The 144,179-nt window shown below is 45.3% G+C and overlaps 1 protein-coding gene across 1 annotated transcript; it reads left to right on the top strand.

Moving 5' to 3' along the window:
* Positions 1-43,517: 43,517 nt before the first annotated feature.
* On the top strand, positions 43,518-105,549 carry HS3ST1 (heparan sulfate-glucosamine 3-sulfotransferase 1). The gene is made up of 2 exons (XM_068267526.1): positions 43,518-43,755; positions 104,394-105,549. Exon 2 carries the CDS (start codon positions 104,498-104,500, stop codon positions 105,416-105,418), a length of 921 nt encoding a protein of 306 aa, XP_068123627.1. The 5' UTR covers positions 43,518-43,755; positions 104,394-104,497; the 3' UTR covers positions 105,419-105,549.
* The last annotated feature ends 38,630 nt before the right edge of the window (positions 105,550-144,179 follow it).

Raw genomic sequence — 144,179 nt, 5'->3', positions numbered from 1 at the left:
AGGTTAGTGCAGCTGCAGTGTTCACTTGTATATTCCAGTGACAGTTATACACTTGTACTATTTGCAGGCAGCCAGTCACACCGCCGGCGCCGCCACTCTCTGCCAGCGCTGTTCATTCATTCTGTCAGTGACCTTGTGCCGTGCCCAGTGCCCACTGCTCGCTCGCTGGCATATGAGCATCTCATTACACAGTGTGACATCCTTGTGTGCCCATTGCATCCTTCAGTGACCTAGTTGTATATCCAGTGCCCACTGCTGTGCCCACTGCATCCTTCAGTGACCTTGTACTGTGGCCACTGCATCCTTCAGTGACCTAGTTGTATATCCAGTGCCCACTGCTGTGCCCACTGCATCCTTCAGTGACCTTGTACTGTGGCCACTGCATCCTTCAGTGACCTTGTACAGTGCCCACTGCATCCTTCAGTGACCTAGTTGTATATCCAGTGCCCACTGCTGTGCCCAGTGCATCCTTCAGTGACCTTGTACTGTGGCCACTGCATCCTTCAGTGACCTAGTTGTATATCCAGTGCCCACTGCTGTGCCCACTGCATCCTTCAGTGACCTTGTACTGTGGCCACTGCATCCTTCAGTGACCTAGTTGTATATCCAGTGGCCACTGCTGTGCCCACTGCATCCTTCAGTGACCTTGTACTGTGCCCACTGCATCCTTCAGTGACCTTGTACTGTGCCCACTGCATCCTTCAGTGACCTAGTTGTATATCCAGTGCCCACTGCTGTGCCCACTGCATCCTTCAGTGACCTTGTACTGTGGCCACTGCATCCTTCAGTGACCTAGTTGTATATCCAGTGCCCACTGCTGTGCCCACTGCATCCTTCAGTGACCTTGTACTGTGGCCACTGCATCCTTCAGTGACCTAGTTGTATATCCAGTGCCCACTGCTGTGCCCACTGCATCCTTCAGTGACCTTGTACTGTGCCCACTGCATCCTCCAGTGACCTTGTACTGTGCCCACTGCATCCAGTGATTCATTACTAGCAACATGTCTGGCAGGGTTTCGCGGGGTGAGAGGAAATGGAGTTCAATTGCCTCAGCCACTTCTGGGACTGCTCCACGTCCAGGGAGAGGACGCCCAGCTGTACGTGGTCGTGATGCAGCAGAAAGGGGGGCAGCAAAGCCTGGGCCGAGTCAGCGGACGCCATTGTCCAAATATTTTAAAGTTTCTGGTCCCCGTGTGGTGGTTGAGCAAATGGAACCTGACGTACTCATGGACATCATGACTTCCTCCCAGACCTCTACTGTGAGCACCACTCCAAGCAGTAGCAGCAGCAGCCAACATCCCACGCTTGTTGTGACATCCACCCCAGCATCCACTGGTCAGCAGCCCTCCCAGGATGACAGCGTTCTGTCCCTCAGTCCGGCATCTGGGAACCTGCTGATGCAAGAAGCTCAGGACTTACTGGGGACTGATGTGGCAGAGATTGAGATCGGGCCACAATCACAAGCGTTGTTGAGTTCTGGTGATGAAGAAGAGGGGTCTGTGTCTGGGGATGTAGGGACAGAAGAGGAGGCAGGGGAGTCAGAGGAAGAGCTGGATTATGATGATGCTGCTGATGATGACGACGTTGTGGACCCTAACTATGTGCAGCCTGCTGAGTCCGTGGAAGAATGGTCAGAGCAGGATGACGAGTCACCTCGGCCTAGGCAAGGATATCGCCATATGTCAGGCAGGGGCAGGGGCATCGGCAGCAGTGGGCGTGGAGGAAGTAGACAGGACACTGCTTCAGCCGGAACCACCACCATGCAACCCCCGGCAACTACTACCACACATTGCTCCTCTGCACCCTCTGCTAGTGGGGGCCGCAGTAAATTAAAGTCACCAGTGTGGGATTGCTTTGAGGAATGTACTGATGACAAAAGGTATGCGGTGTGCAGGTTATGCAGCAAAAGATTGAGCCGTGGGAAAAGTCTGAGCAAGATGGGTACCTCATCCCTCCAGGGCCACCTGAGAAGCCGCCACTGCCGCGAGTATGCGGACTTTAAGAGGAAGCAGGCACTGCTGGCAGGGGTTCCTGAGAGCAGAAGGCCCACCAGCGCAGCAGCATCCTCCCTCCCTCAGGGTCGTGAATCCCCCACAGCAGCAGCAGTAATAGCACGCAAGCGCTCTTCCACCTCGGCTGCTCAGGACACAGACATTGAGGCTGGCAGCCAGTGTTCGTCTCTCTCCTCTGTCTCCCCTGCATCCCAGCGTCGTCAGACCCTGCTGAGCGACACCTTTCAGGGTCTGACCAAGCCTCTGCCTCCAAGCCACAGGCGGATCCGCAAACTAAATGGCTTGCTGGCCCGGGCCATGGCATCACAGCTGCTTCCCTACTCCCTGGTGCAGGAGGGGAGCGCCATGCGGACGCTGCTCCAATTTGGCATCCCCGAGTGGCAAGTCCCCAGTTGCCACTATTTCAGCAGGAGCGCGATCCCAGCACTCCACAAGTTTGCGGTGGAAAACGTGGCCCGTTCCCTGGACTACTCTGTGGGCAAGCGGGTCCACGTGACCATGGACTCGTGGAGTAGCAGATTTGGGACAGGTCGCTACCTGTCCTTTACGGCCCACTGGGTGACACTGATGGAAGGGAGGGAGGACAAGAGCGCATCAGCCCAGCTAGTGGTGCCACCACGCGGGATCAGGGGGGATGCAGAAGGGTCCTGTCACGACACTCCCTCAGCACCCGGAAAGCAAGCCCGCCTCGGCAGCAGCAGCGCCAAGCCTCGGCACTGCCAAGCCCTTTTAAAATTGGTGACCCTGGGGAAGGAGAGGCTTACGGCCACCAACGTCCTGGCCGCCCTCAGGAAGCAGGAGCGGAGGTGGCTGACCCCCAGAGGCTTGGAAGTGGGGTATGTGGCAGCCGATAACGGGGCCAACCTGGTGGCAGCAGTGCAGCAGGGAAACCTCCAGCACGTCCCCTGCTTGGCCCACGTGCTCAATCTTGTGGTGCAGCGCTTCTTGCGCACCTACCAGGGGATGAGCGAGCTGCTGCAGGATGCCCGGGCGGTGGTACGCTTTTTCCGCCTGTCAGCCACTGCACTCTTGTCCACCTTACAGCAGCAGTATGGAAGGCCACAACACCGGCTGATCATCGACATGCCAGTTCGCTGGAATTCGACTCTGGCCATGTTGGAGCGGCTGTGTCAGCACAGGCTGGCTCTTAGGGCCTACATGCTAGACCCAAGTGTCCCCAGCAACCAGCAAGTCCCCATGATTACTGCCACTCAGTGGACACTGATGCAGCAAGTATGCCTGGTGCTGAGTCACTTCCTGGAGGCAACCAAGATGGTCAGTGAGGAGCGGGCCTCTGTGTGGCAGTGGGTGCCCTTGGTTTGTCTACTGGAGCAGGCAATGGACAATTTAATTGAGCGTGGGGATTAAGCCCTGAGGCAGTTGGAAGAACAGGAGCAGATGGCAGCACAGTCCAGCTCAGAGGAGGGCTCACAGCAGGTAGTGGAAGAGTTGGAGGTCCCTAACCTGAATGAGGAGGAGGAGGAGGAGCAGAGTGCAGCAGGCGTTGTACATGGATGGCGGTTTGAGGAGGACAACGACATGGCACAGGAAGAGGACAGGCATGCGTTATGGGACAATGACGAGGACGAGGAAGATCTTGCTGGCAGGGCCCACTTGTTTCCCATGGCTGTGCACATGTTCCGCTGCCTTCGCAGGGACCCCCGGGTGATCCAGATGCGTTCAAGGGAGGACATCTGGATTACCTTGATGCTTGATCCCCGTCTGAAGGGGAAGCTGGGAGACTTATTGACGCCATCCACCACCGAGCAACGCACAAGGGAGTTGAAGGAGGCCCTTGTGCGCAGACTACTGGAAGCATTCCCCCAGCCTTCCACCCCCACTGTAACTGCTCTGCCAAGCCAGCAAGAGGTGCCTGAAATTGCCACTAGCAGCACAACAACCACCACCAGCAGCAGCAGCAGCAACTGGCGCCCCGGAGACCTGAAGAGCCTAAGCAAGAGCCTGTATGCAGTGCAGCAGCCCAGAACAGAGGTGCCCGCCACAGCATCCACCACCAACCAGCACAAGCAACGACTGACCACCATGGTGTCTGACTGTATGGGGTCATCCAGCGGGCTCAATGACACCGACAGCCCCGTGGACCCCTTGGAGTACTGGGTCAAGAGACTGGACATCTGGAGCGAGCTTTCCCAGTACGCCCTGGAACTCCTATCCTGCCCTCCTTCCAGTGTCCTCTCAGAGAGATGCTTTAGTGCGGCCGGTGGCGTGGTCACAGAGAAGCGCTCTCGGCTCTCCCACGCCTCTGTGGACAAACTCACCTTCCTGAAAATCAACCAGGCTTGGGTGGAAGGTGAGTTCCTGGCCCCTATTGTCGGACACAGGGGGACATGAAGTGGCTGCTGCATGTGCTGTTGTTAACTATGCCTGCCTTTATTAAGACATTTACTACCTGCCTAGTGCCTACCTTGGTTAATTTTTTGGTGTTATGAAACTACTACCAGTAAGTTGCCATGGTCCTCCTTCTGAGCTGCTGAACTGACCGCCCGCTTTGTCCTCCTGACTCAGTCGCTACTACACTCTGCGTTCACACTGCCCGGGTCACCGGGTGCATTTAATTTTTTGGCCAGCACTATGACGCTGTGCTACTACTACTGTGCTGCTGCTGCTGAACTGACCGCCCGCTTTGTCCTCCTGACTCAGTCGCTACTACACTCTGCGTTCACACTGCCCGGGTCACCGGGTGCATTTAATTTTTTGGCCAGCACTATGACGCTGTGCTACTACTACTGTGCTGCTGCTGCTGAACTGACCGCCCGCTTTGTCCTCCTGACTCAGTCGCTACTACACTCTGCGTTCACACTGCCCGGGTCACCGGGTGCATTTAATTTTTTGGCCAGCACTATGACGCTGTGCTGCTACTACTACCACCAGTATGTTGCCGTGGTCCTTCTGTGCTGCTGAACTGACCGCCCGCATAGTCCTTCTCCTGACTCAGTCGCTACCACCACTGCACTCTGCGTTCACACTGCCCGTGTCCACTGACAACTCTGCTGCGATGTCATTGCTAATTGCTGCAAAAAAAAAACAAAAAAAAAATTACAAAAACCTCTCTGGAGCCTTTTTGCCGTCAGCCACTCATCCTCCTCCAGCGGTACCTTCGCCGCCAAGTGCCATTGGAACTCGCCTTCACCTCTTTGACTGCTTAACGCGTATATCCCTTTTTAAAACCACTTATTACCAATTAATAGTCCCATTTAAAGTGTTGATTTCACTTTAAAATCCATTTTCTCTAGAAAAAATTTTTTGGGGGGGATTTTTTATGTTGAAGTTATGTTGCCCCTTATCACCTCGATAATCCATGCTATTTGGGGGACTGTAGCATGTATGGGGGCTTTGTTATTAACATTAAAAGAAAATCCGCCTCCGGGCGTGAATCCACGCGTGATTACGCCATTCACGGGAAAAAATCCGCGTGGTTGCGTGGAAGCGACCGCAAATCCGCATGCGGCGGGGCCGAATGCGGATTTTTTTTTTCAACCACGCAGATTTCCGAATTCGAGGATGAGGCACATCCGAGCATCCCTACAGATGGTCCCACAAGTTCCAAAGTGACTGCCTTGTGGGTAATCCGACCCTAGTTCTTTTCACACCCTTATTCCTGTATTTTGTGCTACTAATAGACAGGGAAAAAAGCCATTGAAGACATCAAAGTTTTGCCTGGTTAGGGACTTTAAATACAGTTTCATTATTAGTAGACATACTTCTGCGCACAGTATTAAAGGCACTGACGGGCCTAATTATACAGTACGTGCCGTGCACTTGAAATGACGAATACCTGAACCCAGGTCCCTGCTGTCACTGTTGCAACACAATCATTTTCGTCATCAAAAATAACTAAAATGATATCCCCTGCATACCTTTAGATGTGCATATTCTCAATGCTGTACATTCTCTTCTGCATGAAAGTAGATACAGATATGAGTATATGAGAATAGGTACAGGTATAATAAGTGATAATAATGGCATATTTGCTATTTGTTTTCCTATTTAAGATATGTAGTTCTACTAATGATTAATTTATGTTTCCATTTCTTTATGAGGGAATAGGAAAATTGTGACTCCGTACCCTGCATTGCATGCATGAATAAGGAGATTTGGGCATTCCAATTTCGGCTAATAGAATATCGGTATGATTTACCAATATTTTACGTATTAAAAGTGTAAATTACCATAGTAAAATATTGGAAGATAATACCGATATTTTACTGCAACTTAACCCTAACACTACTCTCACACAGAACCCTCCCTTACCCATGTCTAACCTTAAAGAGAACCTGTACTGAGTAAAAATATTTAAAATAAACACATGAGATAACTTCAAATGAACATTACCTTGCCATCAGTTCCTCTCAGAAGCTCACCATTTTCTTCTGACAATAATCCCTTCCAGTTCTGACAACATGTTGTCAGAACTGAAATATATCAGTTGCTGTCAGTTATATATCAGTTGCTGTCAGTTACAGCTGAGAGGAGAACTGATGTGTCCATGTTTCCCTATGGCTCAAGTGGGCGATGTTACAGTTTAACTGTGTACTGACCAGAAAGCTGTTATAGTTAACAGCCATTTTCAAAATGGAGGACGGAAAATTCCCTTGATCACAGTGAACAAACAGGATGCGGAACAGGAGAAAGACACTGAGGAGTAGACTACATGGAAGGTAAGTATGACTTGTGTATGCCTATTTTGACTTTTAATTTTCAGTTCAGGTTTTCTTTAAAGAGGAACTCCAGTGAAAATAATGTAATAAAAAAAGTGCTTCATTTTTACAATAATTATGTATAAATGATTTAGTCAGTGTTTGCCCCTTGTAAAATATTTTAAATCCCTGATTTACATTCTGACATTTATTATATGGTGACATTTTTACTGTTGGCAAGTGATGTAGCTGCTGATTGATGTTTTGGCGGTTGGAAACAGCTGTGAACAGCTATTTCCCACAATGCAACAGGGTTCACAGACAGGAAACTGCCAAGAGTACATACTCAGAATTTCTTTGTGGGAGGGGTTTCACCACAATATCAGCCATACAGCGCTCCCTGATGGTCTGTTCGTGAAAAGGAATAGATTTCTTGTGTAAAAGGCGGTATCAGCTACTGATTGGGATAAAGTTCAATTCTTGGTCGGAGTTTCTCTTTAAATGAAATGACAATGTCTATCTCCCTCACACTGCATACACCACACAGTGTGCACAGGAACAGCCTCATAAACAAGGAATCCGCCAAAACACATTACAAAAATATATATATGCTGTCTTTCTGGGATTGCAAAGTATAAAACACCTTTATTGTATCAAAATTAGATTAAATGGTAACTGCATCATAAACTGTTGCACATCTCACTGCCCTAAAAACAATTAGAAAACAGTGCGGAGCGCTCCTCATCATCATACACTTCAATTCTTCATGCACTTCCCATTCACTCTGGTACCGGTACCAACCAAGATAACTAGCAGAGTGTGTGGAGAAAGGGAGGGCTGTGATGCGATGCGGACATAGGCTGATTTGCCAGCACAAAACAGAAAAAACTGATTACCAGCTTCTTAAGGTGTACATGTAAAGGTGTGGCTTTGTTTCATTGACGATGTGCTGGTAGTGTGGAGGGGGAGTGAAGCTGGGCTGGAAAGATTTTTGGACCAGCTTAATGTTAACCAGAGGAATATTCACCTTACATATACCAACAGTCTGAATGAGATTACATTTTTGGACTTGACGGTAGCATAGGATGAAGCAGGGGTGCGGACCTCAACGTTCCGCAAACCGAAAGCTGGGAATACTCTCCTCCACGCCACCAGCCATCACCCATCTTATAAGGGGGATACCCATTAGGCAGTTTCCCCGTATCTGGAGAAATTTCTCCAGAGACTCTGATTTTCAAAGTGAGGCCACACAGATTTACAATCGTTTCAGAGATCGTGGATATGGACATCAGGCATTATGCTCCGGTGCCGAGAGGGCCCTACAGACTTCACGCAATGAGCTGTTGTGCAGAGGAAAGAGGAAACAGGATGGGGATGTAGCAAAAAAGTTGGGGGTGTCCCAGATTCATCTCCACCTTCAATTCAAACTGGTATCGAATATGTGAAATTCTGAGTAGACATTGGCCTGTGTTACAGGCGGACCCTGCACTTGGACCCATGCAACAGTTTATGATGCAGTTACCATTTAATCTAATTTTGATACAATAAAGGTGTTTTGTACTTTGCAATCCCAGAACGGCAGCATATATATTTTTTTTATGTGTTTTGGCGGAGTTTCTCTTTAACCACCACCCCCACCTCCGCCTAATATTTTAAAATACCCCCCCCCCCCCCACACACACACACACACCTAACCTTAACCTCCCCCTTGCCTAATCTTAACCAGTCCCCCATTCCTAACTCATAAAAACACCCCCCTTCTCCCCCCTTAGCCGCCGGCCCCCTATAGCCTAACCCTTAAAAACTCCCCTTTCCATGCCTAACTTTAACCCCCCCCACACACACACACCTAATCCTTAAAAACACTCCCTCCACATCTAAACTTAACCGCATTCCAGCCTAACCCTTAAAAACACCCCCCTCCATGCCTAACCTTAACCCCCCCCCCCCCACCTAATTGACCTCCACCACTAATCCGCCGCTATTACGATATCTTTGGAGCTACACCATAGATGCCATTAGAAATAACAGCTATAGGGCTTGATTCACTAAACTGTTATAACTCAAATATCACACCTTATCAAAGATCACACCTTATGAAAAGATATCACACCTTATCAAAGTTAACATACCTTATCAGAGTAGCATAGCGAGCGCTACGAACTTATGCCTGCTAATTGGCAATGACGAGAGCTCCACTCGTCCTGCCCTGAGCCCCTGCGGGTTCGTACCGCTCGCTATGCTACTCTGAAATCAATGGCTGGTAACACCTCCTCCTGCCCAGACTGAGCTCCCTTGCTACTGCCAAGGCTCTCTGAAAACCTGTGGGTGTGGTTTATTTAGTTTATAGAGAATTAGAGTATTAAAACAAAAACAAAAAAGTATTTGGCTTGAGGAATGCCCTACAAACAATAGGAAAGGAACACAATTATGCAATGAGTAAAAGTTCACCTCGGATCTGTAACGATCGGTGTAACACAGAGAGGATCTGATTACCGGTGATCTGCAGTATCACCGAGAATACAGATATATACCCGATTATTGATGATCTGCAGTATCACCGATAATCAGATATATCTCTAACCTCTGGACACCTGAGTAGTATGAGTGTTTGGTGCAACAGTAATACTTTGAGGAGAGCACCCGTATAGAAGGTGCTAGGCAGTACGAGATACTGCTTAGAGATCTGGTTCCTTCCAAAGGTCTGATGCTCCCCAAGGGGCGGAGCCAGGCTGAGAGTGGGAAGGACCAGAGAGTGAGTGACACCAAAGGTGAAGTGTCACTGACAGGTCTGTGAACTATCTTCCAACAGGGAAGATAGTTCTCGAGGTCGGGCAAGCCAGGTCGACAACACACAGATAATCGTACTCAATGCCAAGCAGCTGCAGCTAAAGCTAACAAAATTTTGGGATGCATTAAAAGGGAAATAAAAACTTGAGATGGGAGCATAATATTGCTCCTGTTTAACTCTCTAGTAAGGCCACATCTGAAATATGGAATTCAGTTCTGGGCACCACATTACAAAAAAGATATTGCAGTTTTAGAGCAGGTGCAGAGACGAGCAACAAAATTGATACGTGGGATGGAAGGTCTCACTTATCAAGAAAGGTTAGATAAACTGGGTTTATTTAGTCTAGAGAAAAGACGCCTTAGAGGGGATCTAATTAACATGTATAAATACATCAGAGGGCAATATAATAGCTTGGCGGATGAGCTTTTTGTCCCTAGGCCTTCTCAAAGGACTAGAGGACATGATCTGCGCATGGAGGAAAAACGTTTTAGCCATTTATTTAGGAAAGGGTTCTTTACAGTAAGAGTGATTAAGATGTGGAATGCATTGCCACAGGCAGTCGTTATGGCAAACTCTATACCTGCATTTAAAGGGGGCTTAGATGCTTTCCTTGCGTTGAAAGACATCCATGGCTACAATTACTAAGAAATGCCTAATGATGTTGATCCAGGGATTTTATCTGATTGCCATCTGGAGTCGGGAAGGAATTTTTCCCTTTAGGGGCTAATTGGACCATGCCTTGTAAGGGTTTTTTCGCCTTCCTCTGGATCAACAGGGATATGTGAGGGAGCAGGCTGGTGTTGTACTTTATACTGGTTGAACTCGATGGACGTATGTCTTTTTTCAACCAAAATAACTATGTAACTATATGTACATAGACAGGAGACTTCGGTAGTCCTAAAACGAGCAGGGTTTGGCAACAGAGTATCAGATATAGCGAAGTACCGAATCAGTAAATAGAAGAGTGGTCAGGAAAGCAGAAGGTCATAACAAATAATCGACAATGCATAGACTTGGGTGTGAGCTCCTAGATCATCAACACCCCGGAACTGGTCTAGAATATAACACAGATGTTAACAGGATTCCTAGACTAAGGTGTGAGCTCCTTGGTCATCAAAACCTTGGAAACTGGTCTAACAAATAACTTAGATAGTAACACAGTTAATAACAGGATTCCTAGACTAAGGTGCGAGCTCCTTGGTCATCAACACCTTGGAAACTGGTCTAGCAAATAACACAGATACTGACAAAAGGTCTGAGCGCTACCACGTAGTGATCGCAACGGCAGACAACCAGCAAATGCCCAGCCACCAGTATATATAGTTCAGCGCTCTCCAGCGCCTCCCCCAAGTGCTGGACCAATGGCAACCGTTTCTGGCGTCAGCTGACCAGCCTGGTCAGCTGATCCCCCGCTGACTGACATAAAGCTCTTCCTCCCAGCGCGTGCGCGCGTCCACCTAAACCTATGTGGACTACAGCTCCCAGCCATACCAGAACTTTGTTGTGAAATGCCCGCTGCGCTGCACGCGGAATCCGCCGCCATGCCACCAGCGCATGCGGCGGTTCCTCCGCGTTCCGGCAGACACAAAGACGAGTGAGCAGCTGCATCAGCTGCCGCGCTGGACGCGGAACCCGCCGCCCTGCTAGAGGTGCATGCGGCGGTGCCTCCGCGTTTTCTCACAGGATCCACTTTAATATCAGCAATCATCAAGGGGTGAGCAGCACAAACCAACTTTTAATGCAATTTTTTTTGCAAAGTATGCACGCAGCAGTGGAGACCCCAATCCCCACAAGAAATATATAACATACAGAGGGGCTGCAGCACACAACAGGAAAACAGTGACAGGGGCTCTTGGTTACGCTTTAACGCGTTTAAGCTCACCAACTGCGCCAAAGTGTCCCCGATCTGGTGAGTCCTACTCTAACCATACAATGCTAGTTTTTATTAGCAGTCTAGTGGGAACTAATCCAAAAACCCAAGAGTCAACTAAATGGGAAAAAAAGGAAATTAAAAACACCTCACCTTTCACTAGCTACCAAACGAACTCTCTGGACATGTGCAATGCACTCATTTATATGTTTAACTGTGCTAGAGGTGGGCGTGGTTATGCAGGCTCACAGGGGAAAATTATAATCAATCATCAAGGGGTGAGCAGCACAAACCAACTTTTAATGCAATTTTTTTTGCAAAGTATGCACGCAGCAGTGGAGACCCCAATCCCCACAAGAAATATATAACATACAGAGGGGCTGCAGCACACAACAGGAAAACAGTGACAGGGGCTCTTGGTTACGCTTTAACGCGTTTAAGCTCACCAACTGCGCCAAAGTGTCCCCGATCTGGTGAGTCCTACTCTAACCATACAATGCTAGTTTTTATTAGCAGTCTAGTGGGAACTAATCCAAAAACCCAAGAGTCAACTAAATGGGAAAAAAAGGAAATTAAAAACACCTCACCTTTCACTAGCTACCAAACGAACTCTCTGGACATGTGCAATGCACTCATTTATATGTTTAACTGTGCTAGAGGTGGGCGTGGTTATGCAGGCTCACAGGGGAAAATTATAATCAATCATCAAGGGGTGAGCAGCACAAACCAACTTTTAATGCAATTTTTTTTGCAAAGTATGCACGCAGCAGTGGAGACCCCAATCCCCACAAGAAATATATAACATACAGAGGGGCTGCAGCACACAACAGGAAAACAGTGACAGGGGCTCTTGGTTACGCTTTAACGCGTTTAAGCTCACCAACTGCGCCAAAGTGTCCCCGATCTGGTGAGTCCTACTCTAACCATACAATGCTAGTTTTTATTAGCAGTCTAGTGGGAACTAATCCAAAAACCCAAGAGTCAACTAAATGGGAAAAAAAGGAAATTAAAAACACCTCACCTTTCACTAGCTACCAAACGAACTCTCTGGACATGTGCAATGCACTCATTTATATGTTTAACTGTGCTAGAGGTGGGCGTTAAACATATAAATGAGTGCATTGCACATGTCCAGAGAGTTCGTTTGGTAGCTAGTGAAAGGTGAGGTGTTTTTAATTTCCTTTTTTTCCCATTTAGTTGACTCTTGGGTTTTTGGATTAGTTCCCACTAGACTGCTAATAAAAACTAGCAAAACTAGCATTGTATGGTTAGAGTAGGACTCACCAGATCGGGGACACTTTGGCGCAGTTGGTGAGCTTAAACGCGTTAAAGCGTAACCAAGAGCCCCTGTCACTGTTTTCCTGTTGTGTGCTGCAGCCCCTCTGTATGTTATATATTTCTTGTGGGGATTGGGGTCTCCACTGCTGCGTGCATACTTTGCAAAAAAAATTGCATTAAAAGTTGGTTTGTGCTGCTCACCCCTTGATGATTGATTATAATTTTCCCCTGTGAGCCTGCATAACCACGCCCACCTCTAGCACAGTTAAACATATAAATGAGTGCATTGCACATGTCCAGAGAGTTCGTTTGGTAGCTAGTGAAAGGTGAGGTGTTTTTAATTTCCTTTTTTTCCCATTTAGTTGACTCTTGGGTTTTTGGATTAGTTCCCACTAGACTGCTAATAAAAACTAGCATTGTATGGTTAGAGTAGGACTCACCAGATCGGGGACACTTTGGCGCAGTTGGTGAGCTTAAACGCGTTAAAGCGTAACCAAGAGCCCCTGTCACTGTTTTCCTGTTGTGTGCTGCAGCCCCTCTGTATGTTATATATTTCTTGTGGGGATTGGGGTCTCCACTGCTGCGTGCATACTTTGCAAAAAAAATTGCATTAAAAGTTGGTTTGTGCTGCTCACCCCTTGATGATTGATTATAATTTTCCCCTGTGAGCCTGCATAACCACGCCCACCTCTAGCACAGTTAAACATATAAATGAGTGCATTGCACATGTCCAGAGAGTTCGTTTGGTAGCTAGTGAAAGGTGAGGTGTTTTTAATTTCCTTTTTTTCCCATTTAATGACTCTTGGGTTTTTGGATTAGTTCCTACTAGACTGCTAATAAAAACTAGCATTGTATGGTTAGAGTAGGACTCACCAGATCGGGGACACTTTGGCGCAGTTGGTGAGCTTAAACGCGTTAAAGCGTAACCAAGAGCCCCTGTCACTGTTTTCCTGTTGTGTGCTGCAGCCCCTCTGTATGTTATATATTTCTTGTGGGGATTGGGGTCTCCACTGCTGCGTGCATACTTTGCAAAAAAAATTGCATTAAAAGTTGGTTTGTGCTGCTCACCCCTTGATGATTGATTATAATTTTCCCCTGTGAGCCTGCATAACCACGCCCACCTCTAGCACAGTTAAACATATAAATGAGTGCATTGCACATGTCCAGAGAGTTCGTTTGGTAGCTAGTGAAAGGTGAGGTGTTTTTAATTTCCTTTTTTTCCCATTTAGTTGACTCTTGGGTTTTTGGATTAGTTCCCACTAGACTGCTAATAAAAACTAGCATTGTATGGTTAGAGTAGGACTCACCAGATCGGGGACACTTTGGCGCAGTTGGTGAGCTTAAACGCGTTAAAGCGTAACCAAGAGCCCCTGTCACACTTTAATATCAGCAACGCGATGCAATAATCTCCAGCGCACGCTATGCAGCCACAGCATGCGCTGATAAATTACACTATGCTACGATAGTTTAACGAGCACTTCATTAAACTTAACGAGTGCTCCACTGAACCCACCCGGAGCCCAGCGAGTGCAGTAGCTTCAAAGGACGAGATTCCTGCACTTTGATTGACCCAATAGGCTGTTAAGTGACAGCACTGTTAGTATGATATGGTAACAGAGACATAGTGGGGTATGCACTTAACTGCATTAAGCAGAATAATGACCATAAAAGTCTTACCGTGTGATGAGTAGATTAATAGATTACATGCAATGCACCACACACTAATTCTGCTTAAAGTGCACCCGAGGCGGATTTAACATTACCAACAGGACACAGGGGCATGTTTTTTGCTCAATGACATGCCTCTGTATCCTCTCTGCGCTGCTCTAAGTTTCCCCTTCTCTCTCCTATGCCCCCTCCCCCAGCACAGAATTGCCAACAAGCGGCTTGTCGCAGGCTGGAAGAGGGAAAGGGAGTCCTTTGCAGGAAAGGCACTCCTGGAGAACATTCCTTCTGGTTTCAGGAACACTGTGCAATTTCTCCACCTCTATCCATCCCTTTCTGCTCCTTCCCTGCCTCTCCCCGAGCTCAGAGCTGCAGCGTCGTGACCCTGGGGTCGCGGGCTTTCTAAAAAATAATTTGTACAAATCGAAATTAAGGGAAATTAGTACGTAGGAGCGGCTGTATGAGACTCTAATAACTAGCCCCCTGGATCAGGTAGTTTGTTTTTTTCTTTTTACAGAAATTGCCTGGTTCTTTTTAATGAAGTCTAGTGCATACATCCCATAATGTAGTGTGCATGCCTTTTACTTCAATGTACAGATGGTGTCACATGTTTTGAAGTAAGTTTATCACAACCACAGAGACAGCTCTGACACAGATAGCTGTGAAACTGTTACAGAGAACTGTCACAGAAGTCATAAGACCGCACATCATGACACGGAGAAAAAGCAGAATGGTTTACATGATGAGAAGTAGTTGAGCTTACGGAAGGCTTGCTTGATGCATCCTCTAGATAAAGTACTGGTATGTGTGCTGCTAGCAAATACTAGGTTTGCATAATAGCTACTCTTCCTCTATTATTATTTGCTTTACATCAGCAGCACTTTGGTTCAGAAAAGATCCCGCTTCTCATGTTAGACTGAACTTCTTTAATGTTCAGTTTTACAGCAAATAATAAAGCATGTAGTTCATTGGTTGTGCGTATTTGTATTGATGCATGCACATGTTCCAGTTTCTCTGGTCCTCTTGTATTTCAAATGATATGTATCAGTAATTATTACATTGCTTGACTTGGTACTCGGGCAGGATAACTCCTCATTATTGCTTCATCCCTTTATTGGGTGACCTCAATATCAAAAGAAGGAGGAGGGAAAATTGATAAGGTGACGTTGGTATTTAAAGGGTTATTCGGAATCTCATTTGTTAATGCATATAAATGATAAGTACATTTACATTACTTGGTGTATACACTGCATGGCTGGGTGGATCTTGTAGCTCCATTTCTTGCTGAGAGATCACAGTGCAGTTTTATCGGACAGACAGCTATCCAAGAAACATTCACTTTTACTAATGCCCCTTTTACACTTGATCAGTTGCTCTCAGTTAAAACTGAAAGAAAACTGATTTTCAAAGTAATGCCCATGTTTTCCTATGGCACAGTTCTCACTATACGCCTTTTAGTTGAAATCTTTTTCACAATGCAAAACTATGGAAAAAAATGTGTCAATGAGTACTTACGCATACCAACGCACATTAACGCATACCAACTGATTAAAGTGACCCTTAAGCCAAAAAAAAAATTGGCTTCCAATAGCCCCCTGCAGCTGCCCGGTGCCCTCGCCATGTGCCTCCGATCCTCCTGTCCCCGCAGGCGGCCACTTCCGGTTTTGCCGTCAGGACCCGACAGGCTGGGAACGCGACTGATTATTCGCGTTCCCAGCCACAATAGCTCCCTCTATGCTGTTGTAGCAGTCCTCTATGCTGCTATAGCAGCATAGGGGGAGCCTATGTGGCTGGAAACACGAAAAATCACTCGCGTTCCCAGCCTGTTGGGTCCTGACGGCGAAACCGGAAGTGGCCGCCAGCGGGGACAGGAGGATCAGAGGGACACAGCGAGGGCACCAGACAGCTGCAGGGGGCTACTGGAAGCCCCAGGTGAGTAAAACTCTTTTTTTTGGCTTAACCACTTGAGGACCACAGTCTTTCTACCCCTTAAAGGATACCACAACTGAAATGTGACATAATGAGATAGACATGTGTATGTACAGTGCCTAGCACACAGATAACTATGCTGTGTTCCTTTTTTTCTTTCTCTGCCTGAAAGAGTTAAATATCAGGTATATAAGTGGCTGACTCAGTCCTGACTCAGACAGGAAGTGACTACAGTGTGACCCTCACTGATAAGAAATTCCAACTATAAAACACTTTCCTAGCAGAAAATGGCTTCTGAGAGCAAGAAAGAGGTAAAAAAGGGGGATTTCTTATCAGTGAGGGTCACACTGTAGTCACTTCCTGTCTGAGTCAGGACTGAGTCAGCCACTTACATACCTGATATTTAACTCTTTCAGGCAGAGAAAGAAAAAAAGGAACACAGCATAGTTATCTGTGTGCTAGGCACTGTACTTACACATGTCTATCTCATTATGTCACATTTCAGTTGGGGAATCCTTTAAAGACCAGAGCCTTTTTCTCCATTCAGACCACTGCAGCTTTCACGGTTTATTGCTCAGTCATACAACCTACCACCTAAATGAATTTTACCTCCTTTTCTTGTCACTAATACAGCTTTCTTTTGGTGCTATTTGATTGCTGCTGCGAGTTTTAGTTTTTATTATATTCATCAAAAAAGACATGAATTTTGTCAAAAAAATTACATTTTTCAAATAAAGTAAAATTTCCTATACATTTGAGCGCGAAAGTTATTTTGCGACATTTGGTTTCAAGACTACTCCTCACGGTTTAGGGCCCCTAAAATGCCAGGGCAGTATAGGAATCCCACAAATGACCCCATTTTAGAAAGAAGATACCCCAAGGTATTCCGTTAGGAGTATGGTGAGTTCATAGAAGTTTTTATTTTTTGTCACAAGTAAGCGGAAATTGATTTTAATTGTCTTTTTTTCACAAAGTGCCATTTTCGGCTAACTTGTGACAAAAAATAAAATCTTCTATGAACTCACCATACTCCTAACGGAATACCTTTGGGTGTCTTCTTTCTAAAATGGGGTCATTTGTGGGGTTCCTATACTGCCCTGGCATTTTAGGGGCCCTAAACCGTGAGGAGTAGTCTTGAAACCAAATGTCGCAAAATGACCTGTGAAATCCTAAAGGTACTCATTGGACTTTGGGCCCCTTAGTGCACTTAGGGCGCAAAAAAGTGCCACATATGTGGTACCGCTGTACTCAGGAGAAGTAGTATAATGTGTTTTGTGGTGTATTTTTACACATACCCATGCTGGATGGGAGAAATATCTCTGTAAATGACAATTTTTGATTTTTTTTACACACAATTGTCCATTTACAGAGAGATTTCTCCCACCCAGCATGGGTATGTGTAAAAATATACCCCAAAACACATTATACTGAGTACGGGAATATGACATGTGTGACACTTTTTTGCAGCCTAGGTGCGCTAAGGGGCCCAACATCCTATTCACAGGTCATTTTGAGGCATTTGTTTTCTAGACTACTCCTCACGGTTTAGGGCCCCTAAAATGCCAGGGCAGAATAGGAACCCCACAAGTGACCCCATTTTAGAAAGAAGACACCCCAAGGTATTCCGTTAGGTGTATGGTGAGTTCATAGAAGATTTTATTTTTTGTCACAAGTTAGTGAAAAATGACACTTTGTGAAAAAACTATAAAAATCAATTTCCGCTAACTTTTGACAAAAAATAAAATCTTCTATGAACTCGTCATACATCTAACATAATACCTTGGGGTGTCTCTTTTCTAAAAAGGGGTCACTTGTGGGGTTCCTATACTGCCCTGGCATTTTACGGGCCCAAAACCGTGAGTAGTCTGGAAACCAAATGTCTCAAAATGACTGTTCAGGGGTATAAGCATCTGCAAATTTTGATGACAGGTGGTCTATGAGGGGGCAAATTTTGTGGAACCGGTCATAAGCAGGGTGGCCTTTTAGATGACAGCTTGTATTGGGCCTGATCTGATGGATAGGAGTGCTAGGGGGGTGACAGGAGGTGATTGATGGGTGTCTCAGGGGGTGGTTAGAGGGGAAAATAGATGCAATCAATGCACTGGGGAGGTGATCGGAAGGGGGTCTGAGGGTTTGGCCGAGTGATCAGGAGTTCACACGGGGCAAATTAGGGCCTGATCTGATGGGTAGGTGTGCTAGGGGGTGACAGGTGGTGACAGGTGGTGACAGGAGGTGATTGATGTGTGTCTCAAGGTGTGATTAGTGGGGGGAATAGATGCAAGCAATGCACTGGCGAGGTGATCAGGGCTGGGGTCTGAGGGTGTGGGCGGGTGATTGGGTGCCCTAGGGACACATAGGGGTCTAATCTGATGGGTAGCAGTGACAGGTGGTGACAGGGGGTGATTGATGGGTAATTAGTGGGTGTTTAGAGGAGAGAACAGATGCAATGCACTTGGGAGGTGATCTGACATCGGATCTGCGTGCGATCTATTGGTGTGGGTGGGTGATCAGATTGCCCGCAAGGGGCAGGTTAGGGGCTGATTGATGAGTGGCAGTGACAGGGGGTGATTGATGGGTGGCAGTGACAGGGGGTGATTGATGGGTGATTGACAGGTGATCAGTGGGTTATTACAGGGAAGAACAGATGTAAATAATGCACTGGCGAATTGATAAGGGGGGGTCTGAGGGCAATCTGAGCGTGTGGGCGGGTGATTGGGTGCCCGCAAGGGGCAGATTAGGGTCTGATCTGATAGGTAACAGTGACAGGTGGTAATAGGGAGTGATTGATGGGTGACTGATGGGTGATTGATGGGTGTTTAGAGAAGAGAAGAGATGTAAACAATACACTTAGGATGTGATTTGACGGCGGGTTTGTGGGCGATCTAATGGTGTGGGTGGGTGATCAGATTGCCTGCAAGGGGCAGGTTAGGGGCTGATTGATGGGTGGCAGTGACAGGGGGTGATTGATGGGTGATAGGTGATTGGCAGGTGATTGACAGGTGATCAGTGGGTTATTACAGGGAAGAACAGATGTAATTAATGCACTGGCGAATTGATAAGGGGGGGTCTGAGGGCAATCTGAGCGTGTGGGCGGGTGATTGGGTGCCCGCAAGGGGCAGATTAGGGTCTGATCTGATAGGTAACAGTGACAGGTGGTGATAGGGAGTGATAGGGGGTGATTGATGGGTAATTAGTGGGTGTTTAGAGAAGAGAAGAGATGTAAACAATACACTTGGGAGGTGATTTGACGGCGGGTTTGCGGGCGATCTAATGGTGTGGGTGGGTGATCAGATTGCCCGCAAGGGGCAGGTTAGGGGCTGATTGATGGGTGGCAGTGACAGGGGGTGATTGATGGGTGATTGATGGGTGATTGACGGGTGATTGACAGGTGATTGACAGGTGATCAGGGGGGATAGATGCATACAGTACACAGGGGGGGGGGGTCTGGGGAGAATCTGAGGGGTGGGGGGGGGTGATCAGGAGTCCCCAGGGGGCAGTTTAGGGAATTTTTAAAAAAATAGCGTTGACAGATAGTGACAGGGAGTGATTGATGGGTTATTAGGGGGGTGATTGGGTGCAAACAGTGGTCTGGGGGGTGGGCAGGGGGGGTCTGAGGGGTGCTGTGGGCGATCAGGGGGCGGAAGGGGGGGAAATCAGTGTGCTTGGGTGCAGACTAGGGTGGCTGCAGCCTGCCCTGGTGGTCCCTCGGACACTGGGACCACCAGGGCAGGAGGCAGCCTGTATAATACACTTTGTATACATTACAAAGTGTATTATACACTTTGTAGCGGCGATCGCAGGGTTAACAACCCGCCGGCTCTTCCGAACGGCTGGCTAGTTGTCGTCGCAGGTCGGCGGAGCCAGTTGCCGGGGGAAGCGCGCGTCATCAATGACGCAATCGCTCCCCCGGCATGCCGAAAGGACGCAACGCCCTTGGGCATATTGCGGTCCTTTCGGCGTCCACTTTGCCGCCGCCCATCGGTTGTGGGCGGTCGGCAAGTGGTTAAGGATCGCTTTAAGTGTAAAAGGGCCCTTAATCACCTACATGAGATATTGTAAACAATGGAGAGGTGGGAGGGGGCAGTAGCAAGTCTTTCACTATGAACATAGATCACCTGACTGAGCCTATCTCCTCCCTCTGCTGACAGGCTACTTCTTTGTGGCCAGCACTGCAGCCACAGCTCAACAGAGTCGTATTGCCTTGTAAAATTAGGCAAGACAGATTTTGTCTAATTTTACACATTGGTTAATGGTGAGTAGAGTGCCATCCATCCTATATTTATACTCGATAGAGCTCTATTGTAAGTGGTTTATAAATATTATCTTGTGGTCCTTGCTTAATGTGTAGTAAGGTGTACAGAGGCGTCAAAAGGATAAAAGTATGCTAAAACGTTAAAATATTCGGGTGGCGGTGGTGGACCGGTCACTCCAAAAAGGACATGAAATTGTCACTTGAGAGAAAGACAATTTTATTCACATACTCCACGAACAAATCGCAACGCGTTTCACAGGCACAATCCCGCTTCATCAGGCATTAAACATACGGAGTATCACACTAGTAGCTGATCAGATAATAATTTCTCACTGTTCTTTTATTTAATATTTTTTGAATTAAACAAAACAAAAAAATGCTGTGGAGAATGTAGAAAGGGATAAATGCTTTACTACACATTAGAGAAGATAAAACAGATTTCATTGGCTAATGATGTAGCATAATGCTGATAGGCTGCCATATGTCCATGTTGTGTATATATAGGATTGTTTGGTCACTTATATGTTTGGTCAGGCGCAGCTCAGCTTGAAAAAGAGGTTGTTTCCTCGAAACGTCGCTCATTTGCTGTTTGCATGTTTTTATCTGATTAAAAGAGCAAATACACATCTGATGGTGCCGGCTTCGCTTTCTTTTTGCTGAGAAGATAAAACAGAGAAACCGAGAGCCCAGTATAGTGTAGTACGTATTGGAACCAGAAGGATTAATGACAAGTAAGTAATATACTCACAAACGTGGGTTACCGCATGGGCAACCACTCTATAGGCAGGTGGGGAGATTAGACCTGTCCCCACTCAGGAATAAGATGTCGCTCTCTGAAGAAGGAAAAAACGGGTTTATCACCCTTCCACCAGGGTGGACAACTTTGACCATAAGGTGTACAGAGGCGTCAAAAGGATAAAAGTATGCTAAAACGTGAAAATTTTCGGGTGGCAGTGGTGGACCGGTCACTCTAAAAAGGACATGAAATTGTCGCTTGAGAGAAAAACAATTTTATTCACATACTCCACGAACAAATCGCAACGCGTTTCACGGGCACAATCCCGCTTCATCAGGCATTAAACATACGGAGTATCACACTAAAAATGACAGAGATGAAGGCATGTCAGAGCGCTATATATGTATGATTGTGTTATAAGTATAAATTATAGTAGTATAGTACAATATAGGGATTAGTATAGTACAATACTAATCCCCACTCGGATCTAACATATCCACCTATATTGTACTATACATCTATCACCAACTGGAACCTCACTAGGTCTGAGCGCTAACACGAGTGTATTCGCAACAGCAGACAAGTTGCCAATGAACAGTGAAGGCTTAAGAAGCCGAGGAGAGCCCAGCGCCACGCCCCCTAGCAATCAGCCAGCCAATCCTAGTGGCGCGAGTCACTCCTGACGACAGCCAACCGGCAGGTCAGCTGACGCGCCTTCTTCCAGCATAAAGGTCCTGTCTCCGCGCACGCCCGCGCGATACAGAGACCCTATGAGCAAGAGACCATGCCGTTCCCGACGTACTGGATGCCGCCGGGACGGATAAGGCCTGTGAACAGGGAACAAAGGCGGCTGTGGATCTATCCTGTGCATCCGCAGCTGCCACAGTTTCAGACGTTACACATTTATCCCTTTCTACATTCTTCACAGCATTTTTTTGTTTTGTTTTATTCAAAAAATATTAAATAAAAGAACAGTGAGAAATTATTATCTGATCAGCTACTAATACAAAACAGCAGATCTTTCATTAGTCCCTGCAAACTAACAGGGATGGTCGTAGTCAGCCAACTTCGCTACGCTGGAAATACGCGTAGTTTTACGCAATTACACTTCGCCAAACTACGGCTTCGAAAACAAATATTCGCTTCGTATGCATTTCGTAGAATACGCGTTAAAATACGCAATTACGCGTAGTGCGAAGCGTAGTATAGTGTGCGGACACTTATGCCAGTATGCAGAAAATTGTACGCATTAATTTCTTTATAAATGCATGTACTGGGACCCCTTCTATGCGTACATTCCCCTTTCCAATGCGTAAATTTGTATGCATACAATCGCATGCGGTAAATTAGACGCGAGTAACGCATTCGTAGTTCACTACGCAATACACATGTTAAATACGCATAGTGGGCGTAAGCTACGCGTAGCGGTACTTCGCTGCGCGTAAATTCGTAAGCGTAGGTTTGAAACTTCGCCTATGAACTACGATGCGTAGATGCGAACTACGATGCGTAAATTCGCACTGGCGTAGTTTCTGCTCATCCCTGCAAACTAACTAGAAACTACACACAGTTCTAGTTAGGTATAGGTAAATCAGCACACAGTAAATCCTAATAATCATAGTTCTACACTAGCTAATATATACAGCTTACAAGCTGTCTGTTCCTGCTGCTGCATTGCCTTTTCTCTCTTTCATCCCTGACTAGCACTTAACACAGTGAGAAATGCAGCATGGAGTTATCCCCTACTTTATACATGGCTGTGGTGGGTTCTCTGCTGATTGGCTGCTGGCACTTGTTGTACATGATGGGAGAAAATGATTTGCACAGCAAATGCCCAAACTGCACTTCTAAACAAAATTTTACCACTGGACCGCCACCTGGCCTGTGCACACAAAGATCAGTTAATGTTATTTTGTGGAACATATCGGAATGCAAAATTTGCCCGATTTACAAGATCAAACTTGTAAATCTCACTAGCTCACCCCTACTTCAGTGCATGGAGGAGGGAGTTTTCTGTATAGATGTTTGCCAGCACACTGAAGAAGGGACTTTTGAACATTTAAAAACAGGGCAGCAGAAAATGTCCTGTATATAATTCTGGCCCTGATACTAACAGCACATGGATGTGTCTCTTCCCATATACTGTATAAATTATATGTAGAAAGTACAACCCATAGATGTTGCCCTGGAGCTGTTAAATACCTATGTTTCCCTAACTTGACCGCTCTCATTACGGAAGAGAGACGATAAACTACAGGTTAATTATTATTATTATTATTTTTTTATTTATATAGCGCCAACATCTTCCGTAGCGCTGTACATAGTACAAACAAATAATGGGGAACAAATATACATGAGAAGTAAAAGACACTGTACAGTTATTGAAACAAATACATACATAGTTGATGTGTAGTTGGTACATGTGCTAAGGTTAAAATTACAGCAATATGAGAAATACTAGGAGGAGGTCCCTGCTCTTGCGAGCTTACAATCTAGAGGATGGTGGGGAGGAAACAAAAGGCAAGGAAACACAAGGATTAGTGGGTGAGCCAGTGTGCCTTCAGTGCTGCCTATAGCAAATTATAGGCTTGTCTAAACAGGTGTGTTTTCAGAGTACGTTTGAAGGTTTCCAGACTCGTGGCATTACAAACCGGCTGAGGGAGAGCGTTCCAAAGGAAAGGGACAGCCCGTGAGAAGTCTTGGATGCGAGAGTTAGAGGAGGTGACTAGGCTGGAGGACAAAAGGGTCTCTTGTGAGGAACGGAGGGTCCGGGTGGGGATGTATCTGGAGATTAAAGAGGAAATGTATGGAGGTGATAGCTTGTGTAGAGCTTTGTATGCAAGTGTTAGAAGTTTAAACTGGATCCTTTGGGCAACTGGTAACCAATGGAGGGATTGGCAGAGAGGGGCTGCGTCAGAGGATCTAGAAGAGAGGTGGATGAGACGAGCAGCGGAGTTTAGTAGGGATTGGAGAGGTGCCAGTCTGCTTTGGTAGACCACAGAGTAGGGTGTTACAGTAGTCAAGACGGGAGATGATTAGGGCATGCACAAGCATTTTAGTTGCTTCTTGTGATAGGAAGGGACGGATTCTGGAAATGTTTTTGAGATGGAACTAGCAGGAGGTAGTTAATGTGTTGCTATGTGTTATTGCTATGTGTTATAAAGGAGAGCTCAGAGTCCAGAGTTACCCCCAGGAAACGAGCTTTGCGGGTTGATGCTATTGGGGTGTTATCTACATTGATTGTGACAATGGGAGGTGGAACAGAGAGTGAAGGTGGAAATAGCACCCAGCAATCCCTGTTCTCAGGGCCGGATTTGCATTTTGCAGCTCAAGGCCCACTATCCTCAGCCCCCCCTGGCCTGACCATCAGCATCTCGACCAAACCCCCCTCCCCCCAAGTACAGTATAGGTAGCTAGATGCCCCCCCCCCCTTCCACCCCTTCCTCCCAGCACAGTATAGGTAGCCAGATCAGATTACCTATCCCCCCCCCCCCACACACACACACAGTTTAGGTAGCCAGATTAGATGGTCAAGTATAGGTGGCTAGGTGTGAACCCCCCGTATAGGTAACTGGGTGTGAAGAAACTCCTCCCCAAGTATAGGTGGCTAGCCTAGCCTTTCTGGAAAGATGGAACCGGCTTCATTCTTCTGTTTCTTTCCATTGTCCCACTTTAGGAATGAGCTCACATTTGAAGACCACACAAGGTTGGTTGGCGCTGCAGCTGTTTGTGGTTATGAGGCCAACACCTCATACCACTACTTCCATTCACCATACTGGAAAAACTGCCACCACCTCATGCTACAACACCGCATGCAACTTCTTTTTTATCACCTCCCCCATGTATGTGGGTAGGACATTCGTTTATGAGGGCGGTAAATCTCTCGTGGTTTATCGCCTTTAAAACTGCAAGAGTAAATGAGAAATCAGGTCTGAAATACAGAGCTGTTTAACTACAAGTTCATTTGGTAAGAAGAGTTTTCATATTGCATCATATGAAAAATGTATATCTTTTTGACCTCACAAACTGGAGGTATGGGGGGGGGGGGGGGTTTCTAACAACGGTATATATTTTTATGTTGAAAGTTGTCTTTGTCGATCCCCCATCTTCTAGGATGAGATATAAGAATGCCTTTTAGCGGAAGATATTTGGAGAAAATATACAACCCCACCATACCTCAAGTCAAGCTGAGCATGAAGGGTTTATCATGAGAAGATATATTTTCATTTCTCATTTCACACCGATCCGTTCAACCATGATTCCTTTTCTTTTATATTTGAAATTATGCTGTGTAATAGTTTTAACACCTGACAAATTTAAGCGTAATCAATACAATATTTAGTACATCAATACATTTACACACTTCTGTACACCAATCCCATAAGGAAAATAACCACTCAAAGCTGACCTATACTCTTCCACAGGAGAGAAGGGAAACTGAGAACCCCACCTTGTGTGTATTTAGAGATACCAGCCTGTCTAATTCTCCGTTATCTAGACGCAATGAGCCACTGTAATTTCTGCAATTTCTCAGTAGGAGTTCTGTGGGATGTAACAAATAAAAGTTTTTTTTCTCTTTAAATGTTATTATGCTGTTGCTTATTTTTTAGAACAGAGACATTCTGGGTTTAGGTCCGCTTTAGGGACCAAGCCAATTTTCACACTTCTGTTATGCCTTTGTATATATTGAAATATTATGGGCATTTTTAAATCTACCCAAACACTTTGATTTACAAAGCGTTTTCACCTGTCTTCCTCTATTTTCACCTTAAGGCCTCTTTCACACCAAGACATTGCGTTTTAGGGGACGTTAAGGTCGCATAACATGCTCCTAATGCAACGCGTGGTGGTGTTGAAGTTGGACGTCAGATTAAGCCGCGTTATGCGGCTCTTGGTGCGCCGTTTTAGTTCTATACTGGGAAGTCCGAATCTTTTCAATGATTCGGATGATTCGAATCGGAACATTATAAAGATCCAGATCTTTGAACCGAATCTTTGAATCATTTGCAGCAGAGTGAGAGGTGCAGGAGAATGAGGGCACATTGAGGGTGCTAATGGGGAAGGGAGAGATGCAGCAGGAAGATTGTGCTTGTGCACAGAAGCTGCAGTTCCTGTTTCTTCCAGACAGCCACTGTGAACCGAATATCGGATGATTCGACTCACAAAAAAGATCCGGATCAAAGATCCCAATCGTTCATGATCTGGACAACACTACAGTGCAGTGAATATTATTTAGCCACGTGGCTAGGAACAATAGCGGACTCTCCCCTTACTGAGCATGTGCAAGCAGTGTAACGCAGCAAAGTACCAGTATAACACACAGCATGCTGCACTTTCATTAAACCTGCATTGTTATACTCTAAAAAGCAACATGTGTGTGCACTGTGAACAGCACATTGATTTTTCAGTGCTGTGAGTTGGGCTGCGTTACAGGCTGCTGTAACGTGGGACTTTAACGTCCCACTGTGAAAGCAGCCTAAATGTGTTACTTAAAGAAATTGGTGAAGAGTCTGGATGTGAGAGGAGGACATTGCAAACAGGGTCTCCCGGGGGCCTATCTGAGGCGTGTCCGGAGTCCACGCCTAAAGGGGGGGGTACTGTAATGAGCACATTTCTTTAAAGAAATTATTGCAAATTTCCTTCTGTTTTAAGAAGGCAATTACACCAAGCTTTGCTTTTTTAGTAGGAGGGCTTTTTGGTCCCTTTTATCCACCTATACATTCCTAGTAGTTTGGGTCACCCTTAGCTGCTTGGTTACTCTGTTGTACTCGTCCAAGCCCTATTTCATACAGCCTTATCAATCCCTGCCAGGTACTGATGAGGACCAAAAGTCCGAAACAGGCTGTCAACATGTGGGTTTGATATAGCTGTGTACAACTTAAAGCTATAGGCTTGCTATACAGCAGCGGTTCTGGATGCTTGCTTGGCTTAACAAGGGCGAAAAGGGATAATTTGCATATTTAGTAGTAGTGCATTGTGGGTAACCACAAATGTTCATTTATAACTGAATTATTGCAAATTTCCTTCCGTTTTAGGAAGGCAATTACACCAAGCTTTGCTTTTTTAGTAGGAGGGCTTTTTGGTTCCTTTTATCCCCCTATACATTCCTAGTAGTTTGGGTCACCCTGAGCTGCTTGGAAACTCTGTTTAAAGAAAACCTGAACTGAAAATTAAAAGTCAAAATAAACATACACAAGTCATACTTACCTCCCATGTAGTCTACTCCTCAATCTCTGTTTGTCCACTGTGATCAAGGGAATTCTCCAGCCTCCATTTTGAAAATGGCCATTACCCCATAACAGCTTTCTGTTCAGCACACTGTTAAACTGTAACATCACCCACTTAAGCCATAGGGAAACATAGAAATTACTTGGCACATCAGTTTTCCTCTCAGCTATAAGTGACAGCAACTGATATATGTGACGGTTGAGTGCCACAACTCAGATGCCTGATTATTGGTGATCTGCGGAATCACCAACAATACAGACGCTATACACGATTATGTGTGATCCGCAGAATCACCAATAATACCAGTATAGCAAGACCAAGATCAGAGTGTGTAGTGTTTGAGTGCAACCGTAACTTCAATGACTTTACTGGACTTTACCAAAGGAGTTGGTCAGGAACAACCTGGATACATACAAGACGGATAGACAATAGGCTCCCCAATCAGGCTGGGAAGGATACAGACAGAGAATACGGTGGTAGTTTAGCTAGTCTCTGCCAGGGGTACCGGCGAGAGACAAGAACCAATCAGACAGATAATAACAGACATACACCAGAAAGCAAACTAGTCCTATCAAAAGAGCTAGCTTAACTGGCAGCAAGAAGCTACCCCAGGCTTTTCCAGCGGAGCTGGAAAGGTGACACAAGTGACTTAAATCGCTTTGGTTAACCTTCCAGAGGAGCTGAGAAGGTACCATCAATTACTAAGCTATACCTCACCAGTGGAACAGGGGAGGATAGTAAATACATTGGATTAATGTATGCGGTTATACAGCAGACAAAAAAGCACAACGTTTCGGGCTACATGCCCTTTCTCAAGTGCTTGAGAAAGGGCATGTAGCCCGAAACGTTGTGCTTTTTTGTCTGCTGTATAACCGCATACATTATTACAATAAATTCTGAAGATTATTCGTGCAAGGGTTGAGTCCGGAATAGATTGATTGTGTATGGACTGGATTATGATTGGAGGCTTGATGGACCTCCTACGATGATCTGTGACTCCCCGAGATTAACAGAGTGATTCCTGAGGTCTGTGGACAACCCCCGTTGTGTTTGATAGTAAATACATAACAGGTGCTCATCAGTGGAGCTGATGAGCCTTAGACCATGCAGACTAGGCCTCTACAGAGAAGCAGGCTGGCACTAGCTGAACCTAATAAAGGCTAGACCTCTTACAAAAGTGCTGGCGAGGTACCCAAGGTACACAGGCCGACCGAATAATAAAGTACAGACCCCAGCAAGCTGGGGACACTGAATGTGAAGCCAGCACCTCACCAGTGGCGAGGGCCCACTGGTGAGTAGAGTAGTCCGACAGGCAAGGCTTGGCAACGGAGAGGCAAGTATCAGTACAGAATCGTGAGACAAGAGAGCAATCGGCAATCAAGCAGAGGTTCAGCAACTAGAAGACAGACAGGCGGAAGCACAAGATGAGAAAACAGGATCAGAGTCAGAGTAGTTAGCCAAGAGTCATACACAGATATCCATACAATACAATCTCCTAGTCTAGGTGTGAAGTCCTTGGCATCAACAACCGGGAACTAGTGTAACAGATAACAGAAGCCATAAAGCAATATCCTAGTCTAGGTGTGAAATCCTTAGCATCACACTTGGGATCTAGTCTAACAGACAAGACAGCAATGACACAGTAATCCTAAGCTTGGGTGTGAGGTCCCTGGTCTCAACACCCCGGAACTGGTCTAAAGCATAACACAGTAATGATACAGTAATCCTAAACTTGGATGTGAGGTCCCTGGTCTCGACACCCTGGAACTGATCTAAAGGTCTGAGCGCTGTCACACAAACATTCACGACAACAGACAGCGCCAGACTGAAGCCCGAAGGCTTAAGAAGCAGAGGAGACCTCACTGGCACGCCCCCTGCAGCCAGCCAATCCGGGGCGCCGTGAGTCTCCTCTGCCGTCAGCTGACCAGCAGGTCAGCTGACGATCCCTCTCCCCGCATAAAGGTCCTGTCTACGCGCGCGCCCGCGCGAGACAGCGACCCTACAGGGAAAGGTCAGTTCCGTCCTCGGCGTCCTAGACGCTGGAGAGACGGGCAGCGACCCAGAGGCAGCCGTGGTGGCGATGCAGTCCACCGCGGCTGCGCTCATTACAGTAACCCCCCCCCCTTTAGGCGTGGTCTCCGGACACGCCTCAGATAGGCCCCCGGGAGACCCTGTTTGCAATGTCCTCCTCTCACATCCAGACTCTTCACCACTCTTCACCTGCTCAGGTACCAGAGTCGAGGATCGGCCTGTTTCGGATTCAAAACCTTGGAACAGGGTATCAATGTTATAGTCAAACCCTTCCTCACATACAGAACACAAGTACAACTTCTCACCGGTGTGAGATATCTCATGAGCAACAGGCGGTACTTCAGGTACAAAAGAGTCCCCACATTCAGAACATGAATAAAGTTGTCCTCTGAAGTGAGGCCTACTATGCTTGATAAGATCTAAATTATGCTTGAAACATTCCCCACACTCAGAACATAAATGCGGTTTCTCATTACTTAGAATCTGATCAGACAATGGAGCCGAGGACTGCACGGTTTCAGACTCTAGAACTTGTAGCGCTGCAATAGACAAGCTTGACTCTTGTCCAAGAGATATACTGCTATAAGTAGAGATATCACTCTCATAAAATTCTGAACTGCAGTCCGCATTGTCACTGTCTATCTGTTCCTCCAAACTAATTTCCGATACCAGTGAGGTCATACTTACCCTATACGACTTCTCATCAGTACGCGATTTCTTAAGAATGATAGGTTGTGCAGGATGTACGTGAGATTTCCTATGATTGAGAAGATCTACATAATATACCAAATCCTCTCCACATTCTGAACATGGAAAGGACCTGTTTAAATCAGAAGCGTATTTAAATGATGCACATCCCAACCTAACTTTAGTTACACCAACAGATGCCTTCTGGAATCCAGGATCTGGACAAGTAACAGATCCAGAATTTCCCAGAGACGGTGCAGCAGACTCATTAGAACTTCTCTCCATCCCCAAAACATTTCTTCCTAACTTTTATCTGCAATTCTGCACCCAATGATCTCTTTCACCGCAATAAAAGCAGAGACCATTTTTGGCGTCTTCGCATCCTTTCAGGTTCAGACAATCTAGAGTGATGCCCAAAAAACTTTACTGGTGGGGGCACCCTAGGTTCAATTACAGGATGGGGTGACACTGGTGCAATGGAGGTTATTATACGTTTAACTGACTCAGTAAGTTGGTCAATCTGAGTCTGCAATGTATTAACGGTCTCCATGAACTTACTAAGAGTAGCGGTCAATACATCGACCCGTTCACCCAGTGTCGCCATACTTTTCTGGTCTGTCTTTCTGTGACGGTTCAGTGCCACAACTCAGATGCCTGATTATTGGTGATCTGCAGGAATCACCAACAATACAGACGCTATACATGATTATGTGTGATCCGCAGAATCACCAATAATACCAGTATAGCAAGACCAAGATCAGAGTGTGTAGTGTTTGAGTGCAACCGTAACTTCAATGACTTTACTGGACTTTACCAAAGGAGTTGGTCAGGAACAACCTGGATACAAACAAGACGTATAGACAATAGGCTCCCCAATCAGGCTGGGAAGGATACAGACAGAGAATACGGTGGTAGTTTAGCTAGTCTCTGCCAGGGGTACCGGCGAGAGACAAGAACCAATCAGACAGATAATAACAGACATACACCAGATAGCAAACTAGTCCTATCAAAATAGCTAGCTTAACTGGCAGCAAGAAGCTACCCCAGGCCTTTCCAGCGGAGCCGGAAAGGTGACACAAGTGACTTAAATCGCTTTGGTTAACCTTCCAGAGGAGCTGAGAAGGTACCATCAATTACTAAGCTATACCTCACCAGTGGAGCAGGTGAGGATAGTAAATACATAACAGGTGCTCATCAGTGGAGCTGATGAGCCTCAGACCATGCAGACTAGGCCCCTACAGAGAAGCAGGCTGGCACTAGCTGAACCTAATAAAGGCTAGACCTCTTACAGAAGTGCTGGCGAGGTACCCAAGGTACACAGGCCGACCGAATAACAAAGTACAGACCCCAGCAAGCTGGGGACACTGAAACTGGAATGGAATCTCCCGAGGAGCAGGTGATTCAGACAATACTGCAGACTAGTGATAACCTGAGACACAAACAGAACTGCACAACAGAACAACTTCACCAGCGGAGCTGGTGAAGCCAGCACCTCACCAGTGGCGAGGGCTCACTGGTGAGTAGAGTAGTCCGACAGGCAAGGCTCGGCAACGGAGAGGCAAGTATCAGTACAGAATCGTGAGACAAGAGAGTAATCGGCAATCAAGCAGAGGTTCAGCAACTAGAAGACAGACAGGCGGAAGCACAAGATCAGAAAACAGCAGGGGCGTAGCAATAGGGGTTGCAGAGGTAGCGACCGCATCGGGGCCCTTGGGCCAGAGGGGCCCCGAAGGGCCCTGCCTCAATTACAGTATTAGCTCTCTATGGGTCCTGTGCTCATAATAATCACTTCTATAGGTACTTTGAATAGTGGTGATCATTAACAAGCTGTTCCCCAACCCCTTCTTGCACCTCTGACACTGTAGCTGCCATTGGCAGGTTTTGGTGCGCCATATCAATTGTTATGTGTAGAGTGCTTGGGGGGCCCCATTGTAAAACTTGCATCGGGGCCCATAGCTCCTTAGCTATGCCACTGGAAAACAGGATCAGAGTCAGAGTAGTTAGCCAAGAGTCATACACAGATATCCATACAATACAATCTCCTAGTCTAGGTGTGAAGTCCTTGGCATCAACACCCGGGAACTAGTGTAACAGATAACAGAAGCCATAAAGCAATATCCTAGTCTAGGTGTGAAATCCTTAGCATCACACCTGGGATCTAGTCTAACAGACAAGACAGCAATGGCACAGTAATCCTAAGCTTAAGTGTGAGGTCCCTGGTCTCAACACCCCAGAACTGGTCTAAAGCATAACACAGTAATGATACAGTAATCCTAAACTTGGGTGTGAGGTCCCTGGTCTCGACACCCTGGAACTGATCTAAAGTATAACACAGTAATGATACAGTAATCCTAAACTTGGGTGTGAGGTCCCTGGTCTAGACACCCTGGAACTGATCTAAAGGTTTGAGCGCTGTCACACAAGCATTCACGACAACAGACAGCGCCAGACTGAAGCCCGAAGGCTTAACAAGCAGAGGAGACCTCACTGGCACGCCCCCTGCAGCCAGCCAATCCGGGGCGCCATGAGTCTCCTCTGCCGTCAGCTGACCAGCAGGTCAGCTGACGATCCCTCTCCCCGCATAAAGGTCCTGTCTACGTGCGCGCCCGCGCAAGACAGCGACCCTACAGGGAAAGGTCAGTTCCGTCCTTGGTGTCCTAGATGCTGGAGAGATGGGCAGGGACCCAGAGGCAGCCGCGGTGGCGATGCAGTCCACCGCGGCTGCGCTCATTACAGTACCCCCCACTTTAGGCGTGGACTTCGGACACGCTTCAGATAGGCCCCCGGGAGACCCTGTTTGCAATGTCCTCCTCTCACATCCAGACTCTTCACCACACTTCACCTGCACAGGTACCAGAGTCGAGGATCGGCCTGTTTCGGATTCAAAACCTTGGAACAGGGTGTCAATGTTATAGTCAAACCCTTCCTCACATACAGAACACAAGTACAACTTCTCACCGGTGTGAGATATCTCATGAGCAACAGGCGGTACTTCAGGTACAAAAGAGTCCCCACATTCAGAACATGAATAAAGTTGTCCTCTGAAGTGAGGCCTACTATGCTTGACAAGATCTAAATTATGCTTGAAACATTCCCCACACTCAGAACATAAATGCGGATTCTCATTACTTAGAATCTGATCAGACAATGGAGCCGAGGACTTCGCGGTTTCAGACTCTAGAACTTGTAGCGCTGCAATAGTCAAGCTTGACTCTTGTCCAGGAGATATACTGCTATAAGTAGAGATATCACTCTCATAAAATTATGAACTGCAGTCCGCATTGTCACTGTCTATCTGTTCCTCCAAACTAATTTCCGATACCAGTGAGGTCATACTTCCCCTATACGACTTCTCATCAGTACGCGATTTCTCAAGAATGATAGGTTGTGCAGGATGTACGTGAGATTTCCTATGATTGAGAAGATCTACATAATATACCAAATCCTCTCCACATTCTGAACATGGAAAGGACCTGTTTAAATCAGGAGCGTATTTAAATGACGCACATCCCAACCTAACTTTAGTTACACCAACAGATGCCTTCTGGAATCCAGGATCTGGACAAGTAACAGATCCAGAATTTCCCAGAGACGGTGCAGCAGACTCATTAGAACTTCTCTCGATCCCCAAAACATTTCTTCTTAACTTTTTTCTGCAATTCTGCACCCAATGATCTCTTTCACTGCAATAAAAGCAAAGACCCTTTTGGCGTCTTCGCATCCTTTCAGGTTCAGACAATCTAGAGTGATGCCCAAAAAACTTTACTGGTGGGGGCACCCTAGGTTCAATTACAGGACGGGGTGACACTGGTGCAATGGAGGTTATTATACGTTTAACTGACTCAGTAAGTTGGTCAATCTGAGTCTGCAATGTATTAACGGTCTCCATGAACTTACTAAGAGTAGCGGTCAATACAGCGACCCGTTCACCCAGTGTCGCCATATTTTTCTGGTCTGTTGTTCTGTGACGGTTGAGTGCCACAACTCAGATGCCTGATTATTGGTGATCTGCGGAATCACCAACAATACAGACGCTATACACGATTATGTGTGATCCGCAGAATCACCAATAATACCAGTATCCTAAACTTGGGTGTGAGGTCCCTGGTCTCGACACCCTGGAACTGATCTAAAGTATAACACAGTAATGATACAGTAATCCTAAACTTGGGTGTGAGGTCCCTGGTCTCGACACCCTGGAACTGATCTAAAGGTCTGAGCGCTGTCACACAAACATTCACGACAACAGACAGCGCCAGACTGAAGCCCGAATGCTTAAGAAGCAGAGGAGACCTCACTGGCACACCCCCTGCAGCCAGCCAATACGGGGCGCCGTGAGTCTCCTCTGCCATCAGCTGACCAGCAGGTCAGCTGACGATCCCTCTCCCTGCATAAAGGTCCTGTCTACGCGCGCGCCCGCGTGAGACAGCGACCCTACAGGGAAAGGTCAGTTCCGCCCTCGGCGTCCTAGACGCCGGAGAGACGGGCAGGGACCCAGAGGCAGCCGCGGTGGCGATGCAGTCCGCCGCGGCTGCGCTCATTACAATATGTTTCAGTTCTGACAAAATATTGTCAGAACTGGAAGGGATCGTTGTCAGAAGAAAATGGTGAGCTTCTGAGAGGAACTGATGGCAAGGTAACTATGTAATGTCATCTGAAGTTACCTTGTGTGTTTATTTTAAATAATTTTACTCAGTTCAGGTTCCCTTTAAGCTCCCAAAGAGCAAAAATATAAAATAATTAAGGTAAGAAAAGTAATATTGAAATGAACTTAATCAGGAACAACTTACTTTGAGTGATTATTTTGCTTGTAAATCTGCTGAAAGGTTATTTTTATCAATTAGGTGATAAATAAGTCATTTATGATAAGTTTTGTGAATAGAGCCCATTTAGTCTTGATTTTTCGGGACAATTAAGGCTTTCTTTTGATAAAATTTAACCTCCTTGCCGGTTATCCAGAGCTCAGCTCGGGGTAACCTGCTCAGGAGGATTTCCCAGGCCCTGCTGGGACGATTTGCATAATTTTTTTTTTCCTACACGCAGCTAGCACTTTGCTAGCTGCGTGTAGTACGCAATCGCTGCCGCCACCCGCCGATTCGCCGCTACCCGCCGCGCCGAGTCGACCGCCCCAGACCCCAGCGCAGCCTGGCCAATCAGTGCCAGGCAGCGCTGAGGGGCGGATCAGGATTCCCTGTGACGTCCCGACGTCGATGACGTTGGTGACGTCATCCCGCCCAGTCACCATGGCGACCGGGGAAGCCCTGCAGGAAATCCCGTTCTGAACGGGATTTCCTGCTTACTCTGATCGCAGAAGGCGATCGGAGTGGGTGGGGGGATGCCGCCGCCTAGCGGCTATCATGTAGCGAGTAGAGTTGGGCCGAACCTCCGATTTTAGGTTCGCGAACCGGGTTCGCGAACTTTCGCGGAACGTTCGGTTCGCGTTAAAGTTCGCGAACCGCAATAGACTTCAATGGGGATGCGAACTTTGAAAAAAAAAATAATTATGCTGGCCACAAAAGTGATGGAAAAGATGTTTCAAGGGGTCTAACACCTGGAGGGGGGCATGGCGGAGTGGGATACACGCCAAAAGTCCCCGGGAAAAATCTGGATTTGACGCAAAGCAGCGTTTTAAGGGCAGAAATCATATTGAATGCTAAATGACAGGCCTAAAGTGCTTTAAAACATCTTGCATGTGTATACATCAATCAGGTAGTGTAATTAAGGTACTGCTTCACATTGACACACCAAACTGTTCACTGAACAGAACAGGTATACAGTGGCGGGTTCACAGAACAGGTATACAGTGGCGGGTCCACTGAACAGAACAGGTATACAGTGGCGGGTTCACAGAACAGGTATGCAGTGGCAGGATCACTTAACACAATAGGTATGCAGTGGCGTGTTCACTAAACAGGTATACAGTGGCGGGTCCACTGAACAGAACAGGTATACAGTGGCGGGTTCACTGAACAGGTATACAGTGGCGGGTCCACTGAACAGAACAGGTATACAGTGGCGGGTTCACAGAACAGGTATGCAGTGGCAGGTTCACTGAACACAACAGGTATGCAGTGGCGGGTTCACTGAACAGGTATACAGTGGCGGGTCCACTGAACAGAACAGGTATACAGTGGCGGGTCCACTGAACAGAACAGGTATACAGTGGCGGGTCCACTGAACAGAACAGGTATACAGTGGCGGGTTCACAGAACAGGTATACAGTGGCGGGTCCACTGAACAGAACAGGTATACAGTGGCGGGTTCACTGAACAGGTATACAGTGGCGGGTCCACTGAACAGAACAGGTATACAGTGGCGGGTTCACAGAACAGGTATGCAGTGGCAGGTTCACTGAACACAACAGGTATGCAGTGGCGGGTTCACTGAACAGGTATACAGTGGCGGGTCCACTGAACAGAACAGGTATACAGTGGCGGATCCACTGAACAGAACAGGTATACAGTGGCGGGTCCACTGAACAGAACAGGTATACAGTGGCGGGTTCACAGAACAGGTATACAGTGGCGGGTCCACTGAACAGAACAGGTATACAGTGGCGGGTTCACAGAACAGGTATGCAGTGGCAGGATCACTGAACAGGTATGCAGTGGCAGGATCACTGAACAGGTATGGAGTGGCAGGATCACAGTACAGGTATGCAGTGGGCTGAGGGCTCACTGAACAGAACAGGTATGCAGTGGCAGGATCACTGAACAGGTATGCAGTGGCAGGATCACAGTACAGGTATGCAGTGGGCTGAGGGCTCACTGAACAGAACAGGTATGCAGCCAGGAAGAAGTTAAGCCTAACTAATCTTTCCCTATATGAGAGACTGCAGCAGCTCGCCCTACTCTCACTAATGCAGGCACACGAGTGGCCGTAATGGCCGCCGCTGCCTGCCTTATATAAGGGGGGGTGGGGCTCCAGGGGCTAGTGTAGCCTAATTGGCTACACTGGGCCTGCTGACTGTGATGTAGAGGGTCAAAGTTGACCCTCAGTGCATTATGGGGCGAACCGAACTTCTTCCGCAAAAGGTTCGCGTGCGGTACCCGCACGCGAACCACCTACGTTCGCGCGAACCACGTTCGCCGGCGAACCGTTCGGCCCAACTCTAGTAGCGAGCCCGGGGCTCGCTACATGATTTAAATAAAATAAATAAATAAATAGTGCTGCACTGCCTCCTTGCCGGCGGAATTAGACCGGCAAGGAGGTTAATCATAATACATCTGGAATTAGCTTGTGTTTGTAAGAGAAAATATTCTTCTAAAATGTGAATTTTCTGAATTTGTCATCCTACAATAAATATACTAAGTAAGTAAATATCTTAAATTTCAGCAGTAATACTTTCAGAAACTAGCTGATTATTCCATATGTTTTCTATGCAGTGATGTAACAATTATGTAGATTGTTTGTTTTTAAAACAACACTGCAGGGGCACAAAATAGAGTTGGGAATTAAAGTGCACCTGAGATGTAAGAATATAAACGTTTTATACATACCTGGGGCTTCCTGAAGCCCCCTCCGCACCAATCTCTCCCATGCCGTCCTTCTCCACCTCCTCATCTGCCTGATAGAAGCCCCGTGGGATTAGTTTACCCACTGCGCGCACCCCAGTCTCGCTCCAACGGCTGGGAGCGTTCTGCACCTGCACAGTAGTATTGTGCAGCCATGGGAGTGAGACCTGGCGCTAACACACGGCCAGGTTGCGCATGCACAGTAAGCCCCAACTGGCCAAGCTAACGAGGCCCCGTTAGCTTTTTCAAAGTCATTTTTGCATTGAAAATGCTATTTTCGATAGCAAGAAATGTTTCACAAAAATAGCTGGTATTTCCACATTGTTGCGTTTTTCGCGAAAACACACAAAAATATATATTTTTAGCATGAAAAGCATGAAAACATGGAAAGCCAATATTTTTTCCACAAAAAAAATTGCAGCGAAAACTCAGTATTTTTACTGTAAAAATTTGTAAAAAGTAAGCAAACTTATTTTCGATAGCATTTTCAAACAAAAGTTGAATTTAACACGACTACGAAAAAAATAATTGCCATTTTCATTTATCACAGCTCTTAAAATATTGAGTAGTGCTGTTTCCATGGACAACGTTCCTTTTCGCGTTGGTAAATTGGATATTTTCAGTACAGTTCTCACTTTAGGATCACACATTTACTGCCTTCCTATGAACGCTAGTTTCTGACACAGTTGGCAAATTTCATATTGATCACCCATAGCACACTCTGCATTAATGAGTGCGGTGAAAATGTTTTAGTTTATGTACTGAAAGTAACATAATGAATAAAATTGCTTTTTTGTTACAATATTCATTTATAAATGATTTCATTTGTGTTTGCTCATTGTAAAATCTTTCCTCACCCTGATTTACATTCTGAAATGTATCGCAAGTGGCAACATCTTTACTGCTGGCAGGTACATTGCCAAGGAATGTTTGTTTGCTCTTTTGTTACAAAGCCAGTAGAGCTAACACCTGATCTCCCAGAATGCACTGGGGGAGGAGAATTACACATTGCTAAACAGCCTAGGCTAAGCATCACTAGGAGGATGGGGCTGCATAAAAATATTTAGCAATACATAGATATAGAAAGTGTTGCTGAATCCAGGATAATTTACGTAAAAGTGTGTATCCTGAATGTTTTACTACATTCTACTATATGTCACTGCAGTGCCTCTTTACACCTTGCATGCATGCTATTTTTTACCCCATCTGAGCTGACTGATAACACCCACCTCTGCCTAGAATGGAACAAGTGTATAGCATCCCTGAACACCCTCTGCACTTCAGCGAGTGAATCGCCTAGCGCATGCTACATGTCAAACTCCGGCCCGCAGGCCAAATCTGGCCCTCAGATTCATTTAATTTGGCCCCCAAGTGTTTTTTTCCACTTTGCATTATGTTTGGCCCACTCTAGACCAACAGGGAAGCTATATTGGAGGTGAAGCCCTAGAAAACCAGGGAAGCCATATAGGGGAGGTAGGGGAAAGGCACTAAACACTTGGAAACTGTATAGTGGAGGGGGGACCACTAGACACCAGGGAACGGTATAGGAGTTGAACGGAGGAGCATTAGACAGCTGGGAACTTTATAAGGCAGGAAGGTAACCAGTAGATATTGAGGTTGGCCTGTGACTAGGTCCCAGAGTTCTATTCTGGCCCACTCTCTATTTGAGTTTGACACCCCTGGCCTAGCGGATCAACTTGGCTGAGTGCTGGCTTAGGGCATTGCTCTCTCCATTCATCCCACACACACACAGCAACAGAATGTATGTGACACTAACCCAGAGGCTAGCTGTGTGTCTGTACAGCCTTAAAGAGAATCTGTACTCTAAAATTCTTACGATAAAACGCATACCATTCTATTCATTATGTTCTCCTGGGCCCCTCTGTGCTGTTTCTGCCACTCCCTGCTGCAATCCTGGCTTGTAATTGCCAGTTGTAGGAAGTGTTTACAAACAAAAGACATAGCATGTGATAGGGTGAGAGGAGCTCAGTCTGTGACTCATACAGAGCCTGCTTGGGGCGTGGAGAAGGTGTGTATAGCTTCTGCCTATAACAAGCAGAGAAGCACATTCTTGCCTGAGTGCCTGAGCCTGACAAAGCCGTAGGAGGAAAGAAGATTAGATTATACAACAGAGATAATACAGCCACTGTGCAACTAGGAGAGGCTGCAGTATGACAGGCTACACATTAGAACAGGTATAGGAACTTATAGGATAGAAGACATAAGTCTGAAAATTTTGTTACAGAGTCTCTTTAACCCTCTACTGTTGTTTGAGGGATCAAGTCCTGATCCTTGCCAGGTGACATGCCTCACACAGGTGTATGAGTTGTGAGGCCTGTATCATAAGAACTCTCATGTTCTCACTCACTTTCCTGGAGATTTTCTTATCAAGAAATTAATTCATGCCCACAGCCTCCATCCAGTGGAGGAAGGGGTATGGGTAAAAGTAGTAGTATTTTACTGTGCCTTGCATAGTGGGCCCAAGAAGGGCTCTTGAACTTACCTTTTATGGAACCCACAAGATTTTTAGGGCTTTTGATGGCTTCCAAGTGTTTGCTATCAGGACATCAAGAGTCCTTTGGCCGCAATTCTGGTAGCTATGTGAGGTAAATATTTTTTTGTAGGTAAAATACCTCATGAGGTATTTTCCTCTTTATTTAGCAATTCTGAAAGATTTTTCTCCATTTCTGAACATGAGGTAAAACACGAGGTAAATGCATAAAGTGAAGTAAAACATGAGGTATTTCAGGGGTAAGCATGTAGTAAATAAATAATAGTAGTCGTTAATTGTCTTTCATAAATTAGGATAGTATTTTGGAAGATGTTTTTTTATTGAGGGAGAAAGGTGTATTTGATTATGTAGCAACCTATGAAAAGTAAATTTATAGGCATCCCTTATAAAAAATAAATAAATCAGTAAACATTTGGAGTTTTATGTCTATTATTCTTTTCTATTACACAGCCTGAATAGGAACGACACTAAAACATCAATAGGAACCCCACTAAAAACTGCAAAATGCATACAAATTGACTTTACATCCAGGTACAGGCAGGTCTTAAACTGATCGGTAACTAATGTGCTAACATGCCCCCAATTTCCATGAGAATTGCTATTTTTGGTAAAATTAATGCAAATTACCTCATGAATTAATACATAATTTACCTTATGAGGTAAAACATGACTGAAGTCTACCAGAATTGCTAAATGTCATTACCTCATGAGGTAAATTACCTCACATGAGGTAATTTGTTTGATAACCCTACCAGAAAAGAGACCATTCTGTGCTCTATGACAATATTGGGAACAGTACACACCAGCTGTCACTAGCTTTGTTCACTTAGTGATACTGTTAACAAAGAGTAGAAACTGTCCCATGCAGCATCTCAGGGGTGCGAGGCAGAGCTTCTTGATACGCTGCGTGTCACGTAGCATCATTGTTTGACACGGCTATAGCAGTAAATGCTATAGTCCACGTCCTGCGCACGGATTACTTCTTCCTCCATGTTGCTATGACTCGGAGGGGGGATAGTAATTAACGCCACCCAGAATTTTAGCGGCAGCAGGGTGAGTCGTCATTCGGCTCACCCTTCACCAAAGTGACCATGCGGTGAAGAATGTACGCTGGGGGCGATTAATGCATTGTAAATGCACAACCGATTATTGCATTGCTCATTTGTTATTTTTACTTTTTTCAGGATGAGTAGTTGGCTCCAGTGGTTGTGCCATTTCCTATCACTTTCCGACTGTTGGGACACAAGTGAATAATGACAGTGGTTAGCCACAGCAGTGATAATGCAATGTGAGGCAAACACAAGGCCAGCGGTGTATGGCTAGAATAAAGTGGAACAGGGTTTAGCTTCCAAAATAGGAATTCTCTTACCAAAAAAGGAACTGTTGGGGATTATGCCCCGTTCTTATAATCCACAGTTGTGAGAGCTGGAAGATACAGATATGATGATATTTTTGAGGGAATTCTGCCCATGGTCATTGGTTCTCAGAGCTGGGACAAGGTCCTCCAGCACCCAAGGCTGAGACACCAAAGTGCGCCCCTCCATCCCTCCACCCAGCCATCACACACTGATTGCTATTAGACTAAGAGGGCCACAGGGCCCCCAACCTCCCCAACACCTTAATATCTAGTTATCTGGCTTGCAGTCACTGGTATGTATCCCCTTTTCTTATTTCTTTCTGCTTAAAACACAATTAGGAATGACAGCTAAATGAATTGTGCGCCCCCTCCTACACTGCGCCCTGAGGCTGGAGCCTCTCCAGCCTATGCCTCGGCCCGGCCCTGTTGGTTCTGGCTGTATATACAGTACACTAATGAGCCAAAACATTAAAACCACCTGCTAAATACTGTGTAGGTTTCCCTTGTGTCAAAACGTGACTGTCCACCTGTCAAACCTCTCACAGCTGCACATTTTCCAGCATCTGGGACCCCAATCTCCAGCTGAGAGCAGGTTAACATTGGATCAGAGAAGTTCGCATACACATTCAATCAAATTGCTTGCCTTCACATTTCACGATTGAACTAAACAACCACTGCTGCATCGATCACCTTTGCACGTACGCATTGCCGCTCACCTGTCCCGCCGTCATCACCATTCGGTCCATCTATTCAGCCTGGAGGCCAGCAGAAGCATGGCTCTCCATAGGCTGCAGCAGGCCAATTCTCCCAAAAAAAACAAATAATTTTCATTGGTCCAACATGAACTGATGATAATTCTCCCTAAATATTCCCATTGGTTTTTTGCAGCCCAATGGAGAACCCCATGGTAATACCGGCCACCAGGCTGTTTAGAAGGAACCGAGCGGTGGTGATGGGTGACGGGACACGTATTAAGTCATGGTGGCCACTAAAATGGTCGACACAGATGCGGCGACTAGCCTAGTAAGAACGGACAGTGACCATTCTCATAGTCTTTCATTGGGCACCTTTTCCCATCCAGAAAATGTGCCAAGTTGGGACTGTGTGTTCCGTCTTGCGTTCTGCTTACGTAACGTAGCGAACGGATCCGTGTTTTTTAACAAGTAGAAGTGGATCCTATTTTTAACATAGGATCTGTTTCCTGCGTTTAAGTGGAGCTTAAAAAAAAACAGAATGATATTTTTAAGCAAATGTAAACCGTTCATTGCATGGGGCATCCATTTTTCATCCATTAATTCTGTTCTGTTACCGCTCGGTCAATGTGACGCATCTGTCGATCCAGAATTATCACAGACTCCCTATATTTGCAGGCCATTCTGAGGAATGGAACAAACAGATCCATTTCAAACGGGCTGACATGAACAGATCCTATTGATTAGCATAGGATCCATTCGCACCTGTAGGGATCTGTTCCGTTTGGTTCTGCCAAACAGAATATTTTTTAGGAGAGCGTGAACCGGCCAAATCTGTCTTTCTTTACTATCTACAACTAAACTAATGCTAGGTACACACAATGCAATTTTTCGACAGATTTACTGTCAGATCGATTATTTCCAAGTTTCCAACATGTCCCATCTGATTTCCAATCAAGTTTTCGACCGATTTTTTTTATTCATTTCTATGAAAAATCATTCGAAAATTGGTTGGAAATGTTGGAAATAAGCGATTTGACAGTAAATCTGACAGAAAATTGCATTGTGTGTACATAGCATTAAAGTATAGAAACTTCACTGATTATATCTCTCTATTGAAAGGATAAATAACGTCATCCACTTCCTCTCTCGGGGGTTTTTAATATTGGAGCTGATAATCAAGCAGCAGCTAGCTGGTAAAATCTGGCAGGGAGCATGCACAGCCTAAGGGATGCAGGGTATGCCAGTTTTTTGTTTTATTTAGCATGAAATGCGGCTCTCCTAGTATCTTCGCAGAGAGGGCTGGACAGCGGCGGAGCACCCTCCAGGTGGTGGAAGCGTTGGCAGATCGGAGGGGTGGGAGGAGTTACCTGCGCTGACGTCGCGCTGTAGAGCTCTATAAGCCGTGAGCGGAGTAGGACAGTCAGCTGTGCGTTGCTGACACGCGGCACCTGGAGGTGCTGAACTTTCCTTCTCTGCTCTCTCCAGGCATGGAGCCACTTCTGCCTACCGCACCGCCGAGAGAACTCTCCTGATCTGCACGGTGAGTACGCTGGCAAGTTCCCGGACTATACAGGCTGATCTTCTTATTGCTCCTCTCGCTGCTGGCATGCAAGGACGGGTTGGTCATAGAACAGGGATTCAGGTGCGTGCTGGTGACCAGACAGGGGCACCTTCACATACAGGTGTGGGATGGTCTCTGGGCAGAGTCACCTTCTCATGTGAGAACAGGGTGGTCACTGGCCAGAGTCAACTTCTCTAGTGGCTAGTGCTACAGGGTGGTCTCTGAGTTGCTTTCTCATGTGGTTGTAGAGCAGAGTCACTTTCTCATGTGGCTATACAATGGCTGCTGGGCAGAGTACCCCTTCTTGTGTGGCTACAGGATGGCCGCTGGGCACAGTCCCCCTCTCTGTGTGGCTACAGGATGGCCGCTGGGCACAGTCCCCCTCTCTGTGTGGCTACAGGATGGCTGCTGGGCACAGACTCCCTCTCTGTGTGGCTACAGGATGGCCACTGGGCACAGACTCCCTCTCTGTGTGGCTACAGGATGGCCACTGGGCACATCCCCCCCCTCTCTGTGTGGCTACAGGATGGCCACTGGGCACATCCCCCCCTCTCTGTGTGGCTACAGGATGGCCACTGGGCACATCCCCCCTCTCTGTGTGGCTACAGGATAGCCACTGGGCACATCCCCCCCTCTCTGTGTGGCTACAGGATAGCCACTGGGCACATCCCCCCCTCTCTGTGTGGCTACAGGATAGCCACTGGGCACATCCCCCCCTCTCTGTGTGGCTACAGGATGGCCACTGGGCACATCCCCCCCCTCTCTGTGTGGCTACAGGATGGCCACTGGGCACATCCCCCCCTCTCTGTGTGGCTACAGGATGGCCACTGGGCACATCCCCCCCCTCTCTGTGTGGCTACAGGATGGCCACTGGGCACATCCCCCCCTCTCTGTGTGGCTACGGGATGGCCACTGGGTACAGTTGCCCTTTCCGTGTGGCTACTGGATGGCCACTGGGCAGACTAGTCCCTTTCTTGTGTAGCTACAGAATGGCCACTGGGCAGACTAGTCCCCTTTTTGAGTAGCTACAGAATGGCCACTGGGCAGATTCCCAAATTCTTGTGTGACTACAGGATGGCCACTGGCCAGAGCCCCTATTTCTTGTGTGTGTGTGTGTGTGTACAGGATGGCCACTGGGCACAGTCCCCCTCTGTGTGGCCACAGGATGGCCACTGGGCACAGTCCCCCTCTGTGTGGCCACAGGATGGCCACTGGGCACAGTCCCCCCTCTGTGTGGCCACAGGATGGCCACTGGGCACAGTCCCCCCTCTGTGTGGCCACAGGATGGCCACTGGGCACAGTCCCCCTCTGTGTGGCCACAGGATGGCCACTGGGCACAGTCCCCCTCTGTGTGGCCACAGGATGGCCACTGGGCACAGTCCCCTTCTCTGTGTGGCCACTGGGCACACAGACCCCCTCTCTGTGTGGTCACAGGATGGCCACTGGGCACAGTCCCCCTCTCTGTGTGGCCACAGGATGGCCACTGGGCACAGACCCCCTCTCTGTGTGGCCACTGGGCACAGTCCCCCTCTCTGTGTGGCTACAGGATGGCCACTGGGCACAGTCCCCCTCTCTGTGTGGCCACTGGGCACAGACCCCCTCTCTGTGTGGCCACTGGGCACAGTCCCCCTCTCTGTGTGGCTACAGGATGGCCACTGGGCACAGTCCCCCTTTCAGTGTAGCTACAGGATGGCCACTGGGCGCAGTCCCCCTTTCTGTGTGGCTACGCGATGGCCACTGGGCACAGTCCCCCTTTCTGTGTGTCTACGTGATGGCCACTGGCCTGGGCACAGTCCCCCTTTCCGTGTGGCTACGGGATGGCCACTGGGCACAGTCGCCCTTTCCGTATGGCTACAGGATGGCCACTGGGCAGACTAGTCCCCTTCTTGTGTGGCTACAGGATGGCCACTGGGCAGATTCCCAAATTCTTGTGTGACTACAGGATGGCCACTGGCCAGAGCCCCCCTTTCTCGTGTGTGTGTGTGTGTGTGTGTGTGTGTACAGGATGGTCACTGGGCAGACTACCTCTTTTTCATGTGGCTACAGGATGGCCACTGGCTAGAGTCATATTCATGAGCAGGTCTGGACTGGTTGCTGGACAGGGTCTCATTCACAAGCAGGTGCAGGCAGGTCACTGGATATAGGGTTACATAGTTTTTAATTCCAAGACTAGATCACATTATTTGTAACTAATCACATCACTTCCCTTGTCAACATTGTGTAACTATTTTCAGGGATGCTTCTGATTAACCAGTGCAAGTAGACTTCGCTATGCAGCCTAGAGAGTGCTATTAAGAAAACGATCCAATACCTTAATGCTGCTAACCGTATCAACTTAACTTTATAAGCTTGGCATGCTGCCGAGAGGCACTCATAGGAAAGTAAAGTTGATGATTTTGATGACCAGAATGATGTGACATTAGATAGCTTGGTCACATTGCCCAAATCTGCCAGTTGCTGTGGCTACTCTTATCACCTCTGCAAGGGATCTTTAAGCCCCAAACATGTCTAATGCTGGGCTTGTTTTTGCTGCTCAATTCTCCCGTTCGATCATTTCACCGCTTGATTCTATTATCTTCCGCTTGTTTTGTTTATCTTTTTCCATTCACTGCTATCACAAATTGAGCGGAGAAATGATCGAGCAGGAGATCGGACATGTCGGAAATTATCGAGCCATCTAAATGGCTCAAAAACAAACCGTGTATTCCCAGCATAATTGGTCAACTTTCTGAACAGTTGTGAGCAGTTTATGGAGCTGAAGGTGTGAATATTGATGGTCTTGGCTCTGTACATCGAGCTGCGCAATGTTAGTTGTTTGTTCTGCTGGCTCTGTACATTGAGCAGCACAATGTTAGTTGTTTGATCTGTGGAAACCTAATAACACATTGTCCACTCAATTGTTATTAGACCTCTGCTGTACTGGGGCTGTTATCAGCCTATGTGTAGCTAGCATAGTGTTCAGTGTAGATGTCCAATCTGTATAACTGCATGCAGGAGAAGTGTAAAATTTTCCTACCACCTTTGCAAACGCAGCGTATTGACAAATAAGAGGAACTGGTGTGGAGAACAAAGACCTTCTCTAATTTTATTTCTTAAAATCAGGAACATTACTCATAACTAAAACTACCAGTAACCAAAAAATTAAAAAAAAAAGAAATCTTTAAAACTGAGGCTAGGAACACGCTAGTCGGTAACGCTAGTATATTTGCCCTAAATGCAAGTCTATGGACCGCATGTAACAACACATTGGATATCATTCATAAAGAGGCTGTCGGTAAGGGGAATCAATGCGGAAAAACACCGCTGGCGGTGTTTTAGACTTCTGGGTGGGCATTCATAAAGAAGTATCCAGGTGCGTTATCAGTGCGGAGATTCCCCGAACTAGGCTGGCGGTAGGCTTGCGGAGACACGGAAGCTGCCGAGTTGATACATTTCTCCGTGTTCCGATCTACTGCAGCTGCCTGGGAGGTCTGTGTGTCTACATTCACTTGCATTGGTATCGCCACATCAGAGGGAGCGGGACTTTCCGACGTTGCACCGCTGGCGGTATTCTTTATGAATTAACATTTTGCTACATTTGTTCCGATAATCACCGCACAAGGCGGTGATTTATCACTCTGCTCGGTAGTGTCATTTTTTTCATGCGGAAAGAGCGTTTATGAATGCTGACTTTGCCGAGTGGTCGGTAAAGTCAGCTGTTTTTAGCATTTCCGCATGCGGAAATGCTTTATGAATGATAGCCAAGGTGCGTTTTTGAAAACGTACAACTTGCTGCATTTTTTTAACGCATGTAAAACGCATATAATGTATCTCGATGGAGACGCAGAGGAATGTTTTTGCATTACTTTATTCCATTATGTAAATAAACGTGAAATGTATTAAAAATGCAAACGCATGCAAAAAACAAACACCCAGTACAGAAACGCATGTTTTTCTGCCCTGCCTAGTGTGCACCCAGCCTGAACTCTCTCAAAAGGAACAGACTGTTTACACATCCACTGCAGAAGGTCAGTAGATGTTCACTTGGATCCAGCATTGGTTCCTGTCTGCCTGGTGAATTAACAATTCACTAGCCTTGTAGGACTGATTTTTACACGTTATACAAGCAATTCTGCAACAGCTGATAATGCTGTGTAATTATTTCCTGTATGCAACTGTCTGAGATGGTCTTTTATGTAGGGCTGAGTATAACATTTTCAAAGCAAAGCAGATGAGCAGTGCTGGGATGAGTTGCTGGACAGTGGATGATATATCTGTAGTGTGTATATCTGCATGTGGGAATAACCGAGACATGGATGGATGAAAGTCATGACTGGATAGCCAATTTAAAAGGATACAATGTGTTCAGGAGGGATAGAACAGGGAAAAAAGGTGGAGGGGTTTGTCTCTTTGTTAAGAATTCTTTTACAGCTGTCCTCAACGATGAGATGGAGGAAGATTGCGAAGATGTGGAGTCCGTTTGGGTAAATATTCATGGTGGAAATAAAAGTTGCCAATTGCTTATTGGGGTATGCTACAGACCACCTCATATTAATGAAGCTGCAGAACTGCAATTACTACAGCAAATTGAAAAAGCGGCAAGTAAAAATGAGGTCATAGTTATGGGCGACTTCAACTTTCCAGACATTGACTGGGGTATTGAGGCTACCCATTCTGGTAAAAGCAGCAGATTTCTGGCAGCACTACAGGACAATTACTTGACTCAAATGGTAACGGAACCAACAAGGGGGAATGCGTTACTGGATCTGATCATTTCGAATAGACCAGATAATGTAACAAATGTGCAGGTTCAAGAACATTTGGGAAATAGTGATCACAACATGATAACGTTTGATCTGGTGACTGATAGGCCACGGGGCAGCGGGACCACTAAAACTATGAATTTTAGAAAAGCAAAGTTCAATCAAATTAGGCAGGCACTAAGTTTGGTGAACTGGGATAATGTACTACAAGGGGACGACACTGAAGGGAAATGGCAAGCTTTTAAACGTATTCTCAATCAATATTGTAGTATGTATATCCCATATGGAAACAAAATGTCTAGGAATAAAAAAAGGCCTCTATGGATGAATAGAAAGGTTAGAGATAAAATGAAGAGGAAAAAGAATGCCTATAAGGTCCTAAAACAGGAGGGGTCCGAGGCTGCACTCAGCAATTACAAGGAGTGCAATAAAAATTGTAAAAAAGAAATTAGGCTGGCAAAGATCGAAGCTGAAAATCAAATCGCTAGGGATATCAAATCTAACCCAAAAAAGTTTTACAAGTACATCAACTCTAAAAAAAGAAAGGTTGACTGTATAGGACTCCTAAAGGATGAAGGTGGAAACTCAATGGTGGATGACCAAGGTAAGGCAGAGTTATTAAATGCTTTCTTTGCTTCTGTCTTTACAAAGGAAACAGCACTGTTGCAAATTACAGAGGCGGAAGAGTCTCAATCTTCTAACTGTAATATTAAATACTTAACGCAGGAAGAAGTAAAGGCAAGACTAAATAAATTAAAAATAGACAAGGCACCTGGCCCGGATGGCATGCATCCTCGGGTCCTAAGGGAATTAAGTTCAGTTATAGATAAACCCCTTTATCTTATCTTTTGTGACTCTCTTGCAACTGGCAGAGTCCCAGTGGATTGGCGTACAGCCCACGTTTTCCCATTATTTAAGAAGGGCAAAAAATCAGATCCAGGAAATTATAGACCTGTAAGCTTAACATCAGTTGTATGCAAACTATTTGAGGGGTTACTAAGAGATACTATACATGACTTCATAGTAGAAAATAATCTTATTTCTCAGCATCAACATGGGTTTACTAAAGACAGGTCCTGTTTGACTAACATGCTCAGCTTTTATGAGGTAGTGAATGCTAATATGGATATTGGGAATGCTGTAGATGTGATATACTTAGACTTTGCTAAGGCCTTCGACACTGTTCCCCACAAAAGTCTGGTGCAAAAGATGAGGATGCAAGGACTGGGGAAGAGTCTGTGTGCTTGGATAGGGAACTGGCTAATGGACAGAAAACAAAGAGTTGTGGTCAATGGATCATACTCAAAATGGGAGACTGTTAGCAGTGGGGTCCCACAGGGGTCTGTACTGGGTCCAGTGCTCTTCAATTTATTTATTAATGACCTAGTGGATACAGTAGTGAGCAATGTTGCTATTTTTGCAGATGATACAAAATTGTGCAGAATCATCAACTCTAAGGAAGATAGTGTTATATTGCAACAGGATCTGGATAGGATGGCTATATGGGCACATACATGGCAGATGAAATTCAATGTTGACAAATGTAAAGTCATGCATTTTGGTCGTACCAATGGTCTAACACCATACAAAATAAATGGGATACAGTTGGGAACATCAAACTTGGAGAAGGACTTAGGAGTACTCATCGACAACAAGTTAAATAATCGTACTCAATGCCAAGCCGCTGCAGCTAAAGCTAACAAAATTTTGGGATGCATTAAAAGGGAAATAAAAACTCGAGATGCTAGCATAATATTGCCCCTGTTTAACTCTCTAGTAAGGCCACATCTGGAATATGGAATTCAGTTCTGGGCACCACATTACAAAAAAGATATTGCAGTTTTAGAGCAGGTGCAGAGACGAGCAACAAAATTGATACGTGGGATGGAAGGTCTCACTTACCAAGAAAGGTTAGATAAACTGGGTTTATTTAGTCTAGAGAAAAGACGCCTTAGAGGAGATCTAATTAACATGTATAAATACATCAGAGGGCAATATAATAGCTTAGCGGATGAGCTTTTTGTCCCTAGGCCTTCTCAAAGGACTAGAGGACATGATCTGCGCATGGAGGAAAAACGTTTTAGCCATTTATTTAGGAAAGGGTTCTTTACAGTAAGAGTGATTAAGATGTGGAATGCATTGCCACAGGAAGTCGTTATGGCAAACTCTATACCTGCATTTAAAGGGGGCTTAGATGCTTTCCTTGCGTTGAATGACATCCATGGCTACAATTACTAGGTAATGCCAATGATGTTGATCCAGGGATTTTATCTGATTGCCATCTGGAGTCGGGAAGGAATTTTTACCTTGTAAGGGTTTTTTCGCCTTCCTCTGGATCAACAGGGATATGTGAGGGAGCAGGCTGGAGTTGTACTTTGTACTGGTTGAACTCGATGGACGTATGTCTTTTTTCAACCAAAGTAACTATGTAACTATGTAGTCACCAGCATTCAGGGATGGAAGGTCTGTAATTTGTACTTTGAGCGTCTATCGACATTTCAAGTGTCTGCTCTAAAGGCACAGGTCGGGGCAACTAGAACTCCAAGGACTGCATGATCACCATGGAAACACAAACTTTATGAATAATTGCAGACTGGCTAGAAGTTTAGCCATGTGTTTCTGTGGATTACTTATTTATATATCTTCTACATGAGTGTTTGTGTCTCTGGTTTGGGTTACATTTCTCTGTAGTCTTCAAGAGTTGCTCTAATCCGCGCTCTTATCGTCTTCTGCAAACATGTCTGTTAAAGTTTAACCTGTTGTAAAAAGAAAAAAAAAATGTATTTTATGTTGACATTCATGTTGAGCTCGTGTGCTCTCCAAGTTGGACCTTTGCTCTTCAACATGAATGGGGAAAACCGTGTCAATAGAATGCTTATTGAACTGCAAAACTCACACGACTAGTCATCAGAGTTGAGCAAGGTAATGCATATAGTTGAGGCACCTGGTTAGGGGCGTAACTATGAATCATGGGCTCCCCAGCAAAACTTTGCTAGGGACCCCTAATGCTCACTTTCCCTTGCCAACCCCTTGTGACCCTCAGAGCCCTGGGGCCCCATCTTGAAGGGGTCATAAAACAAGTGTGGACATGGTGATCTTCACGCCCATAACAAGAGTAGCCACAAAACACCTGATCTAAAGGATGGATCCCTTTATCGTACAGGTCTGGGCCACCCCAGAGCAGTTGCAGAGGCTGCTCCCACTGTAGTTAAGCACCTTGTCCAGCTAGCTAGTGCAAGGACAAGTTTTGTCAGACCACCTATTTTGCTAATCCAGGATTTTTACCATGGTATATTGGGGGGGGGGGGGGGGGGCACATCAGTATCACAGATAAACCCAATTATATGGTTCAATCAATTCTACCATTGATCATTAAATGACTACTAGGCCCACCCTAAACTTCACATTGTTGTTTGTAAAGTGCCAACATATTATGCAGAGCTATACAATAAATGGGGGAATAAAGCATTAAGAAATGCTATAAAGGTCTCGTATTAAAACACTTGGGGTCAATTAGACAAGTAAGTTAGCCTGTTCGGCGTTTAAGTGGTAAGAAACTGGAAGGCTAACAAACGGATCAAAAAACACAAGCTGAAAATGTTCTATCCACTCTGACTTTCTCAGAAATTGGAATGATTTGCAGTCAGTCACTCCGGCTTTCATATGTGTTGTCACCGCAGATAAGATTGCGCTTCACTATAGTAGACATATCTGTGTGCAATGATGCCAATATCCCTTGGGGTAGAGAGGAAGCTATCCATATAGCAGATTATTCAAATGTAAGTGGCTTCATAAAGTGTGTATGTACACACAACTCTTGTCACCCAACGAGATCGTGACTTGATCTGTCAGGTGACAGTTCGGACTGTAGAGACTCCTCACTGTAGTTTAGTGAGTTTAGTGATGTGTCTGTTGCTGTGGGGAGGAAGGAATGCTGCTTTACACAGGACAGAGTGGCTTCCAACTGGATGGGGTAAAGAGCAGAATACAGATTGTCATTTAAAGATCCAGTATGTCAGATCTTTAAGTGACTTCAGGGGACCCCTGTACAAATGCTAGATTCTTGCCTGCTATGTGCCCCCACTGGCTGCCTCAGCTGACAACAGTGTAGCTTGTATCCAAGACTTTAGTTACAGAAGGTATACATTCAACAAATTCAATTGTGAATGCAAATGGTATATCAGATCAAAGGAAATGACAGAAGAGATGAGAAAATGTTTTGGAAACCACATTAATAGGTTTTCCAAATAAATCGCTAAAGCTCTATATATAAACTAATCGACTGGTGTTAATGGATTATGATAGGACACTTTGCAACCTAAAATCTTAGAACATTTAATATTAAATTAACCATGAATTCTGCAGTATAATGTAAAAAACTTAACAGGAACGTTTGGTCATCTGCCTATGAACTGAAGCTGACCTGTACAGAAGATGTTGATCCTAAACACCCAGGCAAGATTACATTTGGTTAAAGGGACACTGTAGGGCAGTCAGGGGAAAATGAGTTGAACTTACCCGGGGCTTCTAATGGTCCTCCGCAGACATCCTGTGCCCGCGCAGCCACTCCCCAATGCTCCGGCCCCGCCTCTGATACACTTCTGGAATTTCAGACTTTAAAGTCTGAAAACCACTGCACCTGCGTTGCCGTGTCCTTGCTCCCACTGACGTCACCAGAAGCGTACTTAGGAGACTTGCTAGAAACCATGGCCAAGTTACATGACTTGGTGTACAGGACACACAAATATATAGCCAGATAGGCAATTAACAAAAAAACCTAAAAACGCTAGGTCACCCTGGCAGGCCTATATATTGAAAATAAAACATCCTTTTGTTTAAAAGACGGCCACAATTCTCATCTGTCTACTTATCACATTAATTATTTAGCCTGCAGAAATTAGACCGTTTATTGCATCCCTTTGCACCCTCATTGCATGGCTGCATTGAGTGCAATGAAACTCTAGACCAGAGGTGCCCCTGCTTGCACATTTTCAGCTTGCGAGCTACTTCAAAAATTATGAATTTAAAATGATCAGCTAGGTAGAATCTACTACAGATGCAAGGCACACCTGCACATCAGTCAGGTGGGAGTGTGGGATCTACCTAGGAGTCCTTTGCTATCTGCTGGTAGATAACAATCTACACAATGGCCTCCCCTGCACTAGAGTAATCACAGATTTGAATAGTTTTAGATACTTTAAGTATATAGTAACTGAAAAAAAAATATTTAGCTTTCCTATCCTGTTTTTTTAGTGTTCACAGTCAGATTTAAGAGAAATGTGATAAGAAAAAAAAAATCTGCTGGTTTCCATATTCTTTCTCTGTAATGTCAAAAGTGACATAACTTCTGCCCTTGTCTCTTCCACCACCCCTAAGTTTAGTGCTTTTAAAAAGCACTAGCTTGAGAACAGGCCCTACTGTTGCTAAAGAAGAGAAAATGTTTGGCACTGCAGAGTTCAGCAAATGCACACAGACCAGGTAAAACAATTAAAAATTAGAGGGGATATATGGGCCTATGGAAAAAGATTTTGTGAATACTTTGGCATCCCTCGTTAGACATTTCATTTAGCATACATGATTCAGTGGGATATTTGGGAAGGGAGCTACTTCTCACATCCTGTATGTGCATAAACGTGTCTGTAAAAAAATCTGCTTGTAGATTGGCACATCTCTTAGCAGAGATGTCTAATCTCTGTATCATTTCAAGGTGCCACAGTGTTCTCCCCAGGCTGTTTTAGCCGGGAGCTCCACCTGGCAAGTTTTGGTGAGCACCCGGCTGTTATCAGCTCACCGCCTCCTATTCTGTAAGCAGAGTTGTGCACAGAAGCACCTGCCCTGCATTCTCTCATCTTGCCCCACCCGGCTACTTTTTCATACCACCCGGCTAGAAAAAATTTCTGGGGAGAACACTGCGCCATAAGCATTACTGATTCCTCTGCGTTACTGGCTGGATCTTGCAGAGATAGCCCATGCTGAGTATGGGGTAGTTGCGTATGTGCGCACGCTTGGTAACTATTGGTTCACTCTGTACCATGCTGTCTACTGGTGCCAGAAGTGGATATGTTCCTAGTCTATGCCCAGCCATAAGATCACTGTAACAAGATGTCATTTGGGCTGCAGCTGATTATCAGAGCTGGATTCATAAGACTACTTTTACTGGTACATTTCCTAATTACTTTCTTCTACAACCTGGCCGTAAAACCATCTTATTGTTTCTGCACCACTCAACTTTATAGATTTGTTTTATCACTAGTGTGCTTTACTGCCAAGCGTTCCCATATGCTTTAGTGTTGCTGTTTATGATTAAGGTATTGTACTTCGTTCTTTATTTCTCTCTCTACCCTTCACCTAAACTAATCTGATCAGAAGTCTTTGGTGGCTTATGTCCTCTTCACAGAGGGCATAAAGCTCTGGAGATGGAGTAGTGCGGTTCAGATGCATGTGGTAAACTGTACACAAACATACATTGAAAGACCTGAAACTGTGCTTTGCTTGTTTGCAGGCAGGGGAGCCAGAATGTGATGTGACGTTGCTGCACTGACAACATTCCTGCGGGGGTTCCTCCGAGTTTATTGCATTTTTGTCGTAGGCACACGAGGGGGGTAGACTAGAAGCACGAGACAATATTTTAATGACTAAAACATGGGCTGGTGAATGTGGAATGGTAAATCGGCTATTGTAGCTTGGAGGAAAAAGCAAGCTAGATTTCAGTATGCAGTAGTAGTCTGCAACAGATAAAAAGTTAAATCTGTTTCCCTTATGTTATTTCTTGTTCAAAGCAATTCATACATATTTTACATATTCCAATAAGTACTGCAGTTCATATTTGGAGATGTTTTTGCTAATTACAAAAACCCTAATTGTTTTTCTGCCAAGGACTTGAGGGCATGTGTGCACATCAGTTTGGCACAAATTCACAGCACTAGTTTTGTTTTCTTAGGCACAAAATATCTAACCCATGTGTTTAGTTACTGCCTGATGCAAATCTCCTACCGGATGCCTACCCCCAACACAAACCTTTGCCTCAGGCCGGTTTCACATTAGTGACCAGTGTTGTGGTTACGGTTTGATTGGATGACCGCACCGCTAATAAAAGGCTTTGCAATTACCTGCGGTAAGGAGCCTTCTCTTAAAGTGGATCCGAGATGAACTTTTACTCATTGCATAATTGTTCCTTTCCTATTGTTTATAGGGCATTCCTCAAGCCAAATGCTTTTTTGTTTTAATACTCTAATTCGCTATAAACTAAAGAAGCCACGCCCACAGGTTTTCAGAGAGCCTTGGCAGTAGCAAGGGCTCATGGGAGCTCAGTCTGGGCAGGAGGAGGGGGAGGTATTACTAGCCAGAGATTTCAGAGGCAGAAGAAAGGGGGGAGGAGGGGGATTAGGTTTTTTTGCTCAATATACAGATAAGCCTGCCTCTGTGTAATGTTTACAAACATGGCTGCTGTCATTGTATCACAGGAAGAAAGAATCATATTCTATTAAAGCTGTTTGCAGCTAGATTTGCTGTGTAAACTTTAGATAAGATATATAGACAAGTCACTTGTTATAGTTAGTTTTTCATCTCAGATCCGCTTGAAATACTGGTGGCGAGTCAAATCTGAAGTGAGGCTCTCCAGCACTCACTTCCTGTGGTGAAAATATGAATTGCACCAAATGTATTGATAAAATACTCTTCCTCGCATGTGCGACGCGAACCCGAAACAGTATAAGGCTGCTTACACACCAAGACGTTACAGGCGCCTGTAACTCTCCCCCAACGCACAGCAATGTAACACAAGTGGGCTGTTCACACAGCCCACGTTGCGTTACATGTAACGCTGCACGTTCTGTGCAAAGTGCAGCATGCTACGGCGTTGGAGTGGCTATAGCCGCGTTAGACTGTTTGCACATGCGCAGTGGGGGGCGGAGAGGAGGCGGGGAGAGCCAGCTACAGTAGCCGCGCACATGGCTACTTAATATTCACTGCACTGGCGGGCGCTGATTGGCCGGCGGGACCACGTGATGCGGAGTGTCTCGCTCCGCATCACGTGGTCCCGCTGGCCAATCAGCGCCACTCTGGGAGACATTATAGGACTCGAGCCGCCTAACGCGGCTCACTCTACCGTCGGCTCTTGCAGCACCATACGTTGTGTTAGGTGCACGTTATGCGACCTTAACGTGCCACCTAATGCAACGTCTTGGTGTGCAAGAAGCCTAAAAGATCTGTGGTGCCACTGACTTGCATGGCTTCTGGTCCCAGCACGTCACCGCATATGCTTCCGGCGCATTGCACCGCGCCCAATCTGAAATGCCCCATAGGTTTCCGTTGTTTTAGTGTTACCCTGCAGTAAAAGAGTAACGCAATGAAATCCTCCCAGTGTGAAAGGGTTACAACCATTTATGAACACTTTACTGCCTGATGGCTCTGAGCTGACTGTAACCTTTCATCTATGTGTAACCTTACTCTCCCTAGCACTAACTTACCAGCTATACCATTGTTGTGATGTCCCTTGGAATGATGGCCATGTAGTGGTTTCCATGCATTTGAAAATGGTGTAAGAGTGGTTAGAGGCAGTCCATCCAGGGAACTGGCCACTCCCTTCCACTACTTGCTGTCATTGAAAACTGACCAGCAGCATCTAGGTACCTGTATGTATAATTTTTTTTCCCCTGCTGCAGTTGTGGAGGACTTGCATAGTTCTTACTTTAGTTGCATGGTCAGCAGTTTTAAGGACTGTAAACCATCCACTGCCTTCAAAACTGTTAGGCCTAGTGCACACCGGAGCGTTTCCGCTGCGGTTTGCGATCTGCTTGCGGGTGCGGATCCGCTAGGGTAATGTATTTCAATGGGCTGGTGCACACCAGAGCGGGAGGCGTTTTGCAGAAACGCATACTCCCGGGCTGCTGCAGATTTTGGATTGCGGATGCGTTTCTGCCTCAATGTTAAGTATAGGAAAACCGCAAACCGCTCTGAAAAACGGCACTTCAGAGCGGTTTGCCAGGCGTTTTTTGCTACAGTAGCTGTTCAGTAACAGCTTTACTGTAACAATACATGAAATCTACTATACCAAAACCGCTACACAAAACCGCAAAACGCTAGCTGAAACGCTGCAGAAAAAGAAAAAGCGTTTCAAAATCTGCTAGCATTTTGCGGATCTGCTAGCGGTTTTTGGTGTGCACTAGGCCTCTGTGTGAATGACGTTTGTTTCTTCCAGAGTAAATTGAGCTATAAATTACTTTTCTCTTATGTTGCTGTCACTTACAGTAGGTAATAGAAATCTGATAGAACTGACAGGTTTTGGACTAGCTCATCTCCTCATGGGGTGTTCACAGGGATTTCCTTATTTTCAAAATGCACTTAGTTAATGGCAGGTGCTCCGTACAACTGTCAACAAAGTGTATGGTGAGCAGGGAGGCTGGCCAGCATCTTTGTATAAATCTTTTTTTTCAGGGAGTGTCTCTTTATAAAGAATAAAGGTCATGCTAAGAATCCCCTATGGAGAGATGGACTAGTCCAAAGTCCAAAATCTGTCGGTAATGCCAGATTTCTACTAACTGTAAATGCCAGCAACATAGGAGAAAAGTAATTTGGCTCATTTTACTCCGGGAAAAACATACTACTTTGTATGTGTTTTTAAATTTTAAGATTTTCGCGACCGTTCCTCCTGTTATAGCTTTTTATTGCCTTAATCCAGAGTGCCCATGTAAGTACTTTTTTTTTTTTTTTTGAGTTTCTTAACCTTACCATGGCAACTGTACTCCAAGCAGAATTGTGTTTCAAAAACCTACTAGCATTAGCTGTCTATTTTGGAAAGCCCCATCTCTATTTATGGATATTTAGGTATTTTTACAACAAATGATTGCATTTCCCTTAACTGGTACTGGGCATTGCTAATGGATGCTGCTATCCCTGCCAGGGCAATGCGGTTTTGCTGTTCCGTTGCTGCAGCCCGCTCACTCTATCATAGTGATGGCAGTGCTTCCGTTATCATGGTCAGGAGCCCAATTTCATTGGCTTGTAATTGAGCCAATCACAGTAATCACATTTAACAGGGAAAGGTAGGGGCCAGAACTGTCTTATTTTCTGAATATTTAACCTGGAATGTAAATGTGTATATTTTTACCGTACGTTTTGATCCTGCAGAGGCCTCCCATGTCCTCCTTGGCCCCACCTTTGCGGATGTACGGACCCTCAAAACATATTTGCGCTCCTTCATGCACAGCCGCACTGCACTAGTAATGCTGTGCAGTAAGCCAGACCAGAGCTGCTCATCCACGAGTGGCTCCATTCCACTGTGCAGTGGCTCATACACACGGGTTACAACTGTCGCCGCAACCACGAACAGTCGCTAGTTAGAGCCAATCGCCAGCAACAGCTGTTGCCGCAACTGTCGCTAGTCCGCCGTGTATATGCGGACTAGTGACAGCAACCCACTTACCATGGATGGAGCTTCCGGCAGGGGGAGGAACCTTCGGCGACAGCTTCCGCCGCATCTCTGTCCCTCTGTGTGCCGTGTGTACGGCTGCTGCACAGAGGGACCTCGTGACGAACTGTTGCTGCTTTTTGGGGGGGGGGGGGGTTGGTTTCATGCCACATTTGTGCCTCGTGAGGCTCAAGTTCTGTATTTTTAGTACCAACATCCTGTAGGATGACATCTTTCACAGGTCTGTACAGAGTCTATATTCTTGTCACTAAAGCTGAGTACACACGTACGATAACGATCGTTCAAAAACGAATGATAACGACAATCGGCCCGATAATCGTGCGTGCCAAATTCTCCAACGATCGTTTTTTTGGACGATAACGACCGTTATCGTTCATTTCGGCCGATCCAACCCGGCGGATTTTTTTTCGAAAGATAATCGTTCAATTGTTGAAGTGTGTACAAAGATCGTCCGATAATGATTACCTGTGGAGTAGTACGCATGTTCTTATTGCCTGTCATAACGTCACTTCCGTTTGCGCACGCATTTTTTTTATTGTTCGTCATTCAGTACTTTATACTTATATCGTTCACGTGTACACAATCGTTCATTACGAACGATCTTTTCGGTCTAATTTGAATATCGTGTAAACGTCACAAATCGTTCGTAACGAACGATCTTTATCGGACGTGTATACGAACCTTTACTTTCCATTTTAAGGAGCTTACAATCTAATCCCTATCCTAGTCATAATCTCCATTATATCAGGGCCAATTTAATGGATGCCAATTAACTTATATAATTTTTTTTTTTAGTGGGGGGGGGGAATGTTGGATTGAATATTGAAGTCACTAACTGGTCCTCAGATGAGGTCACAATCTAATGCCACTGCCATATGATGCAACCAATATTGGGTAGGGAAAGAGGGGACTTGATAACTTACCAGTATGTTTTTGGGGTTTTGATGGAAATGTGCACAAACATAAGGAAAACATACAAACGTTTTGTACTGTAGATGGTGCCCTGACTTGGAATCCTGGCACTTCAGTGCTACAAAGCAAGTGTGCTAACCACTTATCCACTGTGCCTACTTCACTACTATAGACTATGTTCAGTGTGGAGTAGTGATGGGCGAACACCTGGATGTTCGGGTTCGGGAAAGTTCGCCGAACATGGCCGAGATGTTCGGCATGTTCGGGCCGAACCCCGAACTTTCCGAACATCCAGCTTTTGGGGGCCATATGGGGTCGCAGGCATAAGGGGGGAGCATGCCCCGATCGCAGGGGGGGTCGGAAATTCCCCCCACCCCCTCCGCTAGCGCTCCCCCCTCTGCCCGCTTCCCCATACAAAAGTTTAAGCAAAGTACCTGTAGTGGATGGCCTGGCAGTGGGCGGCACTGTGGAGTGAGGAGGAGTCCGGAGAGTGACGAGTTGAGGGAGGCCGGGCAGCGGGCGGTTCAGCGGAAGTACCCTTGTGGTACTTCCGCCCTTTCTCTGACCTCACGCCCGCTGCCCGGCCTCCCTCAACTCGTCACTCTCCGGACTCCTCCTCCTCACTCCACAGTGCCGCCCACTGCCAGGCCATCCACTACAGGTACTTTGCTTAAACTTTTGTATGGGGAAGCGGGCAGAGGGGGGAGCGCTAGCGGAGGGGGTGGGGGGAATTTCCGACCCCCCCCCCCCCCCCCCCCGCGATCGGGGCATGCTCCCCCCCCTTATGCCTGCGACCCCATAGGGGGGCAGTATTCGGCCGAACAGGGGCCCTGTTCGGCGGCCATTAGAAGTTCGGGGCGAACCCGAACTTAAAAGGCCGAACACCATCAGGTGTTCGGCCGAACGCGAACATCACCCGAACAGGGTGATGTTCTGCAGAACCCGAACAGTGGCGAACACTGTTCGCCCAACACTAGTGTGGAGCTGCTTTCACCTGTGAAGAGGAACACAATGCTGAGATTTTTCTACAGTGTAGTAGCTGAGATATCTGATCATGACTAATTGTTGGTTACATTGGCAACTGAACGGCTGGAGAACCACTCATTATTCTTTCGGGGCCTTCAGGACATGTGATCTTCATAACTGTGCGGAGAGCCAGCACATCAAATGCACTAAATGAGTCATCTGCAGCTCTGTCCATTAGTAAGATGAGAGCATGTAAATAACTATTTGCTTTTTTTCCCAAATCTGATACTGGTGAGCAGTTTAACCGTTTTTTTGCTTGAGTCACCAACGCAGACACGGGAAGAATATACAAACTCGGAGCAGATAGTGCTGGGGACCCAGCGCTTCAAGGCGAGAGAGCTAACTACTACGCCACTGTGCTGCCCAATCTCACTTTAAAGAGAAACTCCGACCACAAATTAAACGTTATCCCAATCAGTAGCTGATACCCCCTTTTACATGAGGAATCTATTCCTTTTCACAAACAGACCATCAGGGGGCGCTGTATGGCTGATAGTGGTAAAACCCCTTCCACAAAGTCTTGAGTACATACTCTTGGCAGTTTCCTGTCTGGGAACCTTGCTGCATTGTGGGAAATGGCTGTTTACAGCTGTTTCCAACTGCCAAAAAACCATGCAGCAGCTACATCACCTGCCAACAGTAAAAATGTCACCATGTAATGTCAGAATGTAAATCGGGGATTTAAAAGATTTTACAATGGGCAAACACTGACTAAATGTATACATAATGTAATAAAAAAAGTGCTTCATTTTTACAATATTTTCACTGGAGTTCCTCTTTAAGTAGGATAGTTGGAAATCTTAGGGGAAAAAATGAACTATTTTCAAAATTTAAAGCACCTGAATTAAAAGAATTAGATATTCAGCAGTTTATGATCTTTATAACTGAAATGTGTAGCTGATCTGACAAACTTTCTAGCTGGGATAAGCTGAAGGGAGATATCTAATGTGAAGAATGACTCAAGCCTGAAAAACCTGTCTTGCGACTTCACAACTAGGACGTACTGAGGTAGCATTTTTGTAACGGGTCAGATGAACTTTAGAATTCCTTATGGCAGATCATGAAGGCATGTTGCATTTTGAGTGGCCTTAAAGAGACACTGAAGCGAAAAAAAAAAATATGATATAGTGAATTGGTTGTGTACTATGAATAATTACTAGAAGATTAGCAGCAAAGAAAATATTCTTATACTTTTATTTTCAGGTATATAGTGTTTTTTCTAACATTGCATCATTCTCTAATATGTGAAGATTACACAACACTCAGCATTCAAAATGAGTCTTTCCCAGAACGTCCTCCTGACAGCACCCCTCCTATGAGACTTGTCTCCCTCCTAAACTTTGGACAGGAAGCTAGAAGATACAAATTTGCATAACAGGCAGGCAGGAGTAGTATATAAAGATGTTACCCACCAAAGGTATCCAGTTGTTTTTCCTGTCCCGGACGGGACGCTTTGAGAGGTCTCCAGTGCTACTACGTCAGGCGGCGAGGGCAGCGGTGCAGCGCGGGCATACTAAGGCTGAGCAGGGGACTCGGCTGGTCCAGCGCACAGCGTGGAGGAGGCTTCTCCCAGAGATGCAGAAGCTTTATGGCGGCAGGAGCGCATACCGGAAGTTCCGGGCGGATGTGACGTCATGCGCATGCGTCCCGCATGACGTGTCAGCTGACGGCAGCGGCAGGGGCCGCGGCGGGGAAAGAAAATTGACTTCAGCTGCAGGTAATTCCGAGAGGTATATATATGTATATGTTGAGCCACGATCACCATTGCTGTCGGTGATCATGGAGGACGCTGTAGGCCCTTCTCCTCTGACTTCTGCGGAGTCTGGCGCTATCCCCTCTCTGGTGAGCTAGAGGTTATCAGGCTTTGAGAGGGCTGTTTGTAAGTGTCTGGGTCCACCTTGTAGGGCTGATAGTCTCTTTATTTCTTTTTTAGCCTAAACCCTCAAAAAGTGATAGGGAGAAATCGGTGTCTCAGCAAACTCAAGGTGGACAAGCTTCGGGCAGAACTGAGAAACGCTGTGTTATGTGTAACTCACGCTTCTATTCTTCCTCTACAAAGAAACTTTGCCAGTCATGTAGAGAGAAAGTAGTCAAAGAGGAATCCCCAGTGGTGTTTAAGGACTTGATGGGGTGGATGCGGTCTGAGATGGCCTCGGCCATTAAAGAGATAAAGGATTCTACATTGGCGGAGTCTGCAGTTCCTTCTACTTCAGCCTCTGTTACTGGTGCTATACCTGCTCCTTTAGACGGAAATCCTCCAGCCCTGGTGATTGAGGTGGGGGAAGCCTTACAGGTTCCCACTTCACCGCATAAAATTGCAGCTAAACGTAAAAGGAAGGATAATGAGTCAGGGGATTCAGAATTATCAGGAGAGGAAGGAGAAATTTCATCTTTAGAGGAAATTTCTGGAGAAGAGGAGGAGAACCCAGAGGTTCCTCAGAAGTTCGCTTTTGCACCTAACTTAATGAAGGACTTGTTGTCTGCTATGCAGAGCACTATGGGTATAACAGTGGAGCGAAAATCCTTGACCCCCTTGGATCAGATGTACGTGAGTTTGGCGGAACCCCAGAATTGCTTCATCCCAGTCCATTCCTCTCTAAAGTCAATGATTGGGAAGGAGTGGGATGACCCTGAAAGGAGGGCGTTTTGGCCCAAGTCTCTTTCTCGTCGTTATCCTTTCAGTCCTGATGATCAAGAATTCTGGGGTCCGGTTCCCAAACTGGACCCATCGTTTTCAAGGGTGTCCAGAAGATCCGATTTGCAGTTTGAGAACTTTGGCAATTTAAAAGACCCGATTGATAAGAAGATGGACAATCTGTTGCGTAGGGCATGGGAGTCAGCATCTTTAACATTTAAGCCAGCAGTGGCATCCACGGCAGTGGGACGATCCCTTAAAGCTTGGCTCACGCAGACTCAGTCTAAGATAGCTTCGGGGGTGCCCAGAGAAGAGATTTTAGAGGACTTTCCAAATTTATTTAATGCTACTAATTACTTAACAGATGCAGCGGATGATACGGTTAAATTAACAGCCAGAACAACTGCCCTTGTTAACTCGGCAAGGAGAGGCATATGGGTGAAGACTTGGCAGGGGGACAATTCGTCTCGCTCCAAGTTATGTGGTTTACCCTGTGAAGGTGAGCTGTTATTTGGTTCAAAGCTAGACCAGACGCTAGAAAGAACCTCAGACTATAAGAAAAATTTTCCGACAAAAAAGAGAGCTTTTCAGTACAAGGGCCCAGCTCGCAGTGGCAACAGGGAACCTGAGGCAAAGATCCCACCTAGGAAAAAGTGGATTCCAAGTAGAAACCAAAAAGGGAAGGCTCTTTTTCCCCGGCCCAACCAACCCAATAAGCAATGACGCCAGTATTCCAGTAGGGGGAAGGCTTTCCCACTACTACGAAACGTGGTGCCAGCGGTTCACAAGTCAGTGGCTCTTGAAAATAATATTGGAAGGGTACAGAATAGAATTCGAATATCCCCCACCCCAGCAGTATGTGGTAACTCCGCAACCAAGGTCAACAGACCAAAGAGAGGCGTTACAGGAGGAAGTGGTTTCCCTTCTGGAGAAAAGAGTGATCAGAGAAGTACCATCCTGCCAGAGAGGCCAAGGGTTTTACTCACCAGTTTTTCTGATAAAAAAGCCTCAGGGAGCCTTCAGATTTATTCTAAATTTAAAGGGGTTGAACAAGGCCGTAAAATACAGGAAGTTTCGAATGGACAATGTGAATTCTGTAATAACCCTGTTGCAAAAAGACTGTTTTCTAGCTTCTCTGGACCTCAAAGATGCCTACCTGCATGTGCCAGTCCATCTAGAGTCCCAGCAGTTCCTAAGATTTGCAATTCACCTTCAAGAAGAGGTAAGACATTTCCAATTTAATGTGTTACCTTTTGGGCTAGCTTCATCCCCTTGGCTGTTCACAAAGGTGATGGCAGAAGTATTGGCAGTCTTAAGGTGTAGATCCATTAACATCATTGCTTACCTAGATGATTTACTAATTTGGGGTAATTCTTTACAGTCTGTAAGTGATCAGGTTAAATTATGCATTGACAGTCTAGAGTCTTTAGGCTGGTTAATTAACTGGTCAAAATCTGCACTAATACCCAGCCAGTCTATGGAATATCTGGGATTTATTTTTTCCTCCCGCCAAGAAAGAGTTTTTCTCCCAGAAAGGAAAATTTCGGCAGTACTTAATTCTGTTCTTTCTTTTCAGGAATCAAGAGCCATCAGTATAAGAAAAGCCATGGCATTACTCGGTCTGTTAAGCTCAGTCTTCCCTGCAGTACAATGGGGTCAATTCCATGCCAGGACCCTGCAGTTGTGGATATTAAGGAGCTGGAACAGGACTATTTCAGCCCTAGAAAGGAAGATTCTGATCCCATACAGTGTAAAAGTGTCATTAAACTGGTGGCAGGAACTGTCTCACCTGTCAGAAGGTCGCATGTGGTTTTTTCCAGTTCAAAGAATCATAACGACGGATGCCAGTACATGGGGGTGGGGCGCTCACATGGACTCTCTTCCAGCACAGGGTCAGTGGTCCAGTACAATGGCAAGACGATCCTCCAACAGCAGAGAACTGGAAGCAGTATGGAGAGGCCTTCAATTCTTCAAGGATCAGATCAAGCACTGTCACGTCCTGATCAGGTCCGACAACAGCAGTGTAGTGGCTTACCTGAATCATCAGGGAGGGACAAGAAGTCCTCGGTTGTGGTCTCAGACAGCAAGAATTCTGCATTGGGCAGAGAACAGCTTATCTTCCATCAGGGCGATTCATCTGAAGGGGACTTGCAATGTTGTAGCAGACTATCTCAGCAGGTCAGCGATATTACAGGACGAGTGGTCTCTGAATCCAGAAGTATTTGTTCAGATCAGTCAGGCATGGGGCATTCCTGCAGTAGACTTATTCGCAAGGAGGCAAAATTCAAAGTGTCAAAACTTTTGCTCCCTGTATCCAAAGGACAATCCGTGGCAGATAGACGCCTTCTCCATAGAGTGGAGGTTGAACCTGGTGTATGCATTTCCTCCAATACCTCTAATATCAAGGGTTCTGAACAAAATTATGCAGGACAGAGCACAAGTAATCCTCATAGTACCTTTCTGGCCGAAAAGACCATGGTTTGCTCTGTTACAGAAGTTAGCAATATGTCAACCAATATTGTTTCCACTCAGAACAGATCTGTTGTCGCAGGGCCCAGTTCTTCACCCGGACCTCAAGCGCCTTCACCTTTCAGCATGGAGGTTGAGTGGGGAATCCTGAAATCAAAGGGGTTTTCGGATGGACTTTCTGAGACGTTAATACAATCCCGCAAGAAGGTTACGAGGCAGATTTATCAAAAAACATGGAACATTTACTGTGAATGGTGTACTAGAAAGGATAATGATCCTACACTTTCCGCCTCAGCTCTGGAGTTTCTTCAGGATGGATTTCACATGGGATTAAGTGCCAGTACTCTTAAGGTTCAGACAGCAGCTTTAAGTGTATATTTAGAAAGAAGATTAGCTCAGGAAGAGTTTTTTCTTCGTTTTTTTCAGGGAATTAAACGTCTCAGGCCGGTGGTGATATCTAAGGTGCCTCCTTGGGACTTGAATATCGTGTTGCAGAGTCTTTGTGAACATCCCTTTGAGCCTCTGGATCAGATTCCGGATAAACTTCTGACGTTGAAAACGGCCTTTCTTCTGGCAATCACCACAGCCAGGAGAGTCAGCGAACTTCAGGCCTTATCCATTAAGCAACCTTATTGTACTATCTCAGAGGATAGGATTACTCTGCGTCCAGACTTTGCATTCCTTCCTAAAGTGTCTTCAAAATTTCATCGATCTCAGGAGATCTTTCTGCCATCATTCTGTGATAAACCAACGAATGAGAAGGAGAAGAAACTTCATTGTTTGGATGTTAGAAGGTGTATCCTTCATTATCTGGAAAGGACTGTATCTTTGAGAAAATCAGATGCCTTGTTGGTGCTGTTTGCGGGGAAATTCAAAGGAAGGCAAGCCTCTAAACCATCAATTGCAAGATGGATCAGACAAGCTATCACTGCGGCTTATCGGGCTCAAGGGAGACCTTTACCAACCTCAATTAAAGCTCACTCCACAAGAGGCGTATCAACATCTTGGGCAGAGAGGGCAGGCGCCTCGATAGAGCAGATTTGCAGAGCGGCCACCTGGTCCAGCCAAAATACGTTTGTGAAACATTATAGACTAAACTTATTAGCCAATACTGATCTGTCATTTGGAAGAAAAGTGTTGCAGGCAGTAGTCCCTCCCTAGTGTATAATGTTCTTGTTTATCGTCTCATAGGAGGGGTGCTGTCAGGAGGACGTTCTGGGAAAGCCAAGCTTACCTCGGGTAATGTCTTTTCCAGTAGTCCGAGTGACAGCACCCCTCCGGCCCACCCTATTAGAGGGGATAATTAAAGTATTGTTTCAGCAGCATATGTTGTCCGTGTCTTTTTTTATAACTGGATACCTTTGGTGGGTAACATCTTTATATACTACTCCTGCCTGCCTGTTATGCAAATTTGTATCTTCTAGCTTCCTGTCCAAAGTTTAGGAGGGAGACAAGTCTCATAGGAGGGGTGCTGTCACTCGGACTACTGGAAAAGACATTACCCGAGGTAAGCTTGGCTTTCAGAGCAGTCTGTGAAGTAATGACCTCTCCTCTAGCAGAGGAAACGTAAATAGTCCAGGAACAGTTGAGATAATAAAAGTCAGATAACAGCCCTCTCCACGAACTTAGTCGGAGAGCTTAATGGCTTGTTTGCATAGAGATAACAACTGGAGTTTCTCAACTCTTCCTGTACTGGAAACAATTACACTGATGTATCTGATCTTAATGTTTTATTTCTTAGCTGTGCTACACATACAAATCATAATCTCATCATTTGTTTTTCGCTTCAGTGTGTCTTTAAACCCTTAACACAGTAGTCTTGTAGAGCAGCAGGCATTGCAATGCACATAGTGATGGTCATGTGCAGTTCTGCATGGAGAAGCATGTGATAAGTTTGATCAGCTGATTGATCTGCACATCTCTGATTAACACAGGATCATGACCAGCAAATCAGAGACTTGCATATCTATCACCTGATCAAACTGATCACATGCTTCATTTCTCCTAGGCATGACCATCACGGATTGCAAAATAACTAATTGCAGGTCACATAAAATCTGACTGGATAGCCTGCTCACAGATAGTACATTGGTGGTTTGTCTTGACACCCTGGAGAAAAGACACAGGAGACAAAAGAACGGGCGCCCAATAGAGCTGTCTCAATTGAATCGGTGAATGAAATATAAATACTGCTCACCAAAGCGGGTTGCAGAGGGACAATCCACCACAGGAAGCAGGTGGAGACCATGAACCCGACTCCACTTGGGGTGGCCCAACCGGACCTGGGTGTGGTCGCTCTCCTTGGTAAAAGTGACAGGTCCTCACTAGGGTAGAGACCATATGTGGTCTGTCTAGACCGCTCCAACTGGATATGTTGGGGGGGGGGGGGGGGGGTAATTGAGCACAAATTTGGGAAAAGAGGCACCACAGTATGAATAATATTGGATTAAAAATCAATAAAATGAAAAAAGTGAGGTGGCTTAACTCGTTCTTTGTTCACGCAAAGATCTCTTCATTGAGGTGAGCCACCTCATAATTTTTTTTTTTTTTTTTTTTTTTTGCCAATTTTATTCATATTGGGGTAACTATATTCCCAAATTTGTGCTGCTTTTTATAGCTGCTTTTGGGACCCTAGTTTTCTTCCTTCTCTTATAGGTTACTGTACAGTTGTTGTAGGGAGGTGAGCAGCATTGTCATTAACCTGGGGAATGTCACTTGCTTTGCTGGGAGGAGGTGGCGAGAACAGCAGTCATGTGACAGCTGCTGTCAGCCATACATTTAGATATTTGGAGTTTCATGCCGAAATGTGTAGGGCGGAGTCAGGAGCACGCTGACGCTGTACACGGGAATAAGGCAACCCAGGAGTGGACGCACTACCCTGAGTTCTGCAGCCAGGGTATTATGGCCTGTTGCATATCAGCTTGAGGTGCAATAAATGATTTTAACCAGATCGCTGTGGCTGCCTGGAATGGTTTACAGATTTATATCTGTGATATGCAAAGTCCAAGAAACATTCTGGTGAGTGGATTCACAAAGGCCCAGTGATCAGGTGGTGGGATTTCCCTCTGGAGTGCAGCACAAACTGTGAACTGTGTTTTTAGCATACAGTACTGAGCACTATGTGCACTTTTTCTATTTTAGGGTGCTGTCCATATTACTTGCAGTAAGTACTGTTGGACGCGCAGTTACTCTTTCAGGTGTGCTTTAAGGATGGTCAGTTCAGATCCTATTTGAGCGAGTATTCAGATCGATATTCAGATCTGACATTGATTAGATATAGATTAGACATAAGCTAGCATACACATGTATAAAAACCTTCCCAGATTTCTGGTTGCATGTCTACCAAAAATGACTTGAAAGGCCAGACCTGAACACTGAATAATATCCAGTATTTCAAGTAATATTTCCCAGCATGTCAGATCTACTTTCAATCAAGAGATTGATTTTGAGCTTGAGATCAGTCACGTGGCAAACAGTATATTTGTATTGTTATATATTTTCTCCATTTGGAAATAGGATCAGAGGTGAACATTGCATGGTGCGTACCAGGCTTTGCCTTATTACTACCATAGTGATGAGTGGTGAACACTTACTCGGTGTGACACGTGACAGTCACATGGGTTAAGCAAGCTTTTGCATTTGGCATACAGAAGTTAGACCTTTTTGCAGCCAAACAAAATCATTATTAGGACCGTTAAAGGTTTGCTTCAAGCCCTATATTTTTGGCAGACAGAGCTAGAGAATGAAATGAGCATGGGTACGTTGGTTAACTTTTTAGAGGCTGTGAAGAGTAGACCACATCCTACTGGTGAAAAACTGTTGACCTGTGTTGCTACTGCTAAACATTTGTCATGTGCCTACACATGTAGGTTTATTACCATGACGAAACTCTCGATGGGCAGGGCTTCACGCCCCGTATGCGCATTAAGCTCTCTGTTTGGCCGGCTGCGCAACACTGAACGGTGATTTGTATCGCCACCGCTCCCCGTTGGCACACTACAGCAGGGTTTAAGCGACTTGCAGAAACAGGAGATGATCTCCCTCAATAATAGTCTGATGTGGGACTGAAGGAAAAAGTATCTGCAGCTACCCACAGAGGTACACTTACAGGATTGAGCTGGTGGCTGGAGAAGGACCTTTACAAAACTCAGGAAGTACACGCCAAGTAAACGAGAGGATGACTCGGATCGGTTGCTGGGTGGTAAGATCCTAAACCTTCCTGGTTGGTGCTGGAATCGGCCTGGGGCCACTTCTGCTTCATACTATAGCAATCCTTATTTCCACACTGAGGACATTAGGAAGTTTGGTACCGGTACCAGGGTGGATGGGTATTGTGGTTGTTGTGGAGCGCTCCACATTATTTTAAGTGTTTTTAGGGCAGGGGTATGTGATTTTGTACTTATACCATATATGCAATAAAGGTGTTTAACTGATGACATTCCCTGAGTGGCAGCATAGTTTATTTCATATTACCAGCTTTATTACCATGGACCATCCTCTAGCCTTAGTCAGTTGACCCTGTAACATTCATGTTCACGTCTCCACTTCTCTTACTGAAAGCTAAAGAGGATTAAAAAAGTTGAGAAAATTTTGAAACCTGCAGCTATAGTCTGGAGAAAGCTTTGGACTCTTCCTTCCAGATATCATTTAATTTCTCTGCATTTTTATATCTTTGTCTTTACAAGCTAAAATTCCCCTTGCTGTTGCCTACCTCCTTGACTCTTCCCTGCTCCTCACTCATCTGTCACATAAAGATCAAACTTGAGGATAGGAACACACTAAGCAGAATCTCATATGCATTTTCCACTATGTGCTCTGGGGGAAACTCATGCGATTCTGCCTAGTGTGTTCCTTCCCTGAAAAATTAGAATATTGTGCTAAAGTTCATTTATTTCAGTAAAACAACTTAAAAGGTGAAACTAATATATGAAATAGACTCATTACATACCAAGTAAGAGATTTCAAGCCTGTATTTGTTATAACTTTGATTATGGCTTACAGCTTATGAGAACCCCGAAATCTCAAACCATTAGAATATTGTGACAATGTTCAAGATTCAAGGCTCAAAGTGTCAGTTAATTAATCCAAACACCTGCAAAGAGTTCCTATTGCACATATTAGTTTCACCTTTTAGGCTGCTTTCACAGTGAGACGTTACAGGCGCACGTTAGTGCAGCCTGTAACGCTCCCCAACGCACAGCAATGTAACTGCAATGGGCTGTTCACAGTGCCCACGTTGCGTTACACTGTAACACTGCACGTCAATCTAAAGTGCAGCATGCTACGGCGTTAGAGAGGCTTTGCCACGTTAGCCTGCTTGCACAGGCGCAGTGATTAGCCACATGGCTAGTTAATATTTACTGCACTGCACTGTACTGACTGACATCACTGGCGGGACCACGTGATGCGGAGTGTTCCGCTCACGTGGTCTCCACCAGCGTATGCGTACTATAGTACGCATCACGGACACATCAAAGAGCCGCTTAACGCGGCTCTTTGCTAACGTCCTCTGCCACCACCATCATGCGTTGTGTTAGGTGCACGTTATGCGACCTTAACGTAGCACCTAACGCAACGTCTTAGTGTGAAAGAAGCCTTAAAGAGGAACTGTAACGAAAAAACGGCCCCTGGGGGGTACTCACCTCGGGTGGGGGAAGCCTCAGGATCCTAATGAGGCTTCCCACGCCGTCCTGCGTCCATCGGGGGTCTCGCTGTAGCCCTCCGTACAGCGATGACGTAATATTTACCTTTGCAGGCTCCTGCGCAGGCGTTCTGGCTGCTTTCGCTCCGAAGTAGGCGGAAATACCCGATCGCCGTCGGGTCCGCTCTACTGCGCAGGCGCAAGTCTCCGGCGCCTGCGCAGTAGAGCGGACCCGACTGAGATCGGGTATTTCCGCCTCCTTCGGAACGAAAGCAGCCACAGCGCCCCCGCTGGAGCCTGCAAAGGTAAATATTGAATTGAACAGTCGGCACAGTCGCCGGCTGTTCGGAGGGCTGCAGCGAGACCTCCGTGGGACAGAGGACGGCGTGGGAAGCCTCATTAGGATCCTGAGGCTTCCCCCACCCGAGGTGAGTACCCCCCAGGGGATCTTTTTGTTGTTACAGAGTCTCTTTAAGCTACATTACTGAAAAAAAATTGACTTTTGCACAATACTCTAATTTTTGGAGTTTCACCTGTAGATCATTCTCTGCTACTGCAAATTCTGGACTCTATTGGCACATTTGATGCTGCCCTCTCATAATTCTTATATTTATGAGAATGGCTATCCTCCTCTCTCTCTCCCCTGCTAGAGTTCACCCAAGGCTCTGTTATTGGTCCCATTTCCCCCCCACCCTCCCTGCACCAACTCCTTAGAAAAATTCTTGTCATTTCAGACTGCCACCAGTCTTTCCTGCTTGGATTTCTAAGATGCCTAAAACTTAATCTGGATAAAGTTGTGCTTATTGTTGTCTCCCCCTCCCAACATTTCCCTTACTGTAAATGGTAATGTCATTCTGCATACCTCAAAGGGTTTTTATGTCCAGAATAATCCTTGATTCAGCCTTTTCCTTTCATTCTCCCTGTTTAGCACATCTCTAGGCCTGGAACCCAGTAGGAGCGCTTTTCTGAGCATTTTGTGATTTGAAAAGCTTTTGCTAATGTAATGCTATGGGTCTGATATCACTTGAGCGATAGTGATTTGAAAAAGCTCTTGCTAACACAATACTATGGGGGATTTTTATAAAATCGCATCGCTCAAGTGGAATCACACCCATAGCATTACATTAGCAAAAGCTTTTTCAAATCACTAACGATTGTAGTGGGTTTGAGCCCTAAGGCCTCTTTTCCACGGGCAGATGAACTGTGTGCTCAGCAAGCAGTTACCAGGTAGCAGCAAGCTGCCAAGTTGTGAGTTTGAGAGCCAAGCAGTCCATGGCCACTCCACTGCCCCTCTCCCACAACTTAGGCCTCCTTTCCACGGACTGTTAAACTGTGTGAGTACCACATGAAATAGAGCCAAAATCCAAATAACTGTCTCCAAAGGGCTGTAAATCACTGAACACCACAAGAAAAGATGCCCCATCCAAAGAATTATTATGAAAGTAAATACTCATCTTTCATGTAAAGTGAAAATAATCCACTTTATTAGGTCTTATCCAAGCACAAAAATGGGTTAAAAACCATGAATTAAAAACCACCTTCTAAATCCAAATGTGATTTGGAAATCCACAGGAGCAGCAAACTATGTGTCACAATGTGAGTAATATTATCAAAAGCATATATAAAGTGCATAATCCATATATTGCACAGCCTGCAATATAGGTATTTCAGTGAAAAATATAATAAAAATATATTTATATTTTATACCCCCCCCCCCCCCCAAAAAAAAAAAACTTCAAGATTCTGATGTGAGACAATAGTGCTGAGTGCTAAAAATTGTGTGCATATACTCTAGGTACAAAAGTCTATAAACAATAAATACAAAGTGCTAATGCTCACAGGGGGGGGGGGGGGGGGGGACGCCTTGCGCGTTCGGGGTGTGTGGCTGCTTCTATGGAGCGGTCTTAGAGTAGTTAATCAAGCATTTCACAAATGTGGTCAAACATCTGATCTGCATGCTCGTTCAGGGTCTATGAATATGGGGTGTGTACACACATCAAATATTTGATTGGCCAATTTTAGCACTTACAAGTAGTAAGAGGGCCAACAGATTTCAATACTATGACCAGATTGTGTAGGCAAGCTCTCATACTACATGCAAGTGGTAAAATTGCCCAATCCTTTTGACAATCAAAATTGGATGTGTACACAGCCTTAGTATTAGAGGCAGAGGATCAGGACAGCCAGACAACTTGCATTGTGTGAAAGAGAATGACTATGGCAGCCTCCATATCATCTTACTTCAGCTGTCCTTTTAGGCCTCATTCACACCTAAAATCGCAAACGCAAGCGTTTTTTTTCTTCCCCCTCCTGGCGCTCCACTGCATACTGCGTTTCTGGTAAAAACTCTTTTCTAAGCACTTTTCGAGAGCGATTTTGTAACTCGCTCCCTGTGAAGTGAACTTTGACCCAGAAAAAAATAAAAACTATGTATTCTAAAAAAAGTGAACGTAATCGCTGCATAAAGCAGTTTTGAGCGTTTAGCGCTCTTCCTATACCTTCCATTATAACAAAAACACTCCCAAAATGGTACAGGCACCGCTTTACTGAACGCACAGCGCACAAACCATGCTGATATGAACCTTCTCATAGAGATTCGTTGAACAAGCGTTTTGTGGGTGATTATAAACGCCTGTGCTTGAAAAAAGGCCGAAAACTCCCCTAGTGTGAACAAGCCCTTAATGAGCTCTATGAGATCTTTGTTTACTTCCCTAATCCAGCTCAGGCGAGAAATAACTTTTGTGTTAGATTGATAAGGTAGCTGTTCTGTTAAATTCCAGATTTCAGGCCTGCATACCAGTATCCTTCTGACCTGTCTCCTTATCCCATCTGTGAGACAGAAGGGGAGATGTTGCTACACACACCACTGCAGATACACTTACACTCTATGCACCCCCGTGCGGGGTCCTATATACACCCTCCTACATCATGTAACACTATTCATGGTAATGTGACTTCACCACAGTCCAAAGTTGGAGTGATGCTCCAGGAAAATCTCGTTCATGTTGTGGGAAACTGAAAAGAAGCTTTGATAGACTTGAGCAAAAATCAATAGCTGTATTTTAGAGGTTACATCTATTGTTCTCATGTAATGCAAGACCTTTTGTACCTATATCTCTATTGTGACCTTCACTCGTTGACTCCAACATAAGTGCAATGGAGTCCAATAAGCCCGTGACATATTCAATACTCTGCATTAGCGTGTCAGACAAAATGACAGGAGAGGGTTTCATTGTGGTGTTGCCCCATGTTTATAGTTAAAAATCACAAACCAGGTCAGTATGCATCTCATCTTCCAACTGTTATCTCTATCCTGAACCTTTAGGCCTCTTTTCCACAAGCAGTTGATAGGCAGTGAAATGCCTCTCAAACTCTCACACTGTTTGCTGCTACCTGGTAACTGCTCACTGCTGCCAGGCAACTGCTTGCTGAGCGCACAGTTCAAATGTTCCCGGAAAAAAGAAACCGTAACCAAGAATCTAACTTCATCCCAATCAGTAGCTGATACCCCCTTTCCCATGAGAAATCTATTTCTTTTCTCAAACGGAATATCAGGGGGCCCTGTATGGCTAAATTTTCTAGGAGAAACCCTTCCCACAAGTGATGTCAGCACCTCACAACTCTGAGGTCCTGACATCACACTGTTGGAGTCTTATTGCATTGTGGGAAATAACAGCTGTTTCTAATTGACAAAAAAGCAAGTGACATCAGCTGCCAGGACTAAAAATGTCACCAGGTGGTAAATGTCAGAATGTAAATCAGGGAGAGGAAAGATTTTACAATGGGCAAACACTGACTAAAGGTGGGTACACACATCAGATAAAAGTTTTTGGAAGATGAAAGATCACAGACCAATTTTACCCCCTTCCATGTAGTATGAGAGCCATGCCTACACAGTCTATTCTATGGAGCTGAACTCCCCATCCGATAAAAAATCTTTGCAAGATGCTGCACACACAGATGCTGCACACATGCAAAAGATCCGTTCCTGCAAAATGCATTCATAGTCTCTGATATCTGCAGATCTCATACACACCTTTTCACCTCCCCCAGCACGAGTATCTACGTCCCTGTATTTACACAAATATAAACAAATACAAACACTACAATACAAAAATACAGTAATCACAAATTCTGCTAGGGTATGCAAACTTAAAGTGAACCTAAAGCCGGGGGGAAAAATGAGATTATAACTCACCTGGGGCTTCCCTCAGCCCCCTGCAGCTGTGAGGGCACCGATCGGCTGCAGGGGGCTGAGGGAAGCCCCAGGTGAGTTAATCTCATTTTTTTCCCCCGGCTTTTGGTTCACTTTAAGAGCACAACTGTACCTTCTTAATGTAAAGGACATAAAGGGACTTCTGCTTGAGCTTAAAGGGAACCTTAACTGAACGGGGGGTAAAGAGTTTTACTTACCTGGGGCTATTACCAGCCCCCTGCAGCAGTCCTGTGCCCTCGGCGCCGCTCTGGAATCCTCTGGTCCCCCGCTGTCACTTAGTTTCGTTTTTGACGACTCACCAGTCGCCGGCCGCCAGGCGTATTATTGGACGCATTCACTAATGCAATTAGCGCTACTGCGGACCGCAACGCGTACAAAAATATGCGTTGCCACATTCCGCACGCGTAGATATGCAGCAACGCGTATTTTTGTACGCGTTGCGGTACGCAATAGCGCTAATTGCATTGGTGAATGCGTCCAATAATACGCATGGCGGCCGACGACTGGTGAGTCGTCAAAAACGAAACTAAGTGACAGCGGGGGACCAGAGGATTCCAGAGCGGCGCCGAGGGCACAGGACTGCTGCAGGGGGCTGGTAATAGCCCCAGGTAAGTAAAACTCTTTACCCCCCGTTCAGTTAAGGTTCCCTTTAACTTCATATTGCAAACTCTCTGTAGTAGTAGCAGTAGGGTATTGTACCGTGTTAGCCATCAGTAAAAGCAAGAAGTTTTAAATCAGGATGATACCATTTATTGGCTAACTACAAATGAATAAGAATAAACAAGCTTTCGGCCTTGCAGCCTTTGTCAGGTTTACATCCTGTTAGTTTGCAAGCTGGTGGTACAGACAGCTTATATACATGCAAGTATTATATACATGCAACATCAAAAGGGAAAACAGATATTTTTTTTCAAGCATAAATACATCATTAAGATGCCTTAATACAAACAGACCATCTAAATGGGGTAAGATAAGGATCCTTGTTTACTTTATTGCTCACAGACCTGGTATTAGGATTGACCCAGAGGTATCGTAAATTCTTAGTTCACAAGTTCAGCTAGGGTGGCTGAGACAGTTCATATATCATCAATCTCATACCAATATAGAAAGTTGTTGTCCTTATTCAGACCCTTCTGCACAGCTTTGAAACAACTCTGTAGTAGATTCAAGCACCGTTAGGCTTAACACACACCATACAATCTTGGTTGTTCAATCTTACCACTTTCATGTAGTATAAGAGCTTATCCAATCAATCATTCAAGGCATTTTTTAATCTGTTGGCCCTTATACTACATAGATTTAGTAAATCTGTACAACCAAGATTGTATGGTGTGTGTTGAGCTTTAGACACCTTAACAAGGCACAGGGTAGGAGTTGAGTTTTCTGTTTGTACTGGAATTCCATAAGCTTGATGGCCATTAAAGAGAAACTCCAACCTAGAATTGAACTTTATTCCAATCAGTAGCTGATACCCCCCCCCCCCCCCCTTTACATGAGAAATGATTTTCACAAACAGACCATCAGGGGGCGCTGTATGACTGATTTTGTGCTGAAACCCCTCCCACAAGAAGCTCTGGGTACCGCGGTACTCTGGGCAAACTGCCACAATGTAACAATGGGCACAGACAAATGGCTGTTTACAGCTGTCTGTAAAGCCAGAACAGCTAGAAACAGCTACATAACCTGCCCACAGTAACAATGTCACCATGTAATACATGTCAGAATGTGAATCTGGGAGAGGAAAGATTTTACAATGAGCAAACACTGACTAAATCATTAATACATAATTATGGTAAAAAATGAAGCACTTTTTTTACTACATTATTTTCACTGGAGTTCCTCTTTAAGGTATTGTTTAGTAAAATGAGCTGGCTCAGACTTTTTTTTTTTTTTATTGGCTTCCAATATAAACATCATTGATCCCTTTCGGTTCTAATTTCTGGGAGTGGAGCCATAGCTGTTTATTAACTGGGCAGGTTAAAGACGCCCTTACTGAGAAGACTGCAGATTTTCAGCTAACAGTCCTAAGGGAAAATGTATGTGTCGCATCTGACAACTGCAGCGGGTCTGTATATAAGCATGTTTAAACAGTCCATTCAGGTGATAAAAGCCAGGCTATCAGAACAGAGGCTGGATTCTAAGGGCTTGTTCACACTGCAAGAGCTTTTTAAGTGCTAGGGATTTGAAAAGCTCTTGCTAATACAATGCTATGGGGGATTTTTACAAAATCACATCACTCCAGTGTGAACACACACCTAGCATTGCATTAGCAAGGGCTTTTAAAATCACAAAATGCTTAGAAAAGCTCTTGTAGTGCGAACCAGCCCCTAGCCACTTCTCCTCCCCCAGGACAAGTATCTACATCCCTGCAAAAAAACACTTTACCTTGCAGGGACGTAGACACTCGTCCCTTGCTGCCCTGCACTCCTGCGCACTCGCTGCTGACCATTAGACCAGGGATGAATGGGAAACTGCATTCCCATTCATTAATCTAAAGGTGCATACACACATGCGACTATAGTCGTTTGTAACGATCGTTCCCCGATCTTTACCAACGACGATCGTTACAAAAAACGAACCACCGACTATTAAGGCAAACGACGAACGAGCCAAATCGCTACAAAAGAAAGTTCTGTCTCGGCGGATTTTAACCAACGACGATCGTTTGCAAAAGTAGTACATCGTTGGAAACGATCAATCGTACTAGGCTTGACATGCGCATTTCACTATTTCTCTGTGAAACTTCTCATTTTTATGTGCAGGCGCAATAGTTGCTTTCTGTGATGTAACGTTCGTTCTAACGATCAGATTGTTACACACATTTTAAAACTACCTTTACTTAGGTCGTTCTTTCATCAATTAAAAGTTCGTTCGTCGTTCTTAACGAACGATCGTTGTCGCATGTGTGTACGTAGCATAAGTCCCCATGTCAATGATTGCCAGCATCAATGAGATGCCTGCGTCATTGTATCTTCTGGAGTAACACGTACTTATAGTATGCTAATAGGAAATCATTTGCAAGGAGATTTTGTGGCCAAATAGTAAAATTACACCTACATACACTTATTTTAATAAAAAGATCCACACTTACATTTTAAAACAACTTCTTGATCCCTGACCTGGTCCCTGATAATTTGAATATTTTATTACTGGTGTTGTGACTAGGACACAGCACCATCCTGCCCCCTGTGGCCCCTTTCTGCCGTCAAATATGGGCGAGGAGGAAGTGGCAGTTATTCCTCCCCTCTGCCCATCCATAATTTCGCCCCTCCACTCGTCACTATAGTTTCCCCCCCCCCCCCCCCCCCCCCCCCATATGAATCACAGCACGCTGGGGAGCTGTGCTGTGGGCAGGCTTGTGATAATTGAGGTTGGAAGGATATCCGACCTCAATTACCACAAGGCCACATACAGCGCAGCTCCCTGGTGCACTATGTGCAGTGACTCAAATGTGGAGCTATAGCAGTGAGTGGAGGGGGCGGAATTATGGACGGGCAGAGGGAAGGAAGAACTGCCACTTCCTCAACCGCCCATATTTGATGTTCTGCTCAGTCGAATATTATGATTGAGCAGAATGGGGGCTACAGGGGGTTCTGGAGGGAGGAGGATGGTGCTGTGTACTAGTCACAGCACCAATAACAATGCAATATCAAAAGTATCAGAAAGGAGGGGCCAGGTCAGGGGTACTTCAAAGGTGAATAGAGGGCTGTGCCATTACTCAGTTTTCATATTTGCTGCAGCCATTCAGAATAATTTCCTTTGGAAATGTCAGTCACATGATCTAGACCTCTGTGCACAATCTATGGACTTGCCAGAGTGGGGAGTTGCTTCCCCACCACAGAACTATACCCCGACCACCTCTTCCCATTGCTCCCCTCTGTAGTATATAGGGAAGAGGTGAGCAGGAGTAGCTCAGTGCTCATTGGCAAAGACTAGCCTTTGTCTCCACCCATCTCCATTTCCTTGATTGGATGGGGGGGGGGGTTATATCTCAGGCAGCAGCATCACAAATCATTTACAAAGTTAGCATGGTAATACGTGAATGTGAAAATGGTCTGTATATTTCCTAATATGTGCTGCACACTATGCATTTATAATAGGTGTCAACAATTTGTGTGCATAATTCTGAGTAAGTATAGCGTATTTGCTATTTCTTTTTTTTAAACATGCATTACTAAAATAAGCATTTTGTTACTGCTGTTCTAACCATATGCGCAGAAATTAACCCCCCCTGCTCCATAGAACCGTGATATTTAAAAACAAAAAGCTTAGGTACTGACGCATGAGATTGTGATGAAACACATTCATTTCTGCCTTACATCTGTTAAATAAAAGTTGGGTTATGAATCCATCTAATTTACTCTGAATACGTTTATTTTATTCATATTCATTTTTTTATTTTTTTATTTTTTTTGCTCAAACACAAATGTTGTGTCGATAGGCTTCATCCTGTTCTTCCTCACCTAAATGAAAACTAGAAGGTGTAAGGAGACATTATTATTAATAATAATAATTATAGAGCGCCAGCATATTCCATAGCCTGTGCAACTTGCAAAACCTACAGCAATGGGGAGCATAAAAACATGAGATGCTCTGTACAATTAGGACAACCAGTGACACAAGCACTGATGCATACAATTGATGTGTAGCTTGAATATCATCACCAATACTGATAGATGTTCGTTTGACAAATTGTGTCTTTGGTTTGTTTGTGTTTTAATGCAGTCATTCATTTTTTTATTTTATTTTTTTTTTTCCCCTCTGCCTGAAAGAGTTAAACTTCAGGCATGCAAGTGACAGTTTCTATCCGGGTCGGGACCGGGTCAGACTACAGCATAACCCTCACTGATAAGTAATTACAGCCATAAAATCTTTTCTTGTCAGTAAATGGCTTCCTGGAGCAGGAAAGGTATAAAAAGGGGTAAATCATAGATTTTTAGCTCTGGCATACATCAATGAAGGTGTCATTGAGCAGAGACAATGAAACAGAACTTAAAAACTAGATTTAAATATAAAATTGTGAGATATCTAAAGTCATTTTTAGGAGGAGGATGGATGCAATTGTTCTCATCAGTTTATTTTCACCAGTTTATTTTCCTTTAAGCCTGTCTTAGTTTGAGAGATGTATATGTGTGTTTATATATTCTCTATCTTTTAGGATTCATAATTTGGTGACTGCTCTTTTGTTATAATATTGAACTTTTCAACTTTTTTAAAGTTGCACAATAAAAGATTGGTGAGTGAAAATCCACAGTACTGCCCTGAAACAGGTATTGGTACCTCTTAAGTGGTTAAAACACTTCATATCCAGTGAAGTACTTTTCATTTAAAGTGACACTGAAGCCCAAAAAAACCTATAATGAATTGTATGTGTAGTACAGATGGTGAATAAAACATTAGTAGCAAAGAAAAGGGTTTTCCTTTAGCTTGCAAGGGCATGGTTCTCTCGCTTTTGTGTTTTGTTACACATTTATTAATATTAATTCTGTCACTGTTAAAACTAATTCTGTATTTTGTACCAACTCTGTACATTGGTATATATCATCGTCATTTTGTACGTAAAGTTTGTTTCTTACTACAGCGCCATGAAATATGTTTGCACTTTACAAACCAATAATTTTATTTTCAGATATATAGTTTTTTGTTTAACATTGCATCATACTGTCATATTTGCAATTATAAACCACACACTGTATTTTAAACGATGACACAGAGCAGAGCTACTGACCCTTTGAACTGCCCTGCAGTAAAAGCTTATCTGAAGCTGTCACTGTTTCTTGGATGTATAAGTGCTACAGAAAATAGGAATGTCTGACTCAATTTGGAAGAGCTCAGAAAAACTATTTTCCATAGATAACAAGTGAAATTTCTTAAAGAGACTCTAACAAAATTTTCAGCCTTATTTCTTCTATAAGTTCCTATACCTGTTCTAATGTGGTCGTGATTTCTGCAGCCTTTTGTAGTTGCACTGTCTCTGTAATATACCTAATCTTTATCAAGCTTTGTCGACCCAGGGAGGAATGCACTGCCTCTGTTGTAATAGGGAGAAGTTATGCACACCCCCTGCTCTGTGTGTGCTTTGTTTATCCCTCACAGACAGGTCTCTGTGCTCACTTTCAGCTTGCCTGAGGGGGAAGGGAGCTGCCCATGCTAAGAAACTGTGAGAATCCCTGACTGGAGTGCAGAAAATTCACTATTCAATAAAAACTTGTAGTATACTGTAACATGATAGATTAATATATTCCAAAGGAATTTTAGCCCATTCTTCAGTTAAAACACCCTCCTGTTCTTTTAGAGACGATGGTGGCGGAAATTGACTTCTTACTTGAATCTCTACTAAAGACCATAAATGCTCAATGTTTAGGTCTGGGGATTGTGGTGGCCAGATGAGATGCTCAACTTCATTAGAATGATCCTCGTGCCATTCTTTTTAACAATTCTATCTGTATGGATTGGGGCATTATCATCTTGAAAGATGGCATTCCTCTCCAGAAACAGTTGTTGAACCATAGGATGAACTTGGTCGCCCAAAATTCCTAAATGTTCTCAGATGTTAGCTCTTCCATGAAGGGAAATCATTGGCCTGGTGGACTTCCAAGAAATAGCACCCTAGATAATCACAGAACCCCCTCCATGTTTTACGGTTGGGAGAAGTCTGGATGAAATGCTTCTTTCGGCTGTCTCCAAACGTATACACTCGGCCGGTGGTTGGAAATTAGGTAAACGATGATTCGTCAGAGAAAATCAAATTTTTCCACTTCTCGAGGGACCAATTCTGTTTTTGTACACCACTCTAAACGCTTTGAAACATTTGTCTTTGAGAGCAGAGGTTTTCTAATTGCAGTTCTTCTGTGGAATCCAGATTTGTGCAGCACCCGACAAACCGTTTTTGTGGAAACTGAGTTCTGTAGCTCTGCAGTGATTTTAGGAGCCATGGTCTTGCAAGCTTTGTTAACAATTCGATTTAGAGTCCAACTGTCTCTCTGACAGCTTCGACTTTCGGCTACAACTGTGCTTTGAGGATGTTTTTTTTCCTTCTTTCAAAGGCAGTCATTACGTTTGAGACAGTACCTATTGAAATGCCAAGCATTCGGGCAGTTTCTGTTACAGTAGCACCTGTCCTATGAGCACCAACAAATTGGCCTCTTTGAAAGTCTGAGAGATCTGCCTTTTTTATAAATTATAACCAACTTTTGTTTAAATATCTAAACAATTTTAATTGAACATATCAAGTAACAAAAAAAAAGTAACCTGTCAAGTTTTGATTGCTTAACCATTTCAGCCCGCGGGGATTTTTCACCTTATGCAGAGCAATTTTCACCTCCCATTCATTCGCTAATAACTTTATCACTAGTTATCACAATTTATTGATCTATATCTTTTTTTTTTTTTTTTTTTTTTTTTTTTTTTTTTTCCCTCCACTAATTAGGCTTTCTTTTGGTGGTACATTTTGCTAAGAGCCACTTTACTGTAAATGCATTTTAACAGGATTAATAAGAAAAAAATTGAAAAAATTCATTATTTCTCATTTTTCGGCCATTTATAGCTTTAAAATAATCCACGCTACCAAAATTAAAACCTATGTATTTTATTTGCCTGTTTGTCTCGATTATTATACCATTTAAATTTTGTCCCTATCACAATGTATGGCGCCAATATTTTATTTGGAAATAAAGGTGCATTGTTTCCGTTTTGCGTCCATCACTATTTAAAAGCTTATAATTTAAAAAATGTTTGTACCCCCTTAAAATGCATATTTAAAAAGTTCAGACCCTTAGGTAACTATTTATGGGTTGTTGTTTTTGTTTTTTTGTTTTTAATTGTAATTTTTTTTTTGTTTTTCCATTAAAAAAAAATTATTTGGGTAATTTTTTGGTGTGGGACATAAATAGTTACTTTTAATGGTGTTATATGTGTAAACTGTAATGTAAAAAATGTGTAGATGTAGATTTACTATTTGGCCTTCATTTTTGGTTTCCCTCCTTGTACTTCTCGCTAAGCGGAAGTACAAGGGGATGGGGAAAGCTTTCCGGGCAGAAGAACTGAAGCCTCACGGGTGAGCGCTTCAGTTTTTCTGCAGTGGACAGGGATCAGTGATCGGGAACCATGTTCCCTTTCACTGATCCCAGTGATGGGGACACGCTGGGGGCGCGAAATGGTTAAAGGGAAGGTTCAGGGTGTAATAAAAAAAAAAAAAAAAAAAAAAAAAAAATTACAAATACAAAGCCATTTACCAGGGGCTTCCTTCAGCCTGTGGCAGGCAGGCCGTGCCCTAGGTGCCGCTCCACAGGCTCCCCGTCTTCTCCGGTGGCGCACCTGGCCAGGCCGGCTTCCAGGTCGGGCTCTTCTACGCTCCAACGTGCGTCTCACGCCGTCGTGCTTACGTCATCGAATGTCCTCCGGATTGTACTGCGCAGGCGCAGTAGTTCTGCGCTTGCGCAGTACAGCCCGGAGGACATCCGATGACGCTGTGAGCAGCACGTTGAAGCCCCAGGTAAGTGGCTTTGTATTTTTTTTTTTTTTTTTTATTACACCCTGAACCTTCCCTTTAAAACATGTTCAATTATTATGATGCCAAAATGTTAGGTGTTTCATATCTATCTCTACATAAATACCTTTCTGGTTAGCGGCCATGTTTTTTGTTTGTGAATACTGCCTAAAACTGGCGATTAAAAGCCAGGATCATGGTGGGGAGAGGCAGAAACGGCAAAGAGGGATCCAGGAGATCACATTGACTCTTTTTTTTTTTTTTTTTTTTTTTTTTTTTTTACAAATCGGACAGTACAGATTCTCTTTAACTTTTCCTGTACTGGAAACAATAAGACTGTTCTTTGCTACTAATGTTCTATTTGTTAGCTGTACTACACATTTAATTCATTATAGCCAAGTTAATTTTCACTTCTGATTCCCTTTAACCGAGTAAAACGTAGCTGTTGTGTGATGTTAGGCCATATCACATCTGTTTGTGGGCTTGTAAAAGTGTTGGAATTAGAAGTGAGAGAACTTCTGGTTTGCAGGAATTTATGTCTGAGAATCTCTGGTCTGATTCTGTATTTCTCAGAAATCCATCAGCTCATTTTATTTGCTTCCAGGTGGAAACATGCACACCTGTAAGAGTTGTGCGCCTAAGGCCATGATTTTGCCAACTGCAGCAATACTTAGAAACAGACAACTACTTGTCATTCATTCAGTTTCTTTTATAAACTGCGTGGCACTTCAAGATGTTGTTCCATCCAAAAGTGGGTTATATGGCTTCCTGGAATGCAGCATTCAGGAAATCTATACCTGTAAAGAAGCCCTGTTATTATGGTTTCCTGTTAAATGTGAAATATGCTGCATATACTGGCAGCTATATGCTGAGAATACCCTGAGGAAGGCGCCTAGGCACTGCTGTGTATGTGATGCGCTCTAAATACTGTGCTGCTGTACAGTCTCTCTGCCCTGCTGCTGTTCCCCCTCCTCTATGCAGAAAGCAGTCTCCTTCTCATTTGTAGCTGCTGCTTTCTTGGTCAACTAACCAATTAGTGTCATTGAATACAGGTTGGAAGAGAGGGGCTGAGACCACAGCAGCCACAGGAAGCCAGGACCAGGAGGAGGGCTAGTTAATGGACTGCTTAGCCAGGGTCTGTCCTAATACTGGATGCTGTATCTGAAACCTTGCCCATCAGTGTTATCTGCCACTTTTTTGTTTTACTTTTGGGTGTGATTGTCAAGGCATTTCTGATCATAAGTGAATATAGTGAAAGCTGTGACACTACTGCCACCCTTTCACCTGCAGCTGATTAGCGTCACTGTACATTACATTGGCAGTTCCTGGGATATTTGTGCTGTTGAAGGGAGCTTGTTTTTATTAGAAAGGCTATACTGTATAAACCAGCTTAGTGCGCAGCTATGTAGAATGCAGGAGACATGGATATTAAATCAGCCCTTTGGTAATGGCTCTCTTGGCTGTTATACTAACCACAAAAACTTTATTCATAACTGGCATTATAGACAAAGGATCATTTATTATTATTTAGTATTTATATAGCGCTGACCTCTCCTGCAGCGCTGTACAGAGTATATTGTCTTATCACTTAACTGTCCCTCAGAGGGGCTCAAAATCTAATCTCCACCATAGTCCTATGTCTATGTATCATAGTCTAGGGCCAATTTAGGGGGAAGCCAATTAACTTATCTGGATGTATTTGGGAGGAAACCAGAGTGCCCAAGGGAAACCCACACAGACACAAGGGAAACCCACACAGACACAGGGAGAACATACAAACTGCGTGCAGATAGTACCCAGGCTGGGATTCGAACCGGGTACCCAGCGCTGTAGTAAGACATTCGCTATCTAAACACTGTACACCCTGTGGTTATAGCTGGTAATAAATACACATAATAGACTGTTGTTAAATACACGTTCCAACATTTTTGTACCTCAAATGTACATCATTGTTTCAGAAGATGTTATTCGTAAAGCATCATTTTGTGTACAGTATCACATGACTTCTAATGATGATATGGTCTATAGTAAAAGGGAAACCATGGCAAAACTGCATTTGGAGAAATTGGGTTCAAGGTTACACAGTTGTATCCTATGAACATGTTTCTAGTTATCAATTTCCAGTATGACTTTGGGTCTGTCACCAATCCTTTAATTGTGATCTGGAAATAGGACTGCACTGAAGCAGTTGCAACGGCACAACTACTAGATTTATAACCCAAACATGCATCTTTCTCTTGGTGTTGGCTATCATTTTGCTTATCTGATGCGCGCTGTATTGTAAAATTGCCATGTTTTTATTTATTTTTCCCTTCAGCAATCTGTTGGCCTTGAATTGTGTGGCATGGGAGATGCTTGCAATTTACTTATATATCATATCATGTATTTGTCTTCAGACACCCTGGCTTCTAAACATTGCATAGCTGCCTTCCATGCTTTGTGGTATAACTTAATTCCATGTGTAAGGATGTTTTATTTTCAAATGGCTTTTGTGCTGCGACAGGCCTCTGACAATGGTGTGATTACATTCATGCTCAGTCTGCCAGACATGACCTTTAGCTCTGAATTCAGCTATTTATGAAACCTCTCCTCTTTTAAAGGGGGAGGGGGGATGTTGTACCATTCAATAAAGTTGTCTATATCATTATTTTTTTTTTTTTTTTTTTTTTGTCGCACTTCTTCTTTTGTAGGCCACATTATAACAAGCGCTGAATAAAGACTGATAGAAATGTGAGGGCCGGAGCTGTCGTTTCTGAATGCCTTTAGTCAGGAGTATAATAGTGTATGACTCATTCCATGTCTACAGCGTTGTGCAGCATCCATAACTGTCACTCAGTCTAACCATTTTTATTTAGAAAATAATTTTGTCTGCACAGCCCCTCTGCATTTTTTTTCGAGGTGGAAGGGAGTAAACGTGGATGACTATGGACCGATTTCTATACAGTCACTTCTACATGAACAAAAATAGCTTCAAATTCAATTAAATCCCTATGCTAATATTCAATTGACATATGACCAAATACTAAATGACCTGCTGCTATACCAGCTTTTACATTGCTTGATGAGGCTGCGAATTAGGGCCCTTTTCACACGGGCAGCTGACAAGCGGTGAAGTCACCACCTGGCAGCTGCTCTCTTCCCCCAGCCAGACACTTGTTAGCGCCCAGTACAGGTGCCCCCCCATGGAGTGAGATCTGAGCACGGCCGCGCTCACTCATGTCCCGTTCCGCCGCCACCCAATAACACCATGTATGTCAAGCTTTGACACGTTATGGTGTTACCACCGCAATTCAGCTGCATTTAGATTGCACCCGCATTGCACTGGCTGGCAGCAGACAGTTCCAGCCACTTCTCTGAAAGGGGCCTAAGGGCTCTTTTCTGTAAGCAGTTGATAGGCAGTGAAAAGACTGAACTCTTAGGCCTAGTGCACACCAGAGCGGTTCGGCTGCGTTTTGCGATCGTCTTGCGGCTGCGGATACGCTTGGGTAATGTATTTCAATGGGCTGGTGCACAGCAGAGCGGGAGGTGTTTTGCTGAAACGCATACTCCCGGGGTGAGGCATTTTTTGGATTGTGGATGCGTTTCTGCCTCAATGTTAAGTATAGGAAAAACGCAAACCGCTCTGAAAAAAGCCTGTTCAGAGCGGTTTTGCCGGCGCTTTTGTTACAGAAGCTGTTCAGTAACAGCTTTACTGTAACAATATCTGAAATCTAATACACCAAAACCGCTACACAAAACCGCAAAATGCTAGCTGAAACGCTACAGAAAAAGAAGAAAAAGCGTTTCAAAATCTGCTAGCATTTTGCGGATCTGCTAGCGGTTTTTGGTGTGCACCAGGCCTTAGGCCCCTTTCAGACAGATGGCTGAACTGAGCGTTTTCCGATAATTTCTGCTGCCTGCCAGTGCAATTTGGGTGCAATTTTAATACAGCCGAATTGCAGCAGCTGGAACACCACACATGTAAAGTTTTGACACACGGTTGTGTTACCGGGTGGCAGAAAACTGCAAAAAGTCATAGCATGGCCGCATTCAGATCTCACTCCGGGAGGGGGGGGGGGGGGGGGCGGGATGCCAGTACCAGGCACTAAAAAGCGCCCGGCCGGTGCAGGAGAGCAGCTGACAGTGCTGTCTTCACTGCTTGTCAGCTGTCTGTGTGAAAAGGCCCTTACATCTGCTTGCTGCTGCCTGGTAACTGCCTGCTGCTGCTTAGTAACTGCTCGCTGAGTGCACAGTTCCGCCGTCTGTGGAAAAGGGCTCTTTGCCTACTGCCCCATCCACAATGTTACTGCTGCTCCTGAAAATGGTTCTGAATTGATGCTGGATAATGCAGATTCTGTATTCAAATCCGTGCTGCTTGAAAATGGACCAATCAAATGCCATCTTTGCAGCTTTAAAGGATACCAGAGCCGAAATGCTCTGGTATCAACTTAAGCTGGTATTAAGTGTAGTGGGTATGGGGCAATAAAATATTCACCGCACCTCTCGTTCACCTTCTTCCACCCCCCCCCCCCCCCCCCACACACCGCTCCCCTCTGGTCAGTCGCTGAAGTCACCGGGGAGAACGGGACTGACTAGAGAGGAGCGGCGGGAGACGGGAGGTGAACGAGAGGTGCAGGTGCAGTGAGTAATTATTGCCCCTATCCACTACAATTAATACCGCCTTAAGTTTAGTCTTCTTTTCCAGGGGCAGTTGATAGGCAGTAAAATGCCTCTCACAACTGCTCACTGCTGCCTGGCAACTGCTTGTTGCTGCCTGGCAACTGCTTGTTGCTGCCTGGCAACTGCTTGTTGCTGCCTGGTAACTCTTGCGGAGCACACAGCATAACTGTCCGTGGAAAAGAGGCCTTAAATTGGTTCATTTTCAAGATGATCCTGCTGAGCTTTCATGCACCATCTGCAAAATTCTCAATCCACTCTGAACTACTTGCACCACATGGACCATACCTACTGCTGATTAGGGATGGTAAATGAGATTATGCAAATATATGCAGCTTGGAAATGGACCAATTAAATGCAGCAAATGCTCCAACCTTGCTCACTGATCATTTTAAAGAAAACCTGTACTGAGAAAAACTGCCCCTCCTATCGAGGCTTCCCCGATCTCTGTCCCACAGGGTCCTGCTGTGCCCCTCCGAACGTCGACAATGTAAATATTTACCTTCCTGGCTCCAGTGCAGGTGCAGTAGTGGTGCTGCGCTCCGAAGTAGGTTTAAATGCCTGATCTCAGTTGGGTCCGTTCTACTGCGTAGGCACAAGTCTCCCACACCTGCGCAGTAGAACGGACCCGACTGAGATCGGGTATTTCCGTCTACGTCAGAGCCGAAAGTCAAAACAGCGCCCCTGCTGGAGCCTGGAAAGGTAAATATTGAACAGGCTGACGGATTTGTGGGGCCGGCTTTGAAGGGCTGCAGCGAGACCCCCGTGGGACAGATAATGGGGGAAGCCTTATTAGTATATTGAGGCTTCCCCCTCCCGAGGTGAGTACCCCCCCCCAGGGGAAGTTTTCCTAGTTACAGAGTCTCTTTAAACTTGTTGGGGCTCTTTTCCACAAGCAGGTGATGGGCAGTGAAAACCCTCTCAAACTCTACCACTGCAATAAGCTTAAAGAGAACCCGAGGTGGGTTTGAAAAATCCTATTAGGACACAAAGGCACATTCTGCATACAATGCCCACCATCTGTGTCCTTATTGTCACACCAGTCTACCCACGTGCTCTGCTGTCCCCATAACAAAAACCACCAGGCTAGCCGCAAGCAGATTGTCGCTAGCTGGCTGTTTACCTGAAGGCTGTCTGTCACAGCGGCTCCCCGCCTGCGTCCCTTCCCTCCCCACCTCCTTAAAGGAATACTATTAATACCCAAGTGTTCTAAAATGACAATGTACAAATGTCTAGAGTAGCTGTGTAAACATTTTCCTACTTTTCATGTTAAATATCAGAGGCAAAAGCTGTAATTTATTGAGGGTAGCATTTAGCTGTATTGGGACAAATCAATTGCAGAAGGGGTGTCTGATATGCAACTCTGACTGTGCATTGAAGCAGACTACAGAAAGCAAATATCAAACATATCAAACTCTGAAAGCAAAAACGGTATGAAAAGCTGTTACATTTCCTCTGCTCTCTTCAGACACTTCAGTCAGAAACACAGGACACAGAAGCTGCAGCTGTTGGGAGCTTTCTCTCTCACACACACAGTTACACATAGAGTTAACTGATCAAGTGTGAGGGGAATTTCACCCCTCCTCATGGCTCAGTCTGCCCTCAGTTTTGGCGTCAGTAAAGTTTGAAAATATTTTGATAACTGTAAACTCTGAAGTTGCTACTAAAATGTATACACCAGTACTTAGCAGCACTTCCCAAACAATTCCTGTGTCAATTGAAAAAAATATGTGAATCGATAGTATTCTTTTAAGCTTCCTCCAATTGGCTTACAGAGGCGGGGAGCCCTTCCCTCCCCGCCTTTGTAAGCCAATTGGAGGAAGCTTACTAAGGTGGGGAGGGAAGGGATGCAGGCGGGGAGCCGCGGTATAGAGGAGGTGGGGAAGCGGTTGTAACAGACAGCCTTCAGGTAAACAGCCAGCAAGCGACAATCTGTCACTAGCCTGGCTTTTTTTTTTTTTTTTTTTATTTATGGGGGACAGCAGAGCACGTGGGGGTAGACTGGTGTGACACTAAGGACACAGAGGGTGGGCATTGTATGCAGAATGTGCCTCTGCGTCCTAATAGGATTTTTCAAGCCCACCTCTGGTTTTAACTAGCCTCTTGGTGTTCTTGGATAGTCTCAAACCAGTAAAAAAAATGGGAGCTAGTGCTGGACTTTCCTCCAATAGTTGACACAAATGGTCTAGCTTGTGAAAACAAAACTTTATTGGAGTACACTCCACTGTGCAACACGTTTTGCAGGTAGAATTCGCTTCTTTGGGCAATAAAGACATTGCTGTATTGTAGTGTCTTTACAGTGGTGCTTAGCGAATTAGCTCACTTGCTTCACCTACTTTTTTATTTATTTATTTTCCCCGTGTGTTGCCAGTAGACCCAGACATGGTGCACCAAAGAGGAAAGCTGGAGTTCTCCTTGAAATATTTTACTTTGCACTGCAGCTTAAAGGTCATATGATTTTGCTGTAGGGTTCAACAATTTTCTAGTTGGCTAATTCATATTCCATCTTGTACTGCAGATTGTGGCAGACGTTGCCCTGAAACCATTTTGCAATGTACAGACCTGCCCTTGTATAGATAAGGATCTGGAGAAAGTAAGCACTGAAAAACAACTTAATCTTAGATTAGATTTATCACTTTGCAATTAACCACCCGTGCAATTCTTGTGTTGTATATTCTTTCCTTTAAAATCAGAAAATATCAAGCTAACACACACAACTTTTCTGTCTAGTTCTTCTTTTTATCCTATCCAAAAAAGTAACTAAGCATCGCACACCCCTTTTTCCCTGTTTAGGACTGGCTCAAACTATGAGCATTTTTGTGTGTGTGCGTGCGTGCCGCAAATGCGGATCCTGCACCATTTCCTGGGTGATTACGCTTCAAACAAGGTGTAGGAAAAATTGCAAATCTCTTTAAAAGCACTTTGATCGGCGATCTTGTGAGCAGTTTTCAGCCAAATTTGCTTTTTAAGACCGTAATTTCCAGGTCAAAGAGTGCACTGCCAGTTTGTCTGCACACAGAAAATCGCAAATCAAGAGCACATACAAAATTCCTTGTTAAAAACAAAAACAAAAAAACACACAGATGGCTCTAAAAATGCCGGGAATCACTTCACAAAATCCCTCACAAAAGCTCTTAGCTCTTGCAATTGTACTAGTGATTTGTATTGTGAACTAGGCCTTCTTCAAGCATATGCTAGCTGTAGAATCCTGCCCATTCAGTAGATGAGGTTACAATAGCAGTGTCCATTTATCTGGCTATAAATGCTGTTTATCCTGAAGGCGAAATTCACACTCTGCGCATTCCATAATGCACCTGTTATCATCTGTGTGAACTGCAGTGGTGACTGGACATGGACATTAAATCTAACCATCACATGACCATGTTACTAATCTTGTGGTAATTTGGACAAGTAGGTGAAGTCCACACCCCCTGAAATCCACACCCCCTAATGGTCCAGGACATGCTTCTGGACTTTCCTCTCAGTGAATGCAAGATGGGAAAAGCTTGTTGCTCTGTTTCCATGAATATGAAAATCATCATTCCTTACTTCTGTAAAGTTTGCAAAATGTGTTTTTTTGATTTTTTTTTAATTTTTTTTTTTTTTTGCTGTAAGGCAAGTACCCTGCATAAAGTAAAATACAGGCAATACTCTGTAATGCCCTTTTACCTCTTGCCGACCACCTAATGCATATTGGTGGTGGCAGAGAGGCTCTGTTCCTCCGCGCCACCCTATGGCTTCCTCTCGCAAGGAGCGAGATTTAGCGGGAGCTTGCACACTCTCTCGTCACTGCAAGCAGGAGACTCCAGCGATCAGCCTGCCAGCCAGGGATCGGAACTGGCAGGCTGTTTGTTTAGGTAATTATGTATATAAATATTTATATAGCGCTGACTTCTTATGCAGTGCTGCAGAGTATAAATGTCCCTCGGAGGGGCTCACAATCCAATACCTGCCATGTACCTTATATACTTGCGTACAAGCCTAATTTTTCAGCACAAAAATCTTGAGACAACTGTATCATCCTTTGGGCAAATCTGGCTATGTAGAGGGGGGCTGACTTGTACTGAGGGCACATCTGGCTACTAGGGGGGGTGCTTATATGTGAGTCTAACTTTTTTTCCTATTTCTGATGGAAAAGTCAGTACTTCGGCTTATGTGGGTCGGCTTGTATGCGCTTATATACAGTATCTATGTAATGTGTAGTATGAATCTTAGTCTAGGGCCAATGAAAGGGGAAGCCAATTTATAGTGTTGCTTGCGAATTTTTGCCCAAGTCATTTTCGCATCGAAAATCCTGTTTCCGAATTCAGTGAATTTTCGCGAAAATCTTCAGAAATATTCGTGTTTTCGACCAGCAGCAAAAATGAAAGGAACTTCGCTGTATGCAGACGCTTATGCCCTTATGCGGAAAAATGTCCGCAATAATCCACTATATGCGGACGCTTATGCCTTTAGGCATAAAAATGTCTGCAATAATCCGCTAAATATGTGCATGGGTGAACTAATACATGCGTACATTCCACCTTCCTATGCGGAATTGTATACGTATAGAAGGGCAATATTTCTACGCATGCGCAATGATCCGTATAGACGCAGTTACTGCACGCGTAGTTGACTTCGCAATACATCAACTACGCGTAGCGGGTGAAGCTTCGCATAGCGGTACTGCAACTACATGGAAATATGTACGCGATAAACTATGTATTGAACATGAAAATAACAAGCATTAGGCGAAAATTAACGCGAAAAAATTTGATCAAATTCGCATGTCGAAAAGAAATTGGTGGGTTTTTTTGGGCGAAAAGAATATTTGCATTGTCGCTCATCACTGCCAATTAACTTATCTGCATGTGGTGTTTATATATTAAAAAAAAAAAAAAAAAATGCAGCAGCAATCAAACCCCCAAACTAAACCTCCATCTGTGAAGAAAAAGGAGTAAAATTAATTTGGGTGCTAAGTTGTATGACTGAGTAAGAAACCATTAAAGTTGTGAAGTGCCGAATTGTGAAAAATGGCCTGGTCACTAGGTGGGTACAAACCTCTGGTCCTAGGGTGGGTAATGTAAATCTGCAACACAGGATGCATCTGCTAAGATACTGACTTCATTACAATTGAACCATTTTAGATTACACCCCCCCTTCCCCCCCCCCCCCCCCTCCCCTTCAAAAAAAAAAAAAAAAAAATAAAGAATCCCGTGTTTTAGCTTTGACACATTGACAGTCCACTTCTTTCTCAATCAATTTTGACATTCAATCTGGCAAAATTGAAGAACCATCTCCACAGCATTGATTGTCTAGACATGGAGGGAAACTCAACACTATGAAAGGATGGCGTAAGAATAGGTCAGAGTTGTAGGTTTGGCTGAAGAACCATTATGTGGCTACAACGTTAAAAGGCAAAGCGTGAAATATTAATGTGTCATCTGTGCAGCTTATTAGAATTGCATGTATCAGAGGCAAACCTACAATATTTCTGGTACAGAACTATAAAATGTTTTAGAAAATGTATATTCTTTCCTTTAAAATCAGAAAATATCAAGCTAACACACACAACTTTTCTGTCTAGTTCTTCTTTTTATCCTATCCAAAAAAGTAACTAAGCATCGCACACCCCTTTTTCCCTGTTTAGGACTGGCTCAAACTATGAGCATTTTTGTGTGTGTGCGTGCGTGCCGCAAATGCGGATCCTGCACCATTTCCTGGGTGATTACGCTTCAAACAAGGTGTAGGAAAAATTGCAAATCTCTTTAAAAGCACTTTGATCGGCGATCTTGTGAGCAGTTTTCAGCCAAATTTGCTTTTTAAGACCTTAATTTCCAGGTCAAAGAGTGCACTGCCAGTTTGTCTGCACACAGAAAATCGCAAATCAAGAGCACATACAAAATTCCTTGTTAAAAACAAAAACAAAAAAACACACAGATGGCTCTAAAAATGCCGGGAATCACTTCACAAAATCCCTCACAAAAGCTCTTAGCTCTTGCAATTGTACTAGTGATTTGTATTGTGAACTAGGCCTTCTTCAAGCATATGCTAGCTGTAGAATCCTGCCCATTCAGTAGATGAGGTTACAATAGCAGTGTCCATTTATCTGGCTATAAATGCTGTTTATCCTGAAGGCGAAATTCACACTCTGCGCATTCCATAATGCACCTGTTATCATCTGTGTGAACTGCAGTGGTGACTGGACATGGACATTAAATCTAACCATCACATGACCATGTTACTAATCTTGTGGTAATTTGGACAAGTAGGTGAAGTCCACACCCCCTGAAATCCACACCCCCTAATGGTCCAGGACATGCTTCTGGACTTTCCTCTCAGTGAATGCAAGATGGGAAAAGCTTGTTGCTCTGTTTCCATGAATATGAAAATCATCATTCCTTACTTCTGTAAAGTTTGCAAAATGTGTTTTTTTGTTTTTTTTTTAATTTTTTTTTTTTTTGCTGTAAGGCAAGTACCCTGCATAAAGTAAAATACAGGCAATACTCTGTAATGCCCTTTTACCTCTTGCCGACCACCTAATGCATATTGGTGGTGGCAGAGAGGCTCTGTTCCTCCGCGCCACCCTATGGCTTCCTCTCGCAAGGAGCGAGATTTAGCGGGAGCTTGCACACTCTCTCGTCACTGCAAGCAGGAGACTCCAGCGATCAGCCTGCCAGCCAGGGATCGGAACTGGCAGGCTGTTTGTTTAGGTAATTATGTATATAAATATTTATATAGCGCTGACTTCTTATGCAGTGCTGCAGAGTATAAATGTCCCTCGGAGGGGCTCACAATCCAATACCTGCCATGTACCTTATATACTTGCGTACAAGCCTAATTTTTCAGCACAAAAATCTTGAGACAACTGTATCATCCTTTGGGCAAATCTGGCTATGTAGAGGGGGGCTGACTTGTACTGAGGGCACATCTGGCTACTAGGGGGGGTGCTTATATGTGAGTCTAACTTTTTTTCCTATTTCTGATGGAAAAGTCAGTACTTCGGCTTATGTGGGTCGGCTTGTATGCGCTTATATACAGTATCTATGTAATGTGTAGTATGAATCTTAGTCTAGGGCCAATGAAAGGGGAAGCCAATTTATAGTGTTGCTTGCGAATTTTTGCCCAAGTCATTTTCGCATCGAAAATCCTGTTTCCGAATTCAGTGAATTTTCGCGAAAATCTTCAGAAATATTCGTGTTTTCGACCAGCAGCAAAAATGAAAGGAACTTCGCTGTATGCAGACGCTTATGCCCTTATGCGGAAAAATGTCCGCAATAATCCACTATATGCGGACGCTTATGCCTTTAGGCATAAAAATGTCTGCAATAATCCGCTAAATATGTGCATGGGTGAACTAATACATGCGTACATTCCACCTTCCTATGCGGAATTGTATACGTATAGAAGGGCAATATTTCTACGCATGCGCAATGATCCGTATAGACGCAGTTACTGCACGCGTAGTTGACTTCGCAATACATCAACTACGCGTAGCGGGTGAAGCTTCGCATAGCGGTACTGCAACTACATGGAAATATGTACGCGATAAACTATGTATTGAACATGAAAATAACAAGCATTAGGCGAAAATTAACGCGAAAAAATTTGATCAAATTCGCATGTCGAAAAGAAATTGGTGGGTTTTTTTGGGCGAAAAGAATATTTGCATTGTCGCTCATCACTGCCAATTAACTTATCTGCATGTGGTGTTTATATATTAAAAAAAAAAAAAAAATGCAGCAGCAATCAAACCCCCAAACTAAACCTCCATCTGTGAAGAAAAAGGAGTAAAATTAATTTGGGTGCTAAGTTGTATGACTGAGTAAGAAACCATTAAAGTTGTGAAGTGCCGAATTGTGAAAAATGGCCTGGTCACTAGGTGGGTACAAACCTCTGGTCCTAGGGTGGGTAATGTAAATCTGCAACACAGGATGCATCTGCTAAGATACTGACTTCATTACAATTGAACCATTTTAGATTACACCCCCCCTTCCCCCCCCCCCCCCCCCCCTCCCCTTCAAAAAAAAAAAAAAATAAAGAAAGAAACCCGTGTTTTAGCTTTGACACATTGACAGTCCACTTCTTTCTCAATCAATTTTGACATTCAATCTGGCAAAATTGAAGAACCATCTCCACAGCATTGATTGTCTAGACATGGAGGGAAACTCAACACTATGAAAGGATGGCGTAAGAATAGGTCAGAGTTGTAGGTTTGGCTGAAGAACCATTATGTGGCTACAACGTTAAAAGGCAAAGCGTGAAATATTAATGTGTCATCTGTGCAGCTTATTAGAATTGCATGTATCAGAGGCAAACCTACAATATTTCTGGTACAGAACTATAAAATGTTTTAGAAAAGAAAACTGGCATTTGCAGCTCTTTGTAAAAATTATCAGTTATGTGCTTATTTAATAAAAAGTTCAATAGCTAAATTTATAAAGGAGTGTAAAGTGCAACATGATATGCATTGTACAATCTCACAGCAATAAATCTGTCTCCTTCCATTATTTAGAGCATTCGAATTGAAAGCTAAATCTTATTGGTTGATATGGATTACATTAACGTGATAAACAGGCTCATTCAGTACTGTAAAAAAAAATCTGCACACTGCATTAACATATTACAAGCTATGCAAAAGGAAAGTATTTAAAAGGGCTTTTTTTGGGATATAGATAGATAGATATCTATCTATCTATATCTATCTATATCTATCTATCTATCTATCTAATATAATTTTTTTTTTTCTGGCGCTCAAACCACTTTAATTAAAGAGCACTTAAAGTGAGGGATATGGTGGCTGCCATATTTATTTCCTTTTAAACAGTCCCAGCTGCCTGGTGTCCTGCTGATCTTTCATGTATCTGCATCTGAATCGCACACCTCAAACAAGCATGCAACAAATCCAGTCAACCTTGAGTCAGAAGCCTTTGATCTGCTTGGTTGTTCAGGGTCTATGGCTAAGGCCTCTTTCACAGTGCGACAGTAAAGTCGCACGTTAAAACAACATTTAATGCAGAATAACTCGCTGCAATGAAAAATCAGGGCCCCATTCACAGTGCACACGTTGCGTTGATGATTTACGCTGCACATTAAGTGAACGCGCTGCATGCAGTACGTTATAGACATTATCATCTGCTTTACACTGTTTGCACATGCTCAGTAATGACTTGGAGACATACTTTTAATTGCCTGTATTTTCTACTGTATGTATATGCTGTATGCGTTGGTAACACGCATTGCGTTGTAAGTTTGCGGTGCGCTTTTAACGTTGCATCCAACTAATGTCCCACTGTGAAAGAGGCCTTAAAATATTACAGGCAGAGGATCATCAGCAAGTGAAAAGAAATATGGCAGCATCATATATCCCTTTCACTTCAGGTGTCCTTAAAGTTAATGTTTACCTATTTAAAAACCAAAAAGTCAGATTCTCACCTAAGGAGAGGGAAGGCTTGGTCCTAATGAGCCTTCCCTCTCCTCTCCCGGTGCCCGGTCCCGCGCAGGATCCCCCGTGGCAGTATTCGACCAGTTCAGTCAAATACTGCCATTTCCGCATGCTGAAGGGAGCTTTCGGGAGCACTCGGGCTCCCGAAGACAGGCCGCTCCATACTACGCATGCGCGAGCGCCCTCTATGACGCACTCGCGTAGTATGGCGCGGCCCGTTTTTGGAAGCCCAAGTGCTCCCGAAGACCTCCGAAGTCCCTGCGGCGGCGGACGCGAACGGGGGAGGCAGCGCAGCACCGAGGGCACCTGGAGAGGAGAGGGAAGGCTCATTAGGACCGAGCCTTCCCTCTCATTAGGTGAGTATCTGACTTTTTGGTTTTTAAATAGGTAACCACTGGCTTTAAAGTAAACCAGAGATGATTCAATCTAAAGATTCAATACTTACCCAGGCTTCCTCCAGCCCCATATACACGTGCGAGTCTCTCGCTGTCCTCCCGCGGTCTGCGATTCAGCCTCAATCACTCCCGGTAACTGCTTCAGTCGCGTCAGTCTGGGTCTTCTGCGCATGTCTTGGGCTACATTCACAATGGTGCAAACGTATGCAGCATCTTAACAGTCGCACTGCAGTACTAAGTTTATGCAGTGTTCAGAGTGCCTACAGTGCATTAGGATCCAACACACTACAGTATCCCAATGCGTACATTACAGAGGCAGTGAAGCATACCTTTCATTGACTGTATTCTTCACTGTATGCCACCTAAAGGGGTCACACAATGTGGTGCAACTTTTTATAATTATTTTTTTATTTTTTATTCGGCTGCGTTTTTGCAGGGAACACAATGCTGCTTAAACTATAAACCTAGCCTTACAGCATTGTGTACAGCCAATGTTTGGAGCCAGTTGGAAGCATGTGCATGCTGGGAAATGTTAGGTTATAAAAGGCTTATGCTACGTACACACTTGAAAGATTAATGAAAGATCACAGACCAATTTTACCCCCTTCCATGTAGTATGAGAGCTATACTCTACATCTACAGTCTATTCTATGGAGCTGAACTCCTCATCAGATAAAAATCTTTGTAAGATGCTGCACACAAAGATGCTGTACAGACACAAAAGATCAGTATCTGCAAAAGATCTGCTCCTGCAAAAGATGAGTTCCTGCATAATGCATTCATAGTCTATATCTGCAGATCTCATACACACCTTGTTTAACAGACATTCCTCTGCAGATCAGATCCACCAGGATGGTTCTTCAGATCTGCAGATTGTCAGATCTGCAGATGAATGTCTGTTAAACAAGGTGTGTATGAGATCTGCAGATACAGTATGTGAAGTACCATTCCTTTTGGTTTCCTGCTTCAAAACCACACACTTTGCTCTTTCCTAAATTCAAAGGGTTAAAACTTGCACTAGATGGAACTTGTCAGAAGAAACTATTTTTTTTCCTTCTCTCGCTTGTCAAGTCTATTAGGGGAAACAAAAGTGGTTTGAAAGCGTCAGATAATGGAGATAAGTAGCCGTGTCTGAGTGACACACTCCAATGGTTTCATCAGTAAGGGGCCACATCGTATGACTGACACATTGATTTGGAATGGAGTGCAGCCACCATAGTGTAACATTTCCCAGACAACGAAATTACCCTCAACCTCTATGTGAAAAAGATTCAGGAGTGCTTCAACCTTTAGATCAAGAAGGTGAAAGATCTCTTAAGCTGGTGCTGGAGGTCTCAGAACTAATGGAAATGTGACGAGACCATACGACCTTTTCCTGCAAGAACGGCTCATAATGGCACTTGGCAGGCACGCGGTTGAGAGCTTGATTTTACCTGACTATGCTTTTTTATACATGTTTCGCTTGTGCCACGCCCCCTTAAAGTCTGAGCAGTGGAGGTGACACAATACAGATGGTATTAGGAGCCCCACCCACACAGCCTGAACATTGGCCCATAACTACTACTGGTCATGTGATCATAATTTCAGGGCAGGATTTTTACATGCAGAAGCTTCATTTCATTTAAATGTAACAATGAGCACTCTTGATTACTAAGCTTTCTATTTTAGATTTCTGGCCAGAGATGGATGTGAGGTAAATATGGAGGCTGCTGTCTTAATATCCTTTTTGTAAATATGTACCCCCTGGGCTCAGCACATATATATTTAAGTTAAGTTAAACAAGTGTTTGTGTGTGTTTGTCTGCGTGTGTTCACACTGGGGGAGATTTATCAACGCATTACCGACAGTTTTTTTTACTTAATCTGTTCTAACCAGCAGGGAGAACCGTTCAGTTCTGCTTGATAAGAACCTTCTTAAATCCAAGGTAATAGTGGCAGTTTAGCATGCATTTCTAGAGCAGCACTACAGTTAAAAGTACAAATCCATCCCTAAACTGGCGCAGATTAAGAAGTGCTTGATAGCAGTTCTACAGATGTAGAACTGCAGGCTAGGGGCTTGATTGACAAAAGAGTGCTAACAGTTAGCATGGCCGTTTTCGCGTGAATTTTTGCATTGCGCGCGATCGTGAATTTTCGTGCGAAATCGATATCGCTTTCACGCAAAAAATCTCTTTTGCGCACAAAACGTTATTGTTTTGCGCAGAAATTCGCGGTCGCGCGCAATGCGAAAATTCACGAGAAAATGGCCGTGCTAACAGTTAGCACTCTTTGTGAATCAAGCCCTAGATATGATTGCAGAGTGCAAGCTAGACATGATTTGTGTGGTGCTCCCCCCCCCCCCCCCCCCTGCTGAATTCCTTCAGAGCCTGCTGCCATCAATACAGCAGATGTATTGGTTACCTCAGCAACAGCTATTCCCCTCACACACTGCACTGTCTGAGAGACCTAGATCTAATTTCTTAAGATGAAGAGACAGTTCTGCATGGATTTCTAAAAACCTACCAATATTTTGTCTCAGACACACTTGATAGATGTCCCCCATTGTGACTGGTTATGTTGCTGCCAGTTGATGAAGCATTTGCAGGAGGCAAACTGAACATTTCTTCTCTGTGGGCTTAGCTCAGCCTCGGTAATAAGGGGCCGCCTGTGAGCAGCACTTGGACTCAGAATTTGGAAATTATCACTGATGTCTAAATGTGGTGGTTGTTTGTTTTCTTATACTTTATTTCCCAACATCAAAGCAGGCACAGGTTATTTCACACTTTGTAGCGAGCCTTACATAACCTGCAATGAAAATCCAATATATAGTGTAGACCATTTTAACTCTAAAGGACCACTACAGCAAGAAAAAGTAAGCTGTTAAAATCTGACCGACATGTTTTGGACTAGTCCTTCTCATGGGGGAGTCTCAGGGCTCTTTCACAATAGAGCCCATTTGCTGCATTTTAACGCAAAGTCGAAACTTTGCGTTTACCAAGGTAAAATGAAAGTCCATAGACTTTCATTTTACCTTTCACACCCAACGCTGTATTTCGATGCGTTGCGGTATGACTCACCTGGGAGCTTTTAATCGTCATGAGCCAGCATTTTCCAGTTGCACCGCAGCATCCCGACAACATGCCGCAGGGCATATAAGACAAATAACATTTATATCGCGCTTTTCTCCTGGCGGACTCAAATCGCCAGAGCAGCAGCCACTAGGACGCACTCTATAGGCAGTGTTAGGGAGACTTGCCCAAGGTCTCCTACTGAATAGGTGCTGGCTTACTGAACAGGCAGAGCCGAGATTCGAACCCAGGTCTCCTGTGTCAGAGGCAGATCCCTTAACCATTACACCATCCAGCCACTCATCACATCTACCAACGGCTCCTGCACACGTTGGTAGATGTGAAAGAGCCCTCAGGGTTTTTGATTATCAAAAGCATTTCCTGAATGGCAGTTGCTCTGTCCAACTGTCAAAATAGTGTGCAAGCGAGTAGGGAGGCTGGCTGGTATCTTAGGGCCCGTTTTCATTTCACGTGGTGCAATGCAGCTACGTAGATGCATCGTACTGTAACCAATGCACAGCAATGGAACAGTTTCCATTACATGCCGGTTATGCGGAGCGATCAGAGAATCTGTAGATTCTTGAACGCCCGCGCCCTCCACCATCTCCCCTTACACACTTCCACATCTCCCAATGCTGAAGTGACGCTAACGGGAGCGGAAGTGATGTGAGGCAATAGTTGCATCGCATCCCTTTCGCCAATGGAAAAGGGTCCTTACTATTTTGGCAGTTAGACTTACAAAAGCATTTCCTAAATGGCAGTTAACTACCAAAATGGTAAGATGCCATCCTCCCTACTCTGTTGCACACAGTTTTTCAGTAGGACAGAGCAACTGCTGTTCAGGAAATGCTTTTGAGAACAAAGAAAACCCAGAGAATCCCCCATTGGTTCTGTTAGATTAAAACTGCTTACCTTATCCACCATAGTGAACCTTTAAATCTTTTTATAGGTAGCATATATAAAAGGGGGCCACTTAAAGCCTTGCGCTGGGTAGGACTTAGAGGAACTGTAGCCACAGATTGAACTTCATTCCAATCAGTAGCTGATGCCCCCTTTCCCATGAGAAATCTTTACTTTTTCTCAAATAGATCGGGGGGAGAGGTCTGTATGGCTGATATTGTGAATTGAAACTCCTCCCACAGTGTGTCATGACCATGGCCCTAACCCATTGCTGTCTGTGAACCTCTTTGCATTGTAGCAAATAACCGCTTTTTTCCAACTACCAAGCAACCAGTATCTCTGTGTATGGATATCTAGGAAAAAAAGAGAAATTTTAGCCTATTGCATTGTTAGGGGGTGTGGTTATAGACAATGGCAGTTGGCGCTGTGTTGTGGATCAAACAAGATGAACAAATTACATATCGAATATCAATCCTCTCTTGATCTCTCCTATTTTAACATCACACATTACATTACAATGTGTTTATTTTTATTTTTCCCTAAAGTTCCTTTTTTTTTTTTTTTTTTTTTTTCCTCCCCCCCCCCCCCCCCCCTCAAAGATGTTTTTCTTAAATCCTTTTAATAAAAACAAGCCTAGTGCTGTCGTCAGGTCAGACTAGATGTTCTGTAAAAACATTCTTGAAAGAATTCCAAGTATTTTGCTAAAAGCACATTTCTGTTCAGCAGGCTTTGAAGAGTTAGTGGAGGAAAATGTCACTTTCCTAGGAATCCCCACATAGGCCAGATTCAGTGCATATCCCAGCCAGGCGTGCTTATTAAGACACGGCTGCTGGTTTAAATTACTGTGTTGCTCTAACCTTGTGTTTCTGTATAGGTTTCCACATCAAAAACAGATTCAGCTAAATCGTTCCCTAGATTATCGTACTCTAAAATGGGGCTCCCACTTCTGAAAGTAGGGGGTTTCCTCCTGGAAGGGCAAATCCTTGTCTTACTTGTTACATGCCTACACTTTGTTGTTTCTGGAGATTTTAGTTTCAATACTTCTGCTGTCAATTGGTGTTTATCCAATCATAACATTACTAAGGCCTCTTTTCCATGCCGGAGGTGGGGAATTCACTGACTTTAAGCTGCTCCTGTCACTGGTACCATGTACCTAAGCCTAAAATAAATAATAATCCAAAGGGTCCGCACACTCTTGTAGAATTCAATGTTTGTTCACGAAATGCACCAGATGTCCATTCAAATCACCACTGCCACGGCGAGTCCTCTTTGTCAAGGCATATAACAGAATGGTAACGTACCATAAAGGGGACAACCCATGGCACCTAACCAGTCGTTGGTGATTTGAATGGACATCTGGTGCGTTGTGTGAACAAACATTGAATTTTACAAGAGTGTGCGGACCCTTTGGATTATTTGCTTTTAAATGTTTGGCCCAACAACTCTAAATATTTAATGGTGTGCAACTTCTTGAATGTAAGCCTAAAATAAGACATTCAGAAAGTTTTTGTTGCAATGTGAATGTAGAGTACTGTGCAATTTTCTTGCCTTGGAACTTTTAACACAAAGAAAAATATTGAACGTGGGCTTAATTTCTAATGAACCTTTTTTTTTTTTTTTTTTTTTTTTCATTTTTAGGGCATCCACAGGAGAAATATACAATATAAACTGGAGCAGGAAGATGCCATTTTTATGATAAATAACGGATGGAGTCCCATCTTCATAACTGACCCACGTTTGGTATGATTGTCATGGCTTCACTACTGCTTGGAGTGTGCCTCATCCTTGCGCAGCCTAAGCTGGTGCTTTCTTACCCAGTTTCAAATGAAAAAAATGAAGTATTGCCATCCTCTGCTGAGCTGCAGCCTGCCCCTTACCCAAATGGCACCCAACAGTACCGACCACATACCATTATTATTGGGGTACGTAAAGGTGGCACCAGGGCTTTGTTAGAAATGCTCAGCCTTCACCCGGACATTTCTTCAGCTGAAACGGAGATCCATTTTTTCGACTGGGAGGATCAGTATAGAAAAGGTTTAGACTGGTACGTTGCTCAAATGCCCTTTTCTTACCCGCATCAGCTCACTGTGGAAAAAACACCAGCATACTTTACATCTCCCAAAGTCCCAGAACGAATTTACAACATGAACAGCACAATTAAACTCTTGCTTATCCTAAGAGACCCAATTGAAAGAGTCTTGTCGGACTACACACAAGTGTATTACAACCACCTGCAGAAAAACAAGTCTTATCCACCGGTGGAGGATCTACTGTTGAGGAACGGAGAGCTCAACACAGACTACAAAGCAATAAACCGTAGTTTGTATTTCAGTTTCATGGAAAATTGGTTAACATATTTCCCACTTGAGAATATTCACATTGTCGATGGAGATCACTTAATAAGAGATCCTTTTCCAGAGATACAAAAGGTTGAGAGGTTTTTGAACCTTTCTCCACAAATCAACGCTTCAAACTTTTACTTTAACAAAACAAAGGGGTTCTTCTGTTTACGGGACAGTGGGCGGGAACGTTGTTTGCATGAGTCCAAAGGAAGGGCCCATCCACTTATAGACTCTTTCTTATTGGACAAATTGAAGGAATACTTCTACGAGCCTAACAAGAAATTCTTTGAACTTGTTGGAAGGACATTCGATTGGTTGTAAAATTAACCAAATGCAGAGATAATTCTGAAATGTTCTATATTGAAGGATATTTAAGCTATAACTTATTTGTAAATTGGTTATTATGGACAGAGCTAAGATAAAGAGCATAAGCTAGTTATATTTTTATACCGTTTAACTGTAAAATTGCTTTGTATGGATTTTCATGGTTAATAAATGATATTCATTTTGCAATATATAACTTTATTATTATTATTTTTTTTTTTAAGGTGAAATGATTTGTAATACATTAGGTTCACTCTTCAATGCATCCTATTCAAGTAAATTACAATTGAATTACAATCTCAAATTTTCTACTGCTTCAGAAGATTAGCTGTATCATTACAGCATCTAAGAACAACTTAAACCTGTGTAAGTTAATGGGTTTACTTTCACTTTCTTCTGAGACCTTTGAGTCACTGAGCTGAGCCACACTGAGCTTTTCTAGCTGCAGGAAGATTGTTCTTGTTCTCCTTTCACACTGCATCTGTGTTCTGTCGCCATGGCCAATAAAATCACATCACCATGTGTTGCAATTATATGGCTATGGTATGTTCACATCCGGTCTTTCGGTTTCCATCAGAATAATGGGAAGCGTGCTCTGAACTGCATCCTTCACTGTATATATTGCATTGCACTTCTAACACGTGATGTAACTCTTCATCACTGTTGCATTGCAATCCTACCTCAATATGTATAGTCTGAAAGCTGCCGGAGTTCAGTGGATAAAGTTTTTAAAAAGCTGGGAGCTTATTTATGCTAGCCACATTGATTAAAAAAGTGCATTTAGAAAATATCCGTAAGGTGCTTACACACTGAACTGGATATTACAATATTATGTAGGTTGGCAGCTTTCAGTTCAGCTAACTTTGGCAGGGGTGGGAAAGAGATGTGATTTTTGTAAATACTGTTTGTACTAAAGGTCGACAGGATAAATACACAGCAAAAAGTAGCTGGGAGACAAGTTTTTAATTGCATATTATGCCAGACTATACATCTTATTTAACAAAATCAGAACTTTTGGGGAACATTACTGTTAGGGTTCTTGCGAGCCTTTGGGGTTTCATTGATCCCATCACTGATATCAAGGGGCAAGCAGTCCGAAGGCATGGGGTCCAAGCTAGCACAGGTCTTCACCAGCGAACCTCTCAAGGTATGATGCCCCCCCCCCTAGTGTGTGGCAGACTACTTTTCTGCCTGATGCTAGCCAGGTCACGACCCCCAGGGCAACCACACCAGTGACTGGAAGAACAGAGGTTACCTGACAGGATAGAGGGTCTCGAGCACAGCAGACTGTCGAGCAATCAGGACAGGCTAGACGGGACTGGCTGGGGAGGAAGGCCTAACCTATTGGGATCCCATGAAGGACACTGACAGGCAGGAGTTCTCAGGAGGGGAATGGGCATGAGGGAAAAACTGGGAAAGGAGCAGACTGGAGGGGATCCCAGGTGGGGTGCTGGCAGGCAGAGAAAACCCAGGTAGTGGGAATCTGGCTTGAGTAGTTCCCAGGAGGGGAAATGCACCAGCTGGAGGAAACCCCCAGGATGCAGCAGCTAACTGAGTGAGTTCCCGAACTGGCTGACTAGCAAAATCCCCAGGATGCTGTGAGTGACAGGAGATCCGAGGAGGGGAATTGGCAGGCAGGAGGAAACTCCAGGATGCTGCAGTTGACTGGAGGGGAGCTGGCAAGCAGGGGGAATCCCCGGTGCGGGCAGCGATCCAGGCTAGCTGAAGTCAGGCTGACAGGCAACAGAGGACGCCTGACCCGGAAGCACGTCAGGCCGGCGTCCTCCACCATGCGGCAGGAAGAGCTGTGTGGGACTTGGCACCAGGAGCGTAACAAACGATCATTACCCTCCGCCATCCTTACAGGTGTCATCACAGGCTGTGGTGGAGGGTAAGTAATGAGCTATCATTACCATTACATACTCCAATTTTGCCTTAACTACACAAAAATAATAGAGTAGTGATTAGAACAGGGATGGCAAGGGCAAAAGATGAAGCCTGACCACTTAAGACTGGTAAACACATCTTATTCTGATTTGGCCATCTTCTGCGTAGTATTTGCACTTACCTACACAATCTCCTCATGATAGTATTCAAAGTATGTTGGCCCTCATGCTACGAACAGGTGCTAAAATTGGCCAATATAAATTGGATGGGTGCAAAAGGCTTTAAGCCTCATCTACACCGTACTTTTACCTCCGATCTGTTAGATGGATCTATTAGATAATTTCTTACCGGTCCAATCGGATTGCAATAGATTTTGGGTACTTATCAATGCAAAATGTATTGCAAAATTAAATAATTTGGACATCTACACACCATGCAATTTCTTACCAGACCACCGATGTGATGGAAAATTGTACAGTGTAGATGAGTCTTTACTTAGATAGATTGACAAACTGATCTTTTTCTTCCTAAAAGCTTTAGGAGAGTTAATGCTTTCAATTGTGCATGCATTTTTATTACATGCAGATTCAACATGCATGTACAGTACTTTACAACTTAAAACCAATGGGGTCTCTCACACACATTCTTACACTCAGGGGGGGAATCAACCTCTGCCCCCTGTAGAAAATAAAACCCATCATATTTATGTCTTGTAACACCCTAATTTGCTATGACTGAGACTGTACCACAAAAAGTCCACTGACCGTGGCAAGTGAAACGTGTATCCATTTAGGACCTGCTAATTGATAATGTCACATTCTCTTGCAGTTTAAATACACCTCTTCAGCATGCCGTAATGAGTCCTCAGTAGGTGGCCATATTGATATCTTCAGGAGTTTATCAATAAAGGGAGAAGAATACAACCACCGGGTGATGCAACATACTAGCTGCTGCTTGGCTGAAACCCCTGGCATATAAATTCACAACCTCTTGGAACATGCGGCTGTCTCACACGTGTCGGAAAGCCTCTGCCCCTACTACAACAAGAGCTCTAGCGGGGTCATGCTGAGCACCACATGACACATTTTTCTCTATTTAGCCAGTTGTATGCTCCGCACCCTACCACACATGTGAGCAGGGCCGTATCTATTAAGAGGCACCCGTGGGCCGGTGCCATGGGCGGGTCCTCGGGGGGGGGGCGGCCACCTATAGTTCAATATTTTTTTTTATTTTTAAAATATTTTTTTTTTATTCATAAACTTTTTTTTTTTTTTTTTTTTTTTTTTGGGCCGGGGGGGGGGGGGGGGGGGTGCGGGGGGAGCGGCGGAGAGCGCACCTACAGATGACGGAGCTCTCACCCCCGCCCTCCAGCACAGTGGCAGCGGCCAGCCAGGAGTCAGGACATGATCCTGGTCTCTGCATGCCGCCTCCTGGTCTAGTGACGTCACTAGACCAGTAGGCAGCATGCAGAGTTCAGGATCATGTCTGCCACTCTGCTGGAGGGCGGGAGCGAGTCGGGAGAAGTGTGAAGGACGCGCTGGCAACTGCAGCCCAGCTACCCAGCCAGGAGCCAGCTCGCCCAGCCAGGTACCCAGCCAGCACACTGCCCAGCCAGCTACCCAGCCAGGAGCCAGCTCGCCCAGCCAGGTACCCAGCCAGCACACTGCCCAGCCAGGTACCCAGCCAGCACACTGCCCAGCCAGGTACTCAGCCAGCCCGCATGCCCAGCCAGGTACCCAGCCAGCCAGCCCGCATGCCCAGCCAGGTACCCAGCCAGCCCGCATGCCCAGCCAGGTACCCAGCCAGCCCGCATGCCCAGCCAGGTACCCAGCCAGCCCGCATGCCCAGCCAGGTACCCAGCCAGCCCGCATGCCCAGCCAGGTACCCAGCCAGCCCGCATGCCCAGCCAGGTACCCAGCCCGCATGCCCAGCCAGGTACCCAGCCAGCCCGCATGCCCAGCCAGGTACCCAGCCAGCCCGCTGCCCAGCCAGGTACCCAGCCAGCCCGCTGCCCAGCCAGGTACCCAGCCAGCCCGCTGCCCAGCCAGGTACCCAGCCAGCCCGCATGCCCAGCCAGGTGCCCAGCCAGCCCGCATGCCCAGCCAGGTACCCAGCCAGCCCGCATGCCCAGCCAGGTACCCAGCCAGCCCGCTGCCCAGCCAGGTACCCAGCCAGCCCGCATGCCCAGCCAGGTGCCCAGCCAGCCCGCATGCCCAGCCAGGTACCCAGCCAGCCCGCATGCCCAGCCAGGTACCCAGCCAGCCCGCTGCCCAGCCAGGTACCCAGCCAGCCCGCATGCCCAGCCAGGTACCCAGCCAGCCCGCATGCCCAGCCAGGTACCCAGCCAGCCCGCATGCCCAGCCAGGTACCCAGCCAGCCCGCATGCCCAGCCAGGTACCCAGCCAGCCCGCATGCCCAGCCAGGTACCCAGCCAGGTACCCAGCCAGCCCGCATGCCCAGCCAGGTACCCAGCCAGGTACCCAGCCAGCCCGCATGCCCAGCCAGGTACCCAGCCAGCCCGCATGCCCAGCCAGGTACCCAGCCAGCCCGCTGCCCAGCCAGGTACCCAGCCAGCCCGCTGCCCAGCCAGGTACCCAGCCAGCCCGCTGCCCAGCCAGGTACCCAGCCAGCCCGCTGCCCAGCCAGGTACCCAGCCAGCCCGCATGCCCAGCCAGGTACCCAGCCAGCCCGCATGCCCAGCCAGGTACCCAGCCAGCCCGCATGCCCAGCCAGGTACCCAGCCAGCCCGCTGCCCAGCCAGGTACCCAGCCAGCCCGCTGCCCAGCCAGGTACCCAGCCAGCCCGCATGCCCAGCCAGGTACCCAGCCAGCCCGCATGCCCAGCCAGGTACCCAGCCAGCCCGCTGCCCAGCCAGGTACCCAGCCAGCCCGCATGCCCAGCCAGGTACCCAGCCAGCCCGCATGCCCAGCCAGGTACCCAGCCAGCCCGCTGCCCAGCCAGGTACCCAGCCAGCCCGCATGCCCAGCCAGGTACCCAGCCAGCCCGCATGCCCAGCCAGGTACCCAGCCAGCCCGCATGCCCAGCCAGGTACCCAGCCAGCCCGCATGCCCAGCCAGGTACCCAGCCAGGTACCCAGCCAGCCCGCATGCCCAGCCAGGTACCCAGCCAGGTACCCAGCCAGCCCGCATGCCCAGCCAGGTACCCAGCCAGCCCGCTGCCCAGCCAGGTACCCAGCCAGCCCGCTGCCCAGCCAGGTACCCAGCCAGCCCGCATGCCCAGCCAGGTACCCAGCCAGCCCGCTGCCCAGCCAGGTACCCAGCCAGCCCGCATGCCCAGCCAGGTACCCAGCCAGCCCGCATGCCCAGCCAGGTACCCAGCCAGCCCGCATGCCCAGCCAGGTACCCAGCCAGCCCGCATGCCCAGCCAGGTACCCAGCCAGCCCGCATGCCCAGCCAGGTACCCAGCCAGCCCGCATGCCCAGCCAGGTACCCAGCCAGCCCGCATGCCCAGCCAGGTACCCAGCCAGCCCGCATGCCCAGCCAGGTACCCAGCCAGCCCGCATGCCCAGCCAGGTACCCAGCCAGCCCGCATGCCCAGCCAGGTACCCAGCCAGCCCGCATGCCCAGCCAGGTACCCAGCCAGGTACCCAGCCAGCCCGCATGCCCAGCCAGGTACCCAGCCAGCCCGCATGCCCAGCCAGGTACCCAGCCAGCCCGCTGCCCAGCCAGGTACCCAGCCAGCCCGCTGCCCAGCCAGGTACCCAGCCAGCCCGCTGCCCAGCCAGGTACCCAGCCAGCCCGCTGCCCAGCCAGGTACCCAGCCAGCCCGCATGCCCAGCCAGGTACCCAGCCAGCCCGCTGCCCAGCCAGCCCGCATGCCCAGCCAGGTACCCAGCCAGCCCGCATGCCCAGCCAGGTACCCAGCCAGCCCGCATGCCCAGCCAGGTACCCAGCCAGCCCGCATGCCCAGCCAGGTACCCAGCCAGCCCGCATGCCCAGCCAGGTACCCAGCCAGCCCGCATGCCCAGCCAGGTACCCAGCCAGCCCGCATGCCCAGCCAGGTACCCAGCCAGCCCGCATGCCCAGCCAGGTACCCAGCCAGCCCGCATGCCCAGCCAGGTACCCAGCCAGGTACCCAGCCAGCCCGCATACCCAGCCAGGTACCCAGCCAGCCCGCATGCCCAGCCAGGTACCCAGCCAGCCCGCATACCCAGCCAGGTACCCAGCCAGCCCGCATGCCCAGCCAGCCCACTGCCCGCTTTCCCAGCCAGCCCACTGCCCGCTTTCCCAGCCAGCCCACTGCCCGCTTTCCCAGCCAGCCCACTGCCCGCTTTCCCAGCCAGCCCACTGCCCGCTTTCCCAGCCAGCCCACTGCCCGCTTTCCCAGCCAGCCCACTGCCCGCTCGCCCAGCCAGGTACCAAGCCAGTCCACTGCCCGCTTTCCCAGCCAGGTACCCAGCCAACCCACTGCCCGCTCGCCCAGCCACCCAGCCTGCCCGCTCGCCCAGCCTGGTACCCAGCCCACTACCCGCTCGCTTAGCCAGGCAGTGGCTGGATAGTGTAATGGTTAAGGGCTCTGCCTCTGACACAGGAGACCTGGGTTCAAATCTCGGCTCTGCCTGTTCAGTAAGCCAGCACCTATTCAGTAAGGAGTTTCTTGGGCAAGTCTCCTTAACATTGCTACTGCCTACTGAGTGCGCACTAGTGGCTGCTTCGCAAGTGCTTTGAGTCCGACGGGAGAAAGGCGCTATACAAATACTTGAATTAATTACTCAGCCTGCCCACTGCTTGCTCACCCAGCTACCCAGCCAGCCCACTACCCGCTCAGCCAGCCCACTGGTGTTATGCTGCCCACTGTGTGATTTACTGCTGAAATGCTGCCCACGTTGTGATTATTTTCTGGTGAAATGTTGCCCACATTGCAATTATTATCTGCTGAAATGTTGCCCACATTGCGATTATTCTTTGCTGAAATGTTGACCACATTGTGATTATTTTCTGGTGAAATGTTGCCCACATTGCGATTATTTTCTGGTGAAATGTTGCCCACATTGCGATTGGGTGAAATGTTGCCCACATTGCGATTATTTTCTGGTGAAATGTTGCCCACATTGCGATTATTTTCTGGTGAAATGTTGCCCACATTGCGATTATTTTCTGGTGAAATGTTGCCCACATTGCGATTATTCTTTGCTTAAATGTTGCACTCATTGCGATTATTTTCTGGTGAAATGTTGCCCACATTGTGATTATTTTCTGGTGAAATGTTGTCCACATTGCAATTATTCTCTGCTGAAATGCTGCACACATTGCGATTATTTTATGGTGAAACACTGCCACATTATGATTATTTGGCACCTATGGGGGGGGGGGCCCCATCCAAATTCTCACAAGGGGGCCCAGTGATTTCTAGTTACGCCCCTGACTACTACCTAAACTGGGGATACCTATAGACCTGGATATCTATACTGGGGACACCTATAGTATGTCTACATTTGGACACCTATAGACCTGGCTACTGTACTTATACTAATTATTTATATAGCGCCAACATATTACGCAGCGCTGTACAGAGTATGTATTGTTTTGTCACATAACTGTCCCACAGAGGGGCTCACAATCTAATCCCTACCATAGTCATATGTCTATGTATGTATCGTAGTCTAGGGCCAATTTTTAGGAGAAGCCAATTAACATTATACTTATCTGTATCGTATGTTGTTGGGATGTGGGAGGAAACCAGAGTGTCTTAAGGAAACCCACACAGACAAAGGGAGAACATACAAACTCCTTGCAGATGTTGACCTTGCTAGGATTCGAACCAGGAACCCAGCGCTGCAAGGCGAGAGTGCTAACCACTACGCCACCATGCTGCCATACTACTGTACTATATTGTACTTACATCTTCAGCAGTACTTCACAGAGTATGTAGTCATGTCACTGACTATCCTCTGAGGAGCTTACAATCTAATTCTCCCATAGTCTAATGTCCTACCATATTATTATGTATTTATATAGCACTGGCATCTTCTGCAGCACTTTGCAGAGAACAGTCATGTTACTGACTTTTCTCAGGGGAGCTCACACTCTAATACCTACCACTATTTTGTGCGAGAGAACACTGGCTAATGTGTGGGGTTTTTTTTGGGGAGGGGGGGACATTTCCTACTTGCCTTTTTAAGGTCACTTTACTCATACCCGGGGAGAAACCATGGCCCCACTGACTTTGGGCTGCACTCTTACTAGGATATTTTAATTGGCCACACCCACTGTGTTATGGACACGCCCACTGCATTCTGTGGCCACGCCCATTTTTCGGCGTTCTCCTAGGGGGCGCCGTAGGTTTGGTGTGCCTAGGGGAGCCCAAACCCTAAATACAGCCCTGCATGTGAGCAGTCAGAAAGATTTGAGATGATGTGGTAAGTCAAGCCCTAAATCTTTATGAATACACGCAGATAGCTCATGGTGACCCAGAACCAATAGGAAAGTATAAAGGACTAAGGCCTCGATTCATCAAGACTTATCGAATTGTTTAACGACAGTTTGGTAAAATACAGAATTCGTTAAGTTGAATTCAGAAGTCATCAAATTTATCTACAGCTGTTAGCGAGCATTCGGTAATAATTCAGTAATCATTCGTTAGTGATGTGTTAAAACGGAAGAGAGTGCAATTCATGAAAGTGGGCGTGGTTTAGCGTTACATTTAGGATTAGTTATCTCCTTCACTGCTCTGTCGTTATTCCTGTCAGATCATTGCTGACAGAGAAGATGGAGCCATTTGAAGTGGTTATGTATCAGCTGAGAGTGATTCAAAGGCGCAGAAGGGCAAGAATAAGGCCTAGAACCATATCAATTTGCAAGAGAATAGATTTATTTGCTATACCAAGACATTTATTATTGTTGTTGATTTATAAAGCGCCAACATATTCCGTGGCATGGTACAAAGTAAGAAACAAAAGTGGGGTACATAATACAGACAATGGTGTACACCAATATACAAGATACATAATTAGTGACAAAATACAAAGAATGATACAAAATACAAATTATCGAATTGGTAATGACAGTGATAAAATTAACATGATGAATAAAATGTATAAATGGCATCTGCATTTCTCTTGAATCCTCTTGTAAGAGAACACAGGAAGTGCCAGGGTTAACTAATTTGCTAGCTGCACTATATATTTATTTATTTTTTTAGAAAAGGGTCCTATCAAGCCGCAGCTGGCGAAATTGTGGCATTGTCCCAAACCACTTCCAGAATCCTGGTCCAGGTGTTAAGCCCTATTCAGAATGTTTCTACGTAGTGTTCAAAGGACTGCCTTTTACCCACAATTTCATGGGAATCTTATGGCCTTGTGTTAAATTACTGCTGTAAAATGTAAATATCGACACGTTACTGAATGGTTACCGAATTATCGATATTTTATCGAATTCACACCGAATGCAGAAAAACCTTGATGAATACAACTAGAAATCAAACTTCGAATTTGGTAATTTAAGGAACTGGAAAAAGCTATCGCAAAGACAATGAGGCCTAAGAGACCAAAGACCCCTCTATTAAAATGAGTATAAATAATGCATTTATTTTTAGGAAGGCAACATTACTTTGTTTTTCAATAGTACCTATTGTTTTGGTCTCTAGCTTTTTATACTTCCTTAGTGATTTTAGGTCACCATGAGCTATTAGGGTATTCCTTAGTAATGGTCCGAGCCATATCAGTCCATGCTATGCACTGCTGAGAAGCAGGAAGTCTGGCTGGATGCATGTTGGATTGATGTAGCTCTGTGAAGTTTATTAGCTATAGGTTTACTATACACCAGTGGCGTGGATGTGTGTCTGGCTTTCTGGGGCATAAATAGATTATTTGCATATTTGGGAGTGGTGCATCATGGGAAACTACAGTTGCTAATTTAAAGAGAAACTCCAACCTAGAATTGAACTTTATCCCAATCAGTAGCTGATACCCCCTTTTACATGAGAAATATAATGATTTTCACAAACAGACCACCAGGGGGCGCTGTATGACTGATTTTGTGCTGAAACCCCTCCCACAAGAAGCTCTGAGTACCGCGGTACTCTGGGCAAACTGCCACAATGTAACAATGTTCACAGACAGGAATTAGCTGTTTACAGCTGTCTCTAACAGCCAAAACAGCTAGGAGCAGCTACATAACCTGCCCACAGTAAAAATGTCACCATGTAATACATGTCAGAATGTGAATCTGGGAGAGGAAAGATTTTACAATGAGCAAACACTGACTAAATCATTTATCCATAATTATGGTAAAAAAAAATGAAGCACTTTTTTACTACATTATTTTCACTGGAGTTCCTCTTTAACCACTTTGTCCTCCTTGACATATAAAAACGTCAAGGAGGACAGGCGCGCTCCTGCGGCCGATCGCGCGCGCACTCCCGGCCGCGGAGTCGGTAGCCACGGAATCAATTTATCGGGCTATGGAGCCCGATCATTGATTCCTCTCCCCCGCTGAAAAAGCGACAGCTTCTCTCGGAAGCTTCGCTCTTTCTGAAGCTGTGTCTCTCTAAGCGTACATTGTACGCTTAGAGTGACGTCATGTAAAAAAAATCGAGATTGCCATCTTGTGGCCAAAAAGTAAAACTACAAGTAAATTCCCAAAAACATTACAATACACCAATATTTCCCCAAATAAAACATTTTTTATATCCCACCCTCCCAAAAATGCCCACATAAAATGTTTAATAAAAAAAAAAAAAAAAAAAATATTACTATAAAAAAAAAAAATATTTACCTAAGGGTCTAAACTTTTTAAATATCTATGTAAAGATGAAATATTTCTCTCTATTTTTTTTTTTTTTTTTATAAGCTTGTAAATAGTGATGTATGCAAAACGGAAAAAAATGCTCTTTTATTTCCAAATAAAATATTGTCGCGATACATTGTGATAGGGACATAATTTAAATGGTGAAATAACCGTGACAAATGGGCAATAACAATACGTGGGTTTTAATTATGGAGGCATGTATTATTTTAAAACTATAATGGCCGAAAACTGACAAATAATGAATTTTTTCATTTTTTTTCTTATTCTTCCTGTTAAAATGCATTTACAGTAAAGTGGCTCTTAGCAAAATGTACCCCCCAAAGAAAGCCGAATTGGTGGCGGAAAAAACAAGATATAGATCAGTTCATTGTGATAAGTAGTGATAAAGTTATAGGCTAATGAATGGGAGGTGAACATTGCTCGGATGCATAAGCTGAAAACGACTGAGATGTTAAGTGGTTAAAGCTGAATTCTCACAAAAACCTCATGTTTTCCGGAGGCAAAACTACATCTAGCACTAACTCATAAAAATTAGATGTGAACTTTATTGGTAAATTAGCTAGGTCACCCTAATGGACACCTTCACCTTACATCCCTGATTTTAGCAAACAGAATTGAATATTGATCAGAATATCATCACTGCTAGCCTTGTATTGCTCAATGCAGTACAAATATATTGTGCTCAGTGTTGCCAACTCATCCCTTTAATTACTGACACACCTAAGTTATACAGGTTCTGGGGCTATTTGCACATAATCAGTGCCTGAACTGCATCTACCTAGCCACAAAACCTGTATAATTCATATGTGTCAGTAATTAAAGGGATGAGTTGGCAACACTGTGCTCTGCTCAACCAATGCTGCAGCCTGCACTAGATCAACAAAATAATGGGCTTTTTTTTTTAGTTGAAATTTCACCACGTGTTCTCTAGCTTTTCATACACCTTCTTAATACAATTTACATTTGATGTATTTTATAAAATGAATCAGTGGTGTTGCTGTGAGCTCAGATACATTAATAAAGATTAGGTGATTGATGATGAGCTCAGATTGGTGGAGTATTGAAGTGCTTTCCTTTTCTACGAGTCTGCATCATAAAACAGGTTCTCTGGAGCTCAGCCAGAGCAATAATCGGTGTATTGGTCTTTTCTCTCCCCGATTTACATTCTGCAATTTATCACAGGTGGTGACATCTTTAGTTTTGTCAGATGATCTCAACAGAATGTTTTACTGAAAGCCAGTAGAAAATGTACCTGGTCTCCCAGAATGCTCTGGGAGGAGAATTCTGCATATCTGATTAGCCACCCTAGGCTAATCATCATTGGGAGGGTGGGGCTACAGTCAATATATACCTATAGATAGTCAAGAAGGTTGAGGGTGAGTATGTGCACCCTATGGGAAGAAACACAGAGACAACGGGAGCCCAGATGGTGCAGTATATCACAGAGATTGATGAATAAATTAAATGGTGTTGAAATAATACTCACAAAGGCGGGTTGCAGAAGGGCAAATGACCACTGCAGGCAGGTGGAGATGCACAAACCCGACTCCACTCGGGGTACCAGGAGACCTGGCGAAGGTCGCTCTCTTGAAAACTCTTACACACTGGCAAACTAGGTAGTGTCAGAGACCACCAGTGGTCAGGTGTAGGAGCACCCCACGGATGGGGTGAGACACAGTAAAAAAGGGATAAAGAGGCGCCTTGAATCCGGCAACCGACATTTAGGCCTCGTTCAGACTATACGCGCTGCCGTGCGCATTTTGGCAGCGCGTATAGTGTGCGACAGGCAAGAACGGTAGAAGGGCATAGACGGCCCTTCTACCGTTCCCATCATATGCGCTGCGTGGCAGCGCGATTGCGCTATCGCATACTGCACGCATTTTTGGGAATCGCAGCGCAGAACCCATTCATTGTAATGAATGGGATCTGCAGCGCATAGGAGCGCAGATGGCGTGCGATTGGACGCGCTGCGTTCCGATCGCACAGCCATCTGCGCTAAATGATGTGAACGAGGCCTTAGTGGCACTTTATTTGGCCTGAGGAAGTGGGCGAGTTCCCACGAAACGCGTTGCCTGTGCTTTTTTTTACTAATAAATATCCATTCCTATATGGGTGTGTCATCATTGAGGTAAGCCACCTCATTTATTTATATTTTAGTTGCTTTTAGTGTATTTTATTCACCTTGGGCACCTCTTTATCTCTTTTTTACCTATAGATAGTGTTTCTGATGCTGAAACCAGGATATGTAATGTAAAAGTGGGTACCCTGAATAATTTACTTCATTCTACTATATGTCCTTACAATGCCTCTTGAACTACAATTGTATTTATTGTATTTATAAAGCGCCAACATATTACGCAGTGCTGGACATTAGTTTAGGTTACAGACAATATTTAGGGGTGACATACAGCAATATGACAATACAGGAATACAAGAAAAAACAGATCATGCAGCACAGTATGAGTACAAGGTAATGCTTAGTCACTGGAGGGGAGCGTGGAGATTAGGCAAGTTAGGTTCACTCAAATGCATAGCATGGGTGCACAGTAATGGAGGTGAATGATCAGGTAGGACACGAGGAGGAGGACCCTGCCCAAAGGCTTACAATCCAGAGGGAGAGGTAGGGAGTGGGACATGAAAGGTAGGGGACCAGAGTTCAGCTGTGGGTTTACAGCACTTGTGAGGGTTAGTAGGCCAGAGTGAAAAGGTGAGTTTAGAGGGCCTTCTTGAGAAATGTGCTGTACCCTGTAGAGCAGGGGTCTCAAACTCGCGGCCCGCGGGCCATTTGCGGCCCTCGATACAATATTTTGTGGCCCTCGCTGGCAAAAGCTTCCTTATAGTTCGCTTCAGTGCTCCCAAGTAATCCGCCGCATCCTCGCCGCTAAACGAGGGCTGCAGAGCCCCCAAATCGCCCGGGAAGGGGCAGAGCTTTCAGCTTCAACTCTGCCCCTCCTGACGTCAATTGCCGCACGGATCGCCGCCTCTCCCCGCCCCTCTCTGTGAAGGAAGAGTGAGAGGGGCAGGCAGAGGCGGCGATGCGCCGCGATTGTGAAATACCTTATGCGGCCCAGCCTCATCCTGACTCTGCCTCCTGCGGCCCCCAGGTAAATTGAGTTTAAGACCCCTGCTGTAGAGAGATCCTGCAGTAGCAGCATTGTCTGTGTGTCATGGTTCTTTACAGTCTGTAACTTCACATGCTACAAAGCTTGTTTTCACTTGAAGGTTTGTGGTAGTGAATATTGAGAGACACAGCTGATGTCTCACACTGTCTCCCTGATTATATATGTCTGTTTTGTGGTAAGGACACACAGGCCCCTGCTTGTTGTTTTACACTGTGAATCATGGCCCAAAAATTGAAAAGTTTAGTATTTCCTGTCACCAGTGTCATGTTCAAGATCTGGTTGGACTGGTTTATCCATCACACTGATTCATCTTAAATGAATATTTACAGTTTTCTACATATTTGTTCTAAGCTTAAAGAGACTCTGAAGTCTCAAAAAAAGTCTTTTTATTTAACAAATATGTTTAATATGTTAGCCCTAACTAAACCGCCGCATTCCCGATGCTGTACACTATCTAAATCCCCCCCCAAACTCCCCGGTGGGCAATCCGGGCAGCGCTTTTGTGAGAGGCAGAGCTATGAGCTGCAGCCCTGTCTCTCAGCGCGTCTGTCAGCCCGGATCGCCGCCTCTCCCCCGCCCCTCTCAGCCCTCTCAGTCAGTCTTCCTTCACTGAGAGGGGCGGGGTAGAGGCGGAGATCCGCCGCTGACAGACGTGTGTGAGGCAGAGCTGCAGCTCATAGCTCTGCTTTACACGGTAGCGCTTAGGGCAGCAAAATCCATGACCAAGAAAGTTGTGGATGTTGCAGGGGAGAGGGAGGGCAAGTTAGGGGGATTTGGATAGGTTACAGTGGCGGGAATGCGGCGGTTTAGTTGGGGCTAATATGTTAAACACATTTGTGAAATAAAAAGATTTTTTTTGAGACTTCAGTGTGTCTTTAACCCCCTTGGCGTTCTGATTCTTTCTGGATTTTAGGGTTTAAAAGAGGTCCAATTTTATTGCACCCTTTCAGACCCTAAAAACCAGGAAAAAAAATCATGCTGCCAGGGAGATCTGCAGCAGTTTTTTACAATCACTCACCTCCCTGGCTCCAGCACTGCGGTTATGCCTCCATCCTCCGGGTGGTGCTGCAACTCTAAAGTGAAATTGCCAGCTGTCATCTTGACGACAGCCGGTGATCTCACCAGGAGGAAGCAGAGCCCTGGAGGAGAGGAAGGACGGCCGAGGTCGGGATCCCCGGGAGGTATGTAGAAACGCCCTTTGTGCGCATTGCTCTGCATTCAGCCTCCGGCGGCTACCCCGAGCAGAAGTCAGGATTACCGCTCTTAGCTGTTGTTTTCCGCCCCGACCCTAGCTCGGGATTACCGCCAAGGAGGTTAAGGGAATATAAAGTTGAAAACAGGTATGGTATGCATGGTGTTCTTCTAAAAAATTATGACTTTTATGACATTTTCAGTGCTGTTTTCTGGTGCTTAGCTTTCCCAATATAGAGAGTGCCATAGAACTCATCTGCAAGGGGTCAGGGCTAAGTGCCAGACAATGGCGCACGAGTGGGGGGGGGGGGGGGGGTCTACGAGAATGAGATTTTTAAGATGAACGCCATTGGCACTGGTGTTTTTTGATGATGTGACCTAGGAGAGAAGCAGCCAAATGAATTCTGAGGTGTTCGAAGACATACTGTCTGCTCAAATCCAGCTAAATGCAGTCAAATAGATTTGGCCGCGTTTCATGATACAGATGTACAATGGCCCAAAACATACAGCCAAAGCAACCCAGGAGTTTATTAAAGCGAAGAAGTGGACAATTCTTGAATGGCCAAGTCAGTCCTCTGATCTTAACCCAACTGAGCATGCAATCACTTGTTGAAGATTAAACTTCGAACAGAAAGGCCCACAAACAGCAACTGAACGTCACTGCAGTAAAAGCCTGGCAGACCAGTAAAAAGGAGGAAACCGAACATGAGTTCAAGACTTCAGGCTATCCTTGCCAGCAAAGGATTTCAACCAAGTATTCGAAAATGAACATATTATTTCCAGTTATTTAATTTGTCCAATTAGAGAAAGATTGTGTTAAAAAAAGGCTTTAGTTGCCTCACAATTTTATGCAGTTTTTTTGTTCACCCCACTAATTAACTCTGGAAGTCTGCACTTCATCTGCGTCTGAGTTATTTCATTTAAAACTCATTGTGGTAATGTACAAACCAAAATTAGAAAAAGTTGTTTCTGTCCAAATATTTATGGACCTAACTGTATTTGCAGCCAGGCAGTCATCACTCTTTGCATTACCTTAAATGCATCTGTAAATCACTACAGGGTGCCAGCAGTCAGCAGACACTTAGTAATGCATTACAGTGGCCCTCTGATGTTGGTACAAAATATAATTATTTGGTAGGATAACATGCTGCCCAGTTATTTTGTTTGGGAAGTCCATCTTGCTTAATTACCTAAGGTCCACCTAACGCCAATGGGTGTGAACAAGGCGGCCACATCACCCCCTAAGAGTTTTTACCCTAATGGACCAGAGCAATTTTCACCTATCAGCGCTCCTCCCTTTTATTCGCCAGTAACTTTATTACTACTTATCGCACAAAAATGATCTATACCTTATATATTATTGGGAAATATAGGTGCATTTTTCTGTCTCCTTTTTTTGTCTGGTCCACAGTTTTTCGCTGTAGTGCCCCTTTAAGAGAATCTCTGCCTAATGATGTTCTTTAGGGGAAATGTGCTGCCTAATTTGTTGTTTTCCCTAAATAACACATTAGGCAGCACATTTCCCTGAGATGCTGCCTAATTATGTTGCTTAGGGGTTCAATACCAATTAGGCAGACAGCCTATTTGGAGGTGCCTTATAAAGCTGCCTGCCACTAAGATTGGCCATCAGGTGTTTGAAGTCTATATGTGTCTTTAGTCACAGAGGTGCTTTCTTATCAGTTCACGTGGGTGTACCAATTATGGACATTACCATTAGGATAGGATTACTCGGTGAACAACTGATTCATCTATATTTTATAAGGGTATATTACTGTTACTTTACTACATAGGGGCTTGTAATTATTGGACCGGACAAAAAAAAAAAAGACAGAAAAATTAAACCTATTTGTGATAGGGAAATAATTTAAATGGTCAAATAATTGGGACAAATGGGCAAATAAAATGTGTGGGTTTTATCCACAAGAGAACATTTTATTTTAAAACTATAATAGGCAAAAACTGAGAAATAATGAATTTTTTCCATTTTTTTTGTAAATTTTTCTTGTTAAAATGCATTTAGAATAAAAAAATTCTTAGCAAAATGTACTACCCACAGAAAGTCTAATTGGTGGCAACCCCCCCCCCCCCCCCCCAAAGTATAGATCATTTTGTTGCGATAAGTAGGGTTTTCTTTGTTTTCAACAGCATTTCCTGAACAGCAAAGTCTAAAGCTTAGTGCACACATGCAATTTTGATTGACCAATCATTGGTCAATTTTACCACCTCCCTGTAGTATGAGGGCCAACAGATTTTCAATTCTATGAACAGGTTGTATAGGTAAACCCTCATACTACATGGAGGTGGTAAAATTGACCAATGATTGGTCAATCAAAATTGCATGTGTGTACTAGGCTTAACTGACACAACAGTGTGCAAGTGAGTAGAGAGGCTGGCTGGTATCATACCATTTTGGCAGTTAAACTGCTGTTCATGAAACGCTGTTGAAAACAATGAAAACCCCGAGAATCCCCCGTGAGGAGATGAACTGGCCCAAAACCTGTCAGTTATGTTAGATGTTAACTGCCTGTTTTTTTCAAGATAGTGGTCCTTTAATACATTTGTATTGTATATTATGTTATAACCTTCATTTAAAATGTGTTTTCTCTTCCAGCAAATGTCTCTTTATTTATGAGGGAAATCAGACAAGCAACTAACATAATCTGCCGCATATACATCTCATCAGGATGATACACTGCTAGCGCTGTAGATCACATAATTCTTTACTGCTGTGATTTTAAGTTACTCTCTTACTTTAATGACCAGACAAAAGGTTACGTTTAATACTGTATCTTCTTCTGCTCCACTGAGCTACAGGATAAGCAATTAATCATACATTTTGATGACAATGATAGGAGCCTAATAGCACAAGGAGAAAGCCGTACTTTACTTGCCAAACTCAAACTTTGCAAGAGAAAAAAGAAGACATTGAGCAGCAACATCAATAAATCTATTGCATTGGAGCAAAGCCTTAATTTAATATTAACAGTCCAATGAAATACTTGCTAGGAATGAAATATTCATATGAAAACAGATACATTTACAAGATTGTCTCCAGGCTAGCATTAAAGGGATCCAAGTAGCTTTTTTTCTGCAGTTTGTCCTGGTGTAGGAGCTGCCATTTACCCCTCTTCCCTTATTTATCCAAGGGAGGTAGTGAATGTAATTAAGTGTGACGTAGTGGGATGTGGGTGTCAAAAACACCCTCTAGTGAAAAGATACAGGAGACAAAAGTGGGAGCCCAATGGTGTAGTATGTCAAAAACAATTGAACGTAATAAAAGTAAGACACTACTCACAAAGGTGGGTTGCAGAGGGGCAACCGACCACAGGAAGCAGGTGGAGACAACAAACCCGACTCCACTCGGGGTGGTCCCTAGGGACCTGGGTGCGGTCGCTCTCCTTGGTAAAAGAAAGGGGACAGATATCCGCCGTGGTCGAAGCCACGTGTGGTCTGTACCCACCCCTCAGACGGGTGAGGTAAGGGGGTATGATTGCACAATAAGGGTATAAGAGGCGCCCTGGTGTAATAAAAGCATCTAAAAGCAGTTTAAAAAAGGGAGGCTCCCTTTGCTGAATCTGTCATTTAGTTTGGCACTGTTATTGGCCTGAGGAAGCGGGCTCTGACCCGCGAAACGCGTTGCCTGTGCTACTAATAAAAACCTTTGTTAAATACAAAGATTTTTTCGTCACTGAGGTAAGCTACCTCAAATTTATTTCCCGTTTTTAAACTGCTTTTAGATGCTTTTATTACACCAGGGCGCCTCTTATACCCTTATTGTGTAATTAAGTGTGAGTTCTCTAAACTGTTTGAAGCACAGTGTCCTATCTCACACACACACACACCCTCCCCCAAGCTGATGAAAGCTTTTGTTTGCTCATTGCTACTGCTAATTTACAGCGCTCCTTATCTGCCTGCTCTTTCTGCAAACGGCAGGCAGGAAATAGGATAATAAATGCCTCTAACAATCATTTAAATGCAAAAAGAAGAGGTAGACTTTTTTTTAGTAATACACCACATTCTAAGCAAAAAGAAGAGGTAGAATGTTTTTTTTTAGTAATACACCACATTCTAAGCATGCATTTTTAATGTGCTTTTGAGATGTACTGGGGGCTAAAAATTGTGCTCGGTTCACTTTAAAGTAGTAGCACTATTGCGAAAAATTGTCAAATTTTAATGACATGTGTACATTTCCCCCAGATTAATATGCACCATAAATTACTTCTATCTTATGTTGCATCGTTTATAGTATTTCCTTTATTTTTACAAAAACAGTCAATAGAAAAGATCTATACAAAGATGCTGGCCAGCCTGCATACTTCCTATCATTGTGTTGCTGGATGCTGAAGAGATCTTAAAAGCAAAATTAATATTGTATGTTTCGCCCCCATTACTACTAGTATGCTTAATGAAGAGCAATCCGGGCAATGCACTGCCCTAAAAACAAATAAGTATGATTGATTGATTTTCTAAAGAAGATGTTGGGCAAGGCATTGCTTCCAAAGCATTTCAAACTATTTAAATCTGTCATTAAACATAAAAATGCTCAAATGTGTAACGATCGGTGTAACACAGAGAGGATCTGATTACCGGTGATCTGCAGTATCACCGAGAATGCAGATATATACCCGATTATTGATGATCTGCAGTACCACCGATAATCAATCAGATATATCTCTAACCTCTGGACACCTGAGTGATGAGAGTGTTTTGGTGCAACAGAAATACTTTGAGGATCGCACCAAAATGACAGGGGCTAGAGCAATAAGGAGTATTGCTCTGCAGCAAGTTCCTTCCGTTGATCTGAACTCTCCGCAGGGAGGAGTCAGGCCGGGAGTAGGAAGGACAGAACGTGAGTGACACCAATGAGGGAGTGTCACTGACAGATCTGTGAACTATCTCTCAACAGGAGAGATAGTTCTCGAGGTCGGGCAGGCAAGGTCGTTAACACACGGACAGATAAAGTACAGAGACAGGAGACGGGAGGAGAATCCAGAGACTAGCCAAGTTCAGCAACAGAGTATCAGAAGACAAGGTACAAAATCAGAGATCAGAGGAATGGTCAGGAAAGCAGAAGGTCATAACAAATAATCAACAATTCCTAGACTAAGGTGTGAGTTCCTTGGTCATCAACACCTTGGAAACTGATCTAGATAATAACACAGATGATAACAGAAATTTCCTAGACTAAGGTGTGAGTTCTGTGGTCATCAACACCTTGGAAACTGGTCTAATGTAACACAGATACTGACAGGGTCTGAGTGCTACCACGTAGTGATCGCAACGCCAGACACCAGAGGAATGACCAGCACCCAGTATATATACACCAGCGCTCTCCTGCGCCTCCCCTAAGTGCTGGACCAATGAAAACTGAAAGAATTGTCAGCTGACCGGCCTGGTCAGCTGACACCCCTCTGACTGTTATAAATGCTCTGCCTCTCCGCGCGCGCACGCGTCCTTCTGAATCTGTGTGGACTATCAGTCCCAGCCACACCAGACATGTGTTGCAATGCTGTTTTGGATGCGGAATCCGCCGCACCGCTGTCTGAGTGTGCGGCGTTTTCTCCGCATTCAGCAGTACAGACAGGAGTAGGCCTATGCGTGCAAACCGCCGCGCCGGACGCGGAATCCGCCGCCCTGTTCTCTGGGAATGCGGCGGTTTCTCCGCGTTCCGTCAGGCCAGTAAATGCAGGTCCCTGCGCGCAAGCCGCCATGTTGAACGCGGAATCAGCCGCCTTACTCTGAGTACTTGTGGCGGCTTTTCCGTGTTTTCTCACAGTATGACTAATTTTCTTCAGAAAAACTACAAATCTATTGATATAGGCCAAGAATGCGTAAGACTGGATTCCTCCTCAGAAATGTAGCAACTCCGAGCGTCATTTGACGGCTGTGTACTATAAATCACGTTAAGGACGTATGAATATTCATAGGCATTTTAGCCTAAAGTAGCTAATTCATTCTGTTTCTTCCTGTTGAGGCGTTGTGTCCTTGTCTTGTGATTCATGCAGACAGAATGTCTCTCCATAACCTGGAGCCCCTATAATGATCACACTCTACCAATTTAGGCGTGTTCTTGTTAGACACTTGACCTACGTAGATGACCTTCTGCTTCACTCATCCTAAAAGGACAAGTTCATCCAGATATGCAACATTACCTTTTAGTTCTCTTACTATTCAATTTAGAAATCAGGAAAACATGAATTTATAAAATAATCTTTATAAAAAAAAAGGCGTTCCCATAACTAGGGATGGTCGGAAATGCCAATTTCCGATTCCGCAGTAAATCCGCATTCCACCATTGGCAATTACCGATTCCACTTTCCGCTACCAATTTCCGCATTCCAATGCGGAATTTCAGCCGGAAATCGCAGAAACTCCACTCGAATTTAACATCGATTTTCTCAAAAACTATAAGGTCTTTTTGAAAACTTTTTTTTGCATCTTGTTCAGAAGACCCTGTTTAATAAAAAATTGAAAACTTGGTGTTTGTGGGACTTACGGGGGCTTTGCTATTAACCGCTAAAGTTGGCGGATTTTTACTGTAATGTAAAATGCAGAAAATAGGCAGATGCAGATTTTCTGCATTTTACAATACAGTAAAAATCCGCCGACTTTAGCGGTTAATAGCAAAGCCCCTGTAAGTCCTATAAACACCAAATTTTCAGGGTTTATTAAACCGAATCTTGTGAACAAGATGCAAACAAAAGTTTTCAAAACGACCTTATAGTTTTTGAGAAAATCGATGTTAAAGTTGGGTGGAATTTCCACGATTTCCGTCGGAAATTTACGCGATTTCCGGCGGAAGTCCGCCTACCGCACTTGCATTACCGATTTCTGCATTCCGATGCAGAAATGCAATTTCCGATCGGAATTTCGGAAATTGCATTTCCGCGGAATCCGAATGAGCATCCCACCCATAACCAACTGAAATCTGAAATTAGGCATGGGATGAAGGAGAACGTTGGTGGCATATGGTGATATCAGGTGGGACTACTGGGTTCACACTGACAGGTTTGCAAGAAGTCTTGGCTCCTGGGTTTTCACACCTTTTCAATCACTTTTGTTGGTTGTTCTCCCTCCTCAGAAAGTGATTCAATGGGGCTAACTTTGACCCGAAGAACCCCCCCCCCCCTTTTGCCTGCAGAGCTCAAAGAGGAAAGACATGACTTATGAGCAGACAGAGGAGGATGTGACATCACTGGTCTCCATGACTAAAGTGATTTCAGAGCCTGTTGACTGTTGTGGCTATTTACTGTGCATTTGTTAGGTTTTTTTCAGAGACTTATCCTGGCATGTAGTCACTTGACAAGTTCTATAGATATGTGAAAATAACTCCTTGTCTTCTGAATTCTGAAAGTACAGGATGTAGTGAATAGTGTTTGTGGCTAAAGTTTAAGTACACTGGCTGATCACTTTTTTTCAGGTGTGACATACAGAGGGCAAAATAATTAATGGCAGCCCCCTTATCCCTCTCACAACAGATCTAAGTTTCTTATTTTGGGGGTCTTTTTCTGTAGATTTTGTAGTGCATATTTTTGCAGTTTTGGTATGTGTTTGTATATGTATATATATGCTTATACATATATATGCATATACATGCATAAGTATTATTATTATTATTATTTAGTATTTATATAGCGCCGACATATTACGCAGCGCTGTACAGAGTATATATATATCTCGTCACTAACTGTCCCTCAAAGGAGCTCACAATCTAATCCCTACCATTGCCATATGTCTATATTATGAAGTGTAAGTACTGTAGTCTAGGGCCAATTTTTTTTAGAGGGAGCCAATTAACTTATCTGTATGTTTTTGGAATGTGGGAGGAAACCGGAGTGCCCGGAGGAAACCCACGCAGACACGGAGAGAACATACAAACTCTTTGCAGATAGTGCCCTGGCTGGGATTCGAACCGGGGACCCAGCGCTGCAAGGCGAGAGAGCTAACCACTACGCCACCATGCTGCCCATGCTGCCCATAAGTATATATCATATATATTCTGCTGCCTGCACCAACCTCAGCCTGGATTTTGACTACTCTCTGTCTGCCGCCTGCATCGACGCCTGCCTGGATTTTTACTACTCTCAGTCTGCCGCGTGCATCCACTTCTGTCTGGATTTTTACTACTCTCTGTCTGCCACCTGCACCGACGTCTGCCTGGATTTTTACTACTCTCTGTCTGCCACCTGCACCAATGTCTGCCTGGATTTTGACTACTCACTGTCTGCCGCCTGCACCGACGTATGCCTGGATTTTGACAACTCACTGTCTGCCGCCTGCACCGACATCTGCCCGGATTATGACTACTCTCTGTCTGCTGCCTGCACCAACGCCTGCCTGGCTTTTGACTACTCTCTGTCTGCCGCCTGCATCGACGCCTGCCTGGATTTTTACTACTCTCTGTCTGCCACCTGCACCGACGTCTTCCTGGATTTTTACTACTCTCTGTCTGCCACCTGCACCGACGTCTTCCTGGATTTTTACTACTCTCTGTCTGCCACCTGCACCGACGTCTTCCTGGATTTTTACTACTCTCTGTCTGCCACCTGCACCGACGTCTTCCTGGATTTTTACTACTCTCTGTCTGCCACCTGCACTGACGTCTTCCTGGATTTTTACTACTCTCTGTCTGCCACCTGCACCAATGTCTGCCTGGATTTTGACTACTCTCTGTCTGCCGCCTGCACCGACGTCTTCCTGGATTTTTACTACTCTCTGTCTGCCACCTGCACCAATGTCTGCCTGGATTTTGACTACTCTCTGTCTGCCGCCTGCACCGACGCCTGCCTAGATTTTGACTACTCTCTTCCGCCTGCACCGACTTCTGTCTGGATTTTGACTACTCTCTGTCTACTGCCTGCACCGATGTCTGCCTGGATTTTGACTACTCTCTGCCTGCCTTATTTTTACAGTTTCACAATTTTTTTACGTTTATTCATAAATGTAATTAATTCAAAAAATGTGTGTTCTAGTCATTTATTTATATGCGGAATGTCTAACAGGCTTTTATTCTGGCATATTTTGGTGAGTTATGACTTAAAGTGACCCTTAAGTAAAAAAAAAAGCTTCCAGTAGCCCCCTGCAGCTGTCCGGTGTCCTCGCCGTGTCCCTCCGACCCTCCTGTCCCCACTGGCGGCCACTTCCGGTTTCGCTGTCAGCCACTGACAGGCTGGGAACGCGAGTGATTCTTCGTGTTCCCAGCCACAATAGCTCCCTCTATGCTGCTATAGCAGCATAGAGGGCTGCTATAGCAGTATAGAGGTGCTATTGTGGCTGGGAACGCGAAGAATCACTCGCGTTCCCAGCCTGTCGGCGGCTGATGGCGAAACCGGAAGTGGCCGCTGGCAGGGACAGGAGGATCGAAGGGACACGGCGAGGGCACCGGACAGCTGCAGGGGGCTATTGGAAGCCCCAGGTGAGTAAAACTCATCTTTTGGGGGGGGGGCTTAAGGGTCACTTTAAGAATTGGAGGCCTCAAATTCTTGAAGAAAAATGTACCGCTTTTGACTCATAATTCCAGATGGAAATGCACCACCAGGGAGGTTAAAGGGAACCTAAAGCAGGGCTTCTATATTTATTTCTTTTAAGCAATACCAGTTGCCTGGCTATGCTTCTGATCTCTTTGGCTGCAATAGTATCTGAATCAAACACCTGAAACAAGCATGCAGCTAATCCAGTCAGACTTCAGTCAGAGTACCTGATCTTCATGCTTGTTCAGGATCTACAGTATGGCTAAAAGTATTAAAGGCAGAGGATCAGTAGGACAGCCAGGCAATGTGCATTGTTTAACCTCCTAGGTGGTAACACTGAGTCAGGTTCTAGGTGGATAAAGGAAGCCAATAGCAGAAATCCTGAGCCTGACTCTGGGTAGCCGCCGTTAGGTTTATGCAGAGCCTGCAGCACAGCGGGCGTTTCAACTCACCGCAGGAGGTAAGCAGTGACGGCCCCAGCTTCAGATTTTTGGGGGGCTCAAAAGGGGCACAATGGTTGGCAGGGGCACCCCCCTCCCCCCCAAAAAAAGGAAAGGAGCGAGTGCGGCATACTAAGTGCACCACGTCAAGTAATGCCAGGTATAGGTGTCACCAGTATAGGTAATATAGCTGCCTCTGTATAGGTAGCATAGTTGCCCCAGTATATGAAATAAAGTTGTCCCCAGTATAGGTAGCTAGTATAGTTGCCCCCAGTATAGGTAGTATAGTTGCCCCCAGTATAGGGAGTATAGTTGCCCCCAGTATAGTTTCCCCAGTATAGGTAGTATAGTTGCCCCCAGTATAGTTAGTATAGTTGCCCCCAGTGTAGGTAGTATAGTTTTCCACAGTATAGTTAGTATAGTTGCCCCCAGTGTAGCTAGTATAGTGGCCCCCAGCGTAGCTAGTATAGTTTCCCCAGTATAGGTAGTATAGTTGCCCCCATTGTAGGTAGTATAGTTGCCCCCCAGTGATGGTAGTATAGTTGCCCCCAGTGATGGTAGTATAGCTGCCCCCAGTGAAGGTAGTATAGTTGCCCCCAGTGTAGCTAGTATAGTTGCCCCAGGAGGGGGAGGCAGCGCAAGAAGGAGGGGCAGCGGGGAATGCGGCAGGGAGGTGAGTCATTCTCCGCTCACCTGCTTGTCGTGGCATACATAGAGAAGGAGAGAAGCAGAAGGAGGGAACCCAGGTGAGTGAAGGGGGTTCTGGCCCCCCTCCCCGCCGCTGTCCCTGCTGCCTCTCCTTCTAGCACTGCTTCCCCTCCTGCTCTGCCGATGTGGGGGTCAGGGGCCGGAGGGGGGGATTTCGGAGGGGCTTACAAGATGTCAGCTGGGTCTTGAGCCTGGATAAGCCCCAGTGTGGAGCCGCCACTGGAGGTAAGCGCAGGGATTGCTGCAGGTTCCTCTGCGGTATGATTTTTTTTCCTGCTTTTAGGCGCTAAATCCTGGAAAAATACATACCACTAGTAGGGGTTAAAAGAAGTAATAAATATGGCAGCTTCTATATCCCACTCGCTTTAGGCCCTCTTTAAGCAGCCACAAACACGGCATCATTTTCAGTATTATGTACGGGTCTAAGGAGTTAAATTATAGAGCGTTTAAGAAAGTAAAGTCTTTGCTGCTGGTTGAAGTTTTTTCATAGCTGATAACAAAATATGCTATAGTTGGTGGTGTCTGTAATAGCAGCAGGTGATGCCTTTGTAACTTGAAGAAATAATTATTGACTAGAAACAGATCTTTTAGACCGGTGTGCCAAGATAAAATCTGTTACAGATGCGGAATGAGTCAACTGATTATTTATACATTGACTTAACTAATTTAAAAAGAGAAAAAAAAATCCTTTGTTTGTTTAGCATATAAAGATAGCGCAACATAACATATAGTTATGACTTACATCTATCTAACGGTGACATTACAGGAGTGTTGGATTACGGCTACATGCTCGCTGCTCATTGCTCATTCTTACCAGCAGGGGGCTAATGACTTTCAGCAGGTTTTGTAGGTGCTTCATGCTGCGATATTTAAGCTGACACCTTAACAACGGGGAGTTTCTCACAGGTGTTCCGTAGGAGGAAGACCGTAGGAGTTATTACCACCGTTAAAGTCACATCTTGCGTTCCATGTCACATCAGTGGTAATCAACACATGTCATTAATTGGCCTGATAGCATCTGCTACATCTGTACCCTTTGGAGCAAAGCAATTCACACGTTCTATTTGTCTCTTCTTTCAGATGCTTAGAACTTCTTCGGAGAGGATAATGAAGGTGTCACCGAAGAAGCGTTTTATTTATAGTGTTTGCGGCTGTCAGGAACACATTAGTGGTGTGATCGTTCTCAGAACATTCTAGACCTCTGAAGTACAAGAATGTGAGCCTTTTGGGGTATCCCAAGACCATTTTTCTGTGTCTTTCAGAAAAAAATTAAACTCTTTAACGAGTAACAAATTGTGCAAATTTCATATGATAAAAGTATAGATGTGTTCTACTGTACAATATATAATGTTTGACAAAGATAAAAATAATACTCAAACACAATTACCTTAGCAAAAAAAGTTTGCAGCTCAACGAAATCTGATGTGATAGGAGTATGGATGCAGTCATATTTATCTCCTTCTGAAGCAAAATACCAGTTACCTGGATATTATGCTTGTACGGGTAGTCCCCGGTTACCTGGATATTATGCTTGTATTTCAAAAATGTCCATTATTAACTTTTTGCACTCAAAATACATGCTCTCAACAAACTGGAACACTGACTGCAATAAAAGCAATTAAGTGGTCAAAATTAATCATCTTAACTTTCCAATAAAGACAGTAGTAGTAGTAGTGGTAGCAGCAGCAGTAGTAGTAACACAGCAGCAGCAGCAGTAGTAGTAGTGGTTGTAGTAGTAGTAGTAGTAGTAGTAGTAGTAGTAGTAGTATCTATCTACTTATGTAGAGCCAACATCTTTTGTAGCACTGTACACAGTACAAAAACATACCGTAATGGGGAGTAGTGAAGGTCATGTCTAGGAGACCTCATGGAGAAGTATGTGATCAGTTTGGTCAGGTGTCAGATATGTAAGTCACTGATTTGCTAGTCATGTGATCATGTACTAAAGCAGGATGTGATCACAGCAAATCAGAGCTTTGTAAATCTATCAGCTGATCAAACAAATCCATGCTTCACCATGAGTTCTCCTAGACATGACCTTCACTAATGGGGATCATATATATATATATATATATATTATATATATATATTGTGGGGTGCTACCCACACTCAGGGGGTCTTGAGTGCAGAAATAGGAATACTTCCAGCAGGTTCAAGTGCAAGCAGGCCAATGCCTGTGCTTTATTAGCTAGTTGCTCAGCAAAAAAATAAACAAACCCAAAATAAATCCTAGCCGTCTGGCTCCTAAACACCTCACTAGGTAATGCTAACTAGTCTAAACAAAAAACAGTCTTTTTTTAGCAACAGGAAACAAATGCAGAGCAACTTACATAAGCTGTAATTTCTCACCAGCACACAGCAGGCCAAGGGCTCCTTTCCTCTCAGACTTCAGTGTCAGACTGAATCCAGAGCCCCACCCAATCTCAGACCTGCTAAACTAAATAACTCACCTGTGTAACAACACAGGCTGAAAACATCCCGGAATGGACCGGATGGCCAGGGAACCCACCCTGCTCTTCCCTGGCCAACTCCAGGACCCTAACTGGATTTCCTTTTTCCACATAACTTGCAGATAAAAGAAAATCTACACTTTCCTGGAGTTTTTTTTTTTTTAGAAAATACAGCGCTGGAGTCTGGGTGAAATATAAACCCCCTCCCAGACCCTTTCTGTAAAGCACTGTGACACCTTGTCACATATCCCCCCCCCCTCTGTTCGAGCCTGTGGGGTCGGACACTGTTCCCAACCATACAATATGTTCGAGACAGAGCGTCAGCATTGGCTTGTAGTTTTCCTGCTCTGTGTTCAACTGAAAAACCAAAGTCTTGTAGGGACAAAAAACAGCGAGTTACCCGCGCATTATTGTTCTTGGCTTGAGACATCCAAGTTAGGGGGGAATGATCTGTCACCAACCGAAACTGTCGGCCAAGCAAATAATACCGCAAAGCCTCCAGTGCCCACTTAATGGCAAGGCACTCTCGTTCCACGATACTATAGTTATGCTCAGCTGGGGACAGTTTCCTACTCAGATATATAACGGGGTGCTCTTCCCCATGCACTGCTTGTGACAGAACAGCCCCTAAACCCACATCAGAGGCATCCGTCTGAACCACAATTTTTTTTTTAAAATCGGGTGCAATCAAAACTGGCTCACTGCATAGGATCAACTTAAGTTTGCTGAACGCGAGGTCTGCACCCTTATTCCAGGCGATTCCCCCTGAGCTTTTCCCCTTAGTTAGATCTGTAAGTGGAGCAGCCACAGTGGCAAAATCTGGGATAAACCTTTGGTAGTACCCAACCATACCCAAGAACGTTCTGACCTGTTTCTTGGTGTGAGGTTGGGGCCATTCTTTAATCGCTTGCACCTTCTGGGCTTGTGGTTTAATGAGACCTTTCCCAATAATGTAGCCCAAATACCGGGCTTCCTCAAGGCCTATGGCACATTTCTTTGGGTTAGCTGTTAACCCAGCTTGTCGGATTGAATTTACCACTGCTTGAACCTTGGGTAAGTGACTCTCCCAGTCCTGGCTAAATATAACCACATCATCTAAGTAAGCTGATGCAAATTGTTGGTGTGGTCTGAGGACTTCATCCATTAACCTTTGGAATGTGGCTGGGGCCCCATGCAACCCAAACGGCATTCTAACATATTGAAACAGGCCCTGTGGGGTGACAAATGCCGTCTTTTCTCTAGCTGCTGGTGTAAGCGGAATCTGCCAGTAACCCCTGGTTAAATCTAGAGTAGTAATGTATCTTGCCGGGCCCAACCTCTCAATTAGTTCATCCACCCGTGGCATGGGGTACGCATCGAACTTCGAGACGTCATTTAGTTTCCGAAAATCGTTGCAAAACCGTAACGATCCATCAGGTTTCGGCACTAACACGATGGGGCTGCTCCACTCACTATGGGACCTTTCAATGACACCTAAGTCCAACATTCGTTGCACCTCCTCAGCCACTGCCTGTCTGCGGGCCTCCGGTATCCTATATGGTTTCAACCGGATGCACTTTTGAGGGTCCGTGATAATGTCATGTTCAATGACATGGGTACAACCAGGTTTATCCGAGAACACATCAGAATTCCTAAGGAGGAACTCCCTTACTTCCTGAGCTTGGGGACCCGTCAAAGCTTCAGATACTTTTACATCAGGGATTCCTCCCTGCTGTGGGATGCTGAGCAACTCAGCCGCCATAGCAACTGGTGGCTCCTTCCAGGCTTTTAACAGATTTACATGATAAATCTGTTCCTTTTTTCGCTTATTGGGCTGGTAGACCTTGTAATTTACATTATTAACTCTTTCTACGATTTCATAGGGCCCCTGCCATTTTGCTAGAAACTTACTTTCTGCAGTGGGCACAAGAACCAATACCCGATCCCCTGGGTGAAAAACCCGAAGTCGGGTATCCTGATTATAAACGCGGCTTTGAACCTCCTGAGCCTGTCTCATATGTTCTCTCACGATTGGCATCACTGCTGAAATGCGATCCTGCATCTGTAGGACATGCTCCACCACAGACCGATGGGGAGAGGGCTCTTCCTCCCAGGACTCTTTTGCTATATCCAAGAGTCCCCGAGGATGTCGCCCATACAAGAGCTCGAATGGGGAAAAACCAGTGGAAGACTGGGGTACCTCGCGCACAGCAAACAACAAGTAAGGTAACAGACAGTCCCAATCCTTCCCATCTGCTTCGACCACCCTTTTCAGCATCCCTTTGAGAGTTTTGTTAAAGTGTTCAACCAAACCATCAGTCTGAGGGTGGTAGACTGATGTCCTTAGTTGCTTTATCCCAAGTAGCTTGCACAAATCTCTCATTACTTTCGACATGAAAGGTGTCCCCTGATCTGTTAAGATCTCCTTGGGGATACCAGTTCTGGCGAACATATGAACTAGTTCCCTAGCAATTAGCTTCGCTGAGGTGTTTCGCAGAGGTACAGCTTCAGGATATCTGGTGGCATAGTCTAAAACCACTAGGATGTATTGATGTCCCCGTGCCGATCTTACCAGGGGTCCTACCAAATCCATGGCAATTCTTTCAAAGGGTACCTCTATAATGGGCAGAGGCACCAAAGGACCCCGGTAATGAGGGGCAGGGGACGTCAATTGACATTCTGGGCAAGACTCACAATAGCGCCTAACCTCTGCAAACACCCCAGGCCAATAAAACCTCCTCAGAATTCTTTGTTGAGTTTTTTCTGTAGCAAGGTGACCCCCTAGTGGATTCTTATGGGCCAGATCCAGTACCACCCTGCGGTGTGACTGAGGTACGACCAGTTGCTCAACAACCTCCCCATTTAAATTATCTATCCGGTACAGAAGGTCATGGTTAACTGCAAAGTGGGGAAAAACTCTCTCAAGATGCCCAGACTGTGTTTTCTCATCAATCACAGTCACATTCTCCCAGGCTCTAGCTAAGGTAGGATCCTGTAACTGGGCAGTGCCAAACTGGTCTCGGGAGCATTCCAAATCTGGCAGGTTAACGTCTTCCTGTGTCACCAGAGTCTCCCCTGATGTTTCTGCAAACACCTCTAAAGGGAAATCATCAGGCTCCGGGTGAGCTACTTTTGGAGTTGGGACTTCATCCCTCACATAGTCAAACTCTGCTTTTGAGTCTCCTTCTAGGAAAACACCTGTGCTGGCAGAGTCCAGAGACTTAGCTTCCCACAACTTCCAGAACAGTGGGAAATCACGTCCCAGGATAACACTGTAAGCTAGAGCCTCAGATACAGCCACAATATGAAAGGCAGTCCCGACATGGGTCTCAAATTCCACTATGGCTGTTGGGTAGGTCTTCACATCCCCATGGATGCATTGAACTGTAACCTGCTGTCCCAGGATCTGGTTTGTGTCCATCAATTTGGCATCTATCAGCGTGACCAGACTCCCAGAATCCAGCAGCGCCTGTACTGCCTTGCCTCCAACTTTAACAGCAGCCATATGTGTGCCTGTGGTAGAGAGAAATGCTGGGCGAGCAAAGAATGACACTCGCCGAGCTATGTCACATTCCATGGGCTCAGCAGTGGAAGGGCAGTTGGCGGCTATATGCCCAGGCTGTCGGCAGCGCCAGCAGGTAGGTAGTCCGGACGAGCTTGGGGCTGTAGCAGCTGCGGAACCCCCTCTTTCAGGCTGCAGTCGACCACTCCGGAACCCCCGAGCTCCAGCATACCTGTCTGTTGCCCCGGGCAGCCTCTTCTTTGGCCCTTGACTTTCTGACTGTCTGTCTCCTGCAAGATACCCTTCTGCAGCTAGATATCGTTCGATCATCTCAACCATTTGATCTGCAGTCTGTGGATCTGCGTGGCTGACCCATTTTCTCAAGGTGTGTGGTAGTGCTGTGAGAAAACGATCCATGGTCACACGCTCGACAATCTGTGGTGCTGTCAGGGTTTCTGGTTGTAGCCATTTTCGTACCAGGTGGCAGAGGTCATGCATTTGAGACCTGGGAGACGTGTCAGTTTGATACGACCACCGATGAACTCGCTGAGCCCTTACTGCTACAGTAACGCCCAGTCGGCAAAGAATCTCCTTCTTTAATTTATCGTAATCATGTGCACTTTCAGGAGTCAAGTCAAAATACGCCTTCTGTGACTCTCCAGTTAGAAATGGAGCAACCAGGCCTGCCCACTGAGTTTTGGGCCAATCCTCCCGCAGAGCTGTGCGTTCAAACGTATGGAGAAAGGCCTCTACATCGTCATGAGGGGTCATTTTCTGCAGGAAATGGCTTGCTCGTACAATCCCTGGGGTAACACCTCCGGATAGATTTTCCTGACTTCTTTGAGACAACTGCTGCAGAACTTCTTTCAAAGTTTTTCGGTCCTGCTCCGCTGCCTCAGCTAGTGCGGCTGTTGCTTCAGCATATACTTGTCTGTCCCTTTCAGCCGCTTGTGACTGGGCTAGCCTGTCCCTCTCGGCTGCATCGGACAGAGCTGAAATCTGTGCACTGAGAAGGCGGACTGTCTCCAGATGAGCTTCCTGGTGCCTGACATTCGCATCTTGGAGTGCCTGCTGCTGTCTGTCACTGGCTTCTTGAAGCCGAGAATTTGTCTCTCGCTGCACATTGTTGGCTTCCTGCTGTGCTGCACTCAGTTGTGCTAAACGCAACACAAGATCCTCCATTTCAGGTGCATATAATTTGCATGCAAAAAAAAAAATTTTTTTTTTTTTTTTTTTTTACTGTCTTTACACCACGCTTTTGCAGTGATATTCGTTGCACACTGTAGCGGATCCTAGTGCCCGCATCCTCCACCAATTGTGGGGTGCTACCCACACTCAGGGGGTCTTGAGTGCAGAAATAGGAATACTTCCAGCAGGTTCAAGTGCAAGCAGGCCAATGCCTGTGCTTTATTAGCTAGTTGCTCAGCAAAAAAATAAACAAACCCAAAATAAATCCTAGCCGTCTGGCTCCTAAACACCTCACTAGGTAATGCTAACTAGTCTAAACAAAAAACAGTCTTTTTTTAGCAACAGGAAACAAATGCAGAGCAACTTACATTAGCTGTAATTTCTCACCAGCACACAGCAGGCCAAGGGCTCCTTTCCTCTCAGACTTCAGTGTCAGACTGAATCCAGAGCCCCACCCAATCTCAGACCTGCTAAACTAAATAACTCACCTGTGTAACAACACAGGCTGAAAACATCCCGGAATGGACCGGATGGCCAGGGAACCCACCCTGCTCTTCCCTGGCCAACTCCAGGACCCTAACTGGATTTCCTTTTTCCACATAACTTGCAGATAAAAGAAAATCTACACTTTCCTGGAGTTTTTTTTTTTAGAAAATACAGCGCTGGAGTCTGGGTGAAATATAAACCCCCTCCCAGACCCTTTCTGTAAAGCACTGTGACACCTTGTCACAATATATATATATATATATATATATATATATATTGTGGGTTGCAAAAGTATTCGGCCTCCTTGAAGTTTTCCACATTTTGTCACATTACTGCCACAAACATGCATCAATTTTATTGGAATCCCACGTGAAAGACCGATACAAAGTGGTGTACATGTGAGAAGTGGATCGTAAGCCATACATCGTTCCAAACATTTTTTTACAAATAAATAACTGCAAAGTGGAGTGTGCGTAATTATTTGGCCCCCTGAGTTAATACTTTGTAGAACCACCTTTTGCTACAATTACAGCTGCCAGTCTTTTAGGGTATGTCTCTACCAGCTTTGCACATCTAGAGACTGAAATCCTTGCCCATTCTTCTTTGCAAGACAGCTCCAGCTCAGTCAGATTAGATGGACAGCGTTTGTGAACAGCAGTTTTCAGATCTTGCCACAGATTCTCGATTGGATTTAGATCTGGACTTTGACTGGGTCATTCTAACACGTGAATATGTTTTGTTTTAAACCATTCCATTGTTGCCCTGGCTTTATGTTTAGGGTCATTGTCCTGCTGGAAGGTGAACATCCGCCCCAGTCTCAAGTCTTTTGCAGTCTCCAAGAGGTTTTCTTCCAAGTTTGCCCTGTATTTGGCTCCATCCATCTTCCCATCAACTCTGACCAGCTTCCCTGTCCCTGCTGAAGAGATGCACCCCCCAAGCATGATGCTGCCACCACCATATTTGACAGTGGGGATGGTGTGTTCAGAGTGATGTGCAGTGTTAGTTTTCCGCCACACATAGCGTTTTGCATTTTGGCCAAAAAGTTCTATTCTGACCAGAGCACCTTCTTCCACATGGTTCCTGTGTCCCCCACATGGCTTGTGGCAAACTGCAAAAAGGACTTCTTATGCTTTCTGTTAACAATGCCTTTCTTCTTGCCACTCTTCCATAAAGGCCAACTTTGTACAGTGCATGACTAATAGTTGTCCTATGGACAGAGTCTCCCACCTGAGCTGTAGAGCTCTGCAGCTCGTCCAGAGTCACCATGGGCCTCTTGACTGCATTTCTGATCAGCGCTCTCCTTGTTCGGCCTGTGAGTTTAGGTGGATGGCCTTGTCTTGGTAGGTTTACAGTTGTGCCATACTCCTTCCATTTCTGAATGATCGCTTGAACAGTGCTCCATGGGATGTTCAAGGCTTTGGAAATCTTTTTTTAGCCTAAGCCTGCTTTAAATTTCTCAATAACTTGATCCCTGACCTGTCTTGTGTGTTCTTTGGACTTCACAGTGTTGTTGCTCCCAATATTCTCTTAGACAACCTCACAACCTCTGAGGCCCTCACAGAGCAGCTGTATTTGTACTGACATTAGATTACACACAGGTGCACTCTATTTAGTCATTAGCACTCATCAGGCAATGTCTATAGGCAACTGACTGCACTCAGATCAAAGGGGGCCGAATAATTATGCACACACCACTTTGCAGTTATTTATTTGTAAAAAATGTTTGGAATCATGTATGATTTTCAATCCACTTCTCATGTGTACACCACCTTGTGTTGGTCTTTCATGTGGAATTCCAATAAAATTGATTCATGTTTGTGGCAGTAATATGACAAAATGTGGAAAACTTGAAGGGGGCCGAATACTTTTGCAACCCAATATATATATATATATATATATATATATATATATATACACGCACAGTGGGATGCTAAAGTTTGGGCAACCTTGATTTTCCTGTGTAAATCGTTGGTTGTTACGGTAAAAAATGTCAGTTAAACATATCATATAGGAGAAACACACAGTTATATTTGAGAAGTGAAATGAAGTTTACAGAAAGTGCACAATAGTTGCTTAACCTCTTGAGGACCGCAGTGTTAAACCCCCTAAAGACCAGGCCTTTTTTCTGCTAATTGGCCACTGCAGCTTTAACCCCCTTGGCGGTACAATAAATCCGCCAGGGGGCAGCGCAGCACTTTTTTTACATTTTTTTTTTAAGCATGTAGCTAGCCTAGCGCTAGCTACATGCTTCCCCCCTCCCTTCGCTATCCCTCCCACTCCTCCGATCGCCGCCGGCGCTTTTACCCTGCAGGGAATCCCGTTCTGAACGGGATTCCCTGTATGGGCTTCCCCGTCGCCATGGCGACGATCGTGATGACGTCATTGTCGTCCTAACGTCAGCGGGTGTCCCGATCCACCCCTCAGCGCTGCCTGGCACTGATTGGCCAGGCAGCAGCGCAGGGGTCTTGTGGGGGGGGGGCGGCGCGGCGGATAGCGGCGAATCGGCGGGTGGCGGCGGCGATCGTTATGCACACGCAGCTAGCAAAGTGCTAGCTGCGTGTAGCAAAAAAAAAAATTATGTAAATCGGCCCGGCAGGGCCTGAGCGGCCCCCTCCGGTGGCTTACCCCGTGTCCAGCACGGGTTTACCGCTAAGGAGGTTAAGGCCCAGCTGAAGGGCCGCACAACACAGCACACAAGTGATTCCTCCCCCCCCTTTTCTCCCCACCAACAGAGCTCTCTGTTGGTGGTGTCTGATCACCCCCCGTGTTTATTTATTTTTTTAATAAATATTTATGTTGTTGTTGTTTTTTTTTGTTTTTACTATATATCTTTTAATTTATTTTTCTAAACCCCTCCCTCCCCCCCCACCCTGGTCAGCCAATCCTGGCGATTGCTCCCTTCATCCCCAGGGGGACAGCCGTGTCACACGTCTGTCCCCAAGTACAGCGCTGCTGCTGATCACAGCGCTGTACTAACTGTAAAGCCAGCGGTTTTGCCATCTAACAGTCTCGGAGACTGAAGGCGGAGCAAGAGATGCGCGTGCAGCCTGCGTGTGATCTCCTGCAAACTGCAGCCCCAGGACTTGACGCCAATTGGTGTTAGGTGGTCCTGGGGCTGCCACCGCGGCCATGCCCATGGGCGTAGAGCGGTCTTTAGGTAGTTAAACAAAATGAGGCAGGTGCATACATTTGGGCACCACAAAAAAGAAATGAAATCAGTATTTAGTAGATCCTCCTTTTGCAGAAATTACAGCCTCTAAACACTTCCTGTAGGTTCCGATGATAGTGGTTTCTGGTTCAAGGTATTTTAGACCATTCCTCTTTACAAAACATCTCTAGTTCCTTCAGGCTTGATGGCTTCCAAGCATGGACAGCTCTCTTTAACTCACACCACAGATTTTCAATTATATTCAGGTTTGGGGACTGAGATGGCCATTCCAGAACATTGTACTTGTTCCTCTGCATGAATGCCTTAGTGGATTTTGAGCAGTGTTTAGGGTCGTTGTCTTGTTGAAAGAGCCAGCCCTGGCGCAGCTTCAGCTTTGTCACTGATTCCTGTCCATTGGTCTCCAGAATCTGCCAATACTTAGTGGAATCCATGCATCTCTCAACTTTGACAAGATTCTCAGTCCCTGCACAGGCCACACAGTCCCACAGCATGATGGAACCACCACCATAATTTTACTGTAGGTAGTAGGTGTTTTTCTTAGAATGCTGTGTTGTTTTTTCTCCGTGCATACCGCCTCTTATTATGCCAAAATAACTCAATTTTGGTTTCATCAGTCTACAGCACCTTATTCCAAAATGAAGCTGTTTTGTCCAAATGTGCTTTAGCATACCTCAAGCGGCTCTGTGTTGTGCTGTGGGTAATGTTGGGCGAACACCTGGATGTTCGGGTTCGGGCCGAACAGGCCGAACATGGGCCAGATGTTCGGCATGTTCGGCCCGAACCCCAAACTCAATGGAAGTCAATGGGACCCCCGAACATGCCCATTTTGGGGGCCCTATGGAGTCGCAGGCATAAGGGGGGAGCATGCCCCGATCGCGGGGGGGGGGGGGTCGGAAATTCCCCCAACCCCCTCCGCTAGCGCTCCCCCCTCTGCCCGCTTCCCCATAAAAAAAAGTTTAATGCAAGTTAAATAGTACCGGTGGCTGGCAGTGGAGTGAGGAGGAGGAGTCCGAGTAGGAGAGTGACGCGTTGAGGCCGGGCAGCGGGCGGTTCAGCGGTAGTACCCTTGTGGTACTTCCACCCTTTCTCTGACCTCACGTCCTCTGCATACGAGGGTACGCGTCACGCGTACCCTCGTATGCGTCATCACGTAGAGGATGTGAGGTCAGAGAAAGGGCGGAAGTACCACAAGGGTACTACCGCTGAACCGCCCGCTGCCCGGCCTCAACGCGTCACTCTCCTACTCGGACTCCTCCTCCTCACTCCACTGCCAGCCACCGGTACTATTTAACTTGCATTAAACTTTTTTTATGGGGAAGCGGGCAGAGGGGGAGCGCTAGCGGAGGGGGTGGGGGGAATTTCTGACCCCCCCCCCCCCGCGATCGGGGCATGCTCCCCCCTTATGCCTGCGACCCCATAGGGGGGCCGTATTCGGCCGAACAGGGCCCTGTTCGGCCGAACAGGGGCCCTGTTCGGCCGGCCATTGAGCAGTTCGGGCTAACCCGAACAGTTTGGCCGAACACCATTAGGTGTTCGGCCGAACTCGAACATCACCCGAACAGGGTGATGTTCTGCAGAACCCGAACAGTGGCGAACACTGTTCGCCCAACACTAGCTGTGGGCAGAGAAAAGGCTAACTCCGCATCACTCTCACATACAGAATCTCTTTGTGTGAAGTGCGCCAAATGGTTGAACGATGAACAGTGACTCTATCTGCAGCAAGATGATGTTGTAGGTCTTTAGTGCTGGTCTGTGGGTTGACTCTAACTGTTCTCACCATTCGTTGCTTCTGTTTATTTGAGATTTTTCTTGGTCTGCCACTTCGAGCCTTAACTTGAACTGAGCCTGTGGTCTTTCATTTTCTTAATATGTTCCTAACTGTGGAAACAGACAGCTGAAATCTCTGAGACAGCTTTCTGTATTCTTCTCCTAAACCATGATGGTGAACAATCTTTGTCTTCAGGTCATTTGAGAGTTGTTTTGAGTCCCCCATGTTGCTACTCTTCAGAGAAAATTAAAAGAAGAGGGAAACATACAATTGACCCTCTTAAATACTCTTTCTCATAATTGGATTCACCTGTGTGTATAGGTCAGGGGTCACTGAGCTTATCGAGCCAATTTGGGTTCCAATAATTAGTTCCGAAGGTTTTGGAATCAATCAATCAAATGTATGCACCTACCTAATTTTATTTAAACGATTATTGCGTATTTTCTGCAAATCCAATAAACTTAATTTCACTTCTCAAATATCACTGTGTGTGTCTCCTATATGATATATTTAACTGACATTTTTTATCGTAACAACCAATGATTTATAATGGAAAATCATGACGATTAACAAGGTTGCCTAAACTTTTGCATCCTACTGTATGTGTGTATATATATATATATAAACATA

The sequence above is a fragment of the Hyperolius riggenbachi genome, chromosome 1, assembly GCF_040937935.1.
Source record: "Hyperolius riggenbachi isolate aHypRig1 chromosome 1, aHypRig1.pri, whole genome shotgun sequence".
NCBI lineage: Eukaryota > Metazoa > Chordata > Amphibia > Anura > Hyperoliidae > Hyperolius > Hyperolius riggenbachi.
The sequence above is the reverse complement of the archived record's forward strand: the minus strand, read 5'-3'. Positions and strand labels throughout refer to the sequence as shown.

Bases quoted from the DNA above. Each gene is read 5' to 3' on its own strand.
- HS3ST1 (XM_068267526.1), top strand. From the start codon at position 104,498: ATGATTGTCATGGCTTCACTACTGCTTGGAGTGTGCCTCATCCTTGCG.